Source organism: Triticum urartu, chromosome 5A (assembly GCF_056163025.1).
Source record: "Triticum urartu cultivar PI428250 chromosome 5A, HENAU_Tu73, whole genome shotgun sequence".
Lineage (NCBI taxonomy): Eukaryota > Viridiplantae > Streptophyta > Magnoliopsida > Poales > Poaceae > Triticum > Triticum urartu.
This window is the reverse complement of record NC_141877.1, coordinates 539,280,701-539,424,879: the sequence shown is the minus strand read 5'-3', so window position 1 is coordinate 539,424,879 and position 144,179 is coordinate 539,280,701. Positions and strand designations below refer to the sequence as shown.

Here is a 144,179-nt window from a genome sequence, read left to right as displayed (position 1 = left end):
CTTGTAGATTTTTGCAATAAGTATATGAGTTCTTTATGACTAATGTTGAGTCCATGGATTATACGCACTCTCACCCTTCCACCCTTGCTAGCCTCACTAGTACCGCGCACCTTTCGCCGGTTCCATAAACCCACCATTTACCTTCCTAAAAACAGCCACCATACCTACCTATTATGGCATTTCCATAACCATTCTGAGATATATTGCCATGCAACTTTCCACCGTTCCATTTATTATGACACTCTTCATCATTGTCATATTGCTTTGCATGATCATGTAGTTGACATCGTATTTGTGGCAAAGCCACCATTCATAATTATTCATACATGTCACTCATGCATCATTGCACATCCCGGTACACCGCCGGAGGCATTCATATAGAGTCATATCTTGTCTTAAGTATCGAGTTGTAAATCTTGAGTTGTAAGAAAATAAAAGTGTGATGATTATCATTATTAGAGCATTGTCCCAGTGAGGAAAGGATGATGGAGACCATGATTCTCCCACAAGTCGGGATGAGACTCCGGACGAAAAAAGAGAGGCCAAAGAAGCCCAAAAAAAAGAGGCCATAAAAGAAAGAGCAGGCCTAAATAAAAAATAATAATATAAAAATAAAAAATGAGAGAAAAAGAGAGAAGGGACAATGCTACTATCCTTTTACCACACTTGTGCTTCAAAGTAGCACCATGATCTTCTTGATAGAGAGTCTCTTATGTTGTCACTTTCATATACTAGTGGGAATCTTTCATTATAGAACTTGGCTTGTATATTCCAATGACGGGCTTCCTCAAAATGCCCTAGGTCTTCGTGAGCAAGCGAGTTGGATGCACACCCACTAGTTTCTTTTGTTGAGCTTTCATATACTTATAGCTCTAGTGCATCCGTTGCATGGCAATCCCTACTCACTCACATTGATATCTATTGATGGGCATCTCCATAGCCCGTTGATACGCCTAGTCGATGTGAGACTATCTTCTCCCTTTTTGTCTTCTCCACAACCACCATTCTATTCCACCCATAGTGCTATGTCCATGGCTCACGCTCATGTATTGCGTGAAGATTGAAAAAGTTTGAGAACATCAAAAGTATAAAACAATTGCTTGGCTTGTCATCGGGGTTGTGCATGATTTAAATATTTAGTGTGGTGAAGATAGAGCATAGCCAGACTATATGATTTTGTAGGGATAGCTTTCTTTGGCCATGTTATTTTGGGAAGACATAATTGCTTAGTTAGTATGCTTGAAGTATTATCATTTTTATGTCAATATGAACTTTTGTCTTGAATCTTACGGATCTGAATATTCATACCACAATTAAGAAGAATCACATTGAAATTATGCCAAGTAGCACTCTGCATCAAAAATTCTGTTTTTATCATTTACCTACTCGAGGACGAGCAGGAATTAAGCTTGGGGATGCTGATACGTCTCCAACGTATCTATAATTTTTGATTGCTCCATGCTATATTATCTACTGTTTTGAATGTTTATGGGCTTTATTATACACTCTTATATCATTTTTGGGACTAACCTATTAACCCAGAGCCCAGTGCCAGTTTCTGTTTTTACCCTGTTTTAGGGTTTCGAAGAAAAGGAAAATCAAACGGAGTCCAATTGACCTGAAACTTCACGGAACTCATTTTTGGAAGGAAAGAAGCCCGGAAGACTTGGAGTGCACGTCGGGGGATCTGCGAGGAGGTCACGAGGCAGGGGGGCGCGCCCACCCCCCCTGGGCGCTCCCTCCACCCTCGTGGCCTCCCTGACGTACTTCTTTCGCCTATATATCTCCATATACCCTAAAAAAACATCTGGGAGCCCAATAGATCAGGAGTTTCGCCACCAGAAGCCTCCGTAGCCACCGAAAACCAATCTAGACCCGTTCCGGCACCCTGCCGGAGGGGGAATCCTTCTCCGGTGGCCATCTTCATCATCCCGGTGCTCTCCATGACGAGGAGGGAGTAGTTCTCCCTCGGGGCTGAGGGTATGTACCAGTAGCTATGTGTTTGATCTCCCTCTCTCGTTTTCTTGAGGTGATACGATCTTGATATATCGCGAGCTTTGCTATTATATTTGGATCCTATGATATTTCCTTCCCCCTCTACTCTCTTGTAATGGATTGAGTTTCCCCTTTGAAGTTATATTATCGGTTGAATCTTTAAAGATTTGAGAACACTTGATGTATGTCTTGCCGTGGATACCTGTGGTGACAATGGGATATCACGTGATTCATTTGATGTATGTTTTGGTGATCAACTTGCGGGTTCCGCCCATGAACCTATGCATAGGGGTTGGCACACGTTTTTGGCGTGATTCTCCGGTAGAACTTTGGGGCACTCTTTGAGGTCCTATGTGTTGGTTGAATAGATGAATCTGAGATTGTGTGATGCATATTGTATAATCATACCCACGGATACTTGAGGTGACATTGGAGTATCTAGGTGACATTAAGGTTTTGGTTGATTTTTGTCTTAAGGTGTTATTCTAGTACGAACTCTAGGGCTGTTTGTGACACCTATAGGAATAGCCCAACGTATTGATTGGAAAGAATAACTTTGAGGTGGTTTCGTACCCTACCATAATCTCTTCGTTCGTTCTCCACTATTAGTGACTTTGGAGTGACTCTTTGTTGCATGTTGAGGGATAGTTATGTGATCCAATTATGTTAGTATTGTTGAGAGGACTTGCACTAGTGAAAGTATGAACCCTAGGCCTTGTTTCAACGCATTGCAATACCGTTTACGATCACTTTTATCATTAGTTACCTTGCTGTTTTTATATTTTCAGATTACAAATACCTTTATCTACCATCCATATACCACTTGTATCACCATCTCTTTGCCGAACTAGTGCACCTATACAATTTACCATTGTATTGGGTGTGTTGGGGACACAAGAGACTCTTTGTTATTTGGTTGCAGGGTTGCTTGAGAGAGGCCATCTTAATCCTACGCCTCCTACGGATTGATAAACCTTAGGTCATCCACTTGAGGGAAATTTGCTACTGTCCTACAAACCTCTGCACTTGGAGGCCCAACAACGTCTACAGGAAGAAGGTTCTGTAGTAGACATCAGCGTCCAGTCAGATTCGATGGGCACGGGCGCAGGCGGTTCGGTGTCCGTGGCCGGGGAAGAATACGACAGTTTGGCGTCACGGCTCTTGTGAAGGGTAAGGTCGATACTCGGCTCGATCGCCGATGAGAGTGCGGCCTCCGCGGCGGGGTCTATCCACCCGTCACTGGATGGCGATTGGCTCCGATTTGAGGGTCGGAGCGGTCGCCGGTGCGATCTCCCGAACACTGTCCAATGGTGGAGCTAAGTCATGCTCATCGTGACCGTGTGGCGCACTCGGCAAGGGCTCGAATCCGTCGAAGATCAAGTCTCCGTGGATGTCGGCTGTGTAGTTCAAGTTTCCAAACCTGACCTGATAGCCAGGGGCGTAGCTCTCGTTCTGCTCCAGATGGCCAAGCGAGTTGGCCCGCAGTGCGGAGCCGCCGAATACAAAGATCTGTCCGGGGAGAAAAGTCTCACCCTGGACTGCATCACTATCGATGATCGAAGGAGCCATCAAGCCTAATGATGACGACACAGAGGAACTCTCAATGAAAGCACCAATGTCGGTGTCAAAACCGGCGGATCTCGGGTAGGGGGTCCCGAACTGTGCGTCTAAGGCGGATGGTAACATGAGGCAGGGGGCACGATGTTTTACCCAGGTTCGGGCCCTCTTGATGGAGGTAAAACCCTACGTCCTGCTTGATTATTCTTGATAATATGAGTAGTACAAGAGTTGATCTACCACGAGTTCAGAGAGGCTAAACCCTAGAAGTTAGCCTATGGTATGATTGTATGTTGTCCTACGAACTAAAACCCTCCGGTTTATATAGACACCGGAGGGGGCTAGGGTTACACAGAGTCGGTTACAAGGAAGGAGATCTACATATCCGTATTGCCAAGCTTGCCTTCCACGCCAAGGAGAGTCTAGTCCGACCAAAGGATATAATCCGGCTGTCCGGATACCCCCTAATCCAGGACTCCCTCACCCGCTCTGTCGGCGACAGACAGGCCTTTTCCCGTCATTTTTCTCCCTTTCCCTTCATTTCCTCATTGCCCCCCCTTCTGCCTCGATGCTCCCGCCATTCTCCTCCCGCGCCCCGCCATCCGTCCGCCATGCCGCCGAAGAAGTATTTGGCTCCTCGCCCCGCTGTCGCTGCCGATTCCACCCAGCCGAAGCAGAGGAAGTCGAGGGCGCTGATGGCAAAACCACCGGGCGTGTCCAACACCGAGTGAAGGGCGGAGGTTCAGCACCGAGAGGCTGTCACCACCGACCGGCGGAGCAGGCTCAACACCAAGACCAAGGACACAGCAGCGGCGGAGCAGGCAGACGCGTCTCACGCGGGGATGATGAATCTGCCCGGCCACTGCCCGCAAGCTACATGGGGAGCCAACAGAGCGTCGCATCGCCGGCCAACTTCTCACCGCCGCCGCCCTTGGGGCACGCACCGTCGTCTGGCTACTCCGGCGGCGAGACGCATGGTGGTTTCAACCCCAACATTACCTTCCTGCATGGCGCACCACCACGTGCCTCCCCCTCCGGCCTGAACCCTGACCAACGCACTCCCTCCCTGATGCTAGCCTCACTCGTGCGTGTCGTGTTTCGTGAATGAGCCGAGCTTAGACCTATGCCATGCTTGCGCTATGTTTTTAACGGGCAGGAACGGTTAATTAGTCTTGAATTAATTACGAGTCACTAATAGATGCGTCACTGTATGAGACGTTGGACCCGGCTGCATGCGGAATCGGTCGTTGGCTCAGGCCTACGACTTCCTACCAGGCTACATGTCGACTCGATCATGGGCTTAGCCCATGACTTCCTACCCGACTGCATGCCGACTTTGTCGTGGGCTTATACATTGGAGGCGTTGGCCGACTAGAGCGGTCGACTAACTCAGTTCCTCTTGTGCAACCCTAGTTGTCATCTATTGTTCCTCTCTTTCTACTGCTTCCAGCGATCCCATCCCGACGACTGTATGCACGGCCGGTCGAGAGAGTAGGCTTCCGGAACCTCGTCCTTTGTGATCTTGCACCAAGAGAAGGGCGATATGGTTTTTGGGGAGCATATCGGCATGATTGCTCCCAGTTTGTCTTCGCCTCCGTCCTCTGCTTCCACTACTTCCTCGACTCTGACACAATGGCTGAGGATGACGCCGCCCAGTGGCGGAGCCAGGATTCGAGTATAGGGGGGGGGGGGAGTACGTATATTGATCAAATCTTGTTGATAATTACTAGTTGCTTCTATTAAAATTGTTGATCATTGGGGGGGGGGGGCAGGCCCCTGCTCGTCCCCCCCTGGCTCCGCCCCTGACGCCGCCAAGAAGAAGGCTGCCGACTAAGTTCCAGCCACTGCCTCCGCCTCGACCCTAGCTTGGCCTACTGGAGGGTATGATCTGTTCATCCCCTATTTACTCGCTCATGTGCTAACCAGATATGATGCGTTCATAGATGTCTTGGTTCTATGTTTGGTCCGAGCTCACATGTTTAGATTTCAGTTGAGGTTGATACTGTTAATGCTTGGTTCATGATTTGGTTAGGGATTAAATTCATCGAAAAAGTGCATTTCCAACACATGTTGCGTTCGACTCGTGGGCACCTGGGTATTTATTCTTTTTCTTGTGTAGGAACCTGCATTCAGCCCTGCCCTTGCCGCAGGTTACGGGATCACCATCATCGCCGCCCATCGTCATCGCCTCTGATAGACAAGTGGGACAATCATACGGTCTGAACTCACAAGTCTTGAATCCTTGTGCAATCTACTATTTTCCACACAATTAACCTTCCTAGCTTCAACCGACAGAGGGGTGTGTCGTAGTCATTGACTAGTGTACATCAGCAGCAAGCAGAGAAAGCTATAGCAGAAGAGAGCACGAGCAGGAGGGGGGACTATCCAGTGATACGACACCTTTTAAATGCTCCTATGATACCATTTAAAAATCAATTTTCAGTGTTGAATAAAATTCTGAAAAACAATCATGAATGAACACAAGGAATGTATCTACAACTCATAAAAATTTCAGCTTCAAATTCGAAATGCACATTGAGAAACGAAAATGACAAATCCAGTTGTGAACATTGCCAATTATCCTGTTGTCTTTCGGTGACACTATTCATTTTAGATTAGTTATTTTTGTTTCTAAGTGTGTATTTTGAATTTGGATATGATTTTTTAGTAGTAGGAGGTTGAGTAGAGCTGTATCAATTAATCACTCTCTCTGTTCCGAAATAAGTGTCTCAACTTTGTACTAATATTAGTATAAAATTGTACTAAGTTTTGATACACTTGTTTTGGAACGGAGGGAGAGTATTACTGAAGCCAAGGCGAGCCCAACTTGCTCTCGCTCTTTCGTAAAGAGGGGGAGACTTGCCACTGGATGCGTGTGGCGCGTGCGTGGTCAAAGAGATGGAGACGCGAGGCGATCGATCGGCTAGCTGATCGGGCAACCAGATAACCAACCATGTCCATGTGCGCTTTAGCCTGACTGCACGGGATTAGCAGAGGAAGGAGGAGGGAAGCGAGTATAGGTAGCTAAGCGACAGACGGACGGACGGACGTCTGTGTTGGCGGCGGCTGCCTGCAGCACGGGAAGGTGGATGCGGTGTAGGCGCCATCTCTTCTCCGGCCCAGTCCGCCTGACTCTGTACGTACGTGTCTCCGTCGCTATCCTATTTAAACCTCCTCCTCCTCCTCTCTGGGCTCTGACTGCATCGCATCCATCCATCCAGAGCAGGCTACCACCGTACGCCCCCTCCCCCGTCTCCGGCGGTCCGGCCACGAACAACTCCGGCGGATCTCTCCTTCCTCCTCGCTCCTCCGCCTCGCCGCGCATTCTTCAGGTAATTATTAAGCTTAATTACTTCGCTCCTGCGTCCGCGATCGAGCATGCAGCCGGCAGCTCCGTGCCGTGGGCGAGGACCATCACCGTCTTTATTTGCTTTTCCTTCTTCTGGAAGCTCCGTCCGGCCATCTCCTACATGCTGCTGCGTTCCATGCTTTCTTCTTCCTCTTCTTTTTCTTCTTCAACCTTGGGGAACATTAGTAAGTTCCGTGAGTCTTGGAGAGTTTGCGTCCGTCCGTCCGCTTGAATCGTCGCCGGCAGGTTTTCTTTTCCTCAAACGCTTGTGCTGCCTGTCTAAACGCACAAGTGCTTTACGCCTTCGCCTCCTCCACCTGTATGCTGACAAGGCAGGCATACATCTTGCAACTTGCTGCCGTCTCTTTCGGATCACAGTACAACTACTAGCATATACCAGAAGCTAGCAGTCTAGCAGCAGCAACAAAGATTTCGTAAATAGTAGATAAAAGCTTTAGCTCCCCGGAGCAATGCCATCCAGACTTATTGCGGCTACCGGCAGTTCCGTGGATCATCCAGCCATTTTGATCTCTGTTGTCGCTCTCTTATCTGAATCTGTCAGGAGGCGTGTCTGAAAACCATCCTTGACACCACAGGACAGAAGCTAAGCAGATCAGCAGGGGACTGAGGAGGAGACTTGATCCTGCTCCTACATCAGGGCCGGCCGGGAAGATGGGTTTCCTGTCGCTGCTCGTGGTGGCCTCCATGCCCATCGTGCAGGTCCTGCTCATCGGCGTCATCGGAGCCTTCCTCGCCTCGGGGTACAGCAAGGTCCTCACCGCCAGCGCCCGCAGGGACATGAACAAGGTCATCCAGCTTCCATTGGCACATGCAATTCTCTTACATCCTTACCATCATACTTACTGCCTTCGGTTTTCTTGGGCAGGTTGTTTTTACAGTCTTCACCCCATCTCTCATCTTCGCCAACCTCGCCAAGACGGTCACACTCTCCGACGTCATCTCCTGGTGAGTCAGTGCTTTCGTCAGGCTTCATGCAATTCGGTGAACATATGCCAGAGTTAGCACCATGCTTCCATTTACAAGTTCTCTGAATGTCAAAGAAGACACACATTTTTTCCCCAAGAGTCAAAACATTCAGTAAACATGTCTGCATAAACATCCAGCTCAAGTGGACTGACACGGATAAGATTTGCATCATACAGGTGGTTCATGCCGGTGAACATAGCAATCACATTCCTGGTTGGCAGTGCTCTAGGCTGGCTAGCGTGCAAGATCCTGAAACCGCCGCCGCATTTCCGTGGCCTCATCATGGCCTTCTGCTCAGCAGGTACACAATGTCAGACTTTGAGTTGCCATGCTGATGTTGGTATTATGGTATTAACAGTGTCCGGCATCGACCAAACAAATGTAGGAAACCTCGGAAACTTGCTGCTGATCGTCGTCCCGGCCGTTTGCGACGAAGACGGTAACCCGTTTGGGAGCGACCGGAACCAGTGCCGCTCGCGCGGCCTCTCCTACTCGTCGCTGTCCATGGCTGTAAGCAGAATTTACCACCAGTACCAGTTGCTCGTCCCTCTGACGCCGCCGAGAGATCAGGCCGTTAATTCACTCTGAGGATGTCTGCAGCTCGGTGGCCTCTTCATATGGACGTACACCTACAGTCTGATGCAGAAGTCTGGCAAGCTGTACCACAAGATGCAGTCCAAGAGCATCCAGTGCCCGGCCGACAGTGACGAGGAGCATCTCGAGGGATTCAAAGCCGGCGACGAGGAAGCGGCTCTCCCGGCGTCCGCTAGACCTGAAGAACAGAATGAGGGGAGCCAGATTGTAAGTTCAGAATTCTTCATGTTGGTTGGTTGGTTCTAGGGAGCATCTCAGAGTTCAGAGAAACTGACTAGGACAAAAATGCAGGAGGCTCCACTCCTGTCGTGCGAGAGCGATGTCGCCAACAACAAAGGGTTCTGGACGAACCTGAAGGAGGCCGTGCACCAGCTCATCGAGGAGCTCATGGCGCCGCCGACCATATCCGCGGTACGTCTCTGCCAAACAAACTGCAACATTTATCATTTCTAGGGGAAAGGTTTTTTTTTTTGACTGAATTCGGTTTTAACTGCATCCTGGCAGATAATTGGATTCGTTGTTGGGCTAGTGCCATGGCTGAAGTCGCTGATCATCGGCGAAGGCGCCCCTCTCAGAGTTATCCAGGATTCTCTAGAGTTGATGGGGTACAAAGCAACATACCTGCTGATGAAACTTTTTCCTGTATTCATTTTGAAAGCTCTGAACGTAATTCAGTATTCATCCAGTCTCACTCCAATGACTTCGTACTTCCATTTGCAGCAATGGCACTATACCCTGCATCACCCTCATCCTCGGAGGAAACCTGACCCAAGGTAGGGATCTGACACATCACTGTCCCGACCATCAAGATCATTTGGTAGCAGTTCATCCGCATAGTGTCGTGTCGTCCCCGAAAAATATTCTCTGAAGTCACTTTGAAAATTCTTCTGTAGGGCTGCGGAAGTCGGTGCTGAAGCGCACGGTGATCATGGCGATCGTGTGCATCCGCTACGTGGCTATGCCGGTTATCGGGATCGCTGTCGTGCGCGTGGCACACGGCGTTGGGTTCCTTCCCCACGACCCGCTCTACCGCTACGTGCTGATGATGCAATTCGCCCTGCCGCCTGCCATGAACATCGGGACCATGGCACAGCTGTTCGACGTCGGGCAGGAGGAGTGCTCGGTGATCTTCCTGTGGACGTACCTCGTCGCGGCCGTGGCGCTCACCACCTGGTCCACCGTTTTCATGTCCATCCTCTCCTGAAGCAGGCAACCACGAGCAGTTCAATTTTGTAAGGGGTCAGGGAGAATTCCCGTAGATTCCATTTGTAAAGTGTTCATTACAGAGTTTGTAAGTAGACACGCCATTCTTTCTGTATACTAAATACTAGTCCATTTTTTCTGGAAAAATATACTGGTCCATTTTCAGCCTGTCCTGCTTTTGCAACAGACTGCACTAGTGGAAGGATCCCTGTGATGGAATGATCAAGCACTAATTCATTATAAAATCGAAGGACATCAGAGTTTGCACAACACTTAATTTTGCAAGACAGTTTTGCAAACAATACAAACTCCTTTAAATACACTTTCAGAGACCAAAGTAAGAAGCTACCCTGCCCCTGCCCTTCCCTACCACCAGTTGAGGCAGGAGCTTGTGCTTACTTAATCCCCTGCCGACTTCTGAACTCTGGTTCTGCAGACTTCTGAATTCCAGTATACTTCATGGATAGAAACATATTACTTCAGTATGGAAAGAGCATAGACACATATATCCCCTGGCTGTGCAGACATCTAAATTTAGTATACATATTGCACCACCAGTTACCAAAGGGATCAACTGTCTACATACCATGTAAGCGATAGTCATTGCAAAAGCTGCGGATATCCAAATCTCTTTTAAAATAAAATCTTGCACCTCTAGAGGCCCTGTTATCCAGTTGTAGCCATCTACGTTGTTTAGCCACCCATTTATCATTGCGGGTACCATTGGCACCAAATTTCATTACCTTGAGCACCTTTGCATTCAGAACAAAGAACTTGGCAAAGTTAGCGTCTGGTCTCTTGCCTTCATAGGTGTTCAATACTATTGCTCTGAGATGGAGTTCGAGGCATTCGATGGGATCAAGTGTGTTATATTTACACACATTTTTCATATCCTTCCTAATCCGTGACTGCAAAAGAACAAAATCGGTATTGGTGGCCACTTAGGTCGTGATAAAAGGAGTAATTTTACTGCAGGTAAAAAAACAGTGACCTCATCACTGGCATATAAGGATTAGTTGCATTTGCATGATGATTGAATTAACTGGGGATTATTGAACAATGCACCCCCTAACTTCATTTTAACTTGAAAATCTCCTACATATTGTTGATCAAAGTTAAATTCCATGTGACTAGATTTAACAACAAAGATTTTCACCTCGATGTATAGCTTCTCTAAGCAGGGAAAGCATCTAAGGAAACCAACAATCTCATCTAGATTGGGGCCGATATATTCTAGAATCAAGACCTTAACTGCGCGTCCCGACGCAGTCAAGCTAGTGGGGATAGTTTCCTGGAGAAAACTGATACACACACATCAGTAGATTGCGAGCAGAAAATGCCCAAATGCATGCAAGTTTTACCTGCACAATTGTTCCATTCACAGATTTATAATTGTTGCTAGACAGGCAGCCCAACACCATCAATTTTGGCGCCGCAAGGACTCTGACTATCCCCAGGCCACCATGTACGATCAATCTCTCAAGACAAGGTGCACCCTCAATGACAAGCTCCCGAAGCAGGGATTCTTCAACGTTGAAGTAAGAACCAGAGAAATCAATACACCATAGAGTGGACGAGATGATCCGGACAGAGCTGAGCCCCTGGATATTATCAAGCTGAAGGCTCTCTAGCGCAGTGCAGCTAGCGAGCAGAGCAGGCAGTGGAGGGTCGCATCTGGGATGGCGACACAAGAGAGGTCGAGCTGCTTTAGCCGAGGGAGACGAAGTGCGGGGTAGCTTTAATCTCGAGAAAATCACAGCCGCACAGTCTGACGACACGCAGCGTGGGCGCGAAGCGGAGCACGGACGGCGGCAGCGTCCACCAGGGCTTGCCGCCCAAGTAGAAATCGAGCTCCTCAAGGCCGTGGAGGGCGGGGGAGAACCAGCCGTCCAACATGGCGCAGAGACCACGGCTGAGGGAGAACAAGTTCGGAGTCGACGCCGCCGCAGTGGTCGAGCCTGGCGCAGCGCCAGATATAGCGGGCGAGGTAGCCGACCGTGAGGTTAAGCGGGGCGGAGTGCCAGAGGCGGCGCCACCGGGAGGAGAGAACGGCTGTCCGCGCGGCGTTCTTGGTGGGCAAGAGAGAGAGAGATGATGGTGCCGAGGATCTCGTCGGGGAGGCCGCTGATGAGATCGAGGCTCGCACCATCGCCACCGCTGACATCCCTGCTCGCCGGAGATTGCCGCTCGTCCCGCCTCCGCTTCTTGGGTAGCGAAACCGCCACATCGTTCATGGCTGCCGCCGCCCAAAAAATCTGGCAATTAGGTTGGGACCTTCTGTGCACCCCCGAGCGATCTATTTAACAAGTTTGCAACATGTGCGATTTACACAGGTAAACATATATCACAAAAAACGCTAGCGCTCATGCCACGTGTTCCCGTGGACCCTGCACATCTCCCGTGCAAGCGTCTTCATCTCATCGTTTGACGTCGGGCAGCTTCCTGTGGGCGTACCTCGTCGCCGCCCTCGCGCCGTCCATCCTCTCGTCCTGGCTTGAATTTATTCCTCGCGCCTTGGCGTCTTGACTCGTTCTGCGGTTGGGTTTTGTATGGGATGATCGGGAATAACTCCCGCGCTCCATGTGTAGGTTCCATGTCTAGAGAGATGGGCACACAGCGTGACAGTCTATTCTTTCTGTATATTACTCCCTCCGTTAATATAAGAGCATTTTTTACACTATTAATATGTAAAATGTTCTTATATTATGAGACGAAGGGAGTAGTTCATTTTCAGCAATGCCCTGTTTTTGTAAGAGAAACAATCAAGCATTGATTCACTTATCCCCTCTTTCAAAAAAGCACCGATTCACTATATAATCTAACAACCTTCGATTTTGCACGACACTTTGTCCAACCGAAAGATTTACATGACACCGGAGTCTCGAGGACGGACGCGTTTTGACGAGCGTGCAAGAGGGTGGCACTTTCTGCCGTCACCATGAACAGTTCAGTTTTGCAAGGGATCAGGGAGAATTCCCGTACATTCCATCTGTAAAGTCTTCATACGGAGTTCGTTAGTAGAAACGCCATTTCTTTGTGTATACTATTTCCTCCGTTTCCTAATATTAGACTTTTTAGCTATTTCAAAATATTGACTACATACATACTAAAATATGCCTAGATACATACGAATCAAAAAAAACTAAAAGTTCTTATAGTTAAAGCATCTACAACCACATATGATAAATATGACTCCTCATATTTAGGTTGGATATGAGAGGTGTCGGTCAGCTCGGGCGTTTGAGGCGCTCGGCTGAGTCGACTTTTTGTGACCGGACAATCCGTCTTGGCATTTGAGTGCGATTTGGAGCGCCCAGCTGTAGATGCTCTTAGAGAAGAAAGGGGGTAGTACTAGTCCATTTTCAGCCTGTCCTGCTTTTGCAACAGACCCCACTAGTGGATGGATCTCTGTGATGGAATGATCAAGCAGTAAGGCCAATTCCACCGCGTGACCCCAAACGGACGTCCGCTTTACCCGTAATCGGTCCGTTTGAGTAGGGCAATGGGGGCGTGTCCAGGCCTGTCCGGGGATGCGGTGGCCGTGCGCCTAGCGCGCAGCCGCATCCGTTTGTCCCATCCTGTCCGCCAGGGCCAAAAATGCCCATATTTTCATATCGAAACATGTTTGCACGTCCAACTCAAAATAAAAATAGTTCTACAACCGAATCAAAATTGTCTCTAATAAAATAGTTTTACAACCAAATCGAAATTGTCTTGAATGAACATAAAAATGAGTCAATACATCTATTGGTTGTCAATGTGATCCCACACGTGCTCAAACAAGTCATTTTGAAGATCCAAATGAGTGTGCCGATCACGCAGCTCACGATGGAATTGGACAAACTGTTCAAACGTGGTCGGCTCTTGGTGCAGGGGCTCAACATTTTTACCTTGATAATCAAATCCTTGGTCGAAGATACTGTCATCACGCTCGTTCTCGACGATCATGTTGTGCATGATCACACAAGCAGTCATCACCTCCCAAAGCTTCCTTTCATCCCATGACAGTGCAAAGTTTCGAACGACACCCCATTGGGATTGAAGCACGCCAAAAGAACGCTCCACATCCTTTCTAGCACTCTCTCGCATTTGGGCAAATCTCTTTCTCTTCTCATCTTGGGGGTTCAAGATTGTCTTCACAAAAGTTGACCACTGAGGATATATACCATCTGCTAGATAGTATCCCTTGTTGTACTGGTGGCCGTTGATCTCAAAGTTGACAGGTGGGGAGTGTCCTTCTACAAGCCTTGCGAAGACTGGAGAACGCTGCAGCACGTTGATATCATTGTGAGAACCTGCCATGCCGAAGAAAGAATGCCATATCCAAAGATCCTGCGAAGCCATCGCTTCTAATATGACAGTGCATGCTTTGACATGCCCCTTGTACTGGCCCTGCCAAGCAAATGGACAGTTCTTCCACTCCCAGTGCATACAATATATGCTGCCAAGCATGCCTGGAAAGTCTCTAGCTGCGTTGGTCGCCAACAATCTCTCTGTATCAGCGGCAATTGGCTGCCTCAAGTACTCTGGGCCAAACACCTCGATCACAGCCTGGCAGAACTTGTACATTGATATCAGACATGTTGTCTCACTTATACGCACATACTCATCCACCAGATCGCCTGGAATTCCATATGCAAGCATGTGGATGGCCGCGGTGCATTTCTGGTAACAGGAGAATCCAAGCTTGCCAAGGGCATCCCTCTTGCACTCAAAGTATGGGTCATGAGCAACCACTCCCTCTCGGATACGATTGAACACATGCCTTGCCATTCGAAAACAGCGACAGAATTTATCCGGCTTGAAGAGCGGGGTGTTCACAAAGTAATCGGCATAGAGCAGGGCGTGGCCTCTCTTCCTGTTGCGGTTCAGGTTGGGAGGACGACCAGGGAGTGACCCCCTGTACCGAGGAAGCTGCCGTTGAATGTGGCCGTGAACGACCAGTGCAGCCACCACAAGATCTTCATCATCTGACGATGAATCGTCTGATGAACAAATGAAGTGGTGGAAGAAAAAACTCATCTCCACTGTCCATACCTTTGTGGGCAAAGTGTCGAACACCTTGTGGTCATGGTGGCAAAGAGGCCACGATGGTCACATCGATGCAGCAGGGGTGGTTGGCGGCCGGCTACTGGCCGCTCTGGAGCACTCGTTGGAAGCTGTCGCGGCCGCCGTGGTACGTCGCCAGCGGTCGTATTCCCTCTGCCGCCGGCTGCGACGTCAACGGCCAAACCTCCTCCAATCGACGGTCAAAACTACGGCGAAAGCGCGGGCGTGGTGGCCGCCATGTCGAGTCGTGGTTTGGTATGAACGGTCGGGGGCTGCGCGGTGAGGAGGCGGCCAGAGAATAGCGGCGGCGCCGGCGACGGGGAGGGGCGGGGAAAGGGGGTGAAAGCGTTGGAAGCGAAGGGACTGCTAGTGTTCCCGACAGGCGGGCCACGGGGAGACAAGGGCGTGCGGCGAGCCTGTCCGCGCGATGTCCGTTTCACCCCAAACTCGGCGCAAGTTTGGCCGGGGATGGGTCGAAAGCAGACGGAAGCTGGACATTTTTCCGTTTGGGGCTGTGCGTTGGGCCGCATTATTCGTCCATTCTATCCCAAACGGACGCACCCGGACAAGATGAGGTCGCGTGGTGGAGTTGGCCTAATTCATCATGATATAATCAAATGACATCAGATTATGCACAACACCTAATTTGGCCAACTGAAAGATTACAGGACCCACTGAAACGTGGCAAATCACATGATAGTTTTGCAAGACAGTTCTGCAAACAATACAAACTCTTTTACATAAATATTCAGAGACCAAAGTAAGAGGCTGCCCTTCCCTTCCACCGGCTGAGGCAGGAGCTTGTGCTTACTTAATCCCCTGCCGACTTCTGAACTCTGGTTCTGCCGACTTCTGAAGTCCACTATACTTCAGAGATAGAAACGAATTTATTTCAGTATGGAAAGAGCATAGACACACATATCAGCCTGGACGTGGCGAGCGGGCTTTCTGCCCGGCTCGCGGCCCGCTATGGACCGGACCGTACGGTCTTGGCCCGCTCAACAATATGATCGGTCCGGTTACGAAATATTGGCATGTAAAAGTGTCGGTCCGGTACGGTTTTAGCTCGGTCCAACTCGATTAATCGAAACAACACAACTGAAAAACAACCCAGCACACGATTCTGCGATGCGCGTAATCGGCGTTCTTTTGTTTTCTTTCCTTTTTACTCTGTCCGATCCACACATCTCGGAGATCATGACCAGTCGTTACGCTACACCTCCCCACGATCTGCCATCTAACTGAAGATCGATCAGAGGCAGACCATACTTTTGTACGTGGGCATAGCCGTGATAGGCCCTGTTTATTTGCAACATGCAAATTGTAAAGAGGATCAACATGGCACATGCAACAACCCTGCAGTGCAGACTCCTCTCGGCTCAACAGAATTAACGTGACAGAAATCAGAATTAACGTGTCAAAAAAACAGGAAGCAACGAGGCAACACCATTAACTGCATAACACTACCTTGTGAGTAACATAGCTGTGTGGCTGTGTCCATGGGATTCATCCGCTCAGGAGCCTCCCAGATGAAAAAACTCCAGCTACACATGGTAGGAAGGAAGAACTAGGGCACCAGCCAGAAAGCACTGACGGTGACGCCGGCGCTGCTACTCAAGGCGTCCCTGCGCTTCTTCTCAACGAGCTCAGAGAAGGCCATGTCGAGCGTGGCGACGAGGCCCGCGGCTGCTTCCCCTCTCCTTCCTCTCCTTCCCATACCCTATAGACTCCCGTCGCCGTGCGCTGCCGCTCGCCGTCACCGTCCGCCGCCACTCGCCGTGGCCGTACACCAACATGGGCGGTCCACTCGGTCCGGCCCGAGCTTTACCACTGCCGGTCCGGTCCAGGAAAAGAGGACCGAGGAGCTGCTCGGTCCGGTCCGCCACCGGCCGGTCCAAACGGCGGCTCGGTCAGGGACCAGACCGGCCCGGACCATGTCCACCCTGAGACACATATATCCCCTGGCTCTGAAACTTCTAAATTTCAGCATACTTTAGGCTACTGTTGTTTTGCAAGAGACTCCACTGAAAGGGCATCATACCAGACAACAACATTTGCACTACGAGCTACCAAAGGGATCAACTGTCCACATATCATGAAAGTGATAGTGATCGCAAAAGCTGGGGATATCAAAATCTCTTTTAAAATAAAATCTTGCACCTCTGGAAGCACTGATATCCAGTTGTAGCCGCCTGCGCTGATTAGCCACCCATTTATCATTGCAGGTACCACTGGCACCAAATTTCATTACCTTGAGCACCTTTGCGTTCAGAACAAAGAACTTGGCAAAGTTAACATCTGCTCTCTTGCCTTCATAGGTGTTCAAAACTATTGCTCTGAGATGGAGTTCAAGGCATTCGATGGGATCGAGTGTGCTATATTGGCACACATTTTTCATATCCTTCCTATGGCGTGACTGCAAAAGAACAAAATAGGTATTGGTGGCCACTTAGGTCGTGATAAAAGGAGTGACTTTACTGTGGGCAGGGAAACAATGATTTTACATAGTTGGCACCTAGTTAGATAAGGATTAGTTGTATTTGCATGATGATTGAATTAATTAGGGATTACTGAACAATGTAATCCCCTTACTTCATTTTAACTTAAAAATCTCCTACGTGTAGTTTTGACTACCATATTTTTCATTGTACAATTATAGGGGAAAAAATTACACAACAATCTTTACTATGAAGGCTAATTTTACCAAAATGTACTAAATATTACGTCCAAACCAAACTTCCAGAGATATATAATTGATCAAAGTTAAAATACCATGTAACTAGATTTAACAACAAAGATTTTCACCTGGATGTATAGCTTCTCTACGCAGGGAAAGCATATAAGGAAGCCAACAACTGCATCTAGATTGGGGCCGATAGATTCTAGAACCAAAACCTTCACTGTGCGTCCCGACGCGGTCAAGCTAGTGGGGACAATTTCCTAGAGAAAACAGATACACACGCATCAATAGATTGCAAGTAGAAAATACCGAAATGCATGCAAGTTTTTTACCTGCAGAATTGCTCCATTCACAGTTTTGAAATTTTCGCTAGACAAGCAGCCCAACACCATCAATTTCAACGCCGCAAGGACTCTGACTATCCTCGGGCCACCAAATGGACCAAGTGTGATCAATCTCTCAAGGCAAGGTGCACCTTCAATGACAAGCTCCTGAAGCAGGGACTCTTCACCGTAGGAGTAAGAACCAGCGACACCAACACTCCGTAGAGTGGACGAGATGATTCGGACGGAGCTGGGCCCCTGGATGTTATCAAGCTGAAGGTTCTCTAGCGCAGTGCAGGCAGCGAGCAGGCAGTGGAGGGTCGCCTCCGAGATAGCGACACCACAGAGCTTGAGCTCCTTCAGCCGAGGGAGATGAAGTGAGGGGGTAACTTTAATCTCGTGGAAATCACAACCGCACAGTCTGACCATGCGCAGCGTGGGCGTGAAACGGAGCACGGACGGCGGCAGCGTCCACCACGGATTGTCGCCCAATTAGAATTCAAGCTCCTCGAGGCCATCGAAGGCGGGGGACCAGAACCAACCGTCGAACTTGGCGCAGAGGTCACGGCTGAGGTGGATGCCGTACGTGGCGGTCACCCAAGGAGAGGCGGCGAGAGGGGCCGGTATGCACGGCGAGGATCTTGGAGACGATGACGGCGATGCGCTCGCTCACCTGGCGGTAAACAGGTTTGTAGTCGACGTCGCGGTTGAACGAGGCGGTGCGCCAGATATGGCCGACGAGGTAGTCGACCGCGAGGTTAAGCGGGGCGGAGCGCCAGAGGTAGCGCCACCGGGAAGAGAGAGCGGTTGTCCGCGCGGCGTCCTTGGTGGGCAAGAGAGAGATGATGGTGCCGAGGATCTCGTCAGGGAGGCAGCTGATGAGATCGAGGGCGAGGCTCGCACCATCGCCGCCGCTGACGTCCATGCTTGCCGGAGATTGCGGATCGTCCCGCCTCCGCTTCTTGGATAGGGAAGCCGCCACATCGTTCATGGACGCTGCCGCCCAAAAAATCCGAGAATTAGGTTGGAATCTTCTGTCACCCCCGAGCGATCTATTTAACGGGTTGGGGCCGCTGCTAGGCGTCAACCGACTGATTTCTCCCTAGAAATCAGCCGGGTTGGTAGCCGTCTGATCTCGTCATGATCTGGATTCCAAGGTAGCCATTAGCACACAACGCACAAACACAGAATAACACTCCTGCGTTCTCCCCATGTCGCCAGAACGCACCGTCCCTGCCCGACTCGCTCCACAACAGCATGCTTTCTCTCGATGGAGCGCCGTCTGACTCGCCCTGCGGTAGCAGCATCCCGAGTGATGCTTGCTCGTTGCTCACGGACGCGTCGCAGCAGCATCGAAAGCTGTCATCGTAGCACGCCGGCAGCGTCACGCGAGCAGTTCACGGCAACACCACCTGTTGCATTGCCATGCCGCGAACCTCGCCGGGAGAGCGCCGGCGGCGGCCACCATTTGCAGCATCCGTGGAGCACGGCGACGCGGCGCGCGGTTGCTGCTATGCAGCGCGTGGCGGTGACGACGATTGCTGCAATGCAGCGCGCGGCGGTGACAGTGCGTGGCCGGGACGGCGAATGCCGCGACGCGCGGCGGCAACGGCGGTTGCTTCTATGCAGCGCGTGGCGGCGGCCGGGGGGGGGGGGGGGGGGGGGGGGTTGCTGCTATGCTGCTATGCAGTGGCAGTGCGTGGCGGGGACGAGGGTTGCTGCTATGCAGCTTGGGGTGGTGACGGCGCATGGCGGCGACGGCGGATGCTTTGACGCAGCGCGCGGCAGCGACGACGGTTGCTTCTATGCAGCGCGTGGTGGCGACGGGGGTTGCTGATATGCAGCTCGTGGCGGGGACGAGGGTTGCTGCTATGCATCCCGCGGTGTTGATGGCGCATGGCGGCGACAGCGGATACTTCGACGCAGCGCGCGGCAGCGACGAGGGATGACGTAGCGAACGGCGACGCCGGTTGCTGCTATGCAGCGCGAGGTTGCGGCGCCGGTTGCCGCTATGCAGTGCGTGGCGGTGACGCCGGATGGCCGGGATGGGAAGCAGCCGTGCTCCGTCCTTTGTTGCGCCGGTGGCCGGTGGTTGCTCGTTGCTTCCTCGCTGGAGAGAACGGCGATACGGGAGTATCGTGCGGCCGTTGGAGAAGATAAGGAGGAGAGAGGAAGCGGTGTGTGGGTCACAGCGGACACGTGGCGGGAGGGAGAGACGGCTTAAGCTTCGTCGTTATCAGTCGGTGGAAAACAAGTGTTTCCCTTTGGAATATGTACGATATACACACGTATATACATATCACAAAAAATCTCTTTTCTATAAGAAAGAAAGAAAAACTAGGGTTCATCCGAACGATAAGGGCAACTCCAACCGCCCGACGTAAACAGACATGATTTTGTCCGCTATTTATTCGTTTAGATTGGTAAAACGGATGAGCGTATCCGATTTGTCGGTGCTATTTATCCGTTTGAATCGGCAAAACGGATGCGCGTGTCTGATTTGTCGGTGCGTCCAACACCGCCTATGTATTTTAGTCCACATGGTTTTAATAAAAACTAACAAATAGGCATGCATATTAATATAAATAATAAAACATACTTCCTCCGTCCTAAAATTCTTATCTTAGATTTGTCTAGATACGGATGTATAACGTAAGGAGTAATAAAAAACGGCGCCAAAGTTCATTTATACATAAAATATAAATAAAACTTCAAAAAATAAAGCACTCCCCACCCGCCGCATCCGGCAGCCCTAGTTGTTCTTCCGAGAGTCAGAGCTCGTGAGGTCAAAGTACACCGGCGCTTCTGCCTAAAGAAAGGCCCGCCGGCCGCCTCCTTTGGCTTCTGCCTCGGCGGCTGTTCCTGCCTAGCGCAACGCACGCGCCTCCTCCGCATGTTGCCGCCATTCCTCGTCCTCCTCGTGCTCCCGCTGCATTCGCCATTCCGCATCAGCCCGCTCGTCCGCCAGCTAGTGCGCCTTCTAGACCTCGAGTGCTGCACCTCCTCCTCGTCAGTGGAGTGCATCCACACAGCCGGCACGTTGAACAGCTCCTGAGCGACACCGGGCCACTGCTACCTCTCGAGGACACCATCGGGCAATTTAGCACCGGCGTGGGCGTGGGCGGTACCCGTGGTGACAGTGGCGGTAGCGGATAGACGCAATCGCATGCCGCGAAGAGCTGGAGCGCCTCCTTCATGCCACCCTATCCCGTGGCCGGCGAGCGCCCCCTCCCCTCTGCTGGCACCAGTGTCCATCTCACTGGACCGCACGACGAGCTGGCCTCGGCGTCATGCTTGGCCTTGGGCCCTTGCCAAAGAAGCTGGCCATGGCATCTAGGTTTTCCTAGCTGCCAGCGAGGGGGCACGTGTGGCCAGATGTGGACGGAAGTGAAAATTAGAAGTGGATGTGCCCCTGCGCACGCTTGCCATTTAAAAAGAGCATGGACTAGCGACGCTTTCAGCCGTTGCCATGCGGGCCCGAGTTAGGTGGACGCATTGACTATGACCGCGGGTGGTAGTGGGGCGGCCGACATGTGGGTCCGAGGTGGACACCGAGGGGATGTGTGGCACGTCTATCTCGTGTCTGTGTGGACGCAAATCAGGCACAAATTTGGACCGGAAATGTGTCCACACATATGACAAGCGGACGAGATTTGGATTTGCATCACACTTTGGGCCCGCGTTTTCGTTTCTTTCAACCCAAACGAACACGCGTGGACCAAATGCATCGGCGTGTTGGAGTTTCCCTAACTCTTCATGCATGCATCGACCACCTCCGTGGCTTTGGATCCGAGTTTTTTTAAAGGAAGGCCTTCATGGCTAGCTTTATTAAAATTTAAATAACACTTACACCATCAGCTAAAAATTACAAATAAAGCCAGGAGGTGAGTCCAACCACACATTGTTGGATCATCACAACCTTTTTGTGCTAGCACATGAGCTACCATATTTGACTCGCGGTTACAATGCTCGATCAAAACCTTCCCGAAATCAAGACTAAGATCTCGGGTCTTCGATCCGAGTTTATCGAATGGTCTGCACAACATGACCCTTATTGCGACCCTTTGGAGCTATTGCAGAGCGACTACGCATTCGTGGGCCTCCTTTCCCGTATGCCACGTGTCCCTGTGAACCATACACACCTTCGCTGTCTCTTATCTGAAAGCGTTCTCATCGCATCGTTTTTCAACCGAATTAATCCCTTTTCTCGTTGGCTCCTTGCATTGCTTCTCCTAAGAGAGCCTCTCTCTCTCCCTGCCCTCTTACACTCGAGATCCCCTACTCCACCGCATTGTTTAGCAATACCACCCCTCCCCTTCCCTGTGCACCAGCCTCGGCCACCGCCTTTGTTTGCTACACACGCCGCCCTAGCCCCCGCATGATGCAACCATGGGGCCACCACACGCGCCATCGCCTCGATAGCTGCGCTCCGCAATGGGCGTCGCCCTGGATCCAACGCCACATGTTGTTTTCCTTCGAATCCAAGGCAAGAGCGCGGCCCGGCATGCGCACCTGCCACCTGGCTCATCTCTTGCATGCGTTCGCGTGCAATGGTGGGATTTTTGCTGGAGGGGTGAACTCGCCATGCCTGTTGCGAAGGCGTTAGGGGCACTACTTTTTTTAGACATGTTGCAAGGCTCAATCGCCACCATGATTGCTTGTTGCAATGGGTAGCATCATCGGTGTTGCATGTCGCTACCATCGATGGTGCTAGATTGCAACACACAGGGTGTTGCATACCACGAAGCGTTGCAACTGCAACATCCGCACTGTTGTTGCTGAATATTAGTTGGGCTATAGGCCCATTTAACAATTTCAGAAAATCCCTAAGGGCCCATGCTGTAAATTGAGTGGTGGGAAGTTTACTCCCACATGGCTAGTTGAGAGAGGTGTACACCAAATTATAAGGTGAGCTCTTCTCCCACTAGTATGAGTTGGTGTGAAGGAAGGAGAGGTGTTCCACACGCGCGTCCTCCTCCGCCGCCCGCTTCGCCACGCCACGCCACGCCTCGCCTCGTCACGATGCGCGCGCGCGCCGCGGGTTGCGGGTTGCGGGAATGAGCCGAGCCGATGCAATGTTTTGCCGGTCAAAATTGGAGAGCCATTAAAGACACAAAATGAATGTGACATCTTAAAACGTCCATAATAAATACGTTTTATTGTGGAGATGGAAACGTCTATAATTAAACGCGTTTTTATGGAGATGAAACGTCTGTAATTAAACATGTTTTTATGGAGATGAAACGTCTGTAATTAAACGCGTTTTATTGCTGGATCGTTCTCCTACCCGACTGACTATATATATAAGGCATCGCAGCTCAACTCCATGCGCTTCACACCTCCACTACTCCCTGGTCGTTCCTTTCACTGCTGCTGGCCTCCGTGATCCCATCCCGTCTGCCGCGTACACGGCTGACGGGAGAGCAGGCCTCCGAAACCCCGCTTCTCCAGATCCTGCACGGGATAGAGGCGATTAGGTTTTTGGGGAGCGTCTCCTACGCGACTGCTCGCCTTGGTTCAACTACTTCATCTACGTCGACTACTTCTGTGTCACCTTCGTCTTCACCATGAGCACCGACTCCGATCATGCGGCTGCCGAGAAGGCTGCTGCGGACAAGAGGATTGCTGACGAGGCCGACGCCTCCGCTGCTGCTACGACCGACTGGCCTACTGGAGGGTATAACACATTTACACCGCTCCTGTTTACTTTCATGTGTGTAGTACTAGTAGTTTGCATAGATGTTTCTACTATCTACCTAGCACGTGCGTACATCACCATAATTCAGTATGTCATTAGCACTGCCTATGTCATGTTCATGATTTATTATTGGATTAAATTAATCGAACAATTGCTTAATTTCTCAACAATCCAAAAACCTAATTTGTGTAGGCAATTTTTGATCCATGGTTTTGCTGCTGCATTGAAATCAGCCCCATTTACGGGGACGTACTTTAAGCGTTGGCATATGCTACCTCTTGAGCTTGCGTTGGATTTCTCCGAAGAGGAAAGGATGATGCAGCAGAGTAGCGTAAGTATTTTTCTCAGTTTTTGAGAACCAAGGTATCAATCCAGTAGGAGGCCACGCTCAAGTCCCTCGTACCTGCACAAAATGATAGCTACTCGCAACCAACGCGATTAGGGGTTGTCAATCCCTTCATGGTCACTTACGAGAGTGAGATCTGATAGATATAATATTTTTGGTATTTTTGATATAGAGATGCAAAGTGAAAAGTAAAAGGCAAAGTAAAAAAGCAAAGCAAGATTAAAGTGATGGAGATTGATATGATGAGAATAGACCCGGGGGCCATAGGTTTCACTACTGGCTTCTCTCAAGAGCATAAGTATTCTACGGTGGGTGAACAAATTACTGTTGAGCAATTGACAGAATTGAGCATAGTTATGAGAATATCTAGGCATGATCATGTATATAGGCATCACGTCCGTGACAAGTAGACCGAAACGATTCTGCATCTACTACTATTACTCCACTCATCGACTGCTATCCAGCATGCATCTAGAGTATTAAGTTAAAAACAGAGTAACGCTTTAAGCAAGATGACATGATGTAGAGAGATAAATTCATGCAATATGAAATAAACCCCATCTTGTTATCCTCGATGGCAGCGATGCAATACGTGCCTTGCTGCCCCTTCTGCCACTGGGAAAGGACACCGCAAGATCGAACCCAAAGCTAAGCACTTCTCCCATGGCAAGAACTACCAATCTAGTTGGCCAAACCAAACGGATAATTCGAAGAGACTTGCAAAGATAACCAATCATACATAAAAGAATTCAGAGAAGATTCAAATATTATTCATAGATAGACTTGATCATAAACCCACAATTCATCGGTCTCAACAAACACACCGCAAAAAGAAGAAGATTACATCGAATAGATCTCCACGAGAGAGGGGGGGAACTTTGTATTGAGATCCAAAAAGAGAGAAGAAGCCATCTAGCTAATAACTATGGACCCGAAGGTCTGAGGTAAACTACTCACACTTCATCGGAGAGGCTATGATGATGTAGAAGCCCTCCGTGATGACGGTCCTCTCCAGCGGAGCTCTGGAACAGGCGCCAAGATGGGATCTCGTGGATACAGAAAGTTGCGGCGGTGGAATTAGGTTTTTGGCTCCCCCTCTGTTCGTTTGGGGGTACATAGGTATATATTGAAGGAAATATGCCCTAGAGGCAATAATAATGTTATTATTTTATTTCCTTATATCATGATAAATGTTTATTATTCATGCTAGAATTGTATTATCCGGAAACATAATACTTGTGTGAATATATAGACAAACTAAACGTCACTAGTACGCCTTGAAGGAAATATGCCCTAGAGGCAATAATAAAGTTATTATTTATTTCCTTATATGATGATAAATGTTTATTATTCATGCTAGAATAGTATTAACCGAAAACATAATACATGTGTGAATACATAGACAAACAGAGTGTCACTAGTATGCCTCTACTTGACTAGCTCGTCAATCGAAGATGGTTATGTTTCCTAACCATAAACAAAAGAGTTGTTATTTGATTAACGGGATCACATCATTAGAAGAATGATGTGATTGACATGACCCATTCCATTAGCTTAGCACCCGATCGTTTAGTACGTTGCTATTGCTTTCTTCAAGACTTATACATGTTCCTATGACTATGAGATTATGCAAATCCCGTTTGCCGGAGGAACACTTTGTGTGCTACCAAACGTCACAACGTAACTGGGTGATTATAAAGGAGCTCTACAGGTGTCTCCAAAGGTACATGTTGGGTTGGCGTATTTCGAGATTAGGATTTGTCACTTCGATTGTCGGAGAGATATCTCTGGGCCCTCTCGGTAATGCACATGACTTAAGCCTTGCAAGCATTGCAACTAATGAGTTAGTTGTAGGATGATGTATTACGGAACGAGTAAAGAGACTTGCCGGTAACAAGATTGAACTAGGTATTGAGATACCGACGATCGAATCTCGGGCAAGTAACATACCGATGACAAAGGGAACAATGTATGTTGTTATGCGGTCTGACCGATAAAGATCTTCGTAGAATATGTGGGAGCCAATATGAGCATCCAGGTTCCGCTATTGGTTATTGACCGGAGATGTGTCTCGGTCATGTCTACATTGTTCTCGAACCAGTAGGGTCCGCACGCTTAAGGTTTCGATGACAGTTATATTATGAGTTTATGAGTTTTGATGTACCGAAGGAGTTCGGAGTCCCGGATGAGATCGGGGACATGACGAGGAGTCTTGAAATGGTCGAGACATAAAGATCGATATATTGGACGACTATATTCGGACATCGGAAAGGTTCCGAGTGATTCAGATATTTTTTGGAGTACTGGAGAGTTACGGGAATACGTATTGGGCCTTATTGGGCCATACGGGAAAGAAGAAAAAGGGCCTCAAGGGTGGCCGCACCCCTCCCCTTAGTCTGGTCCGAATTGGACTAGGGAAGGGGGGCGCCCCCTTCCTTCCTTCTCCTTTTCCCTTCCTCTTTTCCTATTCCATATGGGAGGTGGAATCCTACTAGGAGTAGGGAGTCCTAGTAGGACTCCACACCTGGCGCCTCTCCTAGGGCCGGCCTCCTCCCCCCTTGCTCCTTTATATACGGGGGCAGGGTGGCACCTCTAGACACACAAGTTGATCTTCGTGATCGTTCTCTTAGCCGTGTGCGGTGCCCCCCTCCACCATAATCCTCGATAATATTGTAGCGGTGCTTAGGCGAAGCCCTGCGACGGTAGAACATCAAGATCGTCACCACGCCGTCGTGCTGACAGAACTCTTCCCTGACACTTTGCTGGATCGGAGTCCGGGGATTGTCATCGAGCTGAACGTGTGCTAGAACTCGGAGGTGCCGTAGTTTCGGTGCTTGATCGGTCAGGCCGTGAAGACGTACGACTACATCAACCGCGTTGTCATAACGCTTCCGCTGTCGGTCTACGAGGGTACGTAGGCAACACTCTCCCCTCTCGTTGCTATGCATCACCATGATCTTGCGTGCGCGTAGGAAATTTTTTCAAATTACTACGTTCCCCAACAGTGGCATCCGAGCCTAGGTTTTATGCGTTGATGTTGTGCACGAGTAGAACACAAGTGAGTTGTGGGCGATATAAGTCATACTGCTTACCAGCATGTCATACTTTGGTTCGACGGTATTGTTGGATGAAGCGGCCCGGACCGACATTACGCATACGCTTACGCGAGACTGGTTCTACTGACGTGCTTTGCACACAGGTGGCTGGCGGGTGTCAGTTTCTCCAACTTTAGTTGAATCGAGTGTGGCTACGCCCAGTCCTTGCGAAGGTTAAAACAACACTAACTTGACAAACTATCGTTGTGGTTTTGATGCGTAGGTAAGAACGGTTCTTGCTCAGCCCGTAGCAGCCACGTAAAACTTGCAACAACAAAGTAGAGGACGTCTAACTTGTTTTTGCAGGGCATGTTGTGATGTGATATGGTCAAGACATGATGAGATATAAGTTGTTGTATAAGATGATCATGTTTTGTTGAAGTTATCGGCAACTGGCAGAAGCCTTATGGTTGTCTCTTTATTGCATAAGATGCAAGCGCCAAATAATTGCTTTACTTTATTGCTATGCGATAGCAATAGTTGCAAGAGCAGTAGTTGGTGAGACGACCATGTGACGACACATTGATATAGATCAAGATGATGGAGATCATGGTGTCATGCCAGTGACGATGGAAATCATGACGATATTTTGGAGTTAGAGATCAAAGGCACAAGATGATGATGGCCATATCATGTCACATATTTTGATTGCATGTGATGTTTATCTTTTATGCATCTTATCTTTCTTTGATTGACGGTAGCATTTTAAGATGATATCTCGCTAATTATCAAGAAGTGTTCTCCCTGAGTATGCACCGTTGCGAAAGTTCTTCGTGCTGAGACACCACGTGATGATCGGGTGTGATAGGCTCTACGTTCAAATACAACGGGTGCAAAACAGTTGCACACGCGGAATACTCAGGTTATACTTGACGAGCCAAGCATATACAGATATGGCCTCGGAACACGGAGACCGAAAGGTCGAGCGTGAATCATATAGTAGATATGATCAACATAGTGATGTTCACCAATGAAGCTACTCCATCTCACGTGATGATCGGACATGGTTTAGTTGATTTGGATCACGTAATCACTTAGAGGATTAGAGGGATGTCTATCTAAGTGGGAGTTCTTAAGTAATATGATTAATTGAACTTTAATTTATCATGAACTTAGTCCTGGTAGTATTAGCATATCTATGTTGTAGATCAATAGCTCGCATTGTTGTTTTCATATGTTTATTTTGATATGTTCCTAGAGAAAATTGTGTTGAAAGATGTTAGTAGCAATGATGCGGATTGGATCCGTGATCTGAGGTTTATCCTCATTGCTGCACAGAAGAATTATGTCCTTGATGCACCGCTAGGTGATGGACCTATTGCAGGAGCAGATGCAGACGTTATGAACGTTTGGCTAGCTCAATATGATGACTACTTGATAGTTTAGTGCACCATGCTTAATGTCTTAGAATCGGGACTTCAAAGACGTTTTGAACGTCATGGACCATATGAGATGTTCCAGGAGTTGAAGTTAATATTTCAAGCAAATACCCGAGTTGAGAGATATGAAGTCTCCAACAAGTTCTATAGCTAAAAAGATGGAGGAGAATCGCTCAACTAGTGAGCATGTGCTCAGATTGTCTGAGTACTACAATCGCTTGAATCAAGTGGGAGTTAATCTTCCAGATAAGATAGTGATTGACAGAATTCTCTAGTCACCATCACCAAGTTAGTAGAACTTCGTGATGAACTATGATATGCAAGGGATAAACGGAAATGATTCCCAAGCTCTTCGTAATGCGGAAATTGACGAAGGTAGAAATTAAGAAAAACATCAAGTGTTGATGGTAGACAAGACCACTAGTTTCAAGAAAAGGGCAGAGGGAAGAAGGGGAACTTCAAGAAGAACAGCAAGCAAGTTGTTGCTCAAGTGAAGAAGCCCAAGTCTGGTCCTAAGCCTGAAACTAAGTGTTTCTACTGCAAAGGGAATGGTCACTGGAAGTGGAACTACCCCAAGTGATTGGCAGATAAGAAGGATGGCAAAGTGAACATAAGTATATTTGATATACATGTTATTGATGTGTACTTTACTAGTGTGTATAGCAACCCCTCAGTATTTGATACTAGTTCAGTTGCTAAGATTAGTAACTCGAAACGGGAGTTGCAGAATAAACAGAGACTAGTTAAGGGTGAAGTGACGATGTGTGTTGGAAGTGGTTCCAAGATTGATATGATCATCATCGCACACTCCCTATACTTTCGGGATTAGCGTTGAACCTGAATAAGTGTTATTTGGTGTTTGCGTTGAGCATGAATATGATTTGATCATGTTTATTGTAATACGGTTATTCATTTAAGTACGAGAATAAATTGTTGTTCTGTTTACATGAATAAAACCTTATATGGTTACACACCCAATGAAAATAGTTCGTTGGATCTCGATCGTAGTGATACACATAATCATAATATTGAAACCAAAAGATGCAAAGTTAATAATGATAGTGCAACTTATTTGTGGCACTGCCGTTTAGGTCATATTGGTGTAAAGCGCATGAAGAAACTCCATGCTGATGGGTTTTTGGAATCACTTGATTATGAATCAGTTGATGCTTGCGAACCATGCCTCATGGGCAAGATGACTAAAACGCTGTTCTCCGGAACTATGGAGCGAGCAACTGACTTATTGGAAATAATACATACTGATGTATGAGATCCGATGAGTGTTAAGGCTCGTGGCGGGTATCATTATTTTCTGACCTTCACAGATAATTTGAGCAGATATGGGTATATCTACTTAATGAAACACAAGTCTGAAATATTTGAAAAGTTCAAAGAATTTCAGAGTGAAGTGGAGAATCATCGTAACAAGAAAATAAAAGTTTCTACGATATGATCGCAGAGGTAAAATATTTGAGTTACGAGTTTGGCCTTCAGTTAAAATAATGTGAAATAGTTTCACTACTCACGCCACCTGGAACACCACAGCATAATGGTGTGTCCGAACATCATAACCGTACTTTATTAGATATGGTGCGATCTATGATGTCTCTTACCGATCTACCACTATCGTTTTGGGGTTATGCATTAAAGACAGCCGCATTCACGTTTAAAAGGGCACCATCTAAGTCCGTGGAGACGACACAATCTGAACTGTGGTTTGGCAAGAAACCAAAGTTGCCGTTTCTTAAAGTTTGGGGTTGTGATGCTTATATGAAAAAGTTTCATCCTGATAAGCTCAAACCCAAATCGGAGAAATATGTCTTCATAGGATACCCAAAGGAGACTGTTGGGTACACCTTCTATCACAGATCCGAAGGAAAATTATTCATTGCTGAGAATGGATCCTTTCTAGAGAAGGAGCTTCTCTCGAAAGAAGTGAGTGAGAGGAAAGTAGAACTTGATGAGGTAACTGTACCTACTCCCTTATTGGAAAGTAGTTGATCACAGAAATCTGTTCCTGTGACTACTAGACCGATTAGTGAGGAAGCTAATGATGATGATCATGTAACTTCAGATCAAGTTACTACCGAACCTCGTAGGTAAACCAGAGTGAGATCCGCACCAGAGTGGTACGGTAATCCAGTTCTAGAGGTCATGTTACTTGACCATGACGAGCCTACGAACTATGAGGAAGCGATGATGAGCCCAGATTCCGCGAAATGGCTTGAGGCCATGAAATCTGAGATGAGATCCATGTATGAGAACAAAGTATGGACTTTGATTGACTTGCCCAATGATCGGCGAGCCATTGAGATTAAATGGATCTTCAAGAGGAAGACGGACGCTGATAGTAGTGTTACTATCTACAAAGCTAGAATTGTCGCAAAAAGGTTTTCGACAAGTTCAAGGTGTTGACTACGATGAGAGTTTCTCACTCGTATCTATGCTTAAATCTGTCCGAATCATGTTAGCAATTGCCGCATTTTATGAAATCCGGAAAATGGATAAACAAAACTGCATTCCTTAATGGATTTATTAAAGAAGAGTTGTATATGATACAACCAGAAGGTTTTGTCAATCCTAAAGGTGCTAACAAAATGTGCAAGCTCCAGCGATCCATCTATGGACTGGTGCAAGCATCTCGGAGTTGGAATATGCGCTTTGATGAGATGATCAAATCATATAGTTTTATACAGACTTGCGGTGAAGCCTGTATTTACAAGAAAGTGAGTGGGAGCACTACAACATTTCTGATAAGTATATGTGAATGACATATTGTTGATCGGAAATAATGTAGAATTATTCTGCAAAGCATAAAGGAGTGTTTTCAAAGAAGTTTTTCAAAGAAAGACCTCGGTGAAGCTTCTTACATATTAAGCATCAAGATCTATAGAGATAGATCAAGACGCTTGATAAGTTTTTTCAATGAGTACATACCTTGACAATATTTTGAAGTAGTTCAAAAATGGAACAGTCAAAGAAAGAGTTCTTGGCTGTGTTACAAGGTGTGAAATTGAGTAAGACTCAAAGCCCGACCACGGCAGAAGATAGAAAGAGAATGAAAGTCATTCCCTATGCCTCAGCCATAGGTTCTATAAAGTATGCCATGCTGTGTACCAGATCTATTGTATACCCTACACTGTGTTAAGCAAGGGAGTACAATAGTGATCTAAGAGTAGATCACTGGACAGCGGTCAAAATTATCCTTAGTGGAATAAGGAAATATTTATCAAATATGGAGGTGACAAAAGGTTCGTCGTAAAAAGTTACGTCGATGCAAGTTTTGACACAGATCTGGATGACTCTAAGTCTCGATCTAGATACATATTGAAAGTGGGAGCAATTAGCTAGAGTAGCTCCGTGCAGAGCATTGTAGACATAGAATTCGCAAAATACTTACGGATCTGTATGTGACAGACCCGTTGACTAAAATTATCTCACAAGCAAAACATGATCACACCTTAGTAGTCTTTGGGTGTTAATCACATAAACGATGTGAACTAGATTACTGACTCTAGTAAACCCTTTGGGTATAGGTCACATTACGATGTGAACTATGGGTGTTAATCACATGGTGATGTGAACTATTAGTGTTGAATCACATGGCGATGTGAACTAGATTATTGACTCTAGTGCAAGTGGGAGACTGAAGGAAATATGCCCTAGAGGCAATAATAAAGTTATTATTTATTTCCTTATATCATGATAAATGTTTATTATTCATGCTAGAATAGTATTAACCGGAAACATAATACATGTGTGAATACATAGACAAACAGAGTGTCACTAGTATGCCTCTAATTGACTAGCTCGTCAATCGAAGATGGTTATGTTTCCTAACCATAAACAAAAGACTTGTTATTTGATTAATGGGATCACATCATTAGAAGAATGATGTGATTGACATGACCCATTCCATTAGCTTAGCACCCGATCGTTTAGTACGTTGCTATTGCTTTCTTCATGACTTATACATGTTCCTATGACTATGAGATTATGCAACTCCCGTTTGCCGGAGGAACACTTTGTGTGCTACCAAACATCACAACGTAACTGGGTGATTATAAAGGAGCTCTACAGGTGTCTCCAAAGGTACATGTTGGGTTGGCGTATTTCGAGATTAGGATTTGTCACTCCGATTGTCGGAGAGGTATCTCTGGGCCCTCTCGGCAATGCACATCACATAAGCCTTGCAAGCATTGCAACTAATGAGTTAGTTGCAAGATGATGTATTACGAAACGAGTAAAGAGACTTGCCGGTAACGAGATTGAACTAGGTATTGAGATACCGACGCTCAAATCTCAGGCAAGTAACATACTGATGACAAAGGGAACAACGTATGTTGTTATGCGGTCTGACCGATAAAGATCTTCGTAGAATATGTGGGAGCCAATATGAGCATCCAGGTTCCGCTATTGGTTATTGACCGGAGACATGTCTCGGTCATGTCTACATTGTTCTCGAACCCGTAGGGTCCGCACGCTTAAGGTTTCGATGATAGTTATATTATGAGTTTATGAGTTTTGATGTACCGAAGTTAGTTCGGAGTCCCGGATATGATCACGGACATGACGAGGAGTCTCGAAATGGTCGAGACATAAAGATTGATATATTGGACGGCTATATTCGGACACCGAAAGTGTTCCGGGTGATTTCAGAAAAAACCGGAGTGCCGGAGGGTTACCGGAACCCCCCCGGGAGAAGTAATGGGCCTTATGGGCCTTAGTGGAGAGAGAGGGGCAGCGAGGGTGGGCCGCGCGCCTCCTCCCCCTGGTCCGAATTAGACTAGGAGAGGGTGGGCGGTGCCCCCCTTTCCTTCTCCCTCCCCCCTTCCTTTCCCCCTCCTAGTAGGAGTAGGAAACAGGGGAGTCCTACTCCTACTAGGAGGAGGACTCCTCCTCCTTGGCGCGCCATAGGGCCGGCCGGACTCCTCCCCTTGCTCCTTTATATACGAGGGCAGGGGGCACCCCTAGACACACAAGTTGATCCACGTGATCGTTTTCTTAGCCGTGTGCGGTGCCCCCTTCCACCATAATCCTCGATAATATTGTAGTGGTGCTTAGGCGAAGCCCTGCGACGGTAGAACATCAAGATCGTCACCACGCCGTCGTGCTGACGGAACTCTTCCCCAACACTTTGCTGGATCGGAGTCCGGGGATCGTCATTGAGCTGAACGTGTGCTAAAACTCGGAGGTGCCGTAGTTTCGGTGCTTGATCGGTCGGGCCATGAAGACGTACGACTACATCAACCGCCTTGTCATAACGCTTCCGCTGTCGGTCTACAAGGGTACGTAGATCACACTCTCCCCTCTCGTTGCTATGCATCACCATGATCTTGCGTGTGCGTAGGAAAATTTTGAAATTACTACGTTCCCCAACATATATAGGAGGAAGAAGTAGGTCGGTGGAGCTTCGGTGGGCCCACGAGGGTGGGGGCGCGTCTGGGGGTATAGGGCGCGCCCCCTACCTCGTGCCCACCTCGAAGCTTCCTTGGCGTAGGGTCCAAGTCTCCTGGGTCATATTCGAGAAGAAAATCACGTTCCAGAAAGGTTTATTCCGTTTGGACTCCGTTTGATATTCCGTTTCTTTGAAACACTGAAATAGGCAAAAAACAGCAATTCTGTGCTGGGCCTCCGGTTAATAGGTCAGTCCCAAAAATAATATAAAAGTGGAAAATAAAGCCCAATATAGTCCAAACCAGTAGATAATATAGCATGGAGAAATCAAAAATTATATATACATTGGAGACGTATCAGCATACTAAAACCGTCTTATAGCTCACGGCGACGAACGTGTTCTGGGTCGCCGGTGTTATTCCCACGGGAACGATCGCTCCTGAACAGGAGAAGGCGTTTAGGAAGGCCACCGTCGTCTTTGTTGGATGCGTTCTGCGCGTGTCGGAGATAAGCTGGTTGATGCATACTTACATATGCGGGTTGCCAAGGACTTGTGGGAGGCGCTCGAATCTAAATTAGGCGCAACGGATGTTGGAAGTGAGATGTATATTATGGAGCAGTTTCACGATTACAAAATGGTCGAAAACCGTTCTGTATTGGAATAGGCTCATGAGATACAGTGCATTGCTAAGGAGCTTGAGCTTCTCAAGTGTGTGCTGCCGGGCAAATTTGTCGCGGGTTGCATTATTGCTAAGTTACCCAATTCCTGGAGGAACTTTGCCACTACTCTAAAACATCAGAGGCGTGAATTCTCAGTTGAGGATGTCATTGGCCATCTGAGTGTGGAGCAGAATTCGAGGGCAAAGGACTCGCACGGAAAAGGGACCGAAGGGACCTCTGTCACCAATGTGGTGCAGAAGAACTTCCACCCCCACAAGCCCAAGGGGAAGACTGGTGTCCAACAGAATACCGAGTTTAAGAAGAAGGGCAAGAAGACCTTCAAGAAAGATAAGAAGAAGGGTGGCTGTTTCACTTGTGGTTCAGATGAACATTGGGCTGCCAAGTGCCCAAACAAGTTTAAGAAGCCCAGACAGGACTCCAAGACTGTCAACATGATTGTGAGCAACAATGAGAGTGGGCCATCTGGGTAAGGTAATTTGTTTACTGTATTTTCAGTTTGTCAGTCTACCGATTGGTGGATAGACACAGATGCAAATATTCATGTGTGTGCTGACATTTCATTGTTTTCTTCTTATCAGGCCACAGGGAACGGGTCTATACTGATGGGGAACGGCGCGAGTGCTTCTGTTCATGGTGTTGGCACGGTCGATCTGAAGTTTACTTCGGGAAGGATCGTGCAACTGAAGAACGTGCAGCATATCCCCGCCATCAAGAAGAATCTCGTTAGTGGTTCCCTTCTATGTAGAGAAGGGTTTAAATTGGTATTCGGGTCGAATAAAGTAGTTGTTACGAAATATGGACTGTTTGTTGGAAAAGGTTATGAATGCGGAGGTCTGTTCCGTTTTCCCCTCGCTGATTTTTGTAATAAAGTCATGAACAATATTCATTCGAGTGTTAATGAAACAGAAGTTTGGCATTCACGTCTTTCTTACATTGGTTTTGGTAGTATGACGCGGTTAGCAAAATTAAATTTAATCCCAAGTTTCACTTTAGCCAAAGGTTCTAAGTGCCATTCGTGTGTGCAAGCAAAGCAACCTCGCAAGCCCCATAAGGCTGCGGAGGAGAGACATTTGGCGCCGTTAGAACTCATTCATTCTGATCTTTGTGAGATAAATGGTGTATTGACTAAAGGTGGAAAAAGATACTTCATGACACTGATAGATGATTCTACTAGATATTGATGTGTATATCTTTTAAACACTAAAGATGAGGCTCTACACTACTTTAAAATCTATAAGGCGGAAGTTGATAATCAACTTGAAAAGAAAATAAAATGAGTTCGGTCAGATCGTGGTGGAGAGTATTTCTCTAATGAGTTTGATTCTTTGTGTGCGGAACACAGAATTATTCATGAGAGGACGCCTCCCTATTCACCTCAGTCAAATGGGGTTGCCGAGCGGAAAAACCGTACTCTAACTGATTTGGTTAACGCCATGTTAGATACATTGGGTTTATCCAAGGCATGGTGGGGGGAGGCTATATTGACGGCATGTCATGTCCTGAATAAAGTTCCGACAAAGGATAATGAGATCACTCCCTATGAGAAATGGGCGAAGAGAAGGACAACACTTTCGTACTTGCGTACTTGGGGCTGTTTTGGCGAAAGTCAATGTGCCGATCCCCAAATAGCGTAAGCTTGGACCCAAGACTGTGGACTGCATTAATTTAGGCTACGCTAAGAACAGCATTGGCTACAGATTTCTAGTAGTGAAGTCTAAGGTACCTGACCAGAAGATTGGTACAATTATGGAGTCTAAGGATGCTACATTCTTTGAGGATATTTTTCCTATGAGAGATATGCAAAGCACTTCTAGACAGGAATCTGAGGAGACTCCTGAGCCTGCCATTCCTATGGATTATTATGAACAAACACATGATGAAAATCCTAAGGAGGATGACGAGGAAACCCTTGGTAGGGGCAAGAGAAAAAGGACTGCAAAGACCTTTGGTGATGATTTCATCGTGTACCTCATGTTGGGGAACGTAGTAATTTCAAAAAAATTCCTATGCACACGCAAGATCATGGTGATGCATAGCAACGAGAGGGGAGAGTGTTGTCCACATACCCTCATAGACCGAAAGCGGAAGTGTTAGCACAACACGATTGATGTAGTCGTACGTCTTCACGATCCGACCGATCAAGTACCGAACGCACGACACCTCCGAGTTCAGCACACGTTCAGCCCGATGACATCCCTCGAACTCTGATCCAGCCGAGTGTTGAAGCAGAGTTTTGTCAGCACGACGTCGTGGTGACAATGATGATGTTCTACCGACGCAGGGATTCGCCTAAGCACCGCTACAGTATTATCGAGGTGGACTATGGTGGAGGGAGGCACCGCACACGGCTAAAAGATCAACTGATCAATTGTTGTCTCTCTAGGGTGCCCCCTGCCCCCATATATAAAGGAGCAAGGGGGGGTGCGGCCAGCCAGGAGAGAGGGCGCGTCAGGAGGAGTCCTACTCCCACTGGGAGTAGGACTCCCCCCTTTCCTAGTTGGATTAGGACTTGGGAGGGGGAAAGAGGAGGGAGAGAGGAAGGAAGGGGGGGGGGCGCCCCCTCTCCTTGTCCTATTCAGACTAGGGGGAGGGGCGCGCGGCCCACCCTGGTCGCCTCTCCTCTTCTCTGTAAAGGCCCACTAAGGCCCATTAACCTCCCGGGGGGTTCCAGTAACCTCCCGGTACTCCGGTAAAATCCCGATTTCACCCGGAACACTTCCGATATCCAAACGTAGGCTTCCAATATATCAATCTTCATGTCTTGACCATTTCGAGACTCCTCGTCATGTCCGTGATCACATAAACTCATAATATAACTGTCATCGAAACATTAAGCGTGCGGACCCTATGGGTTCAAGAACTATGTAGACATGACCGAGACACGTCTCCGGTCAATAACCAACAGCGGAACCTGGATGCTCATATTGGCTCCCACATATTCTACGAAGATCTTTATCGGTCAAACCACATAACAACATACATTGTTCCCTTTGTCATCGGTATGTTACTTGCCCGAGATTTGATCGTCGGTATCTCAATACCTAGTTCAATCTCATTACCGGCAAGTCTCTTTACTCGTTCCATAATACATCATCCCATAACTAACTCATTAGTTGCAATGCTTGCAAGGCTTATAGTGATGTGCATTACCGAGTGGGCCCAGTGATACCTCTCCGACAATCGGAGTGACAAATCCTAATCTCGAAATACGCCAACTCAACAAGTACCTTCGGAGACACCTGTAGAGCACCTTTATAATCACCCAGTTACGTTATGACGTTTGGTGGCACACAAAGTGTTCCTCCGGTAAACGGGAGTTGCATAATCTCATAGTCATAGGAACATGTATAAGTCAAGAAGAAAGCAATAGCAACATACTAAATGATCGGGTGCTAAGCTAACGGAATGGGTCAAGTCAATCACACCATTCTCCTAATGATGTGATTCTGTTAATCAAATGACAACTCATGTCTATGGTTAGGAAAGATAACCATCTTTGATCAACGAGCTAGTCGAGTAGAGGCATACTAGTGACACTCTGTTTGTCTATGTATTCACACATGTATTATGTTTCCGGTTAATACAATTCTAGCATGAATAATAAACATTTATCATGATATAAGGAAATAAATAATAACTTTATTATTGCCTCTAGGGCATATTTCCTTCAGTCTCCCACTTGCACTAGAGTCAATAATCTAGTTCACATCACCATGTGATTTAATATCAATAGTTCACATCACCATGTGATTAACACCCATAGTTCACATCGACATGTGACCAACACCCAAAGGGTTTACTAGAGTCAATAATCTAGTTCACATCGCTATGTGATTAACACCCAAAGAGTAGTAAGGTGTGATCATGTTTTGCTTGAGAGAAGTTTAGTCAACGGGTCTGTCACATTCAGATCCGTATGTATTTTGCAAATTTCTATGTCAACAATGCTCTGCACGGAGCTACTCTAGCTAATTGCTCCCACTTTCAATATGTATCCAGACTGAGACTTAGAGTCATCTGGATCAGTGTCAAAATTTGCATCGACGTAACCCTTTACGACGAACCTTTTTGTCACCTCCATAATCGAGAAACATATCCTTATTCCACTAAGGATAATTTTGACCGCTGTCTAGTGATCTACTCCTAGATCACTATTGTACTCCCTTGCCAAAATCAGTGTAGGGTATACAATAGATTTGGTACACAACATGACATACTTTATAGAACCTATGGCCAAGGCATAAGGAATGACTTTCATTCTCTTTCTATCTTCTGCCGTGGTCAGGCTTTGAGTCTTACTCAATTTCACACCTTGTAACACAGACAAGAACTCTTTCTTTGACTGTTCCATTTTGAACTACTTCAAAAACTTGTCAAGGTATGTACTCATTGAAAAACTTATCAAGCGTCTTGATCTATCTCTATAGATCTTGATGCTCAATATGTAAGCAGCTTCACCGAGGTCTTTCTTTGAAAAACTCCTTTCAAACACTCCTTTATGCTTTGCAGAATAATTCTACATTATTTCCAATCAACAATATGTCATTCACATATACTTATCAGAAATGATGTAGTACGCCCACTCACTTTCTTGTAAATACAGGCTTCACCGCAAGTCTGTATAAAACTATATGCTTTGATCAACTTATCAAAGCATACATTCCAACTCTGAGATGCTTGCACCAGTCCATAGATGGATCGCTGGAGCTTGCATATTTTGTTAGCACCTTTAGGATTGACAAAACCTTCTGGTTGCATCATATACAACTCTTCTTTAATAAATCCATTAAGGAATGCAGTTTTGTTTATCCATTTGCCAGATTTCATAAAATGCGGCAATTGCTAACATGATTCAGACAGACTTAAGCATAGATACGAGTGAGAAACTCTCATCGTAGTCAACACCTTGAACTTGTCGAAAACCTTTTGCGACAATTCTAGCTTTGTAGATAGTAGCACTACTATCAGCGTCCGTCTTCCTCTTGAAGATCCATTTATTTTCTATGGCTTGCTGATCATCGGGCAAGTCAACCAAAGTCCACACTTTGTTCTCATACATGGATCCCATCTCAGATTTTATGGCCTCAAGCCATTTCGCGGAATCTGGGCTCATCATCGCTTCCTCATAGTTTGTAGGTTCGTCATGGTCATGACCTCCAGAACAGGATTACCGTACCACTCTGGTACGGATCTCACTATGGTTGACCTACGATGTTCGGTAGTAACTTGATCCGAAGTTACATGATCATCATCATTAACTTCCTCACTAATTGGTGTAGTAGTCACAGGAACAGATTTCTGTGATGAACTACTTTCCCATAAGGGAGCAGGTACAGTTACCTCATCAAGTTCTACTTTCCTCCCACTCACTTCTTTCGAGAGAAACTCCTTCTCTAGAAAGGATCTATTCTCAGCAAGAAATTTGCCTTCGGATCTGTGATAGAAGGTGTACCCAACAATTTCGTTTGGGTATCCTATGAATATGCACTTCTCCGATTTGGGTTCAAGCTTATCAGTTTGAAACTTTTTCACATAAGCATCGCCGCCCCAAAATTTAAGAAACGACAACTTTGGTTTCTTGCCAAACCACAGTTCATAAGGCGTCGTCTCAACAGATTTTGATGGTGCCATATTTAACGTGAATGTAGCTGTCTCTAATGCATAACCCCAAAATGATAGTGGTAGATTGATAAGAGACATCATAGATCGTACTATATCTAGTAAAGTACGATTACGACATTTGGACGCACCATTACGCTGTGGTGTTCCGGGTGGCGTGGGTTGCGAAACTATTCCGCATTGTTTCAAATGAAGACCAAACTCATAACTCAAATATTTTGCTCCACGATCATATCGTAGAAACTTTATTTTCTTGTTACGATGATTTTCAACTTCACTCTGAAATTCTTTGAACTTTTCAAACGTTTCAGACTTATGTTTCATTAAGTAGATATACCCATATCTGCTTAAATCATCTGTGAAGGTGAGAAAATAACGATATCCACCACGAGCCTCAACATTCATCGGACCACATACATCTGTATGTATGATTTCCAACAAATCTGTTGCTCTCTCCATAGTTCCGGAGAACGGCGTTTTAGTCATCTTGCCCATGAGGCACGGTTCGCAAGTACCAAGTGATTCATAATCAAGTGATTCCAAAAGCCCATCAGCATGCAGTTTCTTCATGCGCTTTACACCAATATGACCTAAACGGCAGTGCCACAAATAAGTTGCACTATCATTATTAACTTTGCATCTTTTGGCTTCAATATTATGAATATGTGTATCACTACGATCAAGATCCAATGAACCATTTTCATTGGGTGTGTAACCATATAAGGTTTTATTCATGTAAACAGAACAACAATTATTCCCTAACTTAAATGAATAACCGTATTGCAATAAACATGATCAAATCATATTCATGCTCAACGCAAACACCAAATAACACTTATTTAGGTTCAACACTAATCCCGAAAGTATAGGGAGTGTGCGATGATGATCATATCAATCTTGGAACCACTTCCAATACACATCATCACTTCATCCTTAACTATTTTCTGTTCATTATGCAACTCCCGTTTCGAGTTACTACTCTTTAGCAACTGAACCAGTATCAAGTACCGAGGGTTTGCTATAAACACTAGTAAAGTACACATCATTAACATGTATATCAAATATACTTTTGTTCACTTTGCCATCCTTCTTATCCGCCAATTATTTGGGGTAGTTCCGCTTCCAGTGACCAGTCCTTTTTGCAGTAGAAGCACTCAGTATCAGGCTTAGGTCCAAACTTGGGCTTCTTCACTTGAGCAACAACTTGCTTGCCGTTCTTCTTGAAGTTCCCCTTCTTTCCCTTTGCCCTTTTCTTGAAACTAGTGATCTTGTTAACCATCAACACTTGATGCTCTTTTCTTGATTTCTACCTTCGCTGATCTCAACATAGCGAAGTGCTCGGGACTTAATTTCGTCATCCCTTGCATATTATAGTTCATCACGAAGTTCTATTAACTTGGTGATAGTGACTAGAGAATTTTGTCAATTACTATCTTATCGGGAAGATTAACTCCCACTTGATTCAAGTAATTGTAGCTCAGACAATCTGAGCACATGCTCACTGGTTGAGCTATTCTCCTCCATCTTATTGGCAAAGTACTGTCAGAGGTCTCATACCTCTCGACATGGTCACGAGTATGAAATACCAATTTAAACTCTTGGAACATCTTATATGCTCCGTGGCGTTCAAAACATTTTTGAAGTCCCGGTTCAAAGCCGTAAAGCATGGTGCACTAAACTATCAAGTAGTCATCATACAGAGCTTTTGTCAAAACGTTCATAACGTTTGCATCTACTCCTGCAATAGTTCTGTCACCTAGCAGTGCATCAAGGACATATTACTTCTGTGCAGCAATGAGGTTAATCCTTAGATCACGGACCAAGTCCGCATCATTGCTACTAACATCTTTCAACTTAGTTTTCTCTAGGAACATATATAAAACATAGGGAAGCAACAACATGAGCTATTGATCTACAACATAGATATGCTAATACTACCAGGACTAAGTTTATGATAAATTGAAGTTCAATTAAACATATTACTTAAGAACTCCCACTTAGATAGACATCCCTCTAATCCTCTAAGTGATCACGTGATCCATATCAACTAAACCATGTCCGATCATCACGTGAGATGGAGTAGTTTCAACGGTGAACATCACTATGTTGATCATATCTACTATATGATTCACGCTCGACCTTTCGGTCTCCGTGTTCCGAGGCCATATCTGTTATATGCTAGGCTCATCAAGTTTAACCTGAGTATTCCACGTGTGCAACTGTTTTGCACCCGTTGTATTTGAACGTAGAGCCTATCACACCCGATCAACACGTGGTGTCTCAGCACGAAGAACTTTCGCAACGGTGCATACTCAGGGAGAACACTTATACTTTGATAATTTAGTGAGGGATCATCTTATAATGCTACCGTCAATCAAAGCAAGATAAGATGCATAAAAGATAAACATCACATGCAATCAATATAAGTGATATGATATGGCCATCATCATCTTGTGCTTGTGATCTCCATCTTCGAAGCACCTGTCATGATCACCATCGTCACCGACGCGACACCTTGATCTCCATCGTAGTATCGTTGTCGTCTCGCCAATCTTATGCTTCTACGACTACCGCTACCACTTAGTGATAAAGTAAAGCATTACAGGGCGATTGCATTGCATACAATAAAGCGACAACCATATGGCTCCTGCCAGTTGCCGATAACTCGGTTACAAAACATGATCATTTCATACAATAAAATTTAGCATCATGTCTTGACCATATCACATCACAACATGCCCTACAAAAACAAGTTAGACGTCATCTACTTTGTTTGTTGCAAATTTTACGTGGCTGCTACGGGCTTAGCAAGAACCGTTCTTACCTACGCATCAAAACCACAACGATAGTTTGTCAAGTTGGTGCTGTTTTAACCTTTGCAAGGGCCGGGCGTAGCCACACTCGGTTCAACTAAAGTTGGAGAAACTGAGACCCGCCAGCCACCTGTGTGCAAAGCACGTCGGTAGAACCAGTCTCACGTAAGCGTACGCGTAATGTCGGTCCGGGCCGCTTCATCCAACAATACCGCCGAACCAAAGTATGACATGCTGGTAAGCAGTATGACTTATATCGCCCACAACTCACTTGTGTTCTACTCGTGCATATGACATCTACGCATAAAACCTGGCTCGGATGCCACTATTGGCGAACGTAGTAATTTCAAAAAAATCCTACGCACAAGCAAGATCATGGTGATGCATAGCAACGAGAGGGGAGAGTGTTGTCCACGTACCCTCGTAGACCGAAAGCGGAAGCATTAGCACAACGCGGTTGATGTAGTCATACGTCTTCACGATCCGACCGATCCAGTACCGAACGCATGACACCTCCGAGTTCAGCACACGTTCAGCCCGATGACGTCCCTCGAACTCCGATCCAGCCGAGTGTTGAAGCAGAGTTTTGTCAGCACGACGGCGTGGTGACGATGATGATGTTCTACCGACGTAGGGCTTCGCCTAAGCACCGCTATAGTATTATCGAGGTGGACTATGGTGGAGGGGGGCACCGCACACGGCTAAAAGATCAACTGATCAATTGTTGTCTCTCTAGGGTACCCCCTGTCCCCGTATATAAAGGAGCAAGGGGGGGTGCGGCCGGCCAGGAGAGAGGGCGCGCCAGGAGGAGTCCTACTCCCACTGGGAGTAGGACTCCCCCCTTTCCTAGTTGGATTAGGACTTGGGAGGGGGGAAGAGGAGGGAGAGAGGAAGGAAGGGGGGGCGTCGCCCCACTCTCCTTGTCCTATTCAGACTAGGGGGGGAGGGGCGCGCGGCCCAGCCCTGGCCACCTCTCCTCTTCTCCGTAAAGGCCCACTAACCTCCCGGGGGGTTCCGGTAACCTCCCGGTACTCCGGTAAAATCCCGATTTCACCCGGAACACTTCCGATATCCAAACATAGGCTTCCAATATATCAGTCTTCATGTCTCAACCATTTCGAGACTCCTCGTCATGCCCGTGATCACATCCGGGACTCCGAACAACCTTCGGTACATCAAAACATACAAACTCATAATATAACTGTCGTCGAAACGTTAAGCTTGCGGACCCTACGGGTTCAAGAACTATGTAGACATGACCGAGACACGTCCCCGGTCAATAACCAATAGCGGAACCTGGATGCTCATATTGGCTCCCACATATTCTATGAAGATCTTTATCGGTCAAACCGCATAACAACATACGTTGTTCCCTTTGTCATCGGTATGTTACTTGCCCGAGATTCGGTCGTCGGTATCTCAATACCTAGTTCAATCTCGTTACCGGCAAGTCTCTTTACTCGTTCCGTAATACATCATCCCGCAACTAACTCATTAGTTGCAATGCTTGCAAGGCTTATAGTGATGTGCATTACCGAGTGGGCCGAGAGATACCTCTCCGACAATCGGAGTGACAAATCCTAATCTCGAAATACGCCAACCGAACAAGTACCTTCGGAGACACCTGTAGAGAACCTTTATAATCACCCAGTTACTTTGTGACGTTTGGTGGCACACAAAGTGTTCCTCCAGTAAACGGGAGTTGCATAATCTCATAGTCATAGGAACATGTATATGTCATAAAGAAAGCAATAGCAGCATACTAAACGACCGGGTGCTAAGCTAACGGAATGGGTCAAGTCAATCACATCATTCTCCTAATGATGTGATCCTGTTAATCAAATGACAACTCATGTCTATGGTTAGGAAACATAACCATCTTTGATCAACGAGCTAGTCAAGTAGAGGCATACTAATGACACTCTGTTTGTCTATGTATTCACACATGTATTATGTTTCCGGTTAATACAATTCTAGCATGAATAATAAACATTTATCATGATATAAGGAAATAAATAATAACTTTATTATTGCCTCTAGGGCATATTTCCTTCACCTCGTGGATGATACTCCCACTTCTATTTCAGAAGCGTATGCCTCTCCAGAAGCTGACTACTGGAAGGATGCGGTCCGTAGTGAGATGGATTCCATCACGGCTAACGGGACATGGGAGATCACTGAGTGTCCCTATGGTTGCAAACCATTAGGATGTAAGTGGATGTTCAAAAAGAAGGTTAGGCCCGATGGTACGATTGAAAAATACAAGGCTAGGCTTGTGGCCAAGGGCTATATGACCAGAAAGAAGAGGAAGATTTTTTCGACACTTATTCACCTATGGCTAGACTAACCACCATTCGAGTATTACTCTCGTTAGCGGCCTCGCATGGTCTTCTCGTCCACCAGATGGATGTTAAGATGGCTTTTCTAAATGGAGAGCTAAATGAGGAAATCTACATGCAACATCCAGATGGCTTTGTGGTAGATGGTCAAGAAAGAAAGGTGTGTAGGTTGCTGAAATCTTTATATGGCCTGAAGCAAGCACCTAAGCAATGGCATGATAAGTTTAATACAACTCTGACATCTGTTGGTTTCGTTGTTAATGAGGCTGACAAATGTGTATACTATCGCCATGGTGGGGGCGAAGGAGTTATACTGTGCTTGTATGTTGATGACATACTGATATTCGGAACCAACCTCAAAGTCATTGAGGAGGTCAAGTCGTTTCTGTCTCAGACCTTTGAGATGAAAAATCTTGGTGTGGCTGATGTTATCTTGAACATCAAGCTACTGAGAGATAATGAGGGTGAGATTACACTTTTGCAATCCCACTATGTTGAGAAGGTGTTGAGTCGTTTTGGATATTCAGACTACACACCATCTCAAACACCATATGATCCTAGCGTGTTGATTCGAAAGTCCAAAGGCACGGCTATAGATCAATTGAGATACTCTCAAATCATTGGTTCACTGATGTACCTAGCGAACGCAACGAGGCCTGACATCGCGTTTGCTATGAGCAAACTAAGCCGGTTTGTTTCCAAACTAGGTGATGTACATTGGCATGATGTTGAAAGAGTTATGCGCTATCTGAAGGGTACTATGGACTATGGACTTCACTATATCGAATACCCATCGGTACTTGAAGGGTATAGTGACGCGAATTGGATCTCTGATGCTGATGAGATGAAGGCCACAACTGGGTATATGTTTACTCTTGGAGGTGGCACTGTTTCCTGGAAGTCTTGCAAGCAAACGATCTTAACGAGATCGACAGTGGAAGCAGAATTAACAACATTAGACACATCTGATGTCGAAGCAGGATGGCTTCGAGATCTTTTGATGGACTTGTCAGTGGTTGATAAACCGGTTCCGGCTATCCTTATGAACTGTGACAATCAGACTGTCATCACTAAGGTGAAGAGTTCAAAGGACAACATGAAGTCCAACAAACACATAAGAATGAGATTAAAAGCTGTCAGAAAATTAAGAAACTCCGAAGTGATAGCGTTGTAATATGTCCAAACGGCTGAGAATCTGGCAGATCCCTTTACAAAAGGGCTATCCCATGTGGTGATAGATAATGCATCGAGGGAGATGGGTATGAGACCCACATGAGTTGCCATGGTAGTACTAACCCAATCTATGTGATCGGAGATCCCATGAAGTAGGACCTGGGAAAACAAGCTAGTGGTTAACTGAGGAGACTATTTTAGCTAACCCACTCCGTTGGAGATGCACAACTCTCGGTAACTGTATGGCAGGTTGACTTTTGTCTTAATGTGTTCCAAGGCTTGTAAAAGCAAGATGCTATCCTACAGAGCAATTTTTGGAGGAACACACCTATATGAGCCTGACTACTGGTCATAGTCTATGAGATTAGGGTGATCTCTAGTAAGTTCATGAACAGGCCAGGAGTGACCAATATGCTCCACCCGAGGGGTCAGCCTTCGGCAGCCTAGTACCGGTAAGACACTTGGTGAAACTTCTTCACGCCAAATTGACAATTCAAGGCCTAGTTCATTGTTCAGTTGTGGAGGAGTGTAACTATTTGTTCTAGGTGGATGTTCAACCTTAACGGATTTCCACTGAAAATACTGGTATATCAAAACAGAGTTTGAAATAGAGGACAACACCATGGGCCTTTAGGATCTGGTGGGGGATTGTTGAATATTAGTTGGGCTACATGCCCACTTAACAATTTCAGAAAATCCCTAAGGGCCCATGTTGTAAATTGAGTGGTGGGAAGTTTACTCCCACATGGCTAGTTGAGAAAGGTGTACACCAATTTATAACGTGAGCTCTTCTCGCACTAGTATGAGTTGGTGTGAAGGAAGGAGAGGTGTTCCACACGCGCGCTCCTCCTCCGCCGCCTGCTTCGCCACGCCTTGCCTCGTCACGACGCGCGCGCCGCGGGTTGCGGGTTGCGGGAATGAGCCGAGCCGATGCAATGTTTTGCCAGTCAAAATTGGAGAGTCCGTTACAGACACAAAATGAATGTGAGACGTCATATTCATTGCGGAATTAAAACGTCCATAATAAATACGTTTTATTGTGGAGATGGAAATATCTGTAATTAAACGCGTTTTTACGGAGATGAAACGTCTGTAACTAAACGCGTTTTTATGGAGATGAAACGTCTGTAATTAAACGTGTTTTATTGCTGGACCGTTCTCCTACCCGACTGGCTATATATATGAGGCATCGCAGCTCAGCTCCATGCGCTTCACACCTCCACTACTCCCTGGTCGTTCCTTTCACTGCTGCTGCCCTCGGTGATCCCATCCCGTCTACCGCGTACACGGCTGACGGGAGAGCAGGCCTCCGAAACCCCGCTTCTCCAGATCCTGTACGGGAGAGAGGCGATTAGGTTTTTGGGAGCGTCTCCTACGCGACTGCTCGCCTTGGTTCAACTACTTCATTTACGTCGACTACTTCTGTGTCACCTTCGTCTTCACCATGAGCACTGACTCCGATCATGCGGCTGCCGAGAAGGCTGCTGCGGACAAGAGTATTGCTGACGAGGCCGATGCCTCCGCTGCTGCTACGGCCGACTGGTCTACTGGAGGGTATAACACATTTACACCGCTCCTGTTTACTTTCATGTGTGCAGTACTAGTAGTTTGCATAGATGTTTCTATTATCTACCTAGTACGTGCGTACATCACCATAATTCAGTATGTCATTAGCACTGCCTATGTCATGTTCATGATTTATTATTGGATTAAATTAATCGAACAATTGCTTAATTTCTCAACAGTTGTGCTATGAGCAACAAACGACTTGTTGCAATGTCGCTGGTGTCCCCCCGTGAGGACGGATTAGCGGTGCCGCGAGCTCTTCAGGTTGCAACATCGTCGGTATTTCTGAGACCAGAACACACAATGGTGTTGCGCAACGACTATGACGTACAAATCCCGAGCACAACATAATCCATTTGCAAATCTCCAAAAGAAACATAACCCATGTTGCAAATATCGTCATTTGGATCCAATGAAGCCAACATGGCCCTTGTTGCAATCCTCGTTAGTTGGATCGGACGGCTATCTTGAAGTGGATCCAACGGCTAGCAACCCGAGCAATTGTTTCGAAGATCAGCCAGCGGACGTGTAGCATTACCTAAAAAATAGAGATTTTTTACGGTGCATCATACTACCAATATAATGGGTAGTATTAAGTTAATCCAATGGTTAATACGAGAAGACTCAGATTTCGGCTTAAGGACAGATTAGTAATTTTCTATTGGGGTTCCCTTCCATGTTTTAATCCTAATAATGAAGGTAATTAATCAGAAAAATCACAGCAAATGCACGCCTTGATCCTCCATGCCGCATCAGGTCCTCCGGCACGCACACCGCCTGCTCTTTTTTGGTCAACCAGCCGCCTACACCGTCCTCTGCTTGCCTTCGCCTCCCGTCAACGAGTACCTTGCACTCACTCCCTGGCTCGACCCCACAACTGTTGGCGCCCTCGTCTCCACGAGACACAGCCGGATGCATCAGCAGCGCCGCAAGTTCTTCATCATCGTCAGCACATTACCGAAATTGACAATCTTTTTTTTTTGAGAATCACCGAAATTGACAGTCAAACATGAAGCTTTGTCGCTGAAGGTTCATCTGGGTTGCTTTTCTTAGTACATTACATGGATAAGTACATCAAATTTGATATTCTTTGACTTGGGTTGAAAACGCTACGAAAGAGCTGCCACACGACGGGGGTATGATGCTCGAGGGAGTGGCGCACAGGCACAACAAGACCTCACGCCCGGTGGGTGGCGTACGATCTGGCAGTTACCTTCCCGGCCAACGCTGGCCAGCGGGTGGCGACTTTCCACGACGGGATCCTGCTCGTCCGCCGAGCGGCCGCTTGTCTTGTGCTCAGCACAGCAACGCATGCTTCCCACGGGAGGGCGAAGCCGTGGTGAATCCGGCTGCGGGATTAGTTACCCAAAACTATCCAAAATGCCCCTGGGACCTCTATATACTACCCGTAATCTTGTCCAGTATTGTTGCATCTGAGCCGTTGAACCATAGAAATAAAACGGTCCAAATATACTTGATGTACCGTAAAAGGTCTCAAAAAATAACCTCGCAGCCGCTTCTGCGGTCTGGGGCATGCTAGGCCCGTGCCAAGGCAACCACTCCTCCTGGTACGACGTCTCCTGTCACCACAACAGCAGCGTTCAGGGCCTGCCGCTGGAGCGCGTCGGCCTGGCCGGCGGAGCGCCCTCGCTGGCCTCCGCGTCATCAGTCTACCCTAAAACACGCTCACCGGACCCTTCCCCAATGTGTCGCCGCGGCCGCTGGAGTTGTCCCTTAGTACCCCGGCTCAGGGAACCAAAGGCTCTGCGAATCGGGCAGGAGGAGTGCTCGATGATCTTCCTGTGGACGTACCTCGTCGCCGCTGTGGCGCTCACCGGCCACCTGGTCCACCGTCTTCATGTGATCATGTCCATCCTCTCCTCCTGACTCGGATTTATTCCTCAAGCCTCGGTGCCCTGATTCATTCCACTCCACGGTTGCGTTTTGTATGAGATGATCGCCAAGAACTCCCGCCGCGTTCCAGGCCTAGATTTCATCTGCAGAGAGTTCATTATTCAGGAACAAAGAGTACATAGCATAAACGTGTATATGCACATCAGGGTGGGTATATCAAAAATGAAACAAACAAACAAAAATCGGGTGGTGAACCACAAAAAATTGGCACATGATCTTTCTGCATACTACATACTAGACCATCTCCAGCCTGCCCAGTTTTTTGTTTTTCAAGCAAACAAGCACTAATTCATCATCAAAGCTAATAATAACCCCAGATTTTGGACACCACCACGGCAAACTAGAACATGGGGGGGAATGCTGAAATTTCCAGTGCATGATGATAAGATGATCTTCCCAGGTTTTGCCTAACAGTTTGATAAACCAAGAGGTAGCTTTTACATGCACTTCCAAACACTCTAGAATTAGAATGTTTTGAATAGAATAGGCGACAAAGATAAACAGCCTATCTCTTGAAAGGGCATCAGGCTGATAAACAGAATTTACAGAATGAACTATCAAATGGATTGTATGTGCTTATTATCTTAAAAACTGGATTCAACACGATCTTTTCCGAAGTAAAACTGTGCGTCTGTAGAAGCTCTGTTATCCAGGTGCAGCTGCTCGCGCTGATTAGCCATCCATTTCTCGTCACAGTTACCAGACACACCAAATTTCATTACCTTGAGAACCCTTGCATGCAAAACAAAGAACCTGGCAAAGTTAACCTCACGTCTCTTGCCTTGATAGCCGTTCAGTACTATTTCTCTGAGATGCAGATCAAGACAGTCGATAGGACCGATGAGTTTGCCATTTTACCGAACTTTCATATGGCATGACTGCAAAAGAGAACGAAGTAAGTATAGCGGACACTTACGCCAGAATAATTTCTTCATATATAGCTGGCATATCTAATCACATCACGAATAGTTGCAGGATATGTAGATTCAGTTTTAAACAATGTAGTCCCTCCGAGCACCTCTCTTTAACTCAAGAAAAACACATGCCTTTTGACTTCAAAGTCCTAGATGCAGATTTCACCAGTAGATTGTTATCGTAAAAATCTTGGGAAATTTAGCAAAAATAGAAACCTTTACCGACAGTACTAAATAATAGTATCTCCATATGTCCAAACTAGACATCGGGAGAGATGTATGATTGAGCAAAATTAAAACAGCTTTGAATAACTTCGTATTTACAATTCATTTTGCTGGAGTTGCTAACATTCTAACAAGAAAAGTTTTCACCTGGATGTACAGCTTCTCCAGACAGGGAAAGCATCTAAGAAATAGGACAATTGCATCCAGATTGGGGCCGACGGATTCCAGAACCAAAATCTTCACTGTATGCACCGACCCGGTGAACGGGATGGGGATCATACCCTGGACCGATACACATGACACCACATCAAGACACCAAACTTACTAAATGTTAAACTTGTGATTTGGTGGAAACTGGCTCAACGCATCTGGTGCGTGGCCTATCACTTTATATAGGGTACCAAGAGGTACAATACAGGTACAAATACAGTTGTGGTACAATATACAGTCTAACACCCTCCCTCAATCTTAACTGTGGCCTGAGGTACTCAGTAAGTTAAGATTGCGTCTACAGCCTATGAACAAAGGAAGAGACAACGGTTTGGTGAAGATATCAGCAAGTTGATCCTTGGAGGAGATGAACTTGATCTGCAGGAACTTCTGTGCAACACGTTCTCTCACAAAATGATAATCAACTTCGATGTGTTTCGTTCGGGCATGAAATACCGGATTCGATGAAAGATATGTGGCACCGATGTTGTCACACCAAAGGACAGGAGGCTGACTGTGAGAGATCTTCAATTCTCGAAGAACAGACTGGACCCAAATAAGCTCAGCAGTGGCATCAGCAACCGCCTTGTACTCAGCTTCAGTGCTACTCCGAGAAACTGTGGCCTGTTTCCGAGCACTCCAGGCGATCAGATTAGGACCAAAGAATACTGCATATCCCCCCGTGGATCGCCTGTCATCTGGGTTACCAGCCCAGTCCGCATCACTGAAGGCCGAGAGCACACTAGAAGGCGCCGGCCGGAGATGAAGTCCATAAGAGACAGTGGAGCGAACGTAACGCAGAATACGTTTTGACGGCAGTCAAGTGAGGCTCTCGAGGGGCATGAAGATACTGACAAACACGGTTAACTGCATAGGAAATATCAGGCCGTGTGATGGTGAGGTACTTAAGAGCCCCAACAAGGCTTCTGTACTCGGTAGCATCATCAGCAGAGAGGAGAGTCCCATCAGTAGCAGAAATAATCACAGTGGAGGACATGGGAGTAGTAGTAGCTTTGCACTCCAACATGCCAGCACGCCGCAGGAGATCCTGAGAGTACTTCTGCTGAGAAAGAGCAAGACCATCATGTGGATATGTGACCTCTAGACCAAGAAAGTAATGAAGTTTTCCCAGATCCTTGACAGCAAAATCCGAACTGAGAGCCAGAACCAAACGATCAGTCGCCGCAACAAAGGAGCTGACAAGGATGATATCATCAACATAGACCAGAATGTACATGGTGACTTCCGGTCGCTGAAGAATAAACAGTGAAGTATCAGCAGTGGAGGGCACAAATCCATGAGCACGAAGCGCAGAGCCCAGCCGTGCATGCCAAGCACGAGGAGCCTGTTTGAGACCATAGAGCGCCTTTACCAGACGACAGAGATGCTGGGGACGATCAGGGTCAACATACCCAGGGGGCTGACGCATGTAGACCTCCTCCTGAAGAACCCCATGAAGGAAGGCATTCTGAACATCCAATTGACGAAGGGACCAACCTCGTGTAACAGCAAGTGATAGGAGCAGTCGAATAGTGGTTGGCTTAACAACAGGACTGAAGGTATCCTCGTAGTCAAGACCATACCGTTGCTTGAAGCCCTTAGCAACCAGCCGAGCTTTGTACCGCTCAATAGAACCATCTGCATGTCGTTTGACCTTGAAGACCCATTTGGAGTCAATGACGTTGATACCTGAATGGGGAGAGACCAGCTGCCAGGTGCCATTCTGACGAAGAGCCTGAATCTCAAGGTCCATAGCAGCACGCCAGTGAGGAATACTCATCGCTGCTTGATAGTGTCGAGGTTCCGTAGTAGGATCGGATTGTGCTTGAGCCAAGCAGGCAGCAATCCATGCAACAGTGCCATCAGTGTATTTCTTGGGCCGATGAATACCGCTCCGGCTACGTGTATGCGGTCGAAGGACCACAGGAGCTGGAGGCGGGTCAGCCGGTACCTCGTCAGGAGAGGCAGGTGACGATGCAGGAGACAGGCTCTCGAGGAGCGAGGCCGCAGGCGAGACATGCACAAGCAAGGCCGGCCCAGGGGAGGAAGCTGACACGGGTGAGGCGGGCCCGGGCGAGGCGGGCTCAGGCGAGGCCGGCCCAGGTGAGGCAGGCGAGGGCGTCGCGGGTGGTGAAGACCGCGCAAGTGAGGCGGGAGGCAGTGGAGGCCCACTGCCAGGAGACCGCGCGGGCGACGGAGCACCTGGGCCAGGCGGAGCCGAGGAGGCGGCCTCGGGGCGCTCGCCCGCTGCATGTCCCATGGAGCAATCGACGTCGCCGTCACTAGAAGCAGGTGCGGGCGACTCCGGTTCGTCAAGGAGCTCGAGGCGAGCGCCACGTCCGGTACCTGCACCGTGGTTAGGCAATAACACAGGCGAATATGCAACATCCTCAAGTTGATCAGGCGAAACAAAGGAGCTAGTAGTGGATGATGACAACGATGGGGAAGATGGTAGATTCGAAAAAGGAAACAGACTTTCGTCGAATAAGACATCACGAGAAATATAGACTCTATTTGTTGGAACATGGAGACATTTGTAGCCTTTGTGGAGAGCACTATACCCAAGGAAGACGCACTTTTTAGAGCGAAACTCAAGCTTGCGACTGTTATAGGGCCGAAGGTGCGGCCAACAAGCACATCCAAAAACCTTGAGGAAAGTATAGTCAGGGAGTTCATTAAACAGTAGTTCAAGCGGTGTCTTCATTTTTAATACTCGAGTAGGAGTTCGATTGATCAAGAAGCAAACAGTGGTAAAAGCATCACTCCAAAACCGAAAGGGCACGGAGGCATGAGCAAGAAGTGTAAGACCAGCTTCAACTATGTGGCGGTGCTTGCGCTCAATGGCACCGTTCTGCTGATGTGTATGTGGGCATGAAACACGATGAGATATCCCAAGCTTATTAAAGAAAGAATTGAGGTTGCGGTATTCGCCCCCCAATCTGACTGAACATGAATGATCTTATGCTGAAGGAGTCTCTCAACATGCAATTGAAATTGTAAAAACACACGAAACACATCAGCTTTGCTTTTTAAGAGATAAAGCCAGGTAAAGCGACTGTAGGCATCAATGAAGCTGACATAACATTTATGACCACTGACAGAGGTTTGGGCAGGGCCCCATACATCTAAAAACACAAGCTCTAATGGAGTAGTAACAACTCGAGATGAAGACACAAACGGTAACTGATGACTCTTTCCTTGTTGACATGCATCACAAATTGCTAAAGCTTTATTACTAGATGACGTAGGGAGCTCATGTCGATGCAAAACATGGCTAAATATGGGAGACTCTGGATGACCAAGCCGGGCATGCCACTGGGATACCGACGTGCGAACAGCGCTGAAGACCTCCGGAAGGGATGGCGCCTCCAAGGCATACATGCCCTGATGGATGTGACCTCTAAGCAGAACCTCCCGTGTGTTGGAAATATGCCCTAGAGGCAATAATAAAAGTATTATTATTATATTTCTTTGTTCATGATAATTGTCTTTATTCATGCTATAACTATATTATCCGGAAATCGTAATACACGTGTGAATAATAGACACCAACATGTCCCTAGTAAGCCTCTAGTTGACTAGCTCGTTGATCAACAGATAGTCATGGTTTCCTGACTATGGACATTGGATGTCATTGATAAGGGATCACATCATTCTCATTAGGAGAATGATGTGATGGACAAGACCCAATCCTAAACATAGCACAAGATCGTATAGTTCGTTTGCTAGAGTTTTCCAATGTCAAGTATCTTTTCCTTAGACCATGAGATCGTGTAACTCCCGGATACCGTAGGAGTGCTTTGGGTGTGCCAAACGTCACAACGTAACTGGGTGACTATAAAGGTATACTACGGGTATCTCCGAAAGTGTCTGTTGGGTAGTGTTTGATCACGGGATCATGCATTACGGTACGAGTAAAGTGACTTGCTGGTAACAAGATTAAACGAGGTATTGGGATACCGACGATCGGATCTCGAGCAAGTAACATACCGATTGACAAAGGGAATTGTATACGGGGTTGTTTGAATCCTCGACATCGTGGTTCATCCGATGAGATCATCGAGGAGCATGTGGGAGCCAACATGGGTATCCAGATCCCGCTGTTGGTTATTGACCGGAGAGCGATCTCGGTCATGTCTATATGTCTCCCGAACCCGTAGGGTCTACACACTTAAGGTTCGGTGACGCTAGGGTTGTAGGGATATGTATATGCAGTAACCCGAATGTTGTTCGGAGTCCCGGATGAGATCCCGGACATCACGAGGAGTTCCGAAATGGTCTGGAGGTAAAGAATTATATATAGGAAGTACTATTTCGGCCATCGGGACAAGTTTTGGGGTTATCGGTATTGTACCGGGACCACCGGAAGGGTCCCGGGGGCCCACCGGGTGGGGCCACCTGTCCCGGGGAGGCCACATGGGCTGTAGGGGGTGCACCTTGGCCTACATGGGCCACGGGCACCAGCCCCAAGAGGCCCATGCGCCTAGGGTTTCAAGGAGGAAGAGTCCTAGGAGGGGAAGGCACCTCCTAGGTGCCTTGTGTTGGGGAACGTAGTAATTTCAAAAAATTTCCTACGCACACGCAAGATCATGTGATGCATAGCAACGAGGGGGAGAGTGTTGCCTACGTACCAAACGCGGACCGACTGTGGAAGCGATGACACGACGTAGAGGAAGTAGTCGTACGTCTTCACGATCCAACCGATCAAGCACCGAAACTACGACACCTCCGAGTTCGAGCACACGTTCAGCTCGATGACGATCCCCGGACTCCGATCCAGCAAAGTGTCGGGGAAGAGTTCCGTCAGCACGACGGCGTGGTGTCGGAACTCTTCCCCGACACTTTGCTGGATCGGAGTCCGGGGATCGTCATCGAGCTGAACGTGTGCTCGAACTCGGAGGTGCCGTAGTTTCGGTGCTTGATCGGTTGGATCGTGAAGACGTACGACTACTTCCTCTACGTCGTGTCATCGCTTCCGCAGTCGGTCTGCGTTGGGTACGTAGACAACACTCTCCCCCTCGTTGCTATGCATCACATGATCTTGCGTGTGCGTAGGAATTTTTTTGAAATTACTACGTTCCCCAACAGTGGCATCCGAGCCTAGGTTATTTATGTTGATGTTATATGCACGAGTAGAACACAAGTGAGTTGTGGACGATACAAGTCATACTGCCTACCAGCATGTCATACTTTGGTTCGGCGGTATTGTTGGACGAGACGACCCGGACCAACCTTACGCGTACGCTTACGCGAGACCGGTTCCCTCGACGTGCTTTGCACATAGATGGCTTGCGGGCGACTGTCTCTCCAACTTTAGTTGAACCAAGTATGGCTACGCCCGGTCCTTGCGAAGGTTAAAACGTAGTCTATTTGACAAACTATCGTTGTGGTCTTGATGCATAGGTGAGATTGGTTCTTACTTAAGCCCGTAGCAGCCACGTAAAACTTGCAACAACAAAGTAGAGGACATCTAACTTGTTTTTGCAGGGCATGTTGTGATGTGATATGGTCAAGGCATGATGCTGAATTTTATTGTATGAGATGATCATGTTTTGTAACCGAGTTATCGGCAACTGGCAGGAGCCATATGGTTGTCGCTTTATTGTATGCAATGCAATCGCGATGTAATGCTTTACTTTATTACTAAATGGTAGTGATAGTCGTGGAAGCATAAGATTGGCGAGACGACAACGATGCTATGATGGAGATCAAGGTGTCGCGCCGGTGACGATGGTGCTTCGGAGATGGAGATCACAAGCACAAGATGATGGCCATATCATATCACTTATATTGATTGCATGTGATGTTTATCTTTTTATGCATCTTATCTTGCTTTGATTGACGGTAGCATTATAAGATGATCTCTCACTAAATTATCAAGAAGTGTTCTCCCTGAGTATGCACCGTTGCCAAAGTTCGTCGTGCCCAGACACCACGTGATGATCGGGTGTGATAAGCTCTACGTCCATCTACAACGGGTGCAAGCCAGTTTTGCACACGCAGAATACTCAGGTTAAACTTGACGAGCCTAGCATATGCAGATATGGCCTCGGAACACGGAGACCGAAAGGTCGAGCGTGAATCATATAGTAGATATGATCAACATAACGATGTTCACCATTGAAAACTACTCCATCTCACGTGATAATCGGTTATGGTTTAGTTGATTTGGATCACGTGATCACTTAGAGGATTAGAGGGATGCCTATCTAAGTGGGAGTTCTTAAGTAATCTGATTAATTGAACTTAAATTTATCATGAACTTAGTCCTGGTAGTATTTTGCAAATTATGTTGTAGATCAATAGCTTGCCTTGTTGCTTTCATATGTTTATTTTGATATGTTCCTAGAGAAAAATTGTCTTGAAAGATGATAGTAGCAATGATGCGGATTGGATCCGTGATCTGAGGTTTATCCTCATTGCTGCACAGAAGAATTATGTCCTTGATGCACCGCTAGGTGACAGACCTATTGCAGGTGCAGATGCAGACGTTATGAACGTTTGGCTAGCTCAATATGATGACTACTTGATAGTTTAGTGCACCATGCTTAACGGCTTAGAATCGGGACTTCAAAAACGTTTTGAACGTCATGGACCATATGAGATGTTCCAGGAATTGAAGTTAATATTTCAAGCAAATACCCGAGTTGAGAGATATGAAGTCTCCAACAAGTTCTATAGCTAAAAGATGGAGGAGAATCACTCAACTAGTGAGCATGTGCCCAGATTGTCTGAGTACTACAATCGCTTGAATCAAGTGGGAGTTAATCTTCCAGATAAGATAGTGATTGACAGAATTCTCTAGTCACCATCACCAAGTTAGTAGAACTTCGTGATGAACTATGATATGCAAGGGATAACGGAAACGATTCCCAAGCTCTTCGTAATGCGGAAATTGACGAAGGTAGAAATCGAGAAAAACATCAAGTGTTGATGGTAGACAAGACCACTAGTTTCAAGAAAAGGGCAGAGGGAAGAAGGGGAACTTCAAGAAGAACAGCAAGCAAGTTGCTGCTCAAGTGAAGAAACCCAAGTCTGGTCCTGAGCCTGAGACTAAGTGTTTCTACTGCAAAGGGACTGGTCACTGGAAGCAGAACTACCCCAAGTGATTGGCAGATAAGAAGGATGGCAAAGTGAACATAAGTATATTTGATATACATGTTATTGATGTGTACTTTAATAGTGTTTATAGCAACCCCTCAGTATTTGATACTAGTTCAGTTGCTAAGATTAGTAACTCAAAACGGGAGTTGCAGAATAAACAGAGACCATTTAAGGGTGAAGTGACGATGTGTGTTGGAAGTGGTTCCAAGATTGATATGATCATCATCGCACACTCCCTATACTTTCGGGATTAGCGTTGAACCTGAATAAGTGTTATTTGGTGTTTGCGTTGAGCATGAATATGATTTGATCATGTTTATTGTAATACGGTTATTCATTTAAGTACGAGAATAAATTGTTGTTCTGTTTACATGAATAAAACCTTATATGGTTACACACCCAATGAAAATAGTTCGTTGGATCTCGATCGTAGTGATACACATAATCATAATATTGAAACAAAAAGATGCAAAGTTAATAATGATAGTGCAACTTATTTGTACCACTGCCGTTTAGGTCATATTGGTGTAAAGCGCATGAAGAAACTCCATGCTGATGGGATTTTGGAATCACTTGATTATGAATCACTTGATGCTTGCGAACCATGCCTTTTGGGCAATATGACTAAAACGCCATTCTCTGGAATAATGAAGCAAGCAACAGATTTGTTGGAGATCATACATACTGATGTATGTGGTCCGGTGAATATTAAGGCTTGCAGCAGGTATCATTATTTTCTGACCTTCACAGATGATTTGAGCAGATATGGGGATATCTACTTGATGAAACATAAGTCTGAAACATTTGAACAGTTCAAAGAATTTCAGAGTGAAGTGGAAAATCATCATGACAAGACAATAAAAGTTTCTACGATATGATCGCAGAGGTAAAATATTTGAGTTACGAGCTTGGTCTTCAATTAAAACAATGTGGAATAGTTTCACAAACTCATGCCACATGGAACACCACAGCATAATGGTGTGTCCGAACGTCATAATCATACTTTATTGGATATAGTGCAATCTATGATGTCTCTTACCGATCTACCACTATCGTTTTGGGGTTATGCATTAGAGACAGCTGCATTCACGTTAAATAGGGCACCATCTAAATCCGTTGAGACGACACCGTGTGAACTATGGTTTGGTAAGAAACCTAAGCTGTCATTTCTTAAAGTTTGGGACTGCGATGCTTATGTGAAAAAGTTTCAACATGATAAGCTCGAACCCAAATCGGAGAAATATGTCTTCATAGGATACCCAAAGGAGACTGTTGGGTACACCTTCTATCACAAATCCGAAGGCAAGACTTTTGTTGCTAAATTCGGAGTTTTTCTAGAGGAGTTTCTCTCGAAAGAAGTGAGTGGGAGGAAAGTAGAACTTGATGAGGTAACTGTACCTGCTCCCTTACTGGAAAGTAGTACATCACAGAAAACTGTTTCAGTGACACCTACACCAGTTAGTGAGGAAGCCAATGATAATGATCATGAAACTTCAGATCAAGATACTGCTGAACCTCGTAGATCAACCAGAGTAAGATCCGCACCAGAGTGTTACGGTAATCCTGTTCTGGAAGTCATGCTACTAGATCATGATGAACCTACGAACTATAAAGAAGCGATGGTGAGCCCAGATTCCGCAAAGTGGCTTGAAGCCATGAAATCTGAGATGGGATCCATGTATGAGAACAAAGTATGGACTTTGGTTGACTTGCCCGATGATCGGCAAGCAATTGAGAATAAATGGATCTTCAAGAGGAAGACGGACGCTGATAGTAGTGTTACTATCTACAAAGCTAGAATTGTCGCAAAAGGTTTTCGACAAGTTCAAGGTGTTGACTACGATGAGAGTTTCTCACTCGTATCTATGCTTAAATCTGTCCGAATCATGTTAGCAATTGCCGCGTTTTATGAAATCTGGCAAATGGATAAACAAAACTGCATTCCTTAATGGATTTACTAAAGAAGATTTGTATACGATGCAACCAGAAGGTTTTGTCAATCCGAAAGGTGCTAACAAAATGTGCAAACTCCAGCGATCCGAGGAGGCGGCCTCGGGGCGCTCGCCCGCTGCATGTCCCATGGAGCAATCGACGTCGCCGTCACTAGAAGCAGGTGCGGGCGACTCCGGTTCGTCAAGGAGCTCAAGGCGAGCGCCACGTCCGGTACCTGCACCGTGGTTAGGCAATAACACAGGCGAATATGCAACATCCTCAAGTTGATCAGGCGAAACAAAGGAGCTAGTAGTGGATGATGACAACGATGGGGAAGATGGTAGATTCGAAAAAGGAAACAGACTTTCGTCGAATAAGACATCACGAGAAATATAGACTCTATTTGTTGGAACATGGAGACATTTGTAGCCTTTGTGGAGAGCACTATACCCAAGGAAGACGCACTTTTTAGAGCGAAACTCAAGCTTGCGACTGTTATAGGGCCGAAGGTGCGGCCAACAAGCACATCCAAAAACCTTGAGGAAAGTATAGTCAGGGAGTTCATTAAACAGTAGTTCAAGCGGTGTCTTCATTTTTAATACTTGAGTAGGAGTTCGATTGATCAAGAAGCAAACAGTGGTAAAAGCATCACTCCAAAACTGAAAGGGCACGGAGGCATGAGCAAGAAGTGTAAGACCAGCTTCAACTATGTGGCGGTGCTTGCGCTCAATGGCACCGTTCTGCTGATGTGTATGTGGGCATGAAACACGATGAGATATCCCAAGCTTATTAAAGAAAGAATTGAGGTTGTGGTATTCGCCCCCCCAATCTGACTGAACATGAATGATCTTATGCTGAAGGAGTCTCTCAACATGCAATTGAAATTGTAAAAACACACGAAACACATCAGCTTTGCTTTTTAAGAGATAAAGCCAGGTAAAGCGACTGTAGGCATCAATGAAGCTGACATAACATTTATGACCACTGACAGAGGTTTGGGCAGGGCCCCATACATCTAAAAACACAAGCTCTAATGGAGTAGTAACAACTCGAGATGAAGACACAAACGGTAACTGATGACTCTTTCCTTGTTGACATGCATCACAAATTGCTAAAGCTTTATTACTAGATGACGTAGGGAGCTCATGTCGATGCAAAACATGGCTAAATATGGGAGACTCTGGATGACCAAGCCGGGCATGCCACTGGGATACCGACGTGTGAACAGCGCTGAAGACCTCCGGAAGGGATGGCGCCTCCAACGCATACATGCCCTGATGGATGTGACCTCTAAGCAGAACCTCCCATGTGTTGGAAATATGCCCTAGAGGCAATAATAAAAGTATTATTATTATATTTCTTTGTTCATGATAATTGTCTTTATCATGCTATAACTGTATTATCCGGAAATCGTAATACACGTGTGAATAATAGACACCAACATGTCCCTAGTAAGCCTCTAGTTGACTAGCTCGTTGATCAACAGATAGTCATGGTTTCCTGACTATGGACATTGGATGTCATTGATAACGGGATCACATCATTAGGAGAATGATGTGATGGACAAGACCCAATCCTAAACATAGCACAAGATCGTATAGTTCGTTTGCTAGAGTTTTCCAATGTCAAGTATCTTTTCCTTAGACCATGAGATCGTGTAACTCCCGGATACCGTAGGAGTGCTTTGGGTGTGCCAAACGTCACAACGTAACTGGGTGACTATAAAGGTATACTACGGGTATCTCCGAAAGTGTCTGTTGGGTTGACATGGATCAAGACGGGGATTTGTCACTCCGTGTGACGGAGAGGTATCACTGGGCCCACTCAGTAATGCATCATCATAATGAGCTCAAAGTGACCAAGTGTTTGATCACGGGATCATGCATTACGGTACGAGTAAAGTGACTTGCTGGTAACGAGATTAAACGAGGTATTGGGATACCGACGATCGGATCTCGAGCAAGTAACATACCGATTGACAAAGGGAATTGTATACGAGGTTGTTTGAATCCTCGACATCGTGGTTCATCTGATGAGATCATCGAGGAGCATGTGGGAGCCAACATGGGTATCCAGATCCCGCTGTTGGTTATTGACCGGAGAGCGATCTCGGTCATGTCTACATGTCCCCCGAACCCGTAGGGTCTACACACTTAAGGTTCGGTGACGCTAGGGTTGTAGGGATATGTATATGCAGTAACCCGAATGTTGTTCGGAGTCCTGGATGAGATCCCGGACATCACTAGGAGTTCCGGAATGGTCTGGAGGTAAAGAATTATATATAGGAAGTACTATTTTGGCCATCGGGACAAGTTTCGGGGTTATCGGTATTGTACCGGGACCACCGGAAGGGTCCCGGGGGCCCACCGGGTGGGGCCACCTGTCCCGGGGGGCCACATGGGCTGTAGGGGGTGCGCCTTGGCCTACATGGGCCAAGGGCACCAGCCCCAAGAGGCCCATGCGCCTAGGGTTTCAAAGAGGAAGAGTCCTAGGAGGGGAAGGCACCTCCTAGGTGCCTTGTGGTGGGGAACGTAGTAATTTCAAAAAATTTCCTACGCACACGCAAGATCATGTGATGCATAGCAACGAGGGGGAGAGTGTTGTCTACGTACCCAACGCAGACCGACTGCGGAAGCGATGACACGACGTAGAGGAAGTAGTCGTACGTCTTCACGATCCAACCGATCAAGCACCGAAACTACGGCACCTCCGAGTTCAAGCACACGTTCAGCTCGATGACGATCCCCGGACTCCGATCCAGCAAAGTGTCGGGGAAGAGTTCCGTCATCACGACGGCGTGGTGACGATCTTGATGTACTACAGCAGCAGGGCTTCGCCTAAACTCCGCTACAGTATTATCGAGGAATATGGTGGCAGGGGGCACCGCACACGGCTAAGGAATAGATCACGTGGATCAACTTGTGTGTCTAGAGGTGCCCCCTGCCCTAGTATATAAAGGATCCAAGGGGGAGGGCTGGCCGGCCAAGAAGGAGGGCGCAGGAGAGTCCTACTCCCTCTGGGAGTAGGATCCCCCCCCCCCCAATCCTAGTCGGAATAGGATTCGCGGAGGGGGAAAAGAGGAGGAGGGGGCCGGCCACCTCTCCTAGTCCTAATAGGACTAGGGGAAGGGGGAGGCGCACAGCCCATCTAGGGCAGCCCCTTCTCTTTTCCACTAAGGCCCACTATGGCCCATATAGCTCCCGGGGGGTTCCGGTAACCCTCCCGGTATTCCGGTAAAATCCCGATTTCACCCGGAACACTTCCGATATCCAAACATAGGCTTCCAATATATCAATCTTTACGTCTCGACCATTTCGAGACTCCTCGTCATGTCCGTGATAACATCCGGGACTCCGAACAACCTTCGGTACATCAAAATGCATAAACTCATAATATAACTGTCATCGTAACCTTAAGCGTGCGGACCCTACGGGTTCGAGAACAATGTAGACATGACCGAGACACGTCTCCGGTCAATAACCAATAGCGGGACCTGGATGCCCATATTGGCTCCTACATATTCTACGAAGATCTTTATCGGTCAGACCGCATAACAACATACGTTGTTCCCTTTGTCATCGGTATGTTACTTGCCCGAGATTCGATCGTCGGTATCCAATACCTAGTTCAATCTCGTTACCGGCAAGTCTCTTTACTCGTTCTGTAATACATCGTCTCGCAACTAACTCATTAGTTGCAATGCTTGCAAGGCTTATGTGATGTGCATTACCGAGAGGGCCCAGAGATACCTCTCCGACAATCGCAGTGACAAATCCTAATCTCGAAATACGCCAACCCAACATCTACCTTTGGAGACACCTGTAATGCTCCTTTATAATCACCCAGTTACGTTGTGACGTTTGGTAGCACCCAAAGTGTTCCTCCGGCAAACGGGAGTTGCATAATCTCATAGTCATAGGAACATGTATAAGTCATGAAGGAAGCAATAGCAACATACTAAACGATCGGGTGCTAAGCTAATGGAATGGGTCATGTCATTCAGATCATTCAACTAATGATGTGACCTCGTTAATCAAATAACAACTCATTGTTCATGGTCAGGAAACATAACCATCTTTGATTAACGAGCTAGTCAAGTAGAGGCATACTAGTGACACTTTGTTTGTCTATGTATTCACACATGTATTATGTTTCCGGTTAATACAATTCTAGCATGAATAATAAACATTTATCATGATTATAAGGAAATAAATAATAACTTTATTATTGCCTCTAGGGCATATTTCCTTCACCTTGGGGAGGAGGGATTCCTCCCCCTTGGCCGCACCCCCTAGGAGATTGGATCTCCTAGGGCCGGCGCCCCCCCTTGGCCCTCCTATATATAGTGGGGGAAGGAGGGCTTTCAGAACACGCCTTTGGTTGCCTCCTTCTCCCTCTCCAACACCTCCTCCTCCTCCATAGCACTTGGCGAAGCCCTGACGGAGTACTGCAGCTCCATCATCACCACGCCGTCGTGCTGCTGCTGGTGCCATCTCCCTCAACCTCTCCTTCCCCCTTGCTTGGTCAAGAAGAAGGAGACGTGGCTGTTCCGTACGTGTTTTGAACGCGGAGGTGCCGTCCGTTCGGTGCTAGGATCTCCGGTGATTTGGATCACGTCATGTTCGACTACCTCATCCCCGTTCTTTGAACGCTTCCGCTCGCGATCTACAAAGGTATGTAGATGCATCCTATCACTCGTTGCTAGATGAACTCATAGATGGATCTTGGTGAAACCGTAGGAAAATTTTTGTTTTCTGCAACGTTCCCCAACAGTGGCATCATGAGCTAGGTCTATGCGTAGTTCTTCTTACGCGAGTAGAACACAATTAGTTGTGGGCGTAGATGTTGTCAACTTTCTTGCCGCTACTAGTCTTATCTTGCTTCAACGGTATTGTGGGATGAAGCGGCCCGGACCAACCTTACACGTATGCTTACGTGAGACCGGTTCCACCGACTAACATGCACTAGTTGCATAAGGTGGCTGGCGGGTGTCTGTCTCTCCTACTTTAGTTGGAGCGGATTCGATGAAAAGGGTCCTTATGAAGGGTAAATAGAAGTTGACAAATTACGGTGTGGCTTTCACGTAGGTAAGAAAACGTTCTTGCTAGAACCCTACTTCAGCCACGTAAAACTTGCAACAACAATTAGAGGACGTCTAACTTGTTTTTGCAGCAAGTGCTTTGTGATATGATATGGCCAAAGTTGTGATGAATGATGAATGATCTATATGTGATGTATGAGATGTTCATGCTATTGTAAAAGGAATCACAACTTACATGTCGAAGAGTATGACGGTGACAAGATGATCATGGAGCCCCAAGATGGAGATCAAAGGAGCTATGTGATATTGGCCATATCATGTCACTATTATTATTTGATTGCATGTGATGTTTATCATGTTTTGCATCTTGTTTGCTTAGAACAACGGTAGTAAATAAGATGATCCCTCATAATAATTTCAAGAAAGTGTTCTCCCTAACTGTGCACCGTTGCTAAAGTTCGTCGTTTCGAAGAACCACGTGATGATCGGGTGTGATAGATCCTTACGTTCACATACAAACGGGTGTAAGACAGATTTACACACGCAATACACTTAGGTTGACTTGACGAGCCTAGCATGTGCATAGACATGGCCTCGGAACATAGAAGACCGAAAGGTCGAGCATGAGTCGTATAGAAGATACGATCAACATGAAGATGTTCACCGACGTTGACTAGTCCGTCTCACGTGATGATCGGACACGGCCTAGCCAACTCGGATCATGTTATACTTAGATGACTAGAAAAGGGATGTCTATCTAAGTGGGAGTTCATTATAATTTGATTAGATGAACTTAATTATCATGAACTTAGTCTAAAATATTTACAATATGTCTTGTAGATCAAATGGCCAACGTAGTCCTCAACTTCAACGCGTTCCTAGAGAAAACCAAGGTGAAAGACGATGGCAGCAACTACACGGACTGGGCCCGGAACCTGAGGATCATCCTCATAGCTGCCAAGAAAGATTATGTCCTACAAGCACCGCTAGGTGATGCACCTGTTCTCCCTGCAGAACAAGACGTTATGAACGCTTGGCAGGCACGTACCGATGACTACTCCCTCGTTCAGTGCGGCATGCTTTACAGCTTAGAGCCGGGGCTCCAAAAGCGTTTTGAGAGACATGGAGCATATGAGATGTTCGAAGAGCTGAAAATGGTTTTTCAAGCTCATGCCCGGGTCGAGAGATATGAAGTCTCCGACAAATTCTTCAGCTGTAAGATGGAGGAAAATAGTTCTGTCAGTGAGCACATACTCACTATGTCTAGGTTACATAACCGCTTGACTCAGCTGGGAGTTAATCTCCCGGATGACGCGGTCATTGACAGAATCCTTCAGTCGCTTCCACCGAGCTACAAGAGCTTTGTGATGAACTTCAATATGCAGGGGATGGAAAAGACCATTCCTGAAGTATTTGCTATGCTGAAATCAGCAGAGGTAGAAGTCAAGAAGGAACATCAAGTGTTGATGGTCAATAAAACCACTAAGTTCAAGAAGGGCAAGGGTAAAAAGAACTTCAAGAAGGACGGCAAGGGAGTTGCCGCGCCCGACAAGCAAGCTGCCGAGAAGAAGCCAAAGAATGGACCCAAGCCCGAGACAGAGTGCTTTTATTGCAAGGAAAGTGGTCACTGGAAGCGGAACTGCCCCAAATACTTAGTGGACAAGAAGGCCGGCAAAACAAAAGGTATATGTGATATACATGTAATTGATGTGTACCTTACCAGTACTCGTAGTAGCTCCTGGGTATTTGATACCGGTGCGGTTGCTCACATTTGTAACTCACAGCAGGAGCTGCGGAATAAACGGAGAATGGCGAAGGACGAGGTGACGATGCGCGTCGGGAATGGTTCCAAGGTCAATGTGATTGCCGTCGGCACGCTACCTCTACATTTACCTACGGGATTAGTTTTGAACCTCAATAATTGTTATTTAGTGCCAAGTTTGAGCATGAACATTGTATCAGGATCTCGTTTAATTCGAGATGGCTACTCATTTAAATCCGAGAATAATGGTTGTTCTATTTATATGAGAGATATGTTTTATGGTCATGCTCCGATGGTGAATGGTTTATTCTTTATGAATCTCGAGCGTAATGCTACACATATTCATAGTGTAAGTACCAAAAGATGTAAGATTGATAATGATAGTCCCACATACTTGTGGCACTGCCGCCTTGGTCACATAGGTGTCAAACGCATGAAGAAGCTCCATGCTGATGGACTTTTAGAGTCTCTTGATTATGAATCATTTAACACGTGCGAACCATGCCTCATGGGTAAAATGACCAAGACTCCGTTCTCAGGAACAATGGAGCGAGCAACCAACTTATTGGAAATCATACATACTGATGTGTGCGGTCCAATGAGTGTTGAGGCTCGCGGTGGCTATCGTTATGTTCTCACCCTCACTGATGAATTGAGTAGATATGGGTATGTCTACTTAATGAAACACAAGTCTGAGACCTTTGAAAAGTTCAAGGAATTTCAGAGTGAAGTTGAGAATCAACGTGACAGGAAAATCAAGTTTCTACGATCAGATCGTGGAGGAGAATACTTGAGTCACGAGTTTGGTACACACTTAAGAAAATGTGGAATAGTTTCACAACTCACGCCGCCTGGAACACCTCAGCGTAATGGTGTGTCCGAACGTCGTAATCGCACTCTATTAGATATGGTGCGATCTATGATGTCTCTTGCCGATTTACCACTATCTTTTTGGGGCTATGCTTTAGAGACTGCCGCATTCACTTTAAATAGGGCACCGTCGAAATCCATTGAGACGACACCGTTTGAATTATGGTTTGGGAAGAAACCTAAGCTGTCGTTTCTAAAAGTTTGGGGATGCGATGCTTATGTCAGGAAACTTCAACCTGAAAAGCTCGAACCCAAATCGGAAAAATGCGTCTTCATAGGATAACCTAAAGAAACTATTGGGTATATCTTCTACCTCAGATCCGAAGGCAAGATCTTTGTTGCCAAGAATGGATCCTTTCTAGAGAAAGAGTTTCTCTCGAAAGAAGTAAGTGGGAGGAAAGTAGAACTTGATGAAGTATTACCTCTTGAACCGGAAAATGGCGCAACTCAAGAAAATGTTCCTGAGGCGCCTGCACCGACTAAAGAGGAAGTTATTGATGATGATCAAGATACTTCTGATCAAGCTCCTACTGAAATTCGAAGGTCCACAAGGACACGTTCCGCACCAGAGTGGTACGGCAGCCCTGTCTTGGAAATCATGTTGTTAGACAACGGTGAACCTTCAAACTATGAAGAAGCGATGGCGGGCCCGGATTCCGACAAATGGCTAGAAGCCATGAAATCCGAGATAGGATCCATGTATGAAAATGAAGTATGGACTTTGACTGACTTGCCCGTTGAACGGCGAGCCATAGAAAATAAATGGATCTTTAAGAAGAAGACAGACGTGGATGGTAATGTGACCATCTATAAAGCTCGGCTTGTCGCTAAGGGTTATCGACAAGTTCAAGGGGTTGACTACGATGAGACTTTCTCACCGGTAGCGAAGCTGAAGTCCGTCCGAATCATGTTAGCAATTGCCGCATTTTATGATTATGAGATATGGCAGATGGACGTCAAAACGGCATTCCTTAATGGTTTCCTTAAGGAAGAATTGTATATGATGCAACCGGAAGGTTTTGTCGATCCCAAGAATGTTGACAAGGTGTGCAAGCTCCAACGCTCGATTTATGGGCTAGTGCAAGCATCTCGGAGTTGGAACATTCGCTTTGATGAGATGATCAAAGCGTTTGGGTTTACGCAGACTTATGGAGAAGCCTGCTTTTACAAGAAAGTGAGTGGGAGCTCTGTAGCATTTCTCATATTATATGTAGATGACATACTTTTGATGGGAAATGATATAGAACTCTTGGACAGCATTAAGGCCTACTTGAATAAAAGTTTTTCAATGAAGAACCTTGGAGAAGCTGCTTATATATTAGGCATCAAGATCTACAGAGATAGATCAAGACGCCTCATAGGTCTTTCACAAAGCACATACCTTGATAAGATATTGAAGAAATTCAATATGGATCATTCTAAGAAGGGGTTCTTGCCTGTGTTACAAGGTGTGAAATTGAGCTCAGCTCAATGTCCGACCACGGCAGAAGATATAGAAGAAATGAGTGTCATCCCCTATGCCTCAGCCATAGGTTCTATTATGTATGCCATGCTGTGTACCAGACCTGATGTAAACCTTGCCGTAAGTTTGGTAGGAAGGTACCAAAGTAATCCCGGCAAGGAACACTGGACAGCGGTCAAGAATATCCTCAAGTACCTGAAAAGGACTAAGGAAATGTTTCTCGTTTATGGAGGTGACAAAGAGCTCGTCGTAAAGGGTTACGTCGACGCTAGCTTCGACACAGATCTGGATGACTCAAAGTCACAAACCGGATACGTGTATATTTTGAATGGTGGGGCAGTAAGCTGGTGCAGTTGCAAGCAGAGCGTCGTGGCGGGATCTACATGTGAGGCGGAGTACATGGCAGCCTCGGAGGAAGCACATGAAGCAATTTGGGTGAAGGAGTTCATCACCGACCTAGGAGTCATACCCAATGCGTCGGGGCCGATCAAGCTCTTCTGTGACAACACTGGAGCTATTGCTCTCGCAAAGGAGCCCAGGTTTCACAAGAAGACAAGGCACATCAAGCGTCGCTTCAACTCCATTCGTGAAAATGTTCAAGATGGAGACATAGAGATTTGTAAAGTACATACGGACCTGAATGTAGCAGATCCGTTGACTAAACCTCTCCCTAGAGCAAAACATGATCAACACCAGAATTCCAGTTTCGATTCATCACAATGTAACTAGATTATTGACTCTAGTGCAAGTGGGAGACTGTTGGAAATATGCCCTAGAGGCAATAATAAAAGTATTATTATTATATTTCTTTGTTCATGATAATTGTCTTTATTCATGCTATAACTGTATTATCCGGAAATCGTAATACACGTGTGAATAATAGACACCAACATGTCCCTAGTAAGCCTCTAGTTGACTAGCTCGTTGATCAACAGATAGTCATGGTTTCCTGACTATGGACATTGGATGTCATTGATAACGGGATCACATCATTAGGAGAATGATGTGATGGACAAGACCCAATCCTAAACATAGCACAAGATCGTATAGTTCGTTTGCTAGAGTTTTCCAATGTCAAGTATCTTTTCCTTAGACCATGAGATCGTGTAACTCCCGGATACCGTAGGAGTGCTTTGGGTGTGCCAAACGTCACAACGTAACTGGGTGACTATAAAGGTATACTACGGGTATCTCCGAAAGTGTCTGTTGGGTTGACATGGATCAAGACGGGGATTTGTCACTCCGTGTGACGGAGAGGTATCACTGGGCCCACTCAGTAATGCATCATCATAATGAGCTCAAAGTGACCAAGTGTTTGATCACGGGATCATGCATTACGGTACGAGTAAAGTGACTTGCTGGTAACGAGATTAAACGAGGTATTGGGATACCGACGATCGGATCTCGAGCAAGTAACATACCGATTGACAAAGGGAATTGTATACGAGGTTGTTTGAATCCTCGACATCGTGGTTCATCCGATGAGATCATCGAGGAGCATGTGGGAGCCAACATGGGTATCCAGATCCCGCTGTTGGTTATTGACCGGAGAGCGATCTCGGTCATGTCTACATGTCCCCCGAACCCGTAGGGTCTACACACTTAAGGTTCGGTGACGCTAGGGTTGTAGGGATATGTATATGCAGTAACCCGAATGTTGTTCGGAGTCCTGGATGAGATCCCGGACATCACTAGGAGTTCCGGAATGGTCTGGAGGTAAAGAATTATATATAGGAAGTACTATTTTGGCCATCGGGACAAGTTTCGGGGTTATCGGTATTGTACCGGGACCACCGGAAGGGTCCCGGGGGCCCACCGGGTGGGGCCACCTGTCCCGGGGGGCCACATGGGCTGTAGGGGGTGCGCCTTGGCCTACATGGGCCAAGGGCACCAGCCCCAAGAGGCCCATGCGCCTAGGGTTTCAAGGAGGAAGAGTCCTAGGAGGGGAAGGCACCTCCTAGGTGCCTTGGGGAGGAGGGATTCCTCCCCCTTGGCCGCACCCCCTAGGAGATTGGATCTCCTAGGGCTGGTGCCCCCCCTTGGCCCTCCTATATATAGTGGGGGAAGGAGGGCTTTCAGAACACGCCTTTGGTTGCCTCCTTCTCCCTCTCCAACACCTCCTCCTCCTCCATAGCGCTTGGCGAAGCCCTAACGGAGTACTGCAGCTCCATCATCACCACGCCGTCGTGCTGCTGCTGGTGCCATCTCCCTCAACCTCTCCTTCCCCCTTGCTGGATCAAGAAGAAGGAGACGTGGCTGTTCTGTACGTGTGTTGAACGCGGAGGTGTCGTCCGTTCGGTGCTAGGATCTCCGGTGATTTGGATCACGTCGTTTTCGACTACCTCATCCCCGTTCTTTGAACGCTTCCGCTCGCAATCTACAAAGGTATGTAGATGCATCCGATCACTCGTTGCTAGATGAACTCATAGATGGATCTTGGTGAAACTGTAGGAAAATTTTTGTTTTCTGCAACGTTCCCCAACACCGTGTGGCTCGATCCTTGACCAAGAGATGAAACGGGTGAAATTCACAGAACACATCATTATCATGAGTAAACTTATGAACAGATAGTAATGGACGAGTGACAAGTGGGACGTGATGGACATTACGAAGGCGAAGGTGACGAGAGGAACTAGACAGAAGGGAGGCCTGACCAACATGAGTAATGGGCATTCCTGAACCATCAGCGGTGCGGACCTTGTCACGGCCACGGTAGGGCTCCAGCGCCTGGAGTCGAGCAGCCTCATTGGTCAAGTGCTCCGTGGCACCCGTGTCGAGATACCAGGCAGGATCGATCTGATACGACGGTGTGTACCCGCCTGCACCGGGGTGGGTGCCACCAGGATGGCCGGAGGAACTCTGTTCGGCGATGGCAGCTTGCTTCTCGTTGCCGCGCCCGTCATTGTCGATGCCAAGAAAATCCCTCTTGAAGCGACGATGGCAGCGAGAGGCATAGTGCCCGTGGATGCCACACAGCTGGCAGTCGACGTTGGGGCGGCCGCGGCGATCGGTGGCCACAGGAGGGCCACGGGATGGCGATGATGTAGGGGGCTGGCGGCCACCACCTCCCATGGGTTGGCCAGTAGGAGGACGAGGTGGACGATGACCACCAACACCGCGGTAGGCGGCATGGGCCTGAGGATCGTTCAGCTGCATCGCGGTATGACGGGCATCAATGCGTTGCTCGGTGGAGAGAAGGCGCGCATACAATTCCCGGGGAGACAGGGGCGTCTCACGACCCCGCACCGCCTCAACGAGATTGTCGTAGTCCTGATCGAGACCCCGAAGAACGAAGTCAGTGAACTCCGTATCACGAAGCGGCTCCCCGATAGCGGACAGGGTGTCGGCGATCGTCTTGATCTTGTTGTAGTAGACGTGCGCAGAGGAGTCAAGCTTCTTGCACTCGAGAAGTTGTTGCCGAAGAGCCGACGCACGAGCCGAGGAGTTGGCCGAGAAGCTATCAGCCATCGTCGCCCAGACGTTGAGGGACGTGGCGGTGAACACCACCAGCCCAGCAACTCCTTCCGTGAGGGAGGACTGGAGCGCGGACAGGATGGCCTGGTCCTGTGCGACCCAGGCATGGTGCGCCGGGTTTTCGGCCGAGGCCCGGGCGCCGGTGGCCGTGACCGCAGGGACGAGGCGGGGCGGACACGGGTGGCTCCCGTCGACGTAGCCTTCGAGATGACGGCTGCGAAGAAGCGGTAGGATCTGCGCCCGCCAATACAGGTAATTGTCCTGCGTGAGGCGCACCGTTATGAGGTGCGTGAGCTGATAGGGGCCAGTGCCCGGGCCGTCGGCGATCGGAGATCCAGCAGGGGCGACGACGTCTGCCGCGGTGGAGATGATGGGTGGCGGCACGGCCTCGGGCGCCGATGGGGCCGGGGGCGGCACCGTGCTGAACAGCACCAGCGGCGCCGATGCGTGGGACGGCAGCGGAGGAATGAACCCTGGAGCAAACTGGGACGAGCCGAGGTACAGAGGGCACGAGGTGGTGGACACGGCCATCTGGCTCGTGGTGCTGGCGGCAAGGATCACCGTGAGCTGGGGCGGGATGAAGGGCGCCACTGCGGTTGGTGGTGCGGAGGCGGGCAGGGTAGCGGAAGAGGCCGAGGAAGCGCCAGAGGAACTCATGGCGATGGCGATCTTGGCGGCGGCGCGGCAATCCGATGAGGCGGCGGCGGCCAAGGACAGAGGGCGGCGGCTAGGGTTTTAGAAAACCTAGTCTGATACCATGTTAAACTTGTGATTTGGTGGAAACTGGCTCAACGCATCTGGTGCGTGGCCTATCACTTTATATAGGGTACGAAGAGGTACAATACAGGTACAAATACAGTTGTGGTACAATATACAGTCTAACACTAAAATGGGAATCAAGTAGGAGACGACTTATTATACCTTACTAGCAAAAATTCTCATCAGCGAACATTTGATTATATCGCCAAACATGTAGCCCAACACTGTCAGTTTCGGTGCTGCGTTGATCTTGATTTGGCTTGGACCCAGTGGACCAACTTGCATCAATCTCTCAAGGCAAGGTGCATCCTCGATGACAAGCTCCTGAAACGCTGGTTGTGCTTCCAAGTAGTAGATCTCCATAAAAGGCCGAACTACAGAGACACTGATACTCCGGAGAGTGGGCGAGACGATCTGGACGTTGCTGAAGCCGTGGATCCTGCTAAGCTCAAGGGCCTCAAGCACAATGCAGCCGGCGAGCAGCCGGCGGAGGGCCACCTCCGAGATGCAGACATCATAGAGCTTGAGCCGCTTCAACACGGGGAAGGCGGCATTGATCTAGGGTAGATCGCAGTCGCCGATGTGTCACGCCCTTGCCTTTGGCCGAAGGAGGCCGCCGGATTTAGGGTTCGCCGCCGGCGAGGTCAGACGGAGGAAGGGGATTAGCGAGAGAGAGAGAGAGAGAAGTAATTTCAAATTTCATTTCAACGATACCCCGCATGGATCCACATGGCCAGCTTATATACGCTGCCATCGTTACATTCGGCCCATGGCCCACTACACGCACTCAAGCCCACACACGGCTGGCCTGCATATTCAAACCTCCCGCCAACACTTTACGTCTTCGCCTTCTGAACGCGACTTCCACCCTGCTCAGTGGTGAGTCCAGTAGGTGGGCTTCATAGGGCTCTAGCCTACCCTCCAAAAAAATGAATTTTTTTAATACTACTCTTCTTCTCAGGTCAGCCCACTAGCCCAAACAAAGGCACCAGCAGAACAGCCCACACGGCCACACCAGAGCAACGAAGCACGCATCGAGGGTTCCAGCGTCCACGCACGCCGCACAATCCACTCGCCGACACGCGCATCCAGCCCCAGACCAAGCGTTCGTCGGTGTTGGGGGCTTGGGGCGGCCGGCGGCGGACCAGACAACCGGCCGGGGCGTCGGACTGCCGGAGCACCGCGCCAGCAGCTAAGCGCGCGCGCCTCTCCGAGACTCCGACGACGGCGACGAGCCAAGGCGCCAACTGGCCGCGGCCAACCCTAGCTGGCCGTCGACCGCCGCCGGCCGGCTGCTGCTCGGTGCCAGACTGCCAGGTGCTATCCAAGCCTTTAAGTCGGAGCATCAGAGGCGTACTGCTGCTGTTGCTGTTGCCTGCTGCCTGCTGCTGAAGGAGTTGAGGCGTTGACGCGTGCTCACTGCTGGTCGGCTGGGTAATTTGAATCAATAATTTCTGTACATTTGTAGTTGCTACTTGCTAGTTCATGTTATCTTAATTAATTTAAGTCCTATTCCTATGCAAACTATTTGCAGATTTGCAGAGATGAAGAGAAAAAATATGAGCATAAACAGTTTTTTTGCAAGTAGTTCAAGTACTCCTCGTGTAGAACTTGATCCTATCCCAGCCAGTCCACTGATCCCAGCGAATGTGAACCCAGATCCCCTTTCCCTCGCTGTAGTGACCATAGTTCCTACTTCAACTAATGAGAGACCTGATCCCTCAACTCCAAGCAATGAGAGAAATGACACCACATTTGATGAGAATACAAACCAACCAAGAATGCCTATACTAGAATTTCATCCAAGTCAAATTATTGCTGATCCAGGACTTAGAATACCAATAGAAGATTATGCCCCTGAAATTAGAAGTGATGTGAGAAGAGCTTATTTGTTGAACAAGCGAAACAAAGCTATTGGGCATAAATTCAAGAAGACAAAGGATGGTAAAATTTGGAGATCCTTTCAGCGTGCGTGGTTTGACAATTTTGATTGGTTGGAATATAGTGTGGATAAGGAGGCTGTGTTTTGCTTTCATTGCTTCCTTTTCAAGAAACCATCCCAAGCCATTAGATTTGGCAATGATGTTTTCACAAAAAATGGGTACACTCGTTGGAAAACAGGTTTAGCTAGTTTTGAAAAGCATGTTGGTGGTCAATCTAGTTACCACAACATTGCTAGGGGAGATTGTGATGATTTCAACAATCAACGAGCAAGTGTGGTTACCAAATTCCGAGTGTACAGCAAAGAGGCTGAGATATCTTATGAAATCTGCCTAACTGCATCATTGGATTGTGCAAGGAGGCTGAGATATCTTATAAAATCTGCCTAACTGCATCATTGGATTGTGCAAGGTATCTCATAGCACAAGGTGAAGCTTTTCGTGGGCATGATGAATCCTCCACTTCCATCAACAAGGGCAATTTTAGAGAGTTATTGGACTGGTATAAGGACAAGAAGGAAGATGTGAAGGATGCATTTGATAAGGGGGCTGGAAATGCACAAATGATTTGTTCTGACATCCAAAAGGACCTTGCTACAGCTTGTCTGATGGAGGTAACCAAAGTTATTAAGAATGACATTGGAGATAAGAATTTCTCAATACTTATTGATGAGGCTAGAGATTGTTCAATAAAGGAGCAAATGGCGGTGATTTTGAGGTAACACTAATCTGACATTCCAACACATCTTTTAGTGTTTTTATATTGCACTAGTAATGTTTACTAATCTGATTTCGTGACGCACGTAGATTTCTAGATGATCATGGAGTGCTCCAAGAGAGATTCCTTGCCATTAAGCACATCACAGATTGCACATCTGCTGGAATTAAAGAAGCTTTAGTTGATGTGTTGGAATATCATGGTTTGTCAATTTCCAGGCTACGTGGTCAGGGTTATGAAGCTTGTGGTTGGTGACTTGAGCGAGGGATCTTGGGCATACATCTCTATATTTTGGTGTGAAGCTATTCTATAACTACAATACCAGTAGCAATACTGACCAGTAGTAAGAAGCAACATCTCATTGTCTTTTGTTATTGCTTCTCTCATACTTTGATGCCTTGGTCTGTGAATTGTATGAACCTTTCTGGTATGCTTAAATGAATACTGCATGTTTTAGTTAGTATTCTGGGAAAGTTTGATTACATTTTGGCAAAAGGACAAGGAGATAATGGTTATTTAGCTGTACAAATTCAAATTTCAGCTCAAAATTTAATATTTTTCAAAAATCCCAAAACAATTAGAGTCAACACTAGATGCTTGCAGTAGTATTCTGTGATATTCTGAGCTCATTTGGATAAAAGAATTACGAGATGATGTTGTTTCTCTTGAAAGGAACGTTTCATTTTTTCTGCCGTTAACTTTGAGCCCACCCTCCAATTTTGTTCTGGACTCGCCACTGACCCTGCTTGACGGTTAGTGACAGTATCTCTATGCTGACACGATGCTGGCGGCAGGGGCAGCGGGCGCAGCGGCAGCAGGCGCGGCGAATTGCCATTGCCATAGAACTGGAGCTCCTCGAGGCCATCGAGGACGGGGGACCGGAACCAGCCGTCAAATTTGGCGTAGCGGTCGCGGCCGAGGCGGATGGTTTCGAGGGTGAGGTGGCGGACGGGGCCGCGGTGCACGGCGAGGATCTCGGAGACGGCGGTGATGCGGTTGCGAGGGCTGGCTCTATGTTTTTCGGTGCCCTTGGCCAAGTTGAAAAAAGGGCCCTTATAGGTAATATATATGTATGCATATCCGATCATATTTTATTATTCTGAGACATATAACATATAAAAAATTGATAATCACGCAGACTATGTCATATCATGAAAGGAAGACTAATAAAGTAGCAAAATATTAAATATGAGAAACAATATTCCCTGCTAGTTTGATTACCTTAAATAGATCCAAATTCTAATTCATAGACAATAATGCTTCAATTCTTCACGAAAAAACTTCTTCGGACATTTCTAGAAGCAAAATCATTGATGACAATATCAAGATCAATGTTGTCCAACATATCCTTCTCAATACAGCACATGGCCAATCCATTCAATCTGTCTTGTAACATGGTCGACCTCAAACAATTCTTCAGTAGTTTCAATTTAGATGTTGTCCAAGATATCCTTTTTGTGACTCAATGAATTGATTCTCTAGTTTTTTTTGTTTCCTTTTCGCAGCACCGGACTTAGGTTTCGTCATTGTAACACCTAAATCCTAAAGCTGCAAAAAATCAATAGATCAATACGACTAGAAAGATGATGAAACTGAAAAGATAAATACGTTTACGCCAAGAAAGCAAGAAAATCAACCGTACTAAGAAAATCAAGACGGGAATTACGGAATCAAGGATTAAAGGGCCACCTGATTGCAGCAGCCGGCGGCCGGGCGTCCGTGCGAGTCTTCGAGAGACAGAAAGAGCAGCATGCGGAGGCGGACGAGCCCCCAAGGCGACCTGGACCAGACGCAGATGCCGAGATGCGATTCAATCGATCGAATCGATCGATGTAGTATGCCAGGCGTCGTGCCTTTTCCTCTCCCGTAGTTGGGTTGGGCCTGTACTGATTCATTTTTTTCAGCCAAATAAATGTACAGTCTTATATGTATCTGATGATGGCCCCTCCCCCCAGACCGGGGCCCTTGGCCCAGGCCAAGGTGGCCTACCCCCAGAGCCGGCCCTGGCGGTTGCGCTCTTGCCCGGCGAGGTCGAGCGGGGTGGACCGCCAGGTGTCACGCCACTGGGAGGAGAGAATGGCTGTCCGCGCGGCGCCCTTGGTGCTGGGGAGGCGGGAGAGGATGACGCCGTGGAGCTCGACGGGGAGCTCGCTGATGAGGTCGAGGCCCGCGTCCTCGCCGCTGCCGCCATCCCTTCTCGCCGGAGGCTCTTCCGATTCCGGCTCGTCCCGCCTTCGCTTCTGGGATGAGGAAGCCGCCGCTACATCGTCCATGGCCTCCGCCCCTGCCGCCGGAGGCTCTTCCCGCCTCCGCTTCTCGAATGCGACCGCCGCCGCATCGTCCATGGTCGCTGCCGTCGCCAAAAAAGTAAAGATCGATTGATTTGCGTTGTACTGATAGCAGAAGCCCCGAGCTACTCGCCCACTAAATTAAATTCACTCTGGTCTCAGACTTGCTGAGCAGCAGCCGCACGGTCTCCGAGACGGCTCGCGGGGAAATTGCAAAAGTCATCACAATTGGCGAACCCTAAACAAAAAACCATCAGGTTTTATTCTTTTTCAAAAAAGGCCACCACAACTGACCCACATTTTTCATATCTATACCTCTACCTAATCTATATGGAGTATATGATTCTGGACCGCCCCTCTTCCAATGAAGCTTGGGCGTGCTAACGTGTGTATCAAAATTTAAATTACTACCATAGTCATTTAAGTGATCCTTTTAATTGGCCGATGTACACCCGAGTCACTTATTTTGGATGAAGGGAGTACATCACAAAACCTACCACATTTCGGTGACCAGTGTTACACATAAATTTACTTTATATATATTTACATCAGTTTGAATGATGCTTTTGTGATATGACGACGCTATGAATCACGTCTTAAGTTTGTGTAACCCCATGATCCAAATTTTGCATTGGCAAAATTATTTTAAACAAAATTTCACGCGGGCTCTTGCATGCTGACATAACATTTTAAACCATAGTTCTTCGGGATCCCGAGAAATTTGTGCACAATTGCTCTATGGCTTAATCTCTTTATTTCCGTAACATGCGCCTTCAACTCCTGCATGCTGACATAACATTGCAACTCTTCCAACAAATGAACACATATCAAGGATTTCTCTCAAATGGAAATAGTGTAACGAAAGCTTTTAATCATTTCATATAAAAAGACAGAATGTTTATAACAAAAGATATGTCAAGATAAGTTGAATATCCCTTGAGAGGGCATCAAGCCATTCCGGGCTGCATTTAGCTATTAAAGGGATGAGTCATCATTATATCATGTATGTGTGTGTGTTATAGTAAAAACTGCAAGGGCAACAATTTCTTTTGAAATCAAAATGTGCATCTCTAGAAACTCTGTTATCCAGTTGTAGCTCCATGTGCTGATTAGCGATCCAGTTCTCACTGTAGCTACTAACACAGACACCAAATTTCATTACCTTGAGCACCCTTGCATTCAGAACAAAGAACCTGGCAAAGTTAAGATCATGTGCCCTGCCTTCATACCCGTTCAATATTATTTCTCTGAGATGGAGATCAAGGCATTCGATAGGATCGCGCATGTCATATTGCCGCACAATTTTCATATCATTCATAATCGGAAGACATGACTGCAAAAGGAGAGAACAAAATAAACGTACGTAGTTGTCACAACAGAAAGAATATTATCTTCATAGATGCCATCTAATCTCATCAGGGTGAGTAACATGAGGTCTGAAATGAGGATGGCTAGACAAGGTGTTCGAATAACATGTTTCCTTTTATTACCATCAAAGTCTGCTCGATGCAGTTTTGACCACTAGATTTGTCATTGTAAAGTTGGTGAAAAGTTAGCAAAAGATAAACTTTATAGGGGAAGTTAACTTTATCGGATATTATTTCAGTACGTCCAAGCTGGGTGTCCAAAAAATACATGACTGATGAAATTTAAAACACCTTTGAATTGGTTGAACTCATGAGATTTAGACCCTTTTGCTAGAGTGGTTAACATTTAACAAAAAAGATATTCACCTGAATGTGTAGCTTCTCCACGCATGGAAAGCATCTAAGGAATCCAATAATTGCATCAAGATTATGGCCGACAGAATTTAAAACCAAGGCCTTCACTGTGCGCACCGATGCAGTGAAGCTGATGGGGATCATTTCCTGGCAAAATCCAATGCATACATCAAGAAAATAAGAGACTTCAAATAGAATATGGCCAAATTAATGCATCATGCAAGTTTCAAGAAGAATAAGACTTTCTCTACCTTTATAATTACGTTGCCAATCACAAGTTTGGAGATTCTAGGGCAGCCCAACATCACCAATTTCGGTGCGGAAATGACCCTGATTGTTTTTGGACCATTGTTATGAAGTTGAATTAGTCTCTCAAGAGAAGGTGCATCCTCAATGACAAGCTCGTGGAACACCACATCTACTTTGTAGTAGCAACAAACAGAGAAACCAATACAGCGGAGAGTCTGCGAGACGATCCGGACTGTGTTGAGCCCATGTATGTCCTGAAGCTCGAGGATCTCGAGCGCAGTGCAGCCGGCAAGCAGGTGTTGGAGGGCCGCTTTCGAGATGGGGACCTCGTAGAGCTTGAGTTTCTTCAGCCGAGGGAAACGAAGCGCGGTGGCAGTGTTAATCTCGGGCACATTGCAGCGGTTGATGGCGATGGCGCGCAGCGTGGGAGCGAAGCGGAACGCAGATGGAGGCAGTTGGAGCGGCGACATGTCATCTCCGTGGAACTCGAGCTTTTCGAGGCCATCGAGGGCGGGTGACCGGAACCAGTCGTCGAGCTTGGTGTAGAAGCCGCGGTGGAGGTGGGTCCTGCTGGAGAAGCGGCACGCGGGCCCAGGATGTGCGGCTAGGATCTTGGACACGACGGCGATGCCCTTTCTTTCATTCCGGGAGACACCATCGTCGACGATGAGGTTGAGCGGGGTGGAGCGCCAGATGTGGTGCCACCGCGAGGAGAGAATGGCTGTCTACGCGGCGCCCTTGATCGGGAGAGGAAGGAGATGATGGTGCCGAGCATCTCGTCGGGCAGACGGCTGATGAGGTCGAGGCCCGCATCGTCGCGCCATCGCTGCTCGCCGGAGGCCCTTGTTCATCCCGCCTCCGCTTCTTTGGTTCGGAAGCCGCCACAGCGTCCATGGCCGCCGCCGCCTTCCGATAAGGAAGGGACGCAAATCTGAAAGATTTTATCCTCTAAGGTTTAGTTAACGAAGTCATCTAATTACGGGTGCGTTTCCTATACTGTAGCGTGCATCCACCCCTCCTAAAATTGAGCATGACCTAGGCCACCATTGCTACATTTTTATCTTGTTTTATTCAATAAAAAATAACGCTCCCGTTAATCATTGTCACGGTGTAACACTCACGATGCAGCTATATCTCCCACGTGTCGGAGCACGACTTAAAGGCATAACCGCATAGTAGGCATGTCGCAAGAGGGGTAATCTTTACACATCCCATGTACTGAATAAGAAAGGGATAAAGAGTTGGCTTACAATCACCACTTCACACAATACATAAATATAGCATTACATCATCCAGAATACAATCAAGGTCCGACCACGGAACCAAAATAAAGACAACCCCAAATGCATAGATCCCCGATCGCCCCAACTGGGCTCCACTACTGATCGTCCGGAAAGAAAACATAGTAACGTCCTGAATCCTCGTCGAACTTCCACTTGAGTCCGGTCGCGTCCCTTGCACTGGCATCATCGGCACCTGCATCTGGTTTTGGAAGTAATCTGTGAGTCACGGGGACTCAGCAATCTCACACCCTCGCGATCAAGACTATTTAAGCTTATGGGTAGGAAAAGGTAGTGAGGTGGAGCTGCAGCAAGCACTAGCATATATGGTGGCTAACTTACGCAAATGAGAGCGAGAAGAGAAGCAAACACGGTCGAGAAGCTATACAGATCAAGAAGTGATCCTAAAACTATTTACGTTCAAGCATAACACGAGACCGTGTTCTCTTCCCGGACTCCGCCGGAAAGAGACCATCATGGCTACACACGCGGTTGATTCATTTTTATTAAGTTAAGTGTCAGGTTTTATACAACCGGATATTAACAAATTACCATCTGCCCATAACCGCGGGCACGACTTTCGAAAGTTCAAAACCCTGCAGGGGTGTCCCAACTTAGCCCATCACAAGCTCTCACGGTCAACGAAGGATATTCCTTCTCCCAGGAAGACCCGATCAGACTCAGAATCCCGGTTATAAGACATTTCAACAATGGTAAAACAAGACCAGCAAAGCCACCCGATGTGCCGACAAATCCCGATAAGAGTCGCACGTATCTCGTTCTCAGGGCAACACCGGATGAGACATGCTACGAGTAAAACCAAACCTCGAGTTTCCCCGAGGTGGCCCCGCAGGCGGCTCGGTTCGGACCAACACTCAGAGGAGCACTGTCCCGGGGGGGTTTAAAATAAGATGACCCTTGAGTCTGCAGAACCCAAGGGAAGGTATATGGTGGTAGGTAGGCAAATGGTAAAACCATGGTTGGGCCTTGCTGGAGAAGTTTTATTCAAAGCGACCTGTCAAGGGGTTCCCATAACACCCAACCGCGTAAGGAACGCAAAATCAAGGAACATAACACCGGTATGACGAAAACTAGGGCTGCAAGGGTGGAACAAAACACCAGGCATAAGGCCGAGCCTTCCACCCTTTACCAAGTATATAGATGCATTAAAGTAAACAAGATATAATAATGATATCCCAACAATATCCATGTTCCAACAAGGAACAAACTTCATCTTCACCTGCAACTAACAATGCTATAAGAGGGGCTGAGCAAAGCGGTAACATAGTCAAACAACGGTTTGCTAGGACAAGGTGGGTTAGAGGTTTGACATGGCAATATGGGAGGCATGATATAGCAAGTAGTAGGTATCGCGGCATGGCAATAGAGCGAGCAACTAGCAAGCAAAGATAGAAGTGATTTCGAGGATATGGTCATCTTGCCTGCAAAGTTCTCCGAGTTGACGTAACCTTGATCCTCGTAAGCATACTCAACGGGTTCCTCGATCACGAACTCGTCTCCCGGCTCTACCCAAGGAAAAAACACAAGCAAAGGAAACCACAATCAATCACGATGCAATGTGCAAGCAACATGATGCAAAACATGACATGACATGCGGGATGTGATATGCAATGCATATGCGTGCTCCGGAAGGAAAAGGTTGAAATAGGCCTCAACTTAGCAAACCAAGTGTGCCACTGGAAAGATGAGTTGATTTCGGTCGAAATTGATATAAAGATCATCGGAATCGGATGCACGGTTTGCAAATGGCAAGCAAAACAAGAATGGCACAATCCTGCGATTAACAGCACGATGCCATCTAGAAAGCAACGAGAAACTAAGCTACTGCACCCCAACATAGCAACAAAGTACATGGCAGTGATCTACTCAAGATTCTTGACAAAAGATGAACACTTAGCTACGGCTAAAACACACAAGAGCAGGTTCAAACAAGCATGACAAAAATGCAAAAGATATCAGCTTCACAGACTTAGTGAAAATACTAACATGTCAGGAATTAACATCAGGAAGCAATGTTTAGAGTAAGATAACAACATGCTACAGGAACAGAACATAGCAATACAAGGCATGGCATGAATCTACTCAAAGCATAGAACAAAAGTCCCTTACTGACCATAAGCCCAAAAGGATCAGAAGATATGATGGCACCCATGTAAACATAGAAAGTTTCGTTAACAGATTCAGACTTAGCAGAAAACTGGGCATGGCATAAACAGAATTACGAAGGCCTCTTTGCGAGCTCGATTCACTCACCACAAGACATTTCATGACAAGCTGAGCATACTACCAGTAAGAAGACAAGATCATGAAGCTAACCAAAGCAAGAACAAACTCATAGCATGCATGGATCAACTACAACAACCTTGGCGAAGTTGATTAACACGTAAACAATCTGCCAGAAACATTTTATAGCAAAAGTAGAGCAAGATTGAGTCATGATAGGGCACTCCATAAATGCAAACAGGGGCATGGATTGATAGAGCACAACAATATGTCAAAATCATACTTACTGAACATACTCAAAAGAAAAACGGATCTCTCGGTAGCAACATGAATACATGGCATAAAAATAACAGCAGGGAAATGACTTAGTGAAATTCTAAGTCCCTGAAATCAGCAATATCACGAGAGCTACTTTGCATGCTTGTGCTAGTCACCACATTGATCACAAAAATACATGGCATACACCCCTGTAAAGATGGCATGTCATAGCCCAAAACACATGTAGAGCTTATGTCCATATGCAGCACACAAGAAATGTAGCAAAAATGACAAAACTCATAATCTGCTAAGAATCAGGAACTAACATTTTATAGCACCCTTGCAACAGTCATTTGTGCATCAGGATGGACTCAAACAAGAATGACACAATGGAACAAAAGGAAGAGAACATCACGATGAACATTTTGATATATCACACGCACGAAACGAAGCTACGGATGAGAAGTTATGGCATCACGAACAGGGGCATAAAATGTATCCCAGAAAGACTTAGAGAAATTATACCCCTCCGAAATGGATCTAGGGTTCCTCGCACGGAAACCGAGGCACGCCGGAGACTTGCCGGAGTTGGTGGAGAAGACGGCCGAAGAGGACGCCGGCGGGTCGGGGCGGCGAGATCCGGCCGGATCCGGCATGGCGCGGCGGCGGGCGACCGAAGCGGCGACCGCGCGCTCGGCGGCGGTGCGGGCGAGGTGGAGGGCGCAGGGCGGCGGCGACCGGGCCAGGGAAGCGGCGGACGGCGGTCAGACGGCAGCGAGCGGAGTCGCGCGCTCACGGGCGAGGCACGGGCGGCGGAGCAGTAGGGCGCGGGCGGCGGACGGTTTGGGGCACGGCCCGGGGCGGGCCTAGCGGTGGGGAGGCACGACGATGTGGGCGCGGCGCCACGTGTTGCTCGCCGATTGGCGCGGGCGGCGGAGGCGGACGGGTCCGGCGGCGGTGGAAAAAATGTGGCGGCGGCGGGGGCTATTTCTTAGGGTTTCATCCGCGAATCTTGAGGGGAGCACATATTTATAGGTAGAGGGAGCTAGGAGAGTCCAAATGGGAAGCGGTTTTCGGCCACGCGATCGTGATCGAACGGCCGAGATGATGGATGGGTTTTGGATGGGTTATTGGGCCACTTTGAAGGGGTGTTAGGCTGCAACACACACGAGGCCTTTACGGTTCCCCAGTTAATCGTTGGAGTATCAAACGGACTCCAAATGGCACGAAACTTGACAGGCGGTCTACCGGTGGTGTACCAAGGCCGCTTGGAAAATCTCGGTCCATTCCGAGAAAGTTTAACACCCGCACGAAAAGAGACAAAAGGGGGCGCCGGAGGACGTAGGAGTGTCGGATTGCAAAACGGACAACGGGGAAAATGCTCGGATGCATGAGACGAACACGTATGCAAAAGCGATGCACATGATGACATGATATGAAATGCATGACATGAACAAAATGCAAAACGAAGACAAAACCCAACCACGAAGGAATCTCATATCGCATCTCCGGAAAAGGCAAGAGTCGGAGTACAAATATGACAAGTTGCATTCGGGGCGTTACAACACTCCACCACTACGAGAGGATCTCGTCCCGAGATCTAGGATGGCACCAAAGAGAAAAAGAAGAGGGAGAGAAGAGGTAAAACTAAGTTGCTTCTTTGACAAATGAGTGAAACCAAAGAACCTTAACAACTTGAAAGAAAGAATACAATGGAGATGAACAAAGTTGATAACTCTCCGTTAGAAAAGAGGAACAAGGAAGAACCAATTCGGACAGCATTCCGTTTGAAAAGAGATGCAAGACTTGATAGGATGAAAAAAACTTGAGCAAAGGGCACAACACTCTGGTTAAACAAGATAGAGAAGGAAAAGAATGATGTAATTTGGGCAGCATTCCGACTGTAAATGGAAGGAATTGAACATGATCTTGACAAAACAAGATGATGGGTTGAAGAGAGCAACAACACAATGCCTCCGGAACAAATGTAAGAAGGGAATCAAAAGAACGGTGGAGAAAACAACATCTTCTACCTCAAATGAGCTTGCAAAGGCATCCTTAGGCGAAGGGTCGAACGGAGTTGTTGGAAAACCAACAACGAAAAGAGTAAGCTTGTTGTGGGCTTATGGAAAACATCTCGAAAACTTGAGGTGAAATTCTGCCACCGAAAAAAATAATTGATAGGGAAACAATGAAGAGATGAAAAGAATCCTTGACGAACCACCATGTAGAGCCTCCATGAAGAACTCCGGTAATTAAAAGAATGATTAAAAAGAAGTGAAGGATGAAAAGAATAAGATTGAAGCCTTGCAATGATTAAGATGGAGCTTCGTGGTGACATACTTGAGAGAGCTTGGAACTCCGGGAAAAGAAAAGATGAAACAATTGAAACCAAGAATTTTGATGAACCTTCGGAATAAGGAATTAATCACTTGGATGAAACAAGAATAAGAATTACATTATGCTTATCCTTCATCAATTAAATTGATGACAAGCAACGGATTGCATACAACTTAATCTCGTAGAAAGGATTAAGATAGATATGGCACAAACTTGAGAAGGTCTTCGACGAACCACCGGTAGGATTGAAACAACGGATAAATTGATATGATAATGAAGGAAGAGAAATCTAGAACGAATCACCGTAAGAATTAAAAACGAACGAAGAAAATATAAGGAAACACCGGGAAGAATTAGAAAACGAACGAAGGTACTTGAGGGAATTTAGATACACGAGAACGAAGAGATCATGAACTGATTAGAGGATATTTGATCGATGCACCGGTACGATTTGGAGAACGAGAGCTGAAAGCTGAGAATGAATAAATCTGAGATGCTGGGCTCCGGATGATCAAACTGAAAAGGCTCTTAAATTGCTCCGGATGGGTGAAAAGAATTCTCACAATCGAAAACAATTATGAGAGGATGGCAGCAAGTTAGAACCAGGAACCTTTGAGAGAACGGATAAGATATGGAGAAAAAACTCTTCTTCGGTCTTCAAAATCCGAGAATGACGACGAGAACACCACCATGATTTGTTGAGGCACTCCAGAATGAAAATTAGAAAGGTTGAACCAGCAACGAGAAGAATTTTAAAGATCTTGGAGAAAGACATTTGACTGATGACAAAACATTCTTACGTCAAACTTGGAAAAGAATTTGTGAATAGCTCCGGGGAAAAATTAGAAGAGTCAGGTAAGATTCTGGGAAAAGACCTGTGGGTTAGGACCCACTCAAGAGAAACACCGTTGACATGATTTGAAGAGAGATTGCACCGGTTGAATTAAATGGCCTGGATGAGATAACAACCCCGAGATATCTTGAACGGATTAGGAATGAAAATGCGAATCTTCTGAGATATCTTCAGCACTCCGGAACAATTGAATAGCAAGCGGGGAATGATTATGAGGTGCACCGGCATGAGAAAGCATTTGAACTAAGGAAAAGAATATGATCAACACCGAAAGCTTGAATTGAACCCACTGGAGGAGAAAAGAGAACGAAGAATGATAAACTTGTAGAGCATCTTCATGAGAACCACCGGGTAAGAACATTGACGGAAAAGAATGGAGAGGCTTCCCATCAATAAGATGGATACTTGATTAATAAATCTTAGTCCTTGTAGAAAAAGGGTGGGAGGGTGGGCAAAACAAAAGGCAACTTGGGAAGGATAAAACAAACACCGTTGAGAGAACTTAGAATAGATCTTGCGGATGTCGAAAATGATCGGATCCACTTGAAGAGAAACACGCCGGTTGAAAAAGAATTAACATGAAAACCTCGATGATCATGAAGGATTAGTATTCACATGAGAATACCTCTTAGGAAAGGTGTGGAAACACATTTGACATTGAAGCAACTCGAATACCACAATCGATCAAAAACAAAGGATTGGCTTGCAAAATAAGCCGGAACAAACATATGATAGAGATTTAGTCCGAAGTTTTTGTGGTGGGGCCCACATGGGATCAACCGTACAGCACCATCATGTACAAGGCAGTGCACATGACATACGAAGCGTCCCCGAGTCAGCATAGCCAAGGACTCTTTAGGACACAACGAGACCACTGTAAAACCAACCGTGGATAGGCAGACCACTAGACGTCGAACCCCAATCTCATATCATGCATCTGTCGGAAAGATATCCTAAGAGCTACTTGAATTCCCACTTATAAACTCCCGAAACTTTCTGGTTATGTAATCATGTGTTGGGGATACAGGGGAATCATAATATCTCACCCAACACTAGCAAATCCTACATCCAGTTGTATCCATCCTTCAACACATAACCAAGAAACATTCGAAAATCATTTACCTCAACCTTCGAAAAGCATCCGTTATAGGAGTTATGGCAATACTCCCGAACTCCCGCCCCAGTACTGGGTGGCGTCGAGGTTATCTTACCAACAACTACATAAAAGAGATTTTCGATGTCGGCGAACTCAGGTATTCCAAAACTGCAACGATAAAATTATGACAACAACACCTCGGAGCTCAACTCCCCGGGACACTGCCACAACCCCTAAATGTCAGGAGGCACCAAGAACAATGTTCTCGTCACAAAACCATCGGAATGATTCCAAGATACCCGTGTGATCCTAATTTTTTTAGTGAAATTTGAGAAGAGAAGGGTCAAAACTCTACGTCAGGAGGCCTCACCAGAGCGACGAAGGGACTGAGGAGTAAAAAGAATCCTACTCTCCGATATATATAATCCTATAAGACTCAATACAATTTTCTAGACTCAACAACGTCAGCGATTCGATCAAGCAGGGGGGCTCCTAAGTCGGGGAAGGTTCTGATTACCAACTTGTAACACCCACGATGTGGCTATGTCTCCCACGTGTCGGAGCACGACTTAGATGCATAACCGCATAGTAGGCATGTCGCAAGAGGGGTAATCTTTACACATCTCATGTACTGAATAAGAAAGGGATAAAGAGTAGGCTTGCAATCGCCACTTCACACAATACAGAAATATAGCATTACATCATCCAGAATACTATCAAGGTCCGACTACGGAACCAAAATAAAGACAAACCCAAATGCATAGATCCCCGATCGCACCAACTGGGCTCCACTACTGATCGTCCGGAAAGGAAACATAGTAACGTCATGAATCCTCGTTGAACTCCCACTTGAGTTCGGTCGCATCCCCTGCACTGGCATCATCGGCACCTGCATCTGGTTTTGGAAGTAATCTCTGAGTCATGGGGACTCGGCAATCTCACACCCTCGCGATCAAGACTATTTAAGCTTATGGGTAGGAAAAGGTAGTGAGGTGGAGCTGCAGCAAGCACTAGCATATATGGTGGCTAACTTACGCAAATGAGAGCGAGAAGAGAAGCAAACACAGTCGAGAAGCTATACAGATCAAGAAGTGATCCTAAAACTATTTACGTTCAAGCATAACACGAGACCGTGTTCTCTTCCCGGACTCCGCCGAAAAAGAGACCATCATGGCTACACACGTGGTTGATTCATTTTAATTAAGTTAAGTGTCAGGTTTTCTACAACCGGATATTAACAAATTGCCATTTGCCCATAACCGCGGGCACAACTTTCGAAAGTTCAAAACCCTACAGGGGTGTCCCAACTTAGCCCATCACAAGCTCTCACGGTCAACGAAGGACATTCCTTCTCCCAGAAAGACCTGATCAGACTCGGAATCCCGGTTACAAGACATTTCGACAATGGTAAAACAAGACCAGCAAAGCCACCCGGTGTGCCGACAAATCCCGATAGGAGTCGCACGTATCTCGTTCTCAGGGCAACACCGGATGAGACATGCTGTAACGCCCTCGATGCGGCTATATCTCCCACGTGTCGAAGCACGACTTAGAGGCATAACCGCATTGAAAGCAATGTCGCAAGTGAGGTAATCTTCACACAAACCCATGTAATACATAAGGGAAAAGAGATACATAGTTGGCTTACAATCGCCACTTCACACAATACATGAATAAAACATTACATCATCCAGATACAAACAAGGTCCGACTGCGGAACCAAAATAAAAGAAGAACCCCAAATGCGACACGGTCCCCGATCGACTCCAACTGGGCTCCACTACTGATCAACTGGAAAAGGGACAACACAAAGGACAAGATCTTCATCGAGCTCCTCCTGAGCTTGGTTGCGTCACCTGCACGGTTCAATGGCACCTGCAAGTTGGTTTTGGAAGTATCTGTGAGCCACAGGGACTCAGCAATCTCGCACCCTCGCGATCAAGACTATTTAAGCTTATGGGTAAGGAAAAGGTATGAGATGGAGCTGCAGCAAGCGACTAGCATATATGGTGGCTAACATACGCAAAAGAGAGCGAGAAGAGAAGGCAACGCACGGTCGAGAAACTATGATCAAGAAGTGATCCTAAAACAACCTACGTCAAGCATAACTCCAACACCGTGTTCGCTTCCCGGACTCCGCCGAGAAGAGACCATCACGGTTACACACGCGGTTGATGCATTTTAATTAAGGTCAACTTCAGGTTTTCTACAACCGGACGTTAACAAATTCCCATCTTCCCATAACCGCGGGCACGGCTTTCGAAAGCTCAAATCCCTGCAGGGGTGTCCCAACTTAGCCCATGACAAGCTCTCACGGTCAACGAAGGAATAGACCTCCTCCCGAGACATTCCGATCAGACTTAGTATCCCGGTTCTTCAAGACATCCTCGACAATGGTAAAACAAATCCAGCAAAGCCGCCCGATGCGACGACATCCTGATGGGAGCTGCACATATCTCGTTCTCAGGGCAACACCAGATAGGTCAAGCTACGAGTAAAACCATCCCTCAAGTTTCCCCGAGGTGGCCCCGCAGGCTGCCCATTTCGGACAAACACTTAGACAAGCACTGGCCCGGGGGGGTAAAATAAAGATGACCCTCGGGATGCGCGACTCCCAACGGAAAAAGGCTAGGTGGTGAATGGTAAAACCAAGGTTGGGCCTTGCTGGAGGAGTTTTATTCAAAGCGAACTGTCAAGGGGTTCCCATTATAACCCAACCGCGTAAGGAACGCAAAATCCGGCAACATAACACCGATATGACGGAAACTAGGGCGGCAAGAGTGGAACAAAACACCAGGCATAAGGCCGAGCCTTCCACCCTTTACCAAGTATATAGATGCATTAATTAAATATGATATATTATGATATCCCAACAAGTAAACATGTTCCAACAAGGAACAACATCTCCATGTTCCAACGAGGAACAAACTTCAATCTTCACCTGCAACTAACAACGCTAAAAGAGGGGCTGAGCAAAGCGGTAACATAGCCAAACAACGGATTGCTAGGACAAGGTGGGTTAGAGGCTTGGTTCAACAATATGGGAGGCATGAAAAGCAAGTGGTAGGTATCGCAGCATAGGCATAGCAAAAGAGCGAGCAACTAGCAAGCAAAGATAGAAGTGATTTCGAGGGTATGGTCATCTTGCCTGAAATCCCGCAAGGAAGAAGAACGAGTCCATGAAGAAGACAAACGGACGTAGACGAACGGGTCCTCACAAACGCAACGTTACCGGAACCAACCCGAAGAAGCAAACACCGGAAAGAAGCACACAACATAGTAAACAACCAACACATCAACATGGCATGATGCCAATCGAGTATGATGCATGTCCGGTTTAATGAAGCATGGCATGGCAAAGTGCACAAGCAACTCTACAAATTAAGTGGAGCTCAATATGCAACGGAGTTGCATATTGAAGAAAACACCACATGACTTATTTAGTTCGATCTTGTTTTATGTACCCAACAAGATTAAATGTTTATTAACATGGCAAGAGGGTGAAGCACAATAAAACTACCTATCTAGGCAAGTTTAAATGAGGCCGGAACATCGAACAACAAATCCGGAAACTCCTCATGAGCATATTATAGATTTGGTACTGTTCTGCCCTAAACCATATTTTATAGTTGTTAAACATGCAAAGTGATGCCACCATGTTAAACTAGGCATTTTTCTACCCCATTTACATATAAAGTTTGTTTAAATCCGAGCTACGGTTATTTAGTTATGAATTAAAGCATTTTAACATGACATAGGAGCAAATTTAATCAAACAACATTTTTAACATTTTAAACATGGATGAAAATGACATATTATGAAACTAGACAAAATTCTGAGCAAGTCTCATATTAAGTTTGTTTTAATCCGATGCACGGTTTGTGAGTTAAAATATGCATGAACAACGGGGGGTTTCTATAAAACTGTAATTCGCTGGAATAAAAGGAAAATCGCCGCACTGGAAAAAAATACCAATGGGTCGAAACTGAAGCAAGTTGGTCAGCGGTAGGAAAAAAAGGAGGGGCGCTGGGGCTCACCCTGTTGGGTTTCGTAGTAATTTCAAAAAATTTCCTACGCACACGCAAGATCATGGTGATGCATAGCAACGAGAGGGGGAGTATGATCTACATACCTAGTAGATCAACAACGGAAGCGTTTGGTTGATGTAGTTGTACGTCTTCACGATCCGACCGATCAAGCACCGAAACCACGGCACCTCCGAGTTCTAGCACACGTTCAGCTCGATGACGATCCCCGGACTCTGATCCAGCAAAGTGTCGGGGAAGAGTTCCGTCAGCACGATGGCGTGGTAACGATCTTGATGCACTACAGCAGCAGGGCTTCGCCTAAACTCCGCTACAGTATTATCGAGGACTATGGTGGCTGGGGGCGCCGCACACGGCTAAGGAAAAGATCACGTGGCTCAACTTGTGTGTTCTAGCGTGCCTCTGCCTCAGTATATAAAGGACCAATAAGGGGGAGGCTGGCCGGCCACATAGGGCGCGCCAGGAGAGTCCTACTCCCTCTGGGAGTAGGATTCCCCCCCCCCCCCCCCAATCCTAGTTGGAATAGGATTCGCGGAGGGGGGAAAAGAGAGAGAGGGGCCGGCCCCCTCTCCTTGTCCAATTCGGACCAAGGAAGGGGAGGGGCGCGCGGCCCATGTAGGGCTGCCTCTTCTCTTTTCCACTAAGGCCCATCATGGCCCATTTAGCTCCCGGGGGGTTCCGGTAACCTCCCGGTACTCCGGTAAAATCCCGATTTCACCCGGAACACTTCCGATATCCAAACATAGGCTTCCAATATATCAATCTTTATGTCTCGACCATTTCGAGACCCCTCGTCATGTCCGTGATCACATCCGGGACTCCAAACAACCTTCGGTACATCAAAATGTATAAACTCATAATATAACTGTCATCGTAACCTTAAGCGTGCAGACCCTACGGGTTCGAGAACAATGTAGACATGACCGAGACATGTCTCCAGTCAATAACCAATAGCGGGACCTGGATGCCCATATTGGCTCCTACATATTCTACGAAGATCTTTATCGGTCAGACCGCATAACAACATACGTTGTTCCCTTTGTCATCGGTATGTTACTTGCCCGAGATTCGATCGTCGGTATTCCAATACCTAGTTCAATCTCATTACCGGCAAGTCTCTTTACTCGTTCTGTAATACATCATCCCGCAACTAACTCATTTAGTTGCAATGCTTGCAAGGCTTAAGTGATGTGCATTACCGAGAGGGCCCAGAGATACCTCTCCGACAATCGGAGTGACAAAACCTAATCTCGAAATATGCCAACCCAACATGTACCTTTGGAGACACCTGTAGTACTCCTTTATAATCACCCAGTTACGTTGTGACGTTTGGTAGTACCCAAAGTGTTCCTCCGGTAAACGGGATTTGCATAATCTCATAGTTATAGGAACATGTATAAGTCATGAAGAAAGCAATAGCAACATACTAAACGATCGGGTGCTAAGCTAATGGAATGGGTCATGTCAATCACATCATTCTCCTAATGATGTGATCCCGTTAATCAAATAACAACTCTTTTGTTTATGGTTAGGAAACATAACCATCTTCGATTAACGAGCTAGTCAAGTAGAGGCATACTAGTGACACTTTGTTTGTCTATGTATTCACAAAAGTATTATGTTTCCGGTTAATACAATTCTAGCATGAATAATAAACATTTATCATGATATAAGGAAATAAATAATAACTTTATTATTGCCTCTAGGGCATATTTCCTTCAGTCTCCCACTTGCACTAGAGTCAATAATCTAGTTCACATCGCCATGTGATTTAACAGCAATAGTTCACATCACCATGTGATTAACACCCATAGTTCACATCGATATGTGATCAACACCCAAAGGGTTTACTAGAGTCTGTAATCTAGTTCACATCGCTATATGATTAACACCCAAAGAGTACTAAGGTGTGATCATGTTTTGCTTGTGAGATAATTTTAGTCAACGGGTCTGTCACATTCAGATCCGTAAGTATTTTGCAAATATTTATGTCAACAATGCTCTGCATGGAGCTACTCTAGCTAATTGCTCCCACTTTCAATATGTATCTAGATCGAGACTTAGAGTCATCCAGGTCTGTGTCAAAACTTGCATCGACGTAACTTTTTACGACGAACTTTTTTTGTCACCTCCATAATTGAGAAATATTTCCTTATTCCACTAAGGATAATTTTGACCGATGTCCAGTGATCTACTCTTAGATCACTATTGTACTCCCTTGCTTAACACAGTGTAGGGTATACAATAGATCTGGTACACAGCATGGCATACTTTATAGAACCTATGGCTGAGGCATAGGGAATGACTTTCATTCTCTTTCTATCTTCTGCCGTGGTCGGGCTTTGAGTCTCACTCAACTTCACACCTTGTAACACAGGTAAGAAACTTTTTCTTTGACTGTTCCATTTTGAACTACTTCAAAATCTTGTCAAGGTATGTACTCATTGAAAAACTTATCAAGCGTCTTGATCTATCTCTATAGATCTTGATACTCAATATGTAAGCAACTTCACCGAGGTCTTTCTTTGAAAAACTCCTTTCAAACACTCCTTTATGCTTTGCAGAATAATTCTACATTATTTCCGATCAACAGTATGTCATTCACATATACTTATCAGAAATGTTGTAGTGCTCCCACTCACTTTCTTGTAAATACAGGCTTCACCGCAAGTCTGTATAAAACTATATGCTTTGATCAACTTATCAAAGCGTATATTCCAACTCCGAGATGCTTACATCAGTCCATAGATGGATCGCTGGAGTTTGCATTTTTGTTAACACCTTTAGGATTGACAAAAACTTCTAGTTGCATCATATACAACTCTTCTTTAAGAAATCCATTAAGGATTGCAGTTTTGTTATCCATTTGCTAGATTTCATAAAATGTGGCAATTGCTAACATGATTCGGACAGATTTAAGCATAGATACGAGTGAGAAACTCTCATCGTAGTCAACACCTTGAACTTGTCGAAGACCTTGCAAAGGTTAAGCCATTTCGAGAAAAGAATACTCCACCACTACGAGAGGATCTCGTCCCGAGATCTAGAATGGCACCTGATGGAAGACGGAAGATAAAGAGAAGAGGTAAAACTAAGTTGATTCTTTGACCAATGAGTGAAACCAAAGAACCTTGCAAAGGTTAAGCCATTTAGAGAAAAGAATACAACGGAGATGACGAAGCTGAAAACACTCCGTTAGAAAAGAGGAACAAGGAAGAACAAATTCGGGCAGCACTCCGGTTGAAAAGAGATGAAAGACTTGATAAGAAAGAACTTGAACAGAGGACACAACACTCCGGTTAAATGGATAAACCAAGAAAAGAACACGATCTTGACAAAACAAGAAGATGGGTTGAAGAGAACAACAACACAATGCCTCCGGAACGAAAGAATAGAAGTTGTATCGACGGAACAAAAGAACGGAGAAGAAAACAACATCTTCTACCTCCAACGAGCTTGAAAAGCATCTTAAAGAGAAGGGTCACACGGAGTTGTTGGAACAATCCACAACGAAAAGAATAAACTTGATATGATCTTATGGAAAACATCTCAAAACTGAGGTGAAATTCTGCCACTAATGGGAAAAAGAATTGGGTTGATAAGAACGAGGGGACGAGAAAGTATATCGCACCGGAAAGGATAAATGAAGAACTTGGATCATTTATAAGCACCATAATAACAACCATCCTTAGGGAAGGCTTAAGGTGAAATATAACCCAAGATAACTCCAATGACGAGATTGATGGATTTGAAATATCTCATTCATGACAACATGTGAATCAAGAAACATGAATTCAAATTATCAAGAATGACATAATACCATCTCCAATGATACGGAAGAAAGAATTGCACTCCGGATTGCAAGATGAGAATGCTTGAGCTCCTTAGAAAAGAATCTCGATGAAAACTTCGAGAAGCGATTAAATCCTTGATGAATCCATCATGTAGAACCTTCATGAAGAACTCCGGTAATAAACGAATGATCCAAAATAATTGAATGATGAAAAGAATAAGATTTAAGCCTCGCAATGGTTTAGATAGAGAACTCCGTGATAATATAATTGAAAGAGGTTGGAACTCCGGGCAAAAAGAGAAGATGAAACAAATGAAACCGAGAGTTTGAAGGGCCTCCGGAATAAGAATTAATCATTTGGATGAAACAAGAATAAGAATTACATTATGCTTATCCTTCATCAATTAAATTGATGCCAAGCAACGGATTTGGCACACTACTTATTCTTGTACCAAGGATTAAGAGCGATATGACATAAACTTGAGAACGTCTTCGACGAATCCAATGGTAGGATTGAAAACAACAAATGAATTGATATGATAACAAGGTAAGAAGAATCTTGAGCGAACCACCGTAAGAATTGAAAATGAATGAAGAAGAAAAATAAAGAAGCACTGGGAAGAATTATAAAATGAACGAAGATTGAGAGGATTTAGATACATGAGAACGAAGAGAGCAAGAACTGATTACAGGATATTTGATTGATGCACCGGTAAGATTTGGAGAATGTGAGCTGCCAGCTGAAATGAATAATATTTGAAAAGATGGCCTTCGGAGGAAAGAAATGGAAAACAACTCAAGAAATGCTTCGGATGGGTGAAAAGAATTCTCACGATCAAAACAATTATGAAAGGATGGTCTCGAATTAGAACCACGAATCTCTAAGAGGACGGATAAGATATAGAGTTAAAACTCTTCTTCAGTCTTCAATATCTATGAATGGCGATGAGAAACACCACCAAATTGTTGAGATACTCCGGAATGAAAAATGGAAAGGTTGAACCAACGATGAAAGAATTTGAAAGATCAAGAAGAATGCATTTGGCTGATGATAACTCATTCTTACGTCAAACTTGGAAAAGAATTTGAGAGTAACGCCGGAAAATAAGAAGAGTCAGGTAAGATCCTGGGAAAAGACATGTGGGTTAGGGCCCACTCAAAAGAAACACCGTAGAACAATTTGAAGGAGAGATTACACCGGTTGAATTAAATGACTTAAATGATATAACATCCTCAAAAGAGTTTGAACGAAAGTAGAGTGGTAACATGAATCTTCGAAATATCTTGAGCACTCCGGAGCAATTAAATAACGAGAAGTGGATGATTATGAGGTGCACCGACACGAGAAAAGCATTAGAAACGAGGGAAAAGGGATATGATCCACAAAGTTTGAATTGAATCCACCGGAGAAGAAAAGGAGTGAAGAGTGACGAACTTGAAGCTCCGTTAGAATCTTCATGAGAATCACCGGATAAGAACATTAACGGAAAAGGAATGGAGAGGCTTTACAACAATAAAATGATACTTGAATAATAAATCCGGTTCCTTGAAGAAAAAGGGTGGGTGGGCGGGAAAAACAAAGGCAACTTGGAGAGGTATGAAACGAACACCGTTGAGAAAGCTGAGATTGAATCTTGCGGATGTTGAAAATGAACGGATCCGTTTGACGAGAGACACACCGGTTGAAAAGGATTGGCAAGACAATCTCGATGATCACAAAGGATTAGTATTCACATAGGAATATGAGAACACCACTTAGACAAGGGATGGAATCAACATTTGACTTCGAAGCAACTCGAATACCACAACTCAAAACAAAACAAAACAAAGGATTGGCTTGCAGAATAAGCCGGAACAAACATATGATAGAGATTTCGTCCGAAGTTTTCGTGGTGGGGCCTACACAGGCTCGATCGTACATCACCATCATGTACAAGGCAGTGCACATGACATACGAAGCGTCCCCGAGTCGGCATAGCCAAGGACTCTTTAAGACACAACGAGACCACTGTAAAACTGACCGTGAATAGGCGGACCACTAGACGTCGAACCCCAATTTCATATCATACATCTGTCGGAAAGATATCCAAAGAGCTACTTGAATTCCCACCTATGAAACTCCCGAAACTTTCCGGTTATGCAATCAGGTGTTGGGGATACAGGGGAAGCATAATATCTCACCCAAACTAGCAAATCCTACATCCAGCTGTATCCATCCTTCAACACATAACCAAGAAAACTTCGGAAATCATCTACCTCAACCTTCGAAAAGCATCCGTTATACAAGTTATGGCGATACTCCCGAACTCCCGCCCCAGTACTGGGTGGCGTCGAGGTTATCTCACCAACGAACTGCATAAAAGAGATTTTCGATGTTGGCGTACTAAACTCAGGTATACCAGAACTGCAACGATAAATTTGACGACAACACCTCAGAGCTCAACTCCCCGGGACACTTCCACAAAACCCCTGACAGGAGGCACCAAGACAATGTTCTCATCATAAAACCATCGGAACGATTCCAAGATACCCGCGTGATCCTAAAAAAAATTTAGTGAAATTTGAGAAGAGAAGAGTCAAAACTCTACGTCAGGATGCCTTACCAGAGCGATGAGGAGACTGGGAAGTAAAAAAGAATTCCTAAACTCTCTGATATATAATTCCTAAATGATTCAAAACATTTTTTTCTAGACACAACTCGGCTGCTAAAAACGATCAAGCAATGGGGCTCCTAAGGTCGGGGAAGGCTCTGATTACCAACTTATAACGCCCTCGATGCGGCTCCCACGTGTCGAAGCACGACTTAGAGGCATAACCGCATTGAAAGCAATGTCGCAAGTGAGGTAATCTTCACACAAACCCATGTAATACATAAGGGAAAAGAGATACATAGTTGGCTTACAATCACCACTTCACACAATACATGAATAAAACATTACATCATCCAGATACAAACAAGGTCCGACTACGGAACCAAAATAAAAGAAGAACCCCAAATGCGACACGGTCCCCGATCGACCCCAACTGGGCTCCACTACTGATCAACTGGAAAAGGGACAACACAAAGGACAAGATCTTCATCGAGCTCCTCCTGAGCTTGGTTGCGTCACCTGCACGGTTCAACGGCACCTACAAGCTGGTTTTGGAAGTATCTGTGAGCCACAGGGACTCAGCAATCTCGCACCCTCGCGATCAAGACTATTTAAGCTTATGGGTAAGGAAAAGGTATGAGATGGAGCTGCAGCAAGCGACTAGCATATATGGTGGCTAACATACGCAAAAGAGAGCGAGAAGAGAAGGCAAAGCACGGTCAAGAAACTATGATCAAGAAGTGATCCTAAAACAACCTACGTCAAGCATAACTCCAACACCGTGTTCGCTTCCCGGACTCCGCCGAGAAGAGACCATCACGGTTACACACGCGGTTGATGCATTTTAATTAAGGTCAACTTCAGGTTTTCTACAACCGGACGTTAACAAATTCCCATCTGCCCATAACCGCGGGCACGGCTTTCAAAAGTTCAAATCCCTGCAGGGGTGTCCCAACTTAGCCCATGACAAGCTCTCACGGTCAACGAAGGAATAGACCTCCTCCCGACACATTCCGATCAGACTCGGTATCCCGGTTCTTCAAGACATCCTCGACAATGGTAAAACAAATCCAGCAAAGCCGCCCGATGCGCCGACATCCTGATGGGAGTTGCACATATCTCGTTCTTAGGGCAACACCGGATAGGTCAAGCTACGAGTAAAACCAGCCCTCAAGTTTCCTCGAGGTGGCCCCGCAGGCTGCCCATTTGGGACCAACACTTAGACAAGCACTGGCCCGGGGGGGTTAAAATAAAGATGACCCTCGGGATGCGCGACTCCCAAGGGAAAAAGGCTAGGTGGCGAATGGTAAAACCAAGGTTGGGCCCTGCTGGAGGAGTTTTATTCAAAGCGAACTGTCAAGGGGTTCCCATTATAACCCAACCGCGTAAGGAACGCAAAATCCGGCAACATAACACCGATATGACGGAAACTAGGGCGGCAAGAGTGGAAAAAAACACCAGGCATAAGGCCGAGCCTTCCACCCTTTACCAAGTATATAGATGCATTAATGAAATAAGATATATTGTGATATCCCAACAAGTAAACATGTTCCAACAAGGAACAACATCTCCATGTTCCAATGAGGAACAAACTTCAATCTTCACCTGCAACTAACAACGTTAAAAGAGGGGCTGAGCAAAGTGGTAACATAGCCAAACAACGGATTGCTAGGACAAGGTGGGTTAGAGGCTTGGTTCAACAATATGGGAGGCATGAAAAGCAAGTGGTAGGTATCGCAGCATAGGCATAGCAAAAGAGCGAGCAACTAGCAAGCAAAGATAGAAGTGATTTCGAGGGTATGGTCATCTTGCCTGAAATCCCGCAAGGAAGAAGAACGAGTCCATGAAGAAGACAAACGGACGTAGACGAACGGGTCCTCACAAACGCAACGTTACCGGAACCAACCCGAAGAAGCAAACACCGGAAAGAAGCACACAACATAGTAAACAACCAACACATCAACATGGCATGATGCCAATCGAGTATGATGCATGTCCGGTTTAATGAAGCATGGCATGGCAAAGTGCACAAGCAACTCTACAAATTAAGTGGAGCTCAATATGCAACGGAGTTGCATATTGAAGAAAACACCACATGACTTATTTAGTTCGATCTTGTTTTATGTACCCAACAAGATTAAATGTTTATTAACATGGCAAGAGGGTGAAGCACAATAAAACTACCTATCTAGGCAAGTTTAAATGAGGCCGGAACATCGAACAACAAATCCGGAAACTCCTCATGAGCATATTATAGATTTGGTACTGTTCTGCCCTAAACCATATTTTATAGTTGTTAAACATGCAAAGTGATGCCACCATGTTAAACTAGGCATTTTTCTACCCCATTTACATATAAAGTTTGTTTAAATCCGAGCTACGGTTATTTAGTTATGAATTAAAGCATTTTAACATGACATAGGAGCAAATTTAATCAAACAGCATTTTTAACATTTTAAACATGGATGAAAATGGCATATTATGAAACTAGACAAAATTCTGAGCAAGTCTCATATTAAGTTTGTTTTAATCCGATGCACGGTTTGTGAGATAAAATATGCATGAACAACAGGGGGGTTTCTATAAAACTGTAATTCGCTAGAATAAAAGGAAAATCGCCGCACTGGAAAAAAATACCAATGGGTCGAAACTGAAGCAAGTTGGTCAGCGGTAGGAAAAAAAGGAGGGGTGCTGGGACTCACCCATGGGCCAAGGCCCAACTGGAGGAGGAGGCCGGGCAGGTGCTGCGTCCAGAGGCGGCCCAGGCGCAACCCACGTGCGGCGCTCGTCCTCCTCTGCTCGAAGAAGAGGCAGGAGTATGGCTCGGCGGCTGCTGCCGGCTATGTGGAACGATGGCGCGGCGGGGAAGAGCTCCGGCGAGGTCAGGAATGGATGGATCCGGCGAAGGGGATCCCAGATCCGGTGACGGAGGTGGCCGGCGGCACTCGGGGACGCAGAAAACAGCAAAGTGGAGCTCGTCCATGGCGGCCTCCCTTGGGATGGCAGGTGCAAGATGAGAGACAGAGAGATTAGAGAGGCGAGGACCCTGAGATGTAGGAAGGAGAGTGGCGCGGAGCGACCTGGGGTTGGCGGCGGCGGATCCGGAGGACTGGTCGCCGGAGGCAGCGGCGGTGAGCGCGACCGGCTTCCGGGTCGAGCGGGAGCTCGGGGACGAGCGTCCTCAGGCACGAGGCGGCGGAGTTTCGGGACCCGATGGGCTTCCCAGGGCCCGATCTGGGTCCTGGAGGGTACGCGCGGCTGGGAGCGGCTAGGGCGACATGGCGAAGCCACATGGCAGCGCGGGACTGGCTGGCGGGCGCGCGGAGGCGACGTGGAAGGCGGGGATTGGCAGGACGGTGGTTTCCGGTGACGGCGCAGCCTGTGGCTCGCTGCCAAGTGGTGGAGGAGGGTTGGGGCTCGCCGGAAAACGAGGAGAAGAAGGTGGGAGGCGGTTGGGAGATGATTGGGGGCACGGAATTCAAGGAGGAGGTGGGGATTGCGGCTGGCTAGAGGTAGGGGGTAGGTTTAGGCTAGATTTGTCCAAAAATGGGCTAGGGAAGGTGTATATATAGAGAGAGAAGGGGCTAGGGTTAGGGGGGTTTCGGAGCCCTTCGATCGTAATCGAACGGTTCCGGTCGGAGGGGGGTTTAGTGGGCTGGACTCGGGCTGTGTAGGAGGGTTGGACTGAGAGGAGAGAAAAGAACTGCAGCCACGGGTTTCCGAAGACCGAAAACGTCCGACGAAAATACCGGCAACGGTGCCGCTATATATATAACGGTTGGGCTATCAAACGAGCTCCGAATGCGATGAAACTTGACAGGCGGTCTATCTACACTATAATAAGACCACACGTCAACTCTCATCCCATTCCGAGAACATTTTCCAGCCACTTATAAAATACTATTTCGGACATGCCGCGGGCGCGTGCAAGTGTGTCTGGGCTCAGAACGGACAATAGAGAGAACTGTGGGAACCCGGACGGATGCAAGTTTTGAAAACATGATGATGCAATGCACATGATGACATGACAAGATGCAACACGCAAGCGAATCACATGGCAACAATAGCGAATAACTGGACGACACCTGGCACATCGGTCTTGGGGCGTTACACATGCTACGAGTAAAACCAAACCTCAAGTTTCCCCGAGGTGGCCCCGCAGGCGGCTCGGTTCGGACCAACACTCAGAGGAGCACTGGCCCAGGGGGGTTTAAAATAAGATGACCCTTGAGTCTGCAGAACCCAAGGGAAGGTATATGGTGGTAGGTAGGCAAATGGTAAAACCAAGGTTGGGCCTTGCTGGAGGAGTTTTATTCAAAGCGAACTGTCAAGGGGTTCCCATAACACCCAACCGCGTAAGGAACGCAAAATCAAGGAACATAACACCGGTATGACGGAAACTAGGGCGGCAAGGGTGAAACAAAACACCAGGCATAAGGCCGAGCCTTCCACCCTTTACCAAGTATATAGATGCATTAAAGTAAACAAGATATAATGATGATATCCCAACAATATCCATGTTCCACCAAGGAACAAACTTCATCTTCACCTGCAACTAACAACGCTATAAGAGGGGCTGAGCAAAGCGGTAACATAGCCAAACAACGGTTTGCTAGGACAAGGTAGGTTAGAGGTTTGGCATGGCAATATGGGAGGCATGATATAGCAAGTGGTAGGTATCGCGGCATTGCAATAGAGCAAGCAACTAGCAAGCAAACATAGAAGTGATTTCGAGGGTATGGTCATCTTGCCTGCAAAGTTCTCCGAGTTGACGTAAGCTTGATCCTCATAAGCGTACTCAACGGGTTCCTCGATCACGAACTCGTCTCCCGGCTCTACCATAGGCAAGAACACAAGCAAAGGAAATCACAATCAATCACAGTGCAATGCGCCAGCAACATGATGCAAAACATGACATGACATGCGGGATGTGATATGCAATGCATATGCGTGCTCCGAAAGGAAAAGGTTGAAACAGGCCTCAACTTGGCAAACCAAGTATGCCGCTGGAAAGATGAGTTGATTTAGGTCGAAATTGATATAAAGATCACCGAAATCGGATGCACGGTTTGCAAATGGCAAGCAAAACAAGAATGGCACAATCCTGCGATTAACAGCACGATGCCATCTAGAAAGCAACGATAAACTAAGCTACTGCACCCCAACATAGCAACAAAGCACATGGCAGTGATCTACTCAAGATGCTTGACAAAAGATGAACACTTAGCTACGGCTAAAACACACAAGAGCAGGTTCAAACAAGCATGACAAAAATGCAAAAAATATCAGCTTCACAGACTTATTGAAAATACTAACATGTCAGGAATTAATATCAGGAAGCAATGTTTAGAGCAAGATAACAACATGCTACAGGAACAGAACATAGCAATACAAGGCATGGCATGAATCTACTCAAAGCATAGAACAAAAGTCCCTTACTGACCATAAGCCCAAAAGGATCAGAAGATATGATGGCACCCATGTAAACATAGAAAGTTTCGTTAACAGATTCAGACTTAGCAGAAAACTGGGCATGGCATAAACAGAATTACGAAGGCCTCTTTGCGAGCTCGATTCACTCACCACAAGACATTTCATGACAAGCTGAGCATACTACCAACAAGAAGACATGATCATGAAGCTAACCAAAGCAAGAACAAACTCATAGCATGCATGGATCAACTACAACAACCTTGGCAAAGTTGAGTAACACGTAAACAATCTGCCAGGAACATTTTATAGCAAAAGTAGAGTAAGATTGAGTCATGCTAGGGCACTCCATAAATGCAAACAGGGGCATGGATGGCATAAAAATAGCAGCAGGGAAATGACTTAGTGAAATTCTAAATCCCTGAAATCAGCAATATCACAAGAGCTACTTTGCATGCTTGTGCTAGTCACCACATTGATCACAAAAATACATGGCATACACCCCTGTAAAGATGGCATGTCATAGTCCAAAATACATGTAGAGCTTATGCCCATATGCAGCACACAATAAATGTAGCAATAATGACAAATGCTCATAATCTGCTAAGAATCAGGAACTAACATTTTATAGCACCCTTGCAACAGTCATTTGGGCATCAAGATGGACTCAAACAAGCATGTCACAATGGAACAAAATGAAGAGAACATCACAATGAACATTTTTATCTATCACACGCACGAAATGAAGCTACGGATGAGAAGTTATGGCATCACGAACAGGGGCATAGAATGTATCCCAGAAAGACTTAGAGAAATTATACCCCTCCGAAATGGATCTAGGGTTCCTCGCACAGAAACCGAGGCATGCCGGAGACTTGCCGGAGTTGGTGGAGAAGACGGTCGGAGAGGACGCCGGCTGGTCGGGGCGGCGAGATCCGGCCGGATCCGGCCGGATCCGGCGCGGCGCGGCGGCGGGCGACCGGAGCGGCGACCGCGCGCTCGGCGGCGGGGCAGGCGAGGTGCGGGCGTGACGGAGGGCGCAGGGCGGCGGCGACCGGGCCGGGGAAGCGGTGGACGGCGGTCGAACGGCGGCGAGCGGAGCCGCGCGCTCGCGGGCGAGGCGCGGGCGGTGGAGCGGTAGGGCGCGAGCTGCGGACGGCGCGGGGCGCGACCCAGGGCGGGTGGGCCCCGGCGGGCCTGGCGGCGTGGAGGCGCGGCGATGTGGGCGCGGCGCCACGTGTCGCTTGATGATTGGCGCAGGCGGCGAAGGCGTACGCGTCCGGCGGCGGTGGAAAAAATGTCCGGCGGCGGCGGGGGCTATTTCTTAGGGTTTCATCCGCGAATCCTGGGGGGGGCACATATTTATAGGTAGAGAGAGCTAGGAGAGTCCAAATGGGGAGCGGTATTCGTCCACGCGATCGTGATCGAACGACCGAGAGGATGGAGGTGTTTTGGATGGGTTATTGGGCCACTTTGAAGGGGTGTTGGGCTGCAACACACACGAGGCCTTTACGGTTCCCCGGTTAACCGTTGGAGTATCAAACGGACTCCAAATGGCACGAAACTTGACAGACGGTCTACCGGTGGTGTATCAAGGCCGCTTGGCAAATCTCGGTCCATTCCGAGAAAGTTTAACACCCGCACACGAAAAGAGACAAAAAATGTCGATTGCAAAACGGAGGGGCGCCGGAGGACGTAGGAGTGTCGGATTGCAAAACGGACAATGGGTAAAATGCTCGGATGCATGAAATGAACACGTATGCAAAAACGATACACACGATGACATGATATGAAATGCATGACATTAACAAAATGCAAAACAAAGACAAAACTCAACCACGAAGGAATCTCATATCGCATCTCCAGAAAAGGCAAGAGTCGGAGTATAAATATGGCAAGTTGCATCAGGGGCGTTACACACTGGCTGATCCAACTTGAATTGATTTCACGTCTGAGTCTGACACGTTGTTTTCACTGTCTTCATAACCCCTTCGTCTGGTGTTCGTGAGCCTCACCAAGATGGTCACGCTGACCAACGTTGCCTCCTGGGCTCCTGGTGAGTGGCGACTACGTAGCATGGTCTGGTTCCAGAGTTCCGGACGATGCATGGCAGAGCAATCCATGCAGATATCCAAGTCGGAAGAAACTTATTACTCCCTTCATCTAGGTGTGCAAGTCATTTTACGAAAACAAAATAATCCCAAAACACTTAGACACGATACATTAACTCCCTTCTTGTTTCTTGTTTTATGACATATCAACCAATAAGAAATGTGAGCCCTGCATGGTTTCAATGACTTGAGACTACCAAACATGACATGCATTAGTTAGTTCATTGCATGTAATGCTATTAATTAGCAAAAAAATATTAAGTTTTCTTGTTTTTTTCTCCGCCTTGATCGCGGTGCACAACGTAAGATGACTTACACATCTAGACGGAGGGAGTACCTTTCTAATAGTATCACTCATCAGTCCATCATACAGGTGGTTCGTGCTAGTGAAAATAGCAATCAGGTTCTTGCCTGGATAGCATGCAAGTTCCTGAAACCCCCGCGGCATTTCCAGGGGCCTCATCATCGCCTTCTGCTCATCGGGTACACACAGCTTCAGACTTTGAGTTGCCAGTTGCCACAAACTACTTATAATTTGATGACGCGACTAAAAATCGCAAGGAATCTCTACTTTCCGCTGATCACCGTCTCGGCCGTCTGCGACAAAGAGGGCGACCCGTTTACGAATGATCGGAGCCGGTGCGGCACGCGCGCCCTCTCCTATACTCATTGCCCATCGTTGTAAGAGTAGAATCCGCCACTACTGGTTACGTTTTCTCTGACACCAAAAGAGAGTTCAGACTTTGTAGTTTCACTCTGCGCCTGCCTGCATGCAGCTTGTGGGCCTGTTCATATCCACGTACACGTACAGCCTGTCAGCCTGATGCAGAAATCCGGCAAGCTGTACCACAGGATGCAGCCCAAGAGCGTCTAGTGCCCGACTGACAGCGACGAGGAGTATCTTGAGAGATTAAAGGCTAGCAACGGAGCTGCCAGGTGCAGCGATGAGGATGCAGCCCTCTCGGCGTCAGCTAGCTAGACCCGACAACGAGCACAATGGGGATAATCAGATTGTAATTGTTCTGATCGTCCATATTTGTGTTGGATGGTTGGTTGGGTGTTGTTGGCATCTTCAGAGTACAGAGAAACAGACTTTGGAGTCAAATGCAGGATGCTCTACTCCTGTTTTGCGATAGCGACGTCACCGACAACCCAAAGGAAGCCATGCACCAGCTCGCCGACCATGTCTGCAGTACGTCTCTGCATAACTAACTGCAGCATTCTATCATTCAAACGGCCTACATGACTGCTGAAATTGTTCTGAAGTTTTGACTGAATTTGGTGTTAACTGTGTCCTGGCAGACAACTGGATTCGTCGTAAGGCTAGTGCCACGGTTGAAGTCGCTGATTGGCGACAGCGCCCCTCTCAGAGTCATCCATGATTCTTTTGAGTTGATGTGGGTAAGATAAGAATCCACAAATCTCTGTCTGACTATCTTCAGACCATAGTTTCTGGTGTTCTCATTTCGACAGAGGTTTTCAGTATTTATTCAGCCACACTCAATGTTAAGCTAGTAATTCCCATATTTTGCCCAACATTTGGGCAAACAAATACATAGCTCTTTCATATACACTTCCAAACAAATATGCTGACACAACACCGCAACTTACTAGAAGAAGTTGCTCTTTCAGTTTCAAAATAGCATATGCCTGAAGGTAGCAAAAGTTCTGCAAGCAGAAGCTCATTACATAGAAACACATTAGAATGGTTGGAACAAAAGAGATGACTTAATTCAGAAACATATATCTCTCGAAAGGGCATCAAGCGGGTCAACAACATTTACATAGTGAGCTATCGAAGGGATCAGCCATCCACATATCATGCTTGTGCTTGTTATAGAAAAACCTGCGCGAACCAGTATACTGTTCAAAATCAAATCGAGCATCTCTAGAAGCTCTATTGTCTAGGTGTAGGAGCCTTTGTTGATCAGCCATCCATTTGTTGTTCCAGGTACCATAGGCACCAAATTTCATTACCTTGAGCACCTTTGCATTCAAAACAAAAAACTTGGCAAAGGTAACATCGGGTGTCTTCCCTTCATATGCGTTCAATACTACTGCTTTGAGATGGAGATCAAGGCATTCGATAGGATCGAATGTGTCATATTGCCGCACATTTTTCATATCATTCCTGAAACATGACTGCAGAAGAAGAACAAATTAGGTATATTATCCACTTAAGTAGTGAGCAATATAGGTTAGTTGCATGCATGATGTATGAATTCACATTATTGAATGATATAAAACTCTAACACGTGTTTCTTAACTTGAAATATGTGTCTTTTTAACTTGAAAGTTTCCTAAACAAGGCATCATATGATGATCAAAAGTAATGCATATAAGCATATATTATTTCTGAATGTCCAAACTATGCATATCAAGAGATATCTGATCGGTCAAAGTTAAAACACTTTGGACAGGTTTTAATTCCATGCAATCTTACACCTTTGCTAAAGTGGTTAACATTTCGTAAGCATGATTCTCACCTGGACGTATAGCTTCTCTATGCAGGGAAAGCATCTAAGTAATCCAACAACTGAATCCAAATTGGGGCCGATAGATTCTAGAGCCAAGACCTTCACTGTACGCATCACCTCGGTGAGCCTGATGGGGATCATTTCCTGAAAAATAAACCAATACACACGCATACACATCAAAAAAGAACCGACCGTGACACAAATTGTAAATGCACAAATGCATCATGCAAGTCTCAGGACGAACAAGACTTGTTATACCTTAATAATTATGGTTCCAATCACAAGTTCGGATATTGTTTTAGACAGATAGCCCAATACGGTCAGTTTGGGCGCCATGATGACCCTGATTGTCCTTGGGCCATACCAACCGGCTTGCATTAATCTTTCAAGGCAAGGTGCATCAATGACAAGTTCTCGGAAAAGAAGCGCTTCATCATATTGGTTAAAAGTAGATACGCATACGCCAATACTTCGTAGAGTCGGCGAGACGATCCGGATGCTGCTGAGCCCACTGATCCTGCGAAGCTCGAGGCCCTCAAGCACAGTACAGCCGGCGAGCAGGTGGTGCAGGGTTCCTTCGGAGATGTAGATTTCGTAGAGTTTGAGATGCTTCAGCCGAGGGAAACTAAGCGCCGAAGCAGCGTTAATCTCGGGGAAATCGCAGCCGCCGATGATGGCGATGCGCAGCGAGGACGCGAAGCGGAGGGCGGGCAGCGGCAGCGGCAGCGTGCGTGTTGGCTTGTCGCTCCAGCAGTAATCGAGCTCCTCGAGGCCGTCGAGGGCGGGGGACCGGAACCAGCCATCGAACTTGGCGTAGAGGTCACGGCTGATGTCGATCTTGAGAGGGTTGTGGAGGGAGAGGCGGCGGGCGGGGCCAGGGTGCGCGGCCAGGATCATAGAGACGATGGAAATCCACTCGCTTTCCTTCCTGGAGAGGTCCTTGTCGACGGCAAGGTTGAGGGGCGCGGAGCGCCAGAGGTGGCGCCATCGGGAGGAGAGAACGGTTGTCCGCGTGGCTTCCTTGACGGGGATAAGGGAGATGATGCTGCCCAGGATTTCGTCAGGGAGCGCGCTGATGAGGTCGACGCACGCATGGTCGCCAAGATCCATGATCGCCGACGCCGTATGCCCCGGCTCGTCTCGCCTCCTCTTCTCGGATACGGATACGGAAGCCTCCAGATCGTCCATGGCCGCCGACGTAAAAAGGGTTCTGCAAAGTTTTTTGGGTTCTGCGAAGTTGAACGCTTCGTGCACGAGCAAAGGAGCAAGACATTATTGGATTTGGAATACGTACCGGTTTATAACACGTGAAAGATAACATAAAAACATCCCTTTTACGGAATAAAAATTGGCCCATCTTCTATATTATAAAGAAATACAAACATGCTTCCATACGGTGACATGCAAGTCACTTAAAATGACTCAACATTGATCTAAAAATTTGACTCAACATTGATCTAGAAAAATGACTAAACATTGATATAAATAAAAATGACTCAACATTCTTAGCTAAACCTTGCATGGCACGATTCCAAACTTGTACTAGCTAGCATGAAGATGTGTGACACTGCTTTTTTTGACGGAACCTCGTCAGAGGGCGGGGAGCTCCCGCATTGTATTAAGAAGAGGAGAATTGGTCCAGTTAATAAGGGAAACCGGACCCAAAAACCGTACATGGCACGGTTAATCAAGGAAAACCGGCGAAGACCACACACACCCGACTAGCACTCAAGGAACATCGTCCGATCCGGATACAAGAGTGCCTAGGCCCAAGACCATCGACAACACAACATACCCAGCCAAATCAATCTCTGCAACCTCAAGAACACGCCTGCAACCAGATGTGCACTCACGCCTAATCTTCAGAAAAATGCTATCACACATTAACCTCCACCAAGGCACGAATTGCCTGGATCGCCGTCGACGTGAGTGGTTTCTTGTACATCTGCAAATAAGTCTTCATCTTCTCTTGCACATCCTCCTCGGTGACTTTCTTAGATGTCGTTCCCTTCGGTAGCTCCCCAAAAGCCTCCGCCAACCTATATTCAGCATGCTTGGCAGTCGGGATGTTGCAACTTTTGTTCTTCTTATCCAAACGTCCACTACGCCTCTCGGGACAAGTAGATGCCCCTTCAATCTGCACATGAATCGGTGCTTCGAGCAAGGACCGCGGCGCTGTGCAACTGAAACTACTTAGGAACTCATCCGACAAGGTGGTTGAACCCGGACCTTGAGGCATGCCAATGTTACCAAGTAGCTCCTCGGACACCCAAGACATCATATTGGTAGTGCCCCCTGAAGAAAGCATCACTGGAGAGGATACCAAGGGAGGCACCTCTGCAGCCAAGCCAGTGGGCAAAACCACCTCAATCTGCTCCATGTCCTTACTCACTTTGACTATCTCCTCAACCGTTCCTTGCTCCTCCTCGTGTTGAATCATCATCTTGTGCAAAACTACATCCAAAGTAGGAAGAACATCTGCAGGAAGCGCCATAGTAGCCAGTACCTCGGACGAGCAACCAGCCACACTAGTCTCACTGACACCCTTAGCACAAGCAACAACGAGAGGTGCCGGTTCCTCATGCTCACACCAGGGGGGAGGCGGATCCATCGGCGCCGAGGAAGAGAAAGGTCCCCCACCGATCCTCAAAGTCCCATCCTCTCGCACCTCAGGAGACCCATTGATGGCCGGCGAAGAAACAACACTGCCACTGATAGCCTCCAGCCGCTCTAAGAGGCTCGAAACCTGAACCGCCCAACCCTGCAGAGCGAACGCCATGTCGCGGAGAGGCTGAATGACCTCCTCTGTACGAGTGGCAGCCAGTGCTTGCACCTCGGTGCGCAGGGCCTCGATCTGAGCTGCAAAGTGGGGTTGCAGCAGCCCTAATTCAGCAGCAATGGAAGACTTGACGAGGTCGGCAAGACCTGAGCAGGGGGAGCCGGAGTTGCTACAAGGCGCCTCCTAAACGAGCACAGCCGAAGAGGCAGCAACGGAGGCCCATGAGCGATGTGGCGGATATGGCGGAGGTTCGTGGCAGGGTGGCGCATCCGGTGACCGACGTGGAAAGGCCGCAGGCGAGGGGGAGTGGCGGGTTGAAGCTTGTTTGGCCGGAAGGCGCGTCGGGCACTCCCGCTCGCGGTGGCCGGAGATGCCACAACCCAGGCACCTTATAGGGTCGCGGCAGTCAGCCACAAAGTGCTCCGACGCGAGGCAACGGAAGCAGCGGCCATACGTTCTCCTCTTGAAGGCGAGGGAGACACCGACCCCTTTCCTGGGAGACGGAGCAGGTGCCTTCTCCATCCGCGAACGACGCTGTCCCCCAACCTCCACCCAAGGCTACTCGGAAGACGCCACAAGTGCCTCGGCAACCAACTTTGGCGTAGAGTTCGCGGGAAGGCGAGGTGGAGAAGGTGGCAGCAGGAGCTCAGAGCACCCCAGGGAGCAAGGGACGGGAGCCTCCAGCCCTCCAACAGCGGCAGCAAGCGAGGGATCTGGATCTAGATCGGGAGGGGGGCAGGGAGCGGGGGGTGGAGGTGGAGTGGTGGCTGGGAGAGCTGCTGGGGAGATGGAGGAGGAAGCCGAGGAGGCCATGAGACAAGGATGAGGAGGAGCTTGGGGATCGAATCTACGCGGCGGCGGCGTCGCGGGACACCGATAGGATATCATGCATCACCATATGATCATGTGTGACACTGCTGGTTGCAGGGTTTTTTTTAGGTTGGACTTCAGTGGTTGTAGGCATGCCTTTTTTTTGTATAAGGAGCGGTTGTAGCCATCTTCTTTTTAGAAAAGACATGCAAAGGTCTTTTTTTTAGGGATAAAATATGTGATAAATATCAAAAAAAGAAGTATAGCTAGTACAATGGAAAGACAACAAGAGAAACAATACAACCAACAAAAATGGATTCACATCGAAACCCATACCAGCCGTCCTCTTCCTTCGGATGTCTGCCTGTTGAAGCTTGAATGTGCAGTACGGGAAAGGGACACTTGCAAAACAATCTCATTATACCAGGCTTTGTTGACAACAATAGTCACTCGTCGTTATAAATGAGATCTAATAACTATGAAAAAAATTCGATTGGGGCATTACCCTATGCAGCCCAGGCCTGGAATCCATCACTACCGGTACAAAGGGTTGGGAAGAGTGGGCCATGGCGCGGAACTTCCCCTTGTCATTCACGACAACACACCAATTGGACTGGCTGACGACTGTTCTAGAGCCGCAACGGGGAAAGAGACGAGGGTGCCACCATTTCGACATATTGTTCCATTGTCAACTTTTAGGCCTCGTCATGCTCTTTGACTTTGCAACGAGCAAGTCCCTAGAGCGAGCTCGACTCGGCAGCCAAAGAGGTGACACGCTCGAGACCTTGTTGGTCAAGAACAAGGTCGGAGGAGACGATGCTAGGAGAGCTACATGCCGATCGGGATATTGTAGACAAGGGACGAGCTCGGGGGAGAACCCCCATCTGCTCGACAGATGTTATAGCTTATAGGGATGTTACAACAACAGTCTTCGTATTTCATGTTTGTTATTGACAAGGTTAGGTTCAACTCTATGTTGGTAGGTGTGTGATGCCAGATCCTTCCATGAGTTTAAAGATGAGATTTTTAAGTTTTGTCGACCGAGGGCGCCTTCCCCAAACAGGCTTGCCTCCTGTCAACGGCGCGCCTCTATGCCTGTCCATGCCTTCTCATGATGCAGGCGCCCTTGCCTCCTACGACGGTGTGACACCTGCGGCCATCATGTGGCTGCTCTTCAGTGGCGGAGCCAGCCCATAAATGTAGCCCGGGCATGACTGAACTGTTACAGAGTGAGCTGCCACCTGCCCTAAGAAATAATTCTTCTAACCATAGATTATCACTAGTGCTTAGTAGTAATTCTTTGGGCTAGCCCGGGCAGCTGCCCGGGGTCGCCGGGAGGTGGCTCCGCCACTGCTGCTCTTGGTTGTGAGGTACTGTCTCTGAGCAGTTCCTTTGCTTGCAATATGCCTTCAACCGCAATTGTATTTCAGCAGTTTATATGTACACCTGAACCGTCAGAATTTAGATAGAACACTCTGTGTGTGGTACACAGGATCGAACTACTCTACGCTGTGAAGATATACAGCAAGCCGGGGAAATGAAAGTAAACTCTAGTTCACGACAATGAAATAATTCCTAAGACTTTGCCCAGCACTTTGCATATCAAATCGTAGCTGTTTTGGATGCTCTTTCATAGACCAAATAATTACAGACTTCACCTAACAGAGACCAAAACAATGCAAACTAAAACATAATCTTTCAGATTGAAACGTTCTAGTACTTGGTAAGCTATTCTCAGATTTTGCGTAATAATCTTGCAAACAATATAGGTCTTTTACCTACACTTTCAGAGACAAAGGAAGATGCCACCCGTCTGCCATATCCCACATCGATTTTTCCTTCAAGAACAAGACTACATAGTACATACATAAAAGCAAGTATAACAAAATTCTGAAATAACACAATCGACCACATTTCAGCAATTTGGGTGATGGAACCATAAATAGGTGCATGATGTTTCAGTTTCCTGCAGGTAACATACATACACTAAGACAGTAGTAGCAGCAAAGGATCATTACATATGAAGACATCGGGATGCTTGGAACGAAAGATATGACGACATAAATGGAGCATCTATCTCCTGATATTCTCTTGAGAGGGCATCAAACCCGCCAACATCACTTGCATACTAAGCTATCAAAGGCAGTAGTCCACCGTCAGTTTCGGTGCAGAGATGACCTTGATTATCCTGGGGCCCTCCCCAAGTGGGATCAATCTTTCAAGGCATGGCGCGTCCTCAATGACAAGCTTCTGAAGCATCACATTTGCTCTGTAATACTGGTAAGAAACAGAGAAAACAATACTTCGTAGAGTCGGGGAGACAATCCAGACAGTGTTGAGCCCATGGATCGATCCAAGCTCCAGGCTCTGGAGCACGATGCAGCCGGCGAGCAGGCGGTGGATGGCCGCATGTGAGATGGCGATCTTGTGCAGCTTAAGTTGTTTCAGCCGAGGGAAAAGGAGCGCAGGGGCAGCATCAATCTCAGGAAAATCACAGCAATCGATGCTGACAACGCGCAGCGTGGGCGCGAATCGGAGGGCCGAAGGCGGCAGCGGGCGCGGTGGCCTGTCGCCTCCGTAGCCGTCGCCGTAGTAAGAGCCGTTGGAGGTGAAGTCGAGCTCCTCGAGGCCATCCAGGGTGGGGGACCGGAACCAGCGGTCGATCTTGGTATAGATGCCGCGGCGGAGGCAGACGATGTCGTGGAGGGAGAGGCGGCGCACAGGGCCAGCGTGTGCGGCGAGGATCTTGGAGACGACGGCGATGCGGTCGCGCTCCCACCCGGAGAGGCGGCGGTCGACGGCGAGGTTGAGCGGGGCGGAGCGCCAGAGGTGGCGCCACCGGGAGGAGAGGACGGCTGTCCGCGGCGCTGGCTTGGTGGGGAGGCGGGAGATGATGATGTCGAGGATCTCGTCAGGGAGGTCGCTGATGAGGTCTTGATTGTTCAGCCACTGCTTCGTCTTCTTGGATACGGAAGCGGCGGCAGCCACACCACCGTCCATGGCCGCCCAGAAAGAATGCAGCAACTTCAAAACTCACAACTTTTCTTCCGTCCACTGAGCAGCTCGACTCAAGCTAGTATTTATAGAGAGTGGAATGCGGACGGTTTACAGATGTGAACACATCAAAGAAAAATAGGGAGTACTAATCCTTGGACTAAATTAACTCCGTCGGTCTAGGAAATTGATCCGTTCGTTCTTGATTACGCAACACGATACCCCAAAACGACTGACTCGTGCAAGCACTGCCATCGAGTACTACAGACTTCGACTGACTGATCAAACGACCCAACTTCTGAGCTGTTCGGGAAACCAACGGCTCCGCCAAATCCAAGGATCCCTGAATTACCTGTTTCTTCGCTCCGGTTTGAAGGAATTTTATAAAAATTCTAGAGAATAGGATTTTTATAAGATTTTTTCCTTTAAAGTCCTCTGGTTCATAGGAATAGATTCCTATTCCTACTTAGGATCGATTCCTATCCTTCATATTTTATAGGAAAATAAAAATAAGCCTAGACTCAATGGAAAAAAAAATTGGGGTCAACTAAATGACATCTCGTTTCCTATTCCTACTCATAGAATTTGAGATACATGTCATCTCATTTCCTACAAAATTTCTATTCCTACGATAATCTTATCCTATGAACCAAAAGAGGCCTTAAACTGCTGCTCCGGCTGCTCCGGAAGCGGAGTTACGGAGCAGGAAAGACTCCGAACAGACCCTAAATCTAAACGGCTCAATCTAGCTACCCATGGCACGATCCCAAGCTTGTAGTACTACTACTACTTACCACGAACCTCCAAAAGGTAACTCCAATTGACCGTGTAAAAAGCTTTCACAATATCAAGTTATAGGAAGTGTCTGCATTCTCACGTTTTGGAATAACTAGCAAACATACTCGTTTGTTGCAACGGGAGAAAATTTGGATGCGTATTGAAATTTGAGGCAATATGCACCCCAATGTCCAATCTATATCATTCAAAAAAAATATTTGAATTCCAAATGTTTGCAATTTTTTATAGCAAATATGCATGTGCATTGCAACAAATAATACAACACCAAAGCGCAATAATTGTGCTTGCCAAAGATCTCAAGGAGTGTTCGAGAAAGGACGCCAATGCCGCGTGTCACCATTTATTGTGAGAACACTATTATTTGAGTTGTCCAGCGAAATTTTGAGATCAAATATGAGCCTTTTGCTAAAATAGTTTTGATTTAAATATGTTAGCTTCTATCACCGATATTTTAATATACACCATATGTGATGCATGGATCACTTACTCATGCAAGAAATTTATGTATATTACCGTTAAGAAGTTTCATACATACCTAAATGCCACCCAAAATTTCCTGGTTCTAGATATACCACTCGCAATTTGGAGCAGCTATATATTTTCCACTTCTGCCAATTTGAACATCAAGTGGTATTGCTACACGGTTCTACCTTTGGAATACCTTCTGGTAATTTTGATGAGAAAAAAAACATTTTGTGTTCAATATATCAGATGTTTTCTGTGGAACTTCCTTAGAACATCTTCAACAGGCGCCGGTCGCGCCGCGCGTAAAAAACATATATGCCGCGCGCGCATCGGCTGGTTTGGCGCGACGCGCAGCGCTGGCTCCAGCGGCCGCGCTAAAATGCAGCGCGCGCGCGTCGCTCCAGCAGGGCGCGCGCGTCGCTCCAGCAGCGCGCGCGACTCGTCGGTGCATTGCATATGGCATTTTTCAACACAAAATGATGAACATTTTCAGCACAATAAAAATTTCACACAAACAAGTTGATGAACTTCATGCCCACAAGTTTAAAATCATGCCCACAAGTTCATCCAACCAAGTTCAAAATGCAAATCAAGTTCAATACACAAAGGAAAGACACATCATTCCTCGTCCTCGTCTTCGGAAGAGGATTCTTCCGCCTCCGAACATGAATCTTCCTCCCTCTCCTCATCGCGCACCGCATCACGTGAAGCTCCGACGGTGTTGGCAAGATCTTCAACGGCATCTTCATGGGAATGTGTGTGAGGAGACTCATCGAAAGACATTCCGCCCATGGCAGCCGGAGGTGCACCCATGCCTCCCATGAGAGAAGCAAAACTCATGCCTCCCATCGTGGTCATAGCGTCGGGGGGTGCTCCAAAGCCAGCCATGCCTCCCATTGCACCTAAACCGCCCACGGTACCTCCGAAACCACCCATGGCACCCATGGCGCCGATGCCACCGCCATCCATTGCGTCGAGGCCACCGCCACCCATTGCACGAACCATGGCTCTATTTTGGATCAAGACTTCTTGTTGGGCAAGATTGACATACTCCTTCTGCGCCGCATTGAGGTTAGTTGTGTCCAAGAAGAACAAGTGCTTCTCCCATTCCAACAATCTAGTTCACTCCTCATTGCTCACCTTCCTCTCCTCCAAAGCCACCTTCCTCTCCTCGGCCGCCACCCTCCTCTCCTCGGCCGCCAACCTTCTCTCCTCGGCCGCGGCATCTTGGGTCCTTGCCATTTTCCTCACCTCGTTGGCTTTTTTTCTTGCCTTCACAATAGCTTCCACAGCATTTTTGAGCTCATCATCTCCTTTCCTCTTCTTCTTTTCGGTTTTGTCTTTCTTGCACCCATCCGGCCGCTTTGCCTTCGAGTATGAAACCGAGTTGGTTGTGGGGCTTCTCTTGCCGTCATCACTTGATGCATCATCCTCATCATCATCATCATCCAACTTAATTGTTCGCTTTCGTTTGTCGCTCAAATGCAAATCATCCAAATCTTCACGCTTCTTCCATTTCTCATCATCCTTCAACACATCATAGCAATGAGGCAAAGTAAATACCCTTCCTTTCTTGATCTTCCCCTTCTTGGTTTTCCTCTCCTCTTCTTTGAACAAGTTTTGCGCAATGTTGTACTACATGAAAACAAAGCAAGTTAGCACCAACAACAAGCAAAACAAAGCAAGTTTAGCACCAACATGTAAGATGAAATGGCACTTACTCTATCATCCTCATTTGTGCCACTTGGGTTCAACTTGTCAACCGCCTTTTGACAGGCCGCCCACCTTTGACAATCCGAGTTGATTGTAGACCATCGGGACCTAAGTGATCGGTTGGAGCGGTCAATTCCACTCACGTTGCGAGCATCAAAGTGTTCCTTCATCCGGTTCCAATAAGCATCTCTACTTTGATCACCTCCAACGGATGGATCCCTCGACACTTGCAACCAAGTATTGCATAGTAAGATGTCATCGGCGTTGGTGTAATTGCCCGCTCTTCCTTTCGGTGCGTCGACAATGCCCTCACCCTCCTCGTCCACCTCGAACTCATGGTCTTCAAAATGCATGTCATTGGTTTGAGACCAATGCGAATTGTTGGAGCCAACACCCATCGTTGACATGTATGCATCATCATTGAGACTACAATTTTTTTTGCACAATGCAAATAAGCTATCTATGTGTGACGAATGCATTCAAAAAATAACAAAAAAATGAAAAGTTAGAATTTTTTTTACCTTGGAGGCATTTCGTCGAACATGTTGTGCGCGCCGGCCGCCGGCTCAACGAGTGAGCTTGCCGGCGCTTCGGCAGCCGCCGCGCCCGTCGCACGTCCCGCAAGCTTCTTCCTCTTCGCCTTGCAGGTGCCGGAGCCGTCCGCCGCCTTGTTTTTCTTCGCCGATGTCTTGCCCTTCTTTGGCCGCGCCGCATTGGGGAGCTTTGAGGAGGAGGGGGCGATGGCTCGGGCCGGCGCCGGCGCGACGCCACCCGCCGCCGAGGTCATCCGCGGCGGCATGAAGAGGCCGCGCGCGAGGCCACTCGTCGGAGGAGCTCCGGCAGAGGCGAGGCCAACGCCACCCGGGCTAGGGTTTGTGGCGGCGGCGGCGGCGGGGGTGGGGTGGGGGGGGGGGGTTCGCGGCTATAGGACGGGGTGAGCGGGGTGCCGGCGCGTGCGTCCATGGGTGCGGGTCGCCGGCGCCGGCGCGCGCGGGGCTTTGGAAGGGGAGAAGAAGAGCGCAGCGCGAGCGTCGTGTGTGCCACGCGCGGAAGCGGGCGCCGCAAATACACCGCGCGAGGTACCGCTTCCTAGCGCGCGCGGTTATTGCGCGCCCGCTGGAGCCATCCGCCGGGTTGCGCGCGCTAAAACGGAGGATTTTGCGGCGCGGCGCCTGTTTAGCGCGTCTGTTGGAGATGCTCTTATGCTATGAATTTTAGACCAAATATTTTACTAATGACGGGTACTGGTGTGAGATATTAATTTTGATATAATCATGTACGCTATGTTTGCATGGATTTCGCAAAAATAAAGTTCAGCACAAAAAACTATATACTTTCGGCTAAACACTCATACATACTCTATCCTTTTTGAGGGAGATGTACTCGTATTTTATACTCTCTGTGTTTCTTTTTATTTTGCATATAAAATTTGGTCAAAGTCAAACTAACCAAAGTTTGATCAAATTTATATCAGAAAATATCAACATCTACAATACCAAAGTTATATGGTATATGAAAGTTAATTTCGTGATGCATCTAATAATATTGATTTCATATTGGGAATATTGGTACTTTTTTCCTATAAACTTAGTCAACGGAAACGATAGCCGGTTAGTTTGGTAGTACTCTCTCTCTCTCTCTCTCTATATATATATATATATATATATATAGGGCCTAATGCGTTTTCTATTGTGTTTGTGGAAAAGGTATTTTCTTTTCGTGCTGGAATCTATAGTTGGGCTTTAGTCCAACACGGCCAGGCCAACAGCATCAAATCATCTCTTGCACTCACACGTCCTGATAGATCATAGATCATTCTATTTCTTTCAATATTTGTAAGATAGTTTATGAACGTAGGAGCTTAAATTTTGAAGCGCACAACTTAGCAAAGCATGCACTTACTCTAGGTGGTGGCCGCCATGTCTAGTTAGGCCATCCCGGAAACGTCCCTTCTGTCCCTGTAAACGTTGTGACAGTTTAATAAAGCTTCGTTGAATTGCCTAAAAAAACTCGCACGTCCTGATCCCCTTTCTCCTTAACTTTTCTCTGCCTCGCTCCAAAATTAGTGCTGCCACTGGATGAAGCGTGGCTGGTGCGGCAGGTAATCGGCGTTGATGATCCAAATCCCATGCTTCCCTTAGTTTCCTTCCCTACTGGCCTGCTGCCAACTTGTTAGCTTCCATGGTCTTTGGGACATCCTGAGAGAAGGCATCAGAAGGGTGGCTCGTTAGTGTCGTCCTCCCAGTCCCTGCCGATGGCAGGGAGGTACACGCAGAAGCCAATTCCCCTTGTTTTCTTAGCCCTCTTCCATATCCGCTCCATAAGAGTTTGGCAGTCGGTAGATTTGCCTCTTCACCTCGCACAAAAACGATATATGTGTCTCACGCTTCTTCTCTTTGGCCTCGAGTTGAGCAGGGCGAGTGGGATGGCATTCCGGCAAGATAAGAAGGGCACGACATTCTTTATTTGCAATTGATTCGGGGGATTCGGTACGGTCGAGGGCTCAAGCCTTAGGGCCTGATTGGATTGTCGTTTTCAACACTTTTACACGCGTAGAAGATACATACCTCAATCGCTCGTTTTATTTTCTGGTTGGAAATCACATATAAAAGCAACCCGGGTGTATAAATTTACTCCCATTCCAAGCTGGGCCTTATTATGGTGATCATTCGACGCAGACAGAGCACAAACTCCACCACAAACACAACACAAAATCTGATCTACTTGGTGTCGATCACAGGCTGAGGTCACTACACGTGTGGGAAGTGGGCTTGACGAGAGAAGACACGAAAACATGGACGTTCCTTTTTTTAGATAGGAGAGAAATCTCAGCCATCAATCTTTATGTTAACACAAAATTAATAGATATAAGTGCTGATGGAAGGAGAACTAAGAAATCTTCCCCCTTTTAATATTATTAGGTCGTAGGGAAAATTGTCTTGTATGCATCTCTGTTTGAGGAGTGCAGTTTGAGATTCGGAGACTACTTCATCAAGTATCATTGCTAGGCGGTCCACGAGCGTCTCTCAGAAGATTTTTGAGATGTTGTGGATGGTTGTCGACCTACAATGAGAATTTGGGCAATAGCACAATGTTTGTCATGTTGACAAGGGCAAAAACCATTGGCATGCAAGTGATGCAGTTTGGAAAAATTCATGACCATGTCATCTTTAGGAATGTCCCAACATGAACAAAATAAGAGCTCGTTGAAGCCGTCTAGACCCAACACTTTGTCGATAGGCATGGAGAAAATCATGTCACGAATGTCATCCATGGTAAATGAAATCTATAGGTGTGAGAGGTGCGCGGTTTGGTACCAAGTGCCTTCAAATGGATAGTCGAGAGGGACGCACAGGATCCCAAACTAAAGTAATGTTGCCAATGATCTTTTCTTTACCCTCCCGTGAGATAATCATGCAATGGTCTCGGGAGACTAAACAAAAACTTTCCATTGTCCGACTCTCTCATGGAGGTGGAAGAACCTCGAGTTGGCATCGCCATGGCACAACCACGTGAGGTGACAGTTATGACAAGCCTTTGCCTTCTTGATAAATGTGATTCAATGGTGGGTCATTGCCATTTTCTCGGACAGTAGTGGGTCATAGGTCATAGCATTGGCACATTTGCACTTACATGTATGATTTGTAAACTCTAAATACCCTCAATAGGCCAATATGATTTGTCGCTGCTTGAGTAATGGTGGCAGAAATTATACTAACTAACATGATGACACCAAATAAGGTGAAGAAGACACCGAAGCATGATACAAGGATGCCTCATGGGTTGCCACAATTGGGAGGAACACAAAAGTTATAATGAAGTGCATCAGACAACTGTGGAGTTGATGGCAGCAAGTTTGGATTCAACTGAGGGAGATGGAGCGTGAGGGAAACATTAACATCGAGGAAATCACAACAACAGATGATGGTGATGCACAACATGGCCATGAAGCAAAGCGCGGAAGGCAGCAACAACAAGATCTGCAGAGATGGAGGCATAGAAAAAAGAGCTCTATAGCTTGGGGTAATTAGTTGAGAGTCGTATGAGCTGACATGATTTTTAAGGGGTGGATGTGGCAGTAAGTTATTGAGACTTCAGATATGTGCCCGTAGAGAGAAAAAATCCAGCTAAGAGTATTCTTAGAGATACTTCTATATGTGTTTTAGTATGTACTCCCTCCGTCATATTGGATGTAATAACATCTTTTATTATGGGACACATACTGGATGTAATAAGATCTTATACAATAGGATGGAGGGAGTATGTATGAAGTGGTGGAGCTTAGATAGGTCCAGAATGGGCCATATCCCTAACAAAAATAATTTCTTTATATTAACACCTCATATTTAATACTATTTCTGTCAAATTTGACATAATGCACCAGATTAACCCCCTCTCAAATCATTCATACTTTTGTGTTTAATTACGCAAACTAACTCCACATGGCAACAACGATTGTTTTGAATAACTCAGGGGGGACGATAGCTACCTGTATATATTACTCAAGGGTTGAACCAAAGTCCAATGTTACAATAATTACAAGGAGGTGTCGTTGCGCGAGGAGAGGTAGTGAAGCCAAGACATACCATGTGCCTTTTGACTAGGTTATGTGAACTTATGAGTCCAAAGTGTGAAATCACCTACAATGTGTTTCTAATAATAAGCTGAATAGGATAGGACACATTATGAAGAAAAAAACAACGTTGCACGAGTGCCTTATCTTCCATAGGATAGCAAGGGTGATGGTGGATCAAATGAATGGTCATGTCCATGAGGAGCATTAAATGTCCCAAAGAAGGTGAATCGGGTCCATCAGTGGCAACCCTACTTGTCCCATATTTCTTGAGACTGATGGCAAAGGATGAAGAGGTGTAGGGCATCTTCAATAAGAGCACTGCAACATGGATAGGGACTGTTAGATCCGATATGCTTGAGGTGAAGGTTGGCCTTGGTATTTAGCTTGTCACGGAAGAGCATATGAAATATAATTTGGATCCACAAAATCTTCCTTGTTTGGGGCTTTCGCGGACCATATGAAATCACCTTGTTTGGGGCTCTAGAAGATCATTTGAAATCATAAGTTGGGTCCACATAATATTCCTCCAGGAGTTAGGCGCCAACTTTTGTGGTGAAGAAGTCGAGCCCATTGTTGAGAAGTCTCAAGTCAGGCGGGTCATCAAGGAGAAAATCATGCAACAGAGAGAGCAACCCATCCAACTCCAAATTACCGACATGAGTTTGGTGATTCCACGGGTAAGTAAGTAAGTCATTTTGCAAGACATGTTTGACTAGTGCTAAAGAGTTTGCCCAGTGAGAACAAAAGGGGTCAGGAATTTGTAGGGCTAGAGGCACTAGTAGAAAAGGGGGCAAAGGTCCAGGCCGGGTCAGCCCATTAGTCCCGGTTCAGTCCAGAACCGGGACCAATGGGGGCATTGGACCCGGTTTGTGAGCCCAGGGGGCCGGCCGGGCCACGTGGGCCATTGGTCCCGGTTCGTCTGGACCTTTTGGTCCCGGTTGGTGGGACGAACCGGGACCAATGGGCCTCGCTCCTGGCCCACCACCATTGGTCCCGGTTGGTGGCATGAACCGGGACTAAAGGCTTCCCTTTAGTCCCGGTTCATGCCACCAACCGGGACCAATGAGGTGCCTATATATACCCCCTCACGTAAGAGCAGAGCACACTGCTCTATTTTTTTCTGGCCGAGGGGGAGAGGGCTTGGTGGTGCTCTAGCTCACCTCCTATGCACACAAGGTGTTCGATGGAATACCCGAGCCACACTACTTAAGCTTTCTCCTCTTCAAGCTCGACCTCCAAGCTCCATTTTCCTCAATATTTGTCTAGGTTTAGCGGTCCGTCACGCCCCGTCCCTCTTCACCGCCGTCGATCACCCGCGCCGAGCTCATCGCCGGCACCACCGTGGTGAGCCTCTTGTTCTTATCTTCTTTCTGAAAGGAAAAAATATTCTTACTTGTATGTTTACATAGATACTTGTATTATTTTCTTACTTTTATTATTGCATCTTATATAGTGTGATGGTTTTGGTATTCGCCCCCGTCGGCCCTCGTCCTGTCTATGATTCGGATGTGGTATATATATTATCTTATAACTATTGGTTCATTTATTGTTTATGAAAATTATACCGACCAACGTGACATGGATTTTATTTATGTAGGATGTATGTGAATCGGAAATTCCAACTGACCCTATTGTCGAGAGGTTAAATTTAGTTGAAAAAGAAAACAATTTGTTGAAGGAAAAAATAAAAAAAATTGAGGAGGAGAAGATGATATTGGAGTTGCATGTTGCGGATGTCGTCGATGATCACAAGATCAAGATGGATGCAATGCGCTTGAAGATTAAAAAGATTAGAAAATATGCCATTCATACCGAGGCTTGGTATCATTATGCCTTTGGATCAATTGTTGCCTTGGTTGCGATTATGATCGCATTTGTTTTCGCATTGAAATGTTTTACATAGTTTCAATGTATGGTTTAATTAATTAGATGCTCTGGAGAGCTATATGTTGTTAGATGAGAACTATGTATACTTTGGTTTTAATGTGATGATGAACTTCTATTAATTTGGACACTTAATTATATATAATGCACGCAGATGAACCGGCAATGGATGTACGGTGACAGACACACCTCCGAGTACATTAAGGGCGTGCATGACTTTCTCGATGCGGCGAGGCAAACAAGCAGAATGGTTTTATGTGTTGTCCATGCACTGAATGTGGGAATACGAGGTCTTACTCTAACCGGAAAATCCTTCACTCCCACCTACTTTACAAGGGTTTCATGCCACACTATAATGTTTGGACGAGGCACGGAGAAATAGGGGTTATGATGGAAGACGGCGAAGAAGAAAAGTACGATGACAACTGTGTGCCCCCTGAATGCGGTGATGCTGCAACGGGGGGGGGGGGGGGGGGCTGGTGAAGATCAAGAGGAACCAGACGATGTGCCCAATGATGCTGCAACGGGTGAAGCTGCTGAAGATCAAGAGGAACAAGACGATGTGCCCGATGATGATGATCTCTGCCGGGTCATTGTCGATGCAAGGACGCAATGCGAAAGTCAAAAGGAGAAGCTGAAGTTCGATCGCATGTTAGAGGATCACAAAAAAGGGTTGTACCCCAATTGCGAAGATGGCAACACAAAGCTCGGTACCGTACTGAAATTGCTGCAGTGGAAGGCAGAGAATGCTGTGGCTGACAAAGGATTTGAGAAGCTACTGAAAATATTGAAGAAGAAGTTTCCAAAGGATAACGAATTGCCCGACAGTACATATGCAGCAAAGAAGGTCGTATGCCCTCTAGGATTGGAGGTGGAGAAGATACATGCATGCCCTAATGACTGCATCCTCTACCGCGGTGCATACAAGGATCTGAACGCATGCCCGGTATGCGGTGCATTGCGGTATAAGATCAGACGAGATGACCCTGGTGATGTTGACGGCGAGCCCCCCAGGAAGAGGGTTCCTACGAAGGTGATGTGATATGCTCCTATAATACCACGGTTGAAACGTCTGTTCAGAAATGAAGAGCATGCCAAGTTGATGCGATGGCACAGTGAGGACCGTAAGAAAGACGGGAAGTTGAGAGCACCCGCTGACGGGTCGTAGTGGAGAAAAATCGAGATAAAGTACTGGGATGAGTTTGCAAAGGACCCAAGGAACGTATGGTTTGCTTTAAGCGCGGATGGCATTAATCCTTTCGGGGAGCAGAGCAGCAATCACAGCACCTGGCCCGTGACTCTATGTATGTATAACCTTCCTCCTTGGATGTGCATGAAGCGGAAGTTCATTATGATGCCAGTTCTCATCCAAGCCCCTAAGAAACACGGCAACAACATTGATGTGTACCTAAGGCCATTAGTTGAAGAACTTTTACAGCTGTGGAATGGAAACGGTGTACGTACGTGGGATGAGCACAGACAAGAGGAATTTAACCTAAAGGCGTTGCTGTTCGTGACCATCAACGATTGGCCTGCTCTCAGTAACCTTTCAAGACAGACAAACAAAGGATACCACGCATGCACGCACTGTTTAGATGACACTGAAAGTATATACCTGGACAAATGCAGGAAGAATGTGTACCTGGGCCATCGTCGATTTCTTCCGACCAACCATCAATGTTGAAAGAAAGGCAAGCATTTCAAAGGCGAGGCAGATCACCGGAAGAAGCCCGCCATGCGTACCGGTGATCACGTACTTGCTATGGTCAATGATTTACACGTAATCTTTGGAAAGGGTCCCGGCGGACTAGCTGTTCCGAATGACGCTGAGGGACACGCACCCATGTGGAAGAAGAAATCTATATTTTGGGACCTACCCTACTGGAAAGACCTAGAGGTCCGCTCTTCAATCGACGTGATGCACGTGACAAAGAACCTTTGCGTGAACCTGCTAGGCTTCTTGGGCGTGTATGGGAAGACAAAAGATATACCTGGGGCACGGGAGGACCTGCAACGTTTGCACGAAAAAGACGGCATGCCTCCGAAGCAGTATAAAGGTCCTGCCAGCTACGCTCTTACGAAAGAAGAGAAAGAAATCTTCTTTGAATGCCTGCTCAGTATGAAGGTCACGACTGGCTTCTCGTCGAATATAAAGGGAATAATAAATATGCAAGAGAAAAAGTTTCAGAACCTAAAGTCTCATGACTGCCACGTGATTATGATGCAACTCTACCGGAAAACGTCCGATTAGCCATTGTGAAGCTATGTGCATTCCTCAATGCAATCTCTCAGAAGGTTATTGATCCAGAAATCGTACCAAGGCTAAGGAGTGATGTGGCGCAATGTCTTGTCAGTTTCGAGCTGGTGTTCCCACCATCCTTCTTCAATATCATGACGCACGTCCTAGTTCATCTAGTCGACGAGATTGTCATCCTGGGGCCCATATTTCTACACAATATGTTCCCCTTTGAGAGGTTCATGGGAGTCCTAAAGAAATATGTCCGTAGCCGCGCTAGGCCAAAAGGAAGCATCTCCATGGGCCATCAAACAGAGGATGTTATCAGGTTTTGTGTTGACTTCATTCCTGGCCTTAAGAAGATAGGTCTCCCTAAATCACGGTATGAGGGGAGACTGACTGGAAAAGGCACTCTTGGAAGTGACTCAATAATATGCAGGGACGGATATTCTTGGTCTCAAGCACACTACACAGTTCTACAGAACTCTACCTTGGTGACCCCGTATGTCGATGAACACAAGAACAGTCTGCGCTCCAAACACCCGGAGCAGTGCGACGACTGGATTACATGTGAACACATCAGGACTTTCAGCAGTTGGTTGGAAACACGTCTCAGAAGTGACAACACTGTTTGTGATGAGCTGTACTTGTTGTCCAGGGGACCATCTTTGACTGTATTGACTTACAAAGGATACGAGATAAATGGGAATACATTTTACACGATCGCCCAAGATCAAAAGAGCACCAACCAAAACTGCGGTGTCCGCTTTGATGCAGCAACCGAGAGCGGAAAGGACACATATTATGGTTACATAGTGGACATATGGGAACTTGACTACGGACATGATTTTAAGGTCCCCTTGTTTAAGTGCAAATGGGTCAATCTGTCAGGAGGCGGGGTACAGGTAGACCCACAGTACGGAATGACAACAGTGGATCTGAAAAATCTTGGGTACACTGACGAACCGTTCGTCCTAGCCAATGATGTGGCACAGGTTATCTATGTGAAGGACATGTCTACCAAACCGAGAAAAAGAAAAGATAAGGAAGTGAATACATCATACGATGAGCCAAAGCGCCACATAGTTCCTTCAGAAAAAAAGGACATCCTCGGAGTGGAGGGCAAGACAGACATGTCTGAAGATTATGAAAAGTTTCATGAAATTCCTCCCTTCAATGTCAAGGCTGACCCAAGCATCCTGGTAAATGATGAAGATTATCCATGGTTACGGCGCAATAAACAAATGACACAAGCGAAGAAAAAGTGAAGACTTTCTTCCGCAACTATTATGATGATACCATGCCAACTTTGTAATACACGAGTATGCTATGCCAACTTTTTCAGAGTTCATTTGAAAACTATGAATTTAGTTCGAATTTTCTCTATAGGGGCATCTATGTTCATTTTTTAGTAAAGTTAATCACAAACTTGTGATTCACACAAATTTCAAAGAATTCAAATTTGAAAACTAATGTCACTAACAGAAAGTTTATAATTTTTCTAAAAGTAATGGCACTAACAGAAAGTTTATAATTTTGCTGACCTAAAAGCAAAAAGAATTAAAAAATAAAGCAAAAAACAAAAGAAAATAAATAATACAGAAAACAAAACAAAAAAACTGGGAAAAAATAAAAATAGCAACAATAAGTATTTTGTTGTAAGTAGAAACAAAATAAAATAAATAAAGCAACAAAGAAAACAAAAAAACTAAAGAAGTGTTTTCAAATTTGAAAACTAATGGCACTAACAGAAATTTTATAATTTTTCTAAAACTAAAAGCAAAAAGAATTAAAAAAATAAAGCAAAAAACAAAAGAAAATAAATAATGCAGAAAACAAAACAAAAAAGCTGGAAAAAAATAGGCACTAAAAGCAAAAAAAATAAAAAAGTTTTTTCAAATTTGAAAACTAATGGCACTAACAGAAAGTTTATAATTTTTGTGACCTAAAAGAAAAAAGAAATCACTAAAAAACTATAAGTATTTAGTTCTAAGTAGAAATGAAAAAATAAATAGCAAAAAAGAAAAAAAATGCCTATAATATTTGTTATGACTAACTAAAATTACCAAATTGAGTATAATGATAAAACACAGTAATATTAAATAGCAGGAAATAGAATGACTCAAAAATCAAATTTTATAGTAAAGTTATTCATAAACTAGTGATTCACACAAATTTTAAAAAATTCAAATTTAAACTATTCAAATTTTAAAACTAATGGCACTAACAGAAAGTTTATAATTTTTGTGACCTAAAATAAAAAAAGAAATCACTAAGAAACTATAAGTATTTAGTTCTAAGTAGAAATGAACAAATAAATAGCAAAGAAAAATGCCACCTACTCGGCCAGCATGGCCTGAATATGACTAGAAACCCAACCATGGGCCAGGATTCAGGCCCGTGATACGTCTCCAACGTATCTATAATTTTTGATTGCTCCATGCTATATTATCTACTGTTTTGGACTATATTGGGCTTTATTTTCCACTTTTATATTATTTTTGGGACTAACCTATTAACCGGAGACCCAGCCCAGAATTGCTGTTTTTGCCTATTTCAGTGTTTCGAAAAAAACAGAATATCAGACGGAGTCCAAACGGAATAAAATCTTCGGGAACGTGATTTTCTCACCGAACGTGATCCAGGAGACTTGGACCCTACTCCAAGGAACGAAAGAGGCGGTCACGAGGGTGGGGGGCGCCCCCCCCCTCCTAGGGCGCGCCCCCTTCCTCGTGGGCCCCTCGTTGCTCCTCCGGCGTACTTCTTCCTCCTATATATACACACGTACCCCCAAACGATCAGAACAGGAGCCAAAAACCTAATTCCACCGCCGCAACTTTCTGTATCCACGAGATCCCATCTTGGGGCCTGTTCCGGAGCTCCGCCGGAAGAGGGCCGTCATCACGGAGGGCTTCTACATCATCCTAGCCTCTCCGATGAAGTGTGAGGAGTTTACCTCAGACTTTCGGGTCCATAGTTAGTAGCTAGATGGCTTCTTCTCTCTTTTTGGATCTCAATACCATGTTCTCCCCCTCTCTTGTGGAGATCTATTCGATGTAATCTTCTTCTTTTGTGGTGTGTTTGTTGAGACCGATGAATTGTGGGTTTATGATCAAGTCTATCTATGAACAATATTTTGAATCTTCTCTGAATTCTTTTATGTATGATTGGTTATCTTTGCAAGTCTCTTCAAATTATCCGTTTGGTTTGGCCAACTAGATTGGTAGTTCTTGCCATGGGAGAAGTTCTTAGCTTTGGGTTCGATCTTGCGGTGTTCTTTCCCAGTGACAAAAGGGGCAGCAAGACACGTATTGTATCGTTGCCATCGAGGATAACAAGATGGGGTTTATTTCATATTGCATGAATTTATCTCTCTACATCATGTCATGTTGCTTAAAGCGTTACTCTGTTTTTAACTTAATACTCTAGATGCATGCTGGATAGCGGTCGATGAGTGGAGTAATAGTAGTAGATGCAGAATCGTTTCGATCTACTTGTCACGGACGTGATGCCTATATACATGATCATGCCTAGATATTCTCATAACTATGCTCAATTCTGTCAATTGCTCAATAGTAATTTGTTCACCCACCATAGAAAACTTATGCTCTTGACAGAAGCCACTAGTGAAACCTATGGTCCCCGGGTCTATTCTCTCATCATATCAATCTCCATCACTTTAATCTTGTTTTTTTTACTTTGCCTTTTACTTTTCACTTTGCATCTTTATATCAAAAATACCAAAAATATTATCTATCGGATCTCACTTCCGTAAGTGACCGTGAAGGGATTGACAACCCCTAATCGCGTTGGTTGCGTCGAGCTCTTTGTGTTGTGTAGGTACAAGGGACTTGCGTGTGGCCTCCTAGTGGATTGATACCTTGGTTCTCAAAAACTGAGGGAAATATTTACGCTACTCTGCTGCATCATCCATTCCTCTTTGGGGAAAACCAACGCAAGCTCAAGACGTAGCAAGAAGGATTTCTGGCGCCATTGCCGGGGAGTCTACGCAAAAAGTCAACATACCAAGTACCCATCACAATCCCTATCTCTCGCATTACATTATTTGCCATTTGCCTCTCATTTTCCTCTCCCCCCAATTCACCCTTGCCGTTTTATTCGCCCTCTCTCTCCCTATCCTCCCTCTCTATTTGCCTCTTTTTTCCCATTTTCTTTTGTTTGCTCGTGTGTTAGATTGCTTGTTTGTCGCGATGGCTCAAGATACTACCAAATTGTATGACTTCACCGATACCAACAATAATGATTTTCTTAGCACTCCGATTGCTCCTCTTGCCAATACTGAATCTTGTGAAATCAATACTGCTTTGTTGAATCTTGTTATGAAAGATCAATTCGCCAGCCTTCCTAGTGAAGATGCTGCTACTCATCTGAATAGCTTCATTGATTTATGTGATATGCAAAAGAAAAAAGATGTCGATAATGATGTCGTTAAATTGAAGCTATTTCCTTTTTCGCTTAGAGATCGTGCTAAAGCTTGGTTTTCGTCTTTGCCTAAAAATAGTATTGATTCTTGGAACAAGTGCAAAGATGCTTTTATCTCTAAGTATTTTCCTCCCTCTAAGATCATCTCTCTTAGAAACGATATTATGATTTTTAAGCAACTTGATCATGAACATGTTGCACAAGCTTGGGAGAGAATGAAATTAATGATACGTAATTGCCCTACTCATGGTTTAAATTTGTGGATGATTATACAAAAAATTTATGCCGGATTGAATTTTGCTTCTAGAAATCTTTTAGATTCGGCCGCGGGAGGCACTTTTATGGAAATCACTTTAGGAGATGCTACTAAACTCCTAGATAATATTATGGTTAATTATTCTCAATGGCATACTGAAAGAACTTCTAATAAAAAAGTGCATGCGATAGAAGAAATCAATGTTTTGAGTGGAAAGATGGATGAACTTATGAAATTATTTGCTACTAAGAGTGTTTCTTCTGATCCTAATGATATGCCTTTGTCTACCTTGATTGAGAATAACAATGAATCTATGGATGTGAATTTTGTTGGTAGGAATAATTTTGGTAACAACGCTTATAGAGGGAATTTTAATCCTAGGCCTTATCCTAGTAATCCTTCTAATAATTATGGGAATTCCTACAATAACTCTTATGGAAATTATAATAAGATGCCCTCTGATTTTGAATCTAATATTAAAGAATTTATTTCTTCGCAAAAGAATTTTAATGCTACGATTGAAGAAAAATTGCTTAAGATTGATGATTTGGCTAGGAACGTTGATAGAATTGCTCTTGATGTTGATGCTTTGAAACTTAGATCTATTCCACCTAAGCATGATATTAATGAGTCTCTAAAAGCCATGAGAATTTCAATTTATGAGTGTAAAGAAAGAACCGCTAGGATGCGTGCTTCCAAAGATGCCTTTATTAAAGCGTGCTCTTCTAATTCTTATGAAAATCAAGATGAAGATCTAAAAGTTATTGATGTGTCCCCTATCAAATCTTTGTTTTGCAATATGAATCTTGATGAAACTGAATATGATCTTCCTTTACCTAGAAGGCGTTCCAAAAATTCGAAGGATTTAGATCCTTATGATGAAATTGACGAAAGTGGGATTGAAAGAAATAAAAATTTAGATGTTGCTAAACCCACTATATTGGATTTCAGGGAATTTAATTATGAAATTTGCTCTTTGATTGATTGTATTTCTTTGTTGCAATCCGTGCTAAATTCTCCGCATGCTTATAGTCAAAAGAAAGCCTTCACCGAACATATTGTTGATGCCTTGATGCAATCTTATGAAGAAAAACTTGAGTTGAAAGTCTCTATCCCTAGAAAACTCTATGACGAGTGGGAACCAACTATCAAAATTAAAATTAAAAATCATGAGTTTTATGCTTTGTGTGATTTGGGTTCTAGTGTCTCCACTATCCCCAAAACTTTGTGTGATTTGCTAGATTCCCGCGATCTTGATGATTGCTCCCTAAACTTGCATTTTGCGGATTCCACTATTAAGAAACCTATGGAAAGAATTAATGATGTTCTTATTGTTGCAAATAGGAATTATGTGCCCGTAGATTTCATTGTTCTTGATATAGATTGCAATCCTTCTTGCCCTATTATTCTTGGTAGACCTTTCATTAGAACGGTGGGTGCGATTATTGATATGAAGGAAGGGAATATTAGATTTCAATTTCCATTAAAAAAGGGCATGGAACACTTTACTAGAAAGAAAATAAAATTACCATATGAAACTATCATGAGAGCCACTTATGGATTGCCTACCAAAGAGGAAATACCTAAATCTATTCTCGCTTTTATGCCTAGCTAGGGGCGTTAAACGATAGCGCTTGTTGGGAGGCAACCCAATTTTATTTTTATTCCTTGCTTTTTGCTCCTGTTTAGTAATAAATAAATTATTTAGCCTCTGTTTTGGTTGTGTTTTTTTGTGTTTAATTAGTGTTTGTGCCAAGTAGAACCGTTGGGAAGACTTGGGGAAAGTCTTGTTGAACTTGCTGTAAAAAACAGAAACTTTAGCGCTCACGAGAACTGATGTCATTTTTATTTGAAGAGTGATATTTAGTTTATTCTTTTTGCAGATGATTAATAGATAAATTCCTCACGTCCAGAAATTTATTTTAGAATTTTTGGGGTTCCAGATCTTGCGCTAGCTACAGATTACTACAGACTGTTCTGTTTTTGACAGATTCTGTTTTTCGTGTGTTGTTTGCTTATTTTGATGAATCTATGGTTAGTAAAATAGTTTATAATCCATAGAGAAGTTGGAATACAGTAGCTTTAACACCAATATAAATAAAGAATGAGTTCATTACAGTACCTTGAAGTGGTCTTTTGTTTTCTTTCGCTAACGGAGCTCACGAGTTTTCTATTTTGAGTTTTGTGTTGTGAAGTTTTCAAGTTTTGGGTGAATTCTTTTGATGGATCATGGAACAAGGAGTGGAAAGAGCCTAAGCTTGGGGATTCCCATGGCACCCCCAAGATAATCCAAGGACACCAAAAAGTCAAAGCTTGGGGATGCCCCGGAAGGCATCCCCTCTTTCGTCCACTTCCATCGGTAATTTACTTGGAGCTATATTTTTATTCACCAACATGATATGTGTTTTGCTTGGAGCGTCTTGTATTATTTGTGTCTTTGTTTGTTAGTATGCCACAATCATCCTTGCTGTAATCACCTTTTGAGAGAGCCATACATGAATTAAAATTTGATAGAATACTTTATGTGCTTCACTTATATCTTTTGAGCTAAGTAGTTTTGCTCTATGTGCTTTACTTATATATTTTGAGCTAGATAATTTTGCTCTATGTGCTTCACTTAGATCTTTTAGAGCACGGTGGTGGATATGTTTTAAAGAAACTATTGATCTCTCATGCTTCACTTAAATTAATTTGAGAGTCTCTTAATAGCATGGTAATTTTCTTAATATAAATATGCTTGGTGTTCAAGATATGTGAAATTTTCTTTTGAGTGTGTTGAATACTAAGAGAAGATTGAAGCATGATAATTTTTTTGAGATATGGAGGTGATAATATTAGAGTTATGCTAGTTTAGTAGTTGTGAATTTAAAGAATACTTGTGTTAAAGTTTGTGATTCCCGTAGCATGCATGTATGGTGAACCGTTATGTGATGAAGTCGGAGCATAATTTATTTATTGATTGTCTTCCTTATGAGTGGCGGTCGGGGACGAGCGATGGTCTTTTCCTACCAATATATCCCCCTAGGAGCATGCGCGTAATACTTTGCTTTGATAACTTCTAGATTTTTGCAATAAGTATATGAGTTCTTTATGACTAATGTTGAGTCCATGGATTATATGCACCTTTTCCCATCCTTCCACCATTTCTAGCCTCTCTAATACCGCGCACCTTTCGCCGGTATCATACACCCACCATATACCTTCCTCAAAACAGCCACCATACCTACCTATCATGGCATTTCCATAGCCATTCCGAGATATATTGCCATGCAACTTTCCACCTTTCCGTTTATTATGACACGCTCCATCATTGTCATATTGCTAGCATGATCATGTAGTTGACATCGTATTTGTGGCAAAGCCACCATTCATAATTCTTTCATACATGTCACTCTTAATTCATTGCATATCCCGGTACACCGCCGGAGGCATTCATATAGAGTCATAATTGTTCTAAGTATCGAGTTGTAATTGTTGAGTTGTAAGAAAAATAAAAGTGTGATGATCATCATTTTCTAGAGCATTGTCCCAACTGAGGAAAGGATGATGGAGACTATGATTCCCCCATAAGTAGGGATGAGACTCCGGAAAAAAAAGAGGCCATAAAAAAAGAGAAAAGGCCCAAATAAAAAAATGAGAGAAAAAGAGAGAAGGGACAATGTTACTATCCTTTTACCACACTTGTGCTTCAAAATAGCACCATGATCTTCATGATAGAGAGTCTCTCGTTATGTCACTTTCATATACTAGTGGGAATTTATCATTATAGAACTTGGCTTGTATATTTCAATGATGGGCTTCCTCAAATTGCCCTAGGTCTTCGTGAGCAAGCGAGTTGGATGCACACCCACTTAGTTTCTTTTGATGAGCTTTCATATACTTATATCTCTAGTGCATCCGTTGCATGGCAATCCCTACTCACTCACATTGATATCTATTGATGGGCCTCTCCATAGCCCATTGATACGCCTAGTTGATGTGAGACTATCTTCCCCTCTTTTTGTCTTCTCCACAACCACCATTCTATTCCACATAGTGCTATGTCCATGGCTCACGCTCATGTATTGCGTGAAGATTGAAAAAGTTTTGAAAAAGTTAGAGTATGAAACAATTGCCTGGCTTGTCATCGGGGTTGTGCATGATTTAAATACTTCGTGTGGTGAATATAGAGCATAGCCAAACTATATGATTTTGTAGGGATAACTTTCTTTGGCCATGTTATTTTGAGAAGACATAATTACTTTATTAGTATGCTTGAAGTGTTATTATTATTTATGTCAATATGAACTTTTGTCTTGAATCTTTCTAATCTAAATATCCATACCACAATTAAGAAATTTTGCATTGAAATTATGCCAAGTAGTACTACGCATCAAAAATTCTCTTTTTATCATTTACCTACTCGAGGACGAGCAGGAATTAAGCTTGGGGATGCCTGATACGTCTCCAACGTATCTATAATTTTTGATTGATCCATGCTATATTATCTACTGTTTTGGACTATATTGGGCTTTATTTTCCACTTTTATATTATTTTTGGGACTAACCTATTAACCGGAGACCCAGCCCAGAATTGATGTTTTTGCCTATTTCAGTGTTTCGAAGAAACAGAATATCAGATGGAGTCCAAACGGAATAAAATCTTCGGGAACGTGATTTTCTCACCGAACGTGATCCAGGAGACTTGGACCCTACTCCAAGAAACGAAAGAGGCGGTCACGAGGGTGGGGGGCGTCCCCCCCCCTCCTAGGGCGTGCCCCCCTTCCTCGTGAGCCCCTCGTTGCTCCTCCAGCGTACTTCTTCCTCATATATATACACACGTACCCCCAAACGATCAGAACAGGAACCAAAAACCTAATTCCACCGCCGCAACTTTCTATATCCACGAGATCCCATCTTGGGGCCTGTTCCGGAGCTCCGCCAGAAGAGGGCCGTCATCACGGAGGGCTTCTACATCATCCTAGCCTCTCCGATGAAGTGTGAGTAGTTTACCTCAGACCTTCGGGTCCATAGTTAGTAGCTAGATGGCTTCTTCTCTCTTTTTGGATCTCAATACCATGTTCTCCCCCTCTCTTGTGGAGATCTATTCAATGTAATCTTCTTCTTTTGCGGTGTGTTTGTTGAGACTGATGAATTTGTGGGTTTATGATCAAGTCTATCTATGAACAATATTTGAATCTTCTCTGAATTCTTTTATGTATGATTGGTTATCTTTGCAAGTCTCTTCGAATTATCCGTTTGGTTTGGCCAACTAGATTGGTAGTTCTTGCCATGGGAGAAGTGCTTAGCTTTGGGTTCGATCTTGCGGTGTTCTTTCCCAGTGACAGAAGGGGCAGCAAGACACGTATTGTATCATTGCCATCGAGGATAACAAGATGGGATTTATTTCATATTGCATGAATTTATCTCTCTACATCATGTCATCTTGCTTAAAGCGTTACTCTGTTTTTAACTTAATACTCTAGATGCATGCTGGATAGCGGTCGATGAGTGGAGTAATAGTAGTAGATGCAGAATCGTTTCGATCTACTTGTCACGGACGTGATGCCTATATACATGATCATGCCTAGATATTCTCATAACTATGCTCAATTCTGTCAATTGATCAACAGTAATTTGTTCACCCACCGTAGAAAACTTATGCTCTCGAGAGAAGCCACTAGTGAAACCTATGGCCCCCGGGTCTATTCTCATCATATCAATATCCATCACTTTAATCTTGTTTTGTTTTTACTTTGCCTTTTACTTTTCACTTTGCATCTTTATATCAAAAATACCAAAATATTATCTATCGGATCTCACTTCCGTAAGTGACCGTGAAGGGATTGACAACCCCTAATCGCGTTGGTTGCGTTGAGCTCTTTGTGTTGTGTAGGTACAAGGGACTTGCGTGTGGCCTCCTACTGGATTGATACCTTGGTTCTCAAAAACTAAGGGAAATACTTATGCTACTCTGCTGCATCATCCCTTCCTCTTCGGGGAAAACCAACGCAAGCTCAAGACGTAGCAGCCCGCAACAGGCCCAGTAGGCCCACAGGCATTGCAGTGTCTCATTAGGCCCGTAAGCCTGCAGTTCAGAGGAGTTCGAAAGGGAACACAAAGCAGGGCTTATAAACAGGTGCGAGAGCTCTTCAGCTAGCGAGGTGGGACTAAACTCCCACCACCGCGCCAGCGCAAGGCCATTGGTCCCGGTTGGTGGCACCAACTGGGACTAAAGGGGGGCATTGGTCCCGGTTCGTGGCAAAAACCGGGACCAATGCCCCCCTTTAGTCCCGGCTGGTGCCACCAACCGGGACCAAAGGCCGCCGCTTCCCGCCCTTTGGGCTGCTGAAAAGAGGCCTTTGGTCCCGGTTGGTGGCACCAACCGGGACTAAAGGGTGCATTGGTCCCGGTTTGTGCCACGTCACTTGTGGGACGCGGATGTAGTGTCCGACACCGACGGCCACATGTATCTCACACCGACGATACTTGCTATTTAGGGTTTCCTCTACCGCTCGGCGACCCTCGACGACCCTCGTTCTTCTCCTCCTTTTTTTCTTCTTCTTCCTCTTTTTTTATCGGGAACAAGGGTCGTTGAGGGTTGCCGAGCGGTAGAGGAAACCCTAAATAGCAAGTATCGTCGGTGTGAGATACATGTGGTCATCGGTGTCGGACACTACATCCACGTCCCACAAGTGATGCGGGCTTCGACGCCCATGTCACTTGTGGGACGTGGATATAGTGTCCGACACCGACGGCCACATGTATCTCACACCCACGATAGTTGCTATTTAGGGTTTCCTCTACCGCTCGGTGACCCTCGACGACCCTCGTTCCCGATAAAAAAAGAGGAAGAAGAAGAAAAAAAGAGGAGAAGACTCCTCTTTTTTTCTTCTTCTTCTTCTTTTTTTATCCTTGAAGCGTTGTCGAGGCCACCCCAAACCCTAGAGAAGCAGCGTTGAGGCCACTAATTAATATTAGTTCTACGTTTGCCACTAATATATCCATCTGTCATGTTTGAATAATAATTGCCATGTTGTAAATATTTGTAGAAACTATGGACACTGCCCAAGACGAAGTACAAGAAGAGTTGTTGGGGGACATAATCGCACGAGGAAGTGATGCCGTCTGCTCGTTGTTTCTCAACGACACCGATGGTCTGGAAGCAGCTGGCTATGATTATGATGGCTCCGGTGACCTAATGCTGGTGCAAAAAGGAGACCCTGAGGACGGCTCCGGTGACCCAATGCCGGTGCAAGAAGGAGACCGTGATGATGTCTCCGATGACCGAACCGAGTCCGGCCAGGTATATATATTAGTTAAGCTTGTGCTGACTAGCTAATTGATGCATTCATTGTTTTGGTATGTACACATATTAATTAAGTCTTTATTCTTTTTTCTAGCCCTCCGGATCGAGCACAACTTCGGTAAAGAGACGAGGCCCGAAGAAAAAGTTGAGCTCGGATGAAAGGTTTGAGATCATAGCAATCGCGCCCGACGGCCAACCGATTGAACCCATTCGGACAAAGAACGCATTTGTTGCTCAGTGCGGGGTTCTGGTTAGGGACAAGATCCCGATCAGCATCCAGCAATGGTTAAAGCCGGCTACAGAAGACCCTGAGGTGTCTTATGTCAACGATATGCAGAAAAATGATCTTTGGACTGAGCTGAAGTCAAATTTCACCCTACCGCCAGAGGATGATCCGGAGAAGCCAGTTAAAGAGCAATTAATCAAGTCTTTTGCTCTTAAGAGGATGGCAGAACTATTCAGGAGGTGGAAGAAAGAGCTGAATAAGTTTGTCGAAAATAAAGAGACACCAGAATTCAAGGGCAGATATGAGAAGATCAGAGATCACTGGCCCGCATTTGTGGCCCACAAGACATCGGAAAAGAGTAAGAAGATGTCGGCGACAAACAAGCAAAATGCTGCGAAGAAGCATCACCATCGCACGGGGTCAGGTGGCTACCTCGCAGCCCGGCCTAAGTGGGCCAAGACTGAGAATGGTCTGGTTGATAAAGGGATCGAACCAGAGACAATTAACTGGCCAGACCGTTGCCGGACTTGGTTCTTCGGGGCTGGCGGAACCTTGGACCCTGTATCAGGGAAGTGCATTTGGACGGACGACCAAATGGAAATACCAGTCAAGAGGCTTAAGCACTATATCGAAGCAGCGCAGCAAGGGACGTTCGTTCCAGACAAAGAGAACGACGAGCTCACAATGGCCCTCGGGAGTCCTGAGCACCCTGGACGGACACGAGGCACGCCAGGCTCCATTCCGTGGAAGGCTGGGTTTCCGGACGCAGGCGGTTACAAATGCCACGAGAGGAGGAAGAAAGTGGAGCAAACCCAACTGCAGGCGCTGCACGCTAGGGTACAAGCGATAGAGGAACGAGAAGCAAATCGCAGCAAACGAACTGCCGAAGCTTCCCCCGAAGCTACCCCGCCATCTCAGCGGAGAAGCAGCGTGGCTTCCACCGAGCTGCTTCATCCGGAGCATGTCTTGACGGCTCCTGTCAGCTATCCCGTGGATGCTATCACGGAGTCTCGAAATTGCCACCGTATGACGCAATGGATTAATATGAAGGTCAAGGCGGCTGTTGGCTCTGTTTTTCCTACTGAACCCGGCGCAACTTTTCACTGCCGGCCGATTCCAGAAGGATATGCTAGGGTGATGGTCGATGAAATAACGGAGGGATTTGAGGACCTCCAACTTGACCACCCTACCAGTGAAGGGGAGACTCGGCTAGGTTCTGCTCTAAAGACTCCATGCCTATGGCGGAAGGTGCTCATCAACCTTCCGAACTGGACGCCTCCGCCTCCTCCTCCTCCTCCGGCGAGTCAGCGCACTCCGCCTCCTCCACCGCCTCCTCCTCCGGCGAGTGACGATCAGGGCACTCGGCCAACTCCTTCTCCGGCGCGTGGCGGCACTCCGCCTCCTTCTCCGCCTGCGCCGGCACGCCCGAGCAGCCAGCCTCCTCCTTCTCCGCCTCATCAGCAAGGGCGGAAGAGACCCGTCGCCGCTTCGGCTGCTCCGGCGTGTCGTAGTCCTTCTCCTCCCCTCGTAAGCAAGTAAAGAAGACAGCCACTCCGTCTGCTCTGTCGGCGTCTAGCAGTACAGCCAAAGGCGGGAGGACATACAGATTCGGTCCTTCTCTGAAGACTCCAAAGAAGTTACCATACGAGAGGACCCCGGAGGAGAATGCCGAGATCACGCGAGAAGAAGTGAGGAACTTCTTTGAAGGGGTGAAAGCAAAGAAACATCCACCTCCGAAGGAGAAGGTAGATCCGATGAAAGCGAGGCGCACTCTGGCTGCCCTGACAAAACCACCCAAGTCTCCGCCGAAAGGCAACTATGAGCGCATTATTGGAAAGGCATTTGCCAAAGCGGAGCGGTCGGGAAGTACTGTCGGTGATCAAAGGCTGAAAGAACGACGAGCTGGGAAACAAATTGCCCAGCTCGGCGAACAAGCGAAGCAATCGTGCCCCCCGCTCAAGGTGCCTAGTGACATCGTCGCTAATGATCCGAGGATGGTGCCCGGTTATAGCAATCTTAGAGATTACCTACCCGACGATGTACATTATGATTTCATGGAGGTGCAGATACAAAGATACGAGTACGGGAAGCCTCTCGTCAAAGATGAAAGATCTCTATCAACGATGATGCGAAGATTGCATGATTGGTACTTGAAAATCTGCAGAGAGTCTGGGGGAAGGAGTACTTTGTATGTGAGAGTTAAAAAGGAGCATGACCTCGTTGGAATTGAACTGTTGCCTGTTCCATTTGAGGAGTTCTTTCAGTTTTTCAATCATTTGGCCCTCGATAAAGCAACGGTCACCTGCTACTGTCTGTAAGTAGTATTACTTCTGTCATTAAGTCTCTCTATATAGCTCAGCTCTTTCATTGCATGTATTTATAATTATCCTCACTATATTATGCAGATTGAAGATCGTCGAATTGAAGAAAAGACAAATCGGTGATATTGGGTTCATTAACACAAATCCCATAGATGCAACTCAGGTTAAATTTCATGCCGCAGATACCGAGGCCAACTTGCTACGATCGTTGGTAATAAATGAAAAGAAAGATGTAATACTCTTTCCTTACAACTTCAAGTGAGTGTTACTGTCTTGTGCATATTCAGTTTCCCTTATATATTAGTCAAGGTTATAGTAATGTAATTGATGAGTTATGCATGTGTGTGCAGTTTCCACTATATTCTCCTAGAGATTAAGCTTGAGCAGGGACTAGTAACCGTTTTAGACTCGAGACGAAAAGATCCCCAGGACTATGCGAACATGACTCAAATACTCGAGAAGTAAGTTAAATTGATTATTATCCACCATATTAGCAACTTTGTTCATTTCCTGATATATCAAGTAATTGTTTTCTTTGTCTGGCAGGGTTTGGAGAAAATTCACCAAAAAAGCTCCGGAGCTGCCGAAGAAGCTGCAATTTAGACACCCGAAAGTAAGTACTATAGTAGCATGTTCCGCGCATCTCCTAGTGATTCAAGCTCTAGTTTCATCAATACCATTTGGCATTCTTGCTTATCAGTTTGATTGACCTCTATTTCTTGTAAAGTGGTTGTGGCAGGAACAAGGGAATGATTTCTGTGGATACTACGTTTGCGAGTCCATCCGCCACACGACCTGTGAGCGGGGCTACTCTGACGAACAATATGAAGTGCGTAAATAACAACATTCACAATTTTATTTTATTACCATCATTTGTGTTGAGTTTCATTCATTCATATATATATGTATTGACCCCCTTCTTCAAATTAGATGTTTCGGAAGCGGGATGAACTCCTAGCACCAGCTCGCATGCGAGCAATTCAAGAGGAATTGGCGGCATTCTTTCTTGACCACGTGATCGCTGAAGACGGAGAATACTATGTGGACCATGCGTCCGTATGTTAGGAGATTATATTTGTAAGAGATAATTATTGTATATATGTAGCCGGTAGTGTCGGATAGATATACCAGAACTTGTTGTTCGACCAATCTCTCGGAGAAGGAGAGGTGGTCGATATCACTTCTCTCTGTATGCATATATGTTCATGACGATCTTCTGTTTCCTTCGTTTGCTTACTAGCTAGCTAGCGTGTCTAGTCCTCTCTATACGTATGTATAGTACGTAGTGTCGACCAAGCACGGACATAAGAGAGGACACTTCTCTCTATTAATTATAGCTAGCTAACACAATATATGAAACACCTAAATTAACCCCCCAAAACCCCCAACCCCCCCCCCCTTTCAAAAAAAAACCCAGCCACAGAAATGCTGACGCGTGGATGCCTATTGGTCCCGGTTGGTGCCACCAACCGGGACCAAAGGCCCTCCTGCCTGGGCTCCGCGCACAGGCCACGTTGAGGCCCATCTGTCCCGGTTCTGGATTGAAGCGGGACTAAAGGGACAGGGCATTAGTACCGACCCTTTAGTCCCGGTTCAGGAACCGGGACAAAAGGTCCTTATGAACCGGGACAATAGGCCCGTTTTCTACTAGTGAGGGTAGCTAGTGAGGCAGGTGTCGGACAAGAAGAATGTGGCATTGCCATCATTTGTGACGACAAAGGAACTTTCTTTAGCGTGGGAACATGCGTCTTGACAATTTTCTAAAGAAAGCATGTATGGTTGTTGAAGTTTGGTAGGCATATGGGATGTTATGAAGAAAACCAGCTTACCCAAGGAGTGTTTGGAAAACGTAAGAGCTTGACAACAAATGTCATAGGTAGGCAATTGTTTTGAACATTCAAGTTCGTAATAGCTAAACCACTCTTTATTTTGGTTTGCAAACATTTTTTCAGGCAATAAGCCTTTGCCTTCAATGTTTCCTCTGAAACTCGCGGTAGGAGGGAGGTGAGGGTAGTGAAGCAAAGCCCACAAAAACATTTGTCAGGCCCATGGGAGTACATGCGAGTGAAGATGCACATGGGCATCGGCAAGTGAGCCCAACTACTAGGCGGGCCACAACGCCCAATTTAGAGCCTTTTTGTAGAAGAAACTTTAGATCTATTCATAATCAATCAGGGGAGTACAAAGAACACTAGAGGCAACAAAAGTTACAATCAGGTCTGTGGATAACCTAGCGATAATTACAAGCAATAGAGCAAAGTCGAAGGTGCGGCGCCGTCATCACCCTCCCTCATTAGAGCTAGTCAAACGTTGTTGAAGTAAACAGTCAGGAAGTCATCGTTCGTAGACCCCACAGGACCAGCGCGCCGGTGCAACAACCATCGCCAATGAAGACATTTAACCTTACAAGAACAAGAGCGGGGTCCCTCTCCCTACGTACGGAGC

General features: G+C 46.2%; 7 protein-coding genes and 1 pseudogene across 8 annotated transcripts; 2 read left to right on the top strand and 6 right to left on the bottom strand.

Moving 5' to 3' along the window:
- Positions 1 to 6,545: 6,545 nt before the first annotated feature.
- LOC125510372 (protein PIN-LIKES 7) lies at positions 6,546 to 9,853 on the top strand. 2 transcript variants are annotated; one of them, XM_087521559.1, is made up of 11 exons: positions 6,556 to 6,688; positions 6,774 to 6,884; positions 7,498 to 7,708; positions 7,788 to 7,867; positions 8,065 to 8,189; positions 8,274 to 8,398; positions 8,489 to 8,689; positions 8,774 to 8,893; positions 8,987 to 9,087; positions 9,203 to 9,255; positions 9,376 to 9,853. In XM_087521559.1, the coding sequence occupies exons 1-11, from the start codon at positions 6,642 to 6,644 to the stop codon at positions 9,684 to 9,686; spliced, it is 1,485 nt and encodes a 494-aa protein (XP_087377685.1). In that variant the 5' UTR covers positions 6,556 to 6,641; the 3' UTR covers positions 9,687 to 9,853. The 2 variants fall into 2 exon arrangements, with proteins under 2 accessions (XP_087377684.1, XP_087377685.1); XM_087521558.1 differs by having other exon boundaries at positions 6,546 to 6,688; positions 8,987 to 9,255.
- Positions 9,854 to 16,793: 6,940 nt separating this feature from the next.
- Positions 16,794 to 18,728, bottom strand: LOC147972628 (F-box/FBD/LRR-repeat protein At3g26920-like; annotated as a pseudogene).
- Positions 18,729 to 50,341: 31,613 nt separating this feature from the next.
- On the bottom strand, positions 50,342 to 74,856 carry LOC147972627 (uncharacterized). The gene is made up of 5 exons (XM_087524413.1): positions 74,500 to 74,856; positions 73,702 to 74,068; positions 66,215 to 66,240; positions 51,021 to 51,178; positions 50,342 to 50,564 (listed from the first exon to the last, which is right to left on the bottom strand). The coding sequence occupies exons 1-5, from the start codon at positions 74,854 to 74,856 to the stop codon at positions 50,342 to 50,344; spliced, it is 1,131 nt and encodes a 376-aa protein (XP_087380539.1).
- A 198-nt stretch (positions 74,857 to 75,054) lies between these two features.
- Positions 75,055 to 77,685, top strand: LOC147972626 (uncharacterized). The gene is made up of 6 exons (XM_087524412.1): positions 75,055 to 75,759; positions 75,813 to 76,168; positions 76,258 to 76,415; positions 76,626 to 76,690; positions 76,963 to 77,163; positions 77,674 to 77,685. The coding sequence occupies exons 1-6, from the start codon at positions 75,055 to 75,057 to the stop codon at positions 77,683 to 77,685; spliced, it is 1,497 nt and encodes a 498-aa protein (XP_087380538.1).
- A 434-nt stretch (positions 77,686 to 78,119) lies between these two features.
- LOC147972625 (uncharacterized) lies at positions 78,120 to 78,663 on the bottom strand. The gene has a single exon (XM_087523423.1). The coding sequence runs from the start codon at positions 78,511 to 78,513 to the stop codon at positions 78,154 to 78,156; it is 360 nt and encodes a 119-aa protein (XP_087379549.1). The 5' UTR covers positions 78,514 to 78,663; the 3' UTR covers positions 78,120 to 78,153.
- On the bottom strand, positions 78,593 to 81,302 carry LOC147972624 (putative FBD-associated F-box protein At1g61330). The gene is given in 5 exon segments (XM_087524411.1): positions 78,593 to 78,694; positions 79,619 to 79,789; positions 80,190 to 80,324; positions 80,429 to 81,175; positions 81,178 to 81,302. Coding segments are annotated over 5 exon segments (1,179 nt in total). The 5' UTR covers positions 81,202 to 81,302.
- A 26,936-nt stretch (positions 81,303 to 108,238) lies between these two features.
- On the bottom strand, positions 108,239 to 110,133 carry LOC147972623 (F-box/LRR-repeat protein At3g26922-like). The gene is made up of 3 exons (XM_087523421.1): positions 109,204 to 110,133; positions 108,955 to 109,089; positions 108,239 to 108,610 (listed from the first exon to the last, which is right to left on the bottom strand). Exons 1-3 carry the CDS (start codon positions 110,131 to 110,133, stop codon positions 108,239 to 108,241), a joined length of 1,437 nt encoding a protein of 478 aa, XP_087379547.1.
- A 4,371-nt stretch (positions 110,134 to 114,504) lies between these two features.
- LOC125556582 (F-box/FBD/LRR-repeat protein At1g13570-like) lies at positions 114,505 to 115,559 on the bottom strand. The gene has a single exon (XM_048719284.2). It carries the CDS (start codon positions 115,532 to 115,534, stop codon positions 114,671 to 114,673), a length of 864 nt encoding a protein of 287 aa, XP_048575241.1. The 5' UTR covers positions 115,535 to 115,559; the 3' UTR covers positions 114,505 to 114,670.
- Positions 115,560 to 144,179: the final 28,620 nt, after the last annotated feature.

Coding starts and splice junctions, on each gene's coding strand:
- LOC125510372 (XM_087521558.1), top strand. CDS start 6,642: ATGCGGTGTAGGCGCCATCTCTTCTCCGGCCCAGTCCGCCTGACTCT. Junction 6,689..6,773: donor GGCCCAGTCCGCCTGACTCT/GTACGTACGTGT, acceptor CCATCCATCCAG/AGCAGGCTACCACCGTACGC. Junction 7,868..8,064: donor CTCTCCGACGTCATCTCCTG/GTGAGTCAGTGC, acceptor TGCATCATACAG/GTGGTTCATGCCGGTGAACA.
- LOC147972627 (XM_087524413.1), bottom strand. CDS start 74,856: ATGCTCCGACTTAAAGGCTTGGATAGCACCTGGCAGTCTGGCACCGAG. Junction 74,069..74,499: donor CCGTGTGGGCTGTTCTGCTG/GTGCCTTTGTTT, acceptor GATCTACCCTAG/ATCAATGCCGCCTTCCCCGT. Junction 51,179..66,214: donor TCGGTACGTGCCTGCCAAGC/GTTCATAACGTC, acceptor GTATCGGTCCAG/GGTATGATCCCCATCCCGTT.
- LOC147972626 (XM_087524412.1), top strand. CDS start 75,055: ATGAAGAGAAAAAATATGAGCATAAACAGTTTTTTTGCAAGTAGTTCA. Junction 76,169..76,257: donor CAAATGGCGGTGATTTTGAG/GTAACACTAATC, acceptor TGACGCACGTAG/ATTTCTAGATGATCATGGAG. Junction 76,416..76,625: donor TCAGGGTTATGAAGCTTGTG/GTTGGTGACTTG, acceptor TGCATGTTTTAG/TTAGTATTCTGGGAAAGTTT.
- LOC147972625 (XM_087523423.1), bottom strand. CDS start 78,513: ATGGACGATGCGGCGGCGGTCGCATTCGAGAAGCGGAGGCGGGAAGAG.
- LOC147972623 (XM_087523421.1), bottom strand. CDS start 110,133: ATGGACGATCTGGAGGCTTCCGTATCCGTATCCGAGAAGAGGAGGCGA. Junction 109,090..109,203: donor TTGGAACCATAATTATTAAG/GTATAACAAGTC, acceptor TTTATTTTTCAG/GAAATGATCCCCATCAGGCT. Junction 108,611..108,954: donor TAGAGAAGCTATACGTCCAG/GTGAGAATCATG, acceptor CTTCTTCTGCAG/TCATGTTTCAGGAATGATAT.
- LOC125556582 (XM_048719284.2), bottom strand. CDS start 115,534: ATGGACGGTGGTGTGGCTGCCGCCGCTTCCGTATCCAAGAAGACGAAG.